Source organism: Prenolepis imparis, unplaced genomic scaffold, assembly GCF_030444845.1.
Source record: "Prenolepis imparis isolate NDT839.2.m4 unplaced genomic scaffold, iyPreImpa1.0 SCAF_2, whole genome shotgun sequence".
NCBI classification, from domain to species: Eukaryota; Metazoa; Arthropoda; class Insecta; order Hymenoptera; family Formicidae; genus Prenolepis; species Prenolepis imparis.
The window spans coordinates 17,996,616-18,140,794 of NW_028141160.1; the positions used below are offsets into that span (position 1 = coordinate 17,996,616).

The 144,179-nt window shown below is 34.4% G+C and overlaps 5 protein-coding genes and 1 non-coding gene across 12 annotated transcripts in view; 4 read left to right on the forward strand and 2 right to left on the reverse strand.

Moving 5' to 3' along the window:
* Gw (trinucleotide repeat containing adaptor protein gawky) overlaps nt 1-25,719 on the forward strand; it is a 49,659-nt gene extending 23,940 nt beyond the window's left edge. For 4 of the 6 annotated variants that reach the window (XM_083031422.1, XM_083031421.1, XM_083031424.1 and 1 more), the window contains 8 exons: nt 1-289; nt 583-780; nt 1,503-1,661; nt 2,528-2,974; nt 3,069-3,389; nt 3,568-3,794; nt 3,876-4,257; nt 4,401-25,719. The exon at nt 1-289 is cut by the window's left edge and continues 88 nt beyond it. In XM_083031422.1, the coding sequence (XP_082887548.1) occupies nt 1-289; nt 583-780; nt 1,503-1,661; nt 2,528-2,974; nt 3,069-3,389; nt 3,568-3,794; nt 3,876-4,257; nt 4,401-4,742 (2,365 nt within the window). In that variant the 3' untranslated portion in view covers nt 4,743-25,719. The remainder of the gene's footprint in view (nt 290-582; nt 781-1,502; nt 1,662-2,527; nt 2,975-3,068; nt 3,390-3,567; nt 3,795-3,875; nt 4,258-4,400) is intronic. The other 2 variants (XM_083031425.1, XM_083031426.1) reach the window with 2 other exon arrangements.
* Nucleotides 25,720-40,405: 14,686 nt separating this feature from the next.
* On the forward strand, nt 40,406-47,066 carry LOC145932461 (uncharacterized). The gene is made up of 4 exons (XM_083031427.1): nt 40,406-40,682; nt 43,762-43,920; nt 44,464-44,717; nt 45,727-47,066. The coding sequence occupies exons 1-4, from the start codon at nt 40,649-40,651 to the stop codon at nt 46,555-46,557; spliced, it is 1,278 nt and encodes a 425-aa protein (XP_082887553.1). The 5' UTR covers nt 40,406-40,648; the 3' UTR covers nt 46,558-47,066.
* An 11,941-nt stretch (nt 47,067-59,007) lies between these two features.
* On the forward strand, nt 59,008-104,574 carry Thw (chitin-binding domain protein thawb). Of its 2 annotated transcripts, XM_083031428.1 has the most exons (8): nt 59,008-59,333; nt 86,524-86,579; nt 90,684-90,724; nt 93,222-93,375; nt 93,474-93,521; nt 94,786-94,901; nt 95,211-99,561; nt 102,267-104,574. In XM_083031428.1, the coding sequence occupies exons 2-8, from the start codon at nt 86,549-86,551 to the stop codon at nt 102,560-102,562; spliced, it is 5,037 nt and encodes a 1,678-aa protein (XP_082887554.1). In that variant the 5' UTR covers nt 59,008-59,333; nt 86,524-86,548; the 3' UTR covers nt 102,563-104,574. The 2 variants fall into 2 exon arrangements, with proteins under 2 accessions (XP_082887554.1, XP_082887555.1); XM_083031429.1 differs by lacking the exon at nt 93,474-93,521 and having other exon boundaries at nt 93,222-93,354.
* On the forward strand, nt 84,728-84,800 carry Trnaf-gaa (transfer RNA phenylalanine (anticodon GAA)). Its single transcript has one exon. It is a non-coding gene; the product is annotated as a tRNA-Phe (tRNA).
* A 22,551-nt stretch (nt 104,575-127,125) lies between the features above and the next one.
* LOC145932464 (uncharacterized) lies at nt 127,126-136,786 on the reverse strand. Its single transcript, XM_083031430.1, has 4 exons — nt 136,747-136,786; nt 135,598-135,656; nt 132,172-132,200; nt 127,126-131,245 (listed from the first exon to the last, which is right to left on the reverse strand). The coding sequence occupies exons 2-4, from the start codon at nt 135,620-135,622 to the stop codon at nt 128,921-128,923; spliced, it is 2,379 nt and encodes a 792-aa protein (XP_082887556.1). The 5' UTR covers nt 135,623-135,656; nt 136,747-136,786; the 3' UTR covers nt 127,126-128,920.
* Nucleotides 136,787-143,510: 6,724 nt separating this feature from the next.
* LOC145932979 (uncharacterized) overlaps nt 143,511-144,179 on the reverse strand; it is a 1,787-nt gene continuing 1,118 nt past the window's right edge. Inside the window, exon 3 of the mRNA XM_083032217.1 lies at nt 143,511-143,915. Within this exon, the coding sequence (XP_082888343.1) occupies nt 143,537-143,915 (379 nt within the window). The 3' untranslated portion in view covers nt 143,511-143,536. The remainder of the gene's footprint in view (nt 143,916-144,179) is intronic.

Consider the following 144,179-nt stretch of genomic DNA (forward strand, 5'->3'; position numbering starts at 1 on the left):
CCCCGGCGCTCCGAGCGGACGCAATGGAACTTGGACAGACGGGCCACATGACACTGCATCCTGGGATGATCCTAAGACACCCGCTACATGGAATGAACCTCAGCTGAATCCAGCTTGGGCTGGTCCAACTGCGCACAAACCAAAGCCTATGGGGGGACCTGCTGGTAGTTGGGCCGACTCTGATATGGATCCGACTCCTAGCTGGGCGCATCCTACAAAGCCCACTTTAACAAAGGAAGTTATTTGGAATAGTCGCGAATTCCGATATCTTTGCGAATTAGGCTTTAAGGTATGAAATCTTTAATTTCCACCTATTTTTTTTTATCTATTTAATCTCAATTTCTTTGTCGTTTATTTTTGATTAAATTGTTAAAATAATAGTAAGCATTAAACTTCGAGATTTCTAGTTTTTCACTGCAGCTGTAACGAATTATGACATCAAAAGTAATGTCAACTTTTTTCTTATATTATGTGTCGAAATAAATTAGTTGTTTTATATGTCATTTATTGCAAGAATAATGAAATTATTATTGAATACTATAAGAAAATGTAATACATGAATATTTTATTGTTTTTTTTTAGAAAGAAGATGTTGAAGTGGCATTAAGAAATCGAGAAATGAATCGAGATGAGGCATTGGAACTTCTCAATCAATTACGTCCTGTTGATCAGTGGAGACGCCACGACACGCACTCGGGTTACGATCCGGCGCATCAAGCGACCACCGCGCCTGCATATCCCCGATTCAATCATGTAGGACAGCAGATGTCATTTCCTCCAGTAAGTTTAAGCTTAATAAGCTTAACTACACAATATGCATAATACGCACAATACGCACAAACACATACTTTTATTTTGTGAGAAAATGACAAGTTTTTGCTATCTTGAGCAATATTCTAAGGAGTATATAGAATTGTCGAATAATATGTTTTTAAATCTTTATTAACAATATTGATTTTGAAAGTGTGACAAAGTGAAGATATTTGATAGCAACACAAATACATACTACAGTTTTTAGTGAAATTTGATTAACAAGTGATGAGATTGAGTGAGTGTACACTGATAGTGTTTTATTATAAATTAACAATGTCTAATAACTGAACACTGAAAATGATGAAATAAAGAATAGAAATCGCTATACAATACTGATGCGGTATGAATAGTTACTAACTGTAACTTTTGTATGTATAGCAGATGTTTTTTTACATCGTTAAAAATATAAAATCTATACATATATATATATATATAATTTACATAAATAAAAAGAATTCAAATATTATAGAAATAAACTAATTAAATATGAAAGTTTTGTAAAGAGATAAAAATTCTTTATGATTGATGTTTAGGGAAGAGAGTTTCAACAGTTTATAGCAGAAATATTGTAGCTGTTAAATAAGTGCCCATAGTAAAAATGTACTTACGCAATTAATATAATATATTAATTGTGCACGAGAGGAGGAAGAAAGAAGGTAGGCATAGGGTACAATTTCTATTTAACACAGGGCGGAGGAGTGCCCAGTGGGGCAACCAGTGGGGGCGTAGGTGGCTCTGTCACCAGTGCTAGTCTTCTAAAACTTCAACAACAACAACAGCAGCAAACAGCTGTTCCGCTACAGCAACAGCAGCCAAGTACCAATGCGCCACAACCCCCTTTCAATCAGGTGAACAAATTCACTCTTGAAAACGTTAAACTTTTTCATCAAATCGTATTTAGATTTATTTATTTATTTTTACTTATTTATTTATTTATTTTTTTTTTTTTTTAAGAAATGGTACATACTAATGTCGATTTTGTGTCTACGCGCACTAGTGACAGTGCAATCACAAGGGTTATATGTTTTAACAAATTCGTAGTAATGGCTTAGAAGATTGGATAAGTCCATTTCTCAAGAAAGTGGATTAAATTATTTATTTTTTTACACACACATACAAAAGAATTTTATTATATAGTAAATATATACTTATTAACATTTATATATAATTCAGATTCAGAATTCTGATTTTAAATGCATGAATTTGCATTTGTATAATATTAGCTTTGTGCATGTTGATCGCTACTTATTATTAACGATGTATTACTAACTTGGCAATTAAAAAATTATTGTTTTCAATTAAACACTAAATTTACATTGATACTTTGATTATATATAAACTATTTATTTTGTTTTAATATTATATAATTAAAAAGTAACGACAACATATACATTATTTATTTATTATAAAATATTACATATTAATAAATTACACAGATACACACATTAATGTATAAATATATTTGTAATATTAATAAAATATATAAACCAGCTTACAGCTCTACAATTAAGTTACTTTTAATTTTTTTAAACACAGAAGAATCACATTTACACATGTTAATATTTTATTAAAAAAATATATAATATATTTTTAAAATACAAAAATCATGCAATATAAGTACATATATGTATTTTGTTTATATAATTTAAATCGAATTGCCTTCAATTTGCTTAATACATACAATTTATATAATTTATGTAATATTAATTTCCAGGCATCTCGCACAACGCAGAATCAGCCAAGTACACAACAATTACGTATGCTCGTGCAACAAATTCAGTTAGCTGTCCATGAAGGATATCTGAATCACCAGATTTTAAATCAACCACTGGCGCCTCAAACTCTGATGTTACTAAATCAGCTACTGCAACAAATCAAGGTCTTGCAGCAATTGCACCAACAGCACGCTGTCCAGAATACAATGAAAGGAAACAATCAGTCTGCTCTGCAGATTAGTGTTCAAATTACAAAAACCAAGCAGCAAATCACGAATTTGCAGAATCAAATCGCGGTACAGCAAGCGACGTACATGAAACAACAACAGCAACATCCAGCTCCTCCGTCACAAGCGTCAGAGTACTACAAATCCTCTGTGCATGATCCTATATCAGCTCTGCAGAACAGTTTTAGCGATTTAACGATGAACAAAGAACCTCCAGTGGTACGTGTTTGTTTGATTTATATAAATATGTGAAATTTTGACATGTACAACTGTAATCTACATTAGTTTTTTTTTTATTTTTTTTTTTCGATAGAGTCAGCAACAGTCTAGATTAAATCAGTGGAAGCTGCCATCACTGGACAAGGACGGCGATTTGGTGTCAAACGAATTCTCCCGTGCTCCCGGAACTACCAGTAAACCGCCCACAACACCTGGTGCTTTGACTCAATCGCATAGCAGTCCGAACATGAATCCATTGTTGGGTCAAAGTGACGGCACGTGGTCTTCTCGGCTCGGCGACAGCGGCTGGCCTGATCCAGGTAACAGCGATTCGACCGATGGAAAGGACTGGCAACCAGGTGGTGCTGCATATACAGACCTCGTACCGGAATTCGAACCAGGGAAGCCATGGAAGGTAATCCATTTCCAATACCGTCAATCGTTATTTGTTTTTTATACGTCATTAAATGTTTTCGGAATATTATTCGTGATAAAATTATACTTAGAGAACGCGCATAGACATTGAAGCGTAAAAAATAGCGTGTTAGTACTTAAAGCTTATTCGGGTCCACCTATATTTCATTTCATTTTAGGGTACCCAGATAAAAAGCATCGAGGATGATCCAAGCATCACTCCCGGCTCTGTCGTGCGCTCTCCGTTATCTCTGGCCACTATCAAGGAACCCGATACGATATTTTCGTCGAGCAGCAAGACATCACCGCCACCGCAAACTGCTAATCCTGATACATCGATCCCGAGTCTAAGTAATTCTACGTGGACATTTAATCCACCAGCTACCACACCTAGTGCATTTACTAGGTAATTGCTCTATCTAAATATATGATATATTGCTCTTTTTTTCATGTGTATGTATAGGCTTAAGAATTCAACTTGTTACAGCACTTCTAAGAATACATGGGGAGAGTCTGCTCCTCCGCCAACTGCCGTTACTTCGGAACTTTGGGGTGCACCAATGAGTAAAGCACGCGGTCCACCTCCCGGTTTGAGTAGTAAAGGCGCTACGAACGCGAGTAATGGTTGGGGGGCCGGCTTAGGAAGTGTCAGTAGATCGTCTAGTTCGTGGGGCCTTCAATCATCGTCGGCGGTTAGTAATTCAGGTTGGATGTCAACTTGGCTTCTACTGAAGAATCTTACTCCACAAATCGATGGTTCCACTTTGAAAACTTTGTGTATGCAACATGGACCGGTTCAAGATTTCCGTCTCTATCAGAATCATGGAATTGCTCTGACGAAATATTCTTCTCGCGACGAGGCAATCAAGGTGAGTACTCAAAAAATTCGGAATTGTATTGAAACTTTTTTTTCTTTTTTAAATTTTTGCGACATAGTATTTGCGCTAATAAATTTTGTTTTGTTTTAATGGCTGAAATATAAATTACAGAACGGTCGATTTTCTTTTTTCAGGCACAAGGAGCCCTAAACAATTGCGTCCTGGGTAACACAACGATATTTGCCGAGTCGCCCGCAGAAAGCGAGGTGCACACGATTCTGCAGCAACTCAGCCACGGTGGACAGCAGCAGGCCGGTGGTTCCGGCGGGGCCGGTTGGGGCCTTAGACCAACTAACAAAGCTGGCCCGCCGCCCGACACATGGGGAGGCAGCTCTAGTCAACTCTGGGGCGCCCCGCCCACCAGCAATTCCCTGTGGAGCAACGCCGGGATAGACAACAGTGACCAGCAACGAGCAACTCCCAGTTCTCTCAACTCGTACTTACCCGGAGATCTTCTGGGAGGTGAGTCGATGTAGAGAACGAGAGGCTATCCGCCCGATATTTTGTCAAATAAGTGAACAAATCCACTTGCTTATAACGCAAGTCCAAAGATGCAGCTCGGCTGACGCAAATTTCGTGATTTCGAATGCGTATTACTTCCCCTTCCGATCCCCTGCCTCTTATTCCTCTTAGATCACATTTTGTATATCCAAGTATTATCATATTATCGATTGATGTTTTTGGTTAGAGCCGATACAAAATGTATCTACTTAAATATACTCTGTCGATGATAAGAAAGGGCGAATGTATGAGAGGAAGAGGGAAAGGAAGGGAGAGTTGAGAGAGTGATAGATAGAAAGAAAGAAAGAGAAAAAGAGAGAGAGGAAGGGAGAGAGTGCATGTGTGCGTGTTTGTGCGAAAGAGAGCGAAAGAAAATGAGATGGACGAGGTCTTCACGAAATGTCAATTATATTGCTAGGAAATGCAATTACTATAACGAGTTACTTAACAAAGAAATTACTACCCTCGTATCCGCCTTGAGTAGAGAACACGCGTAAGCGAAATAATCGCAGTGGTATTATAACCAAATTGTGCGATAGATATCTAATTTTACATGACAAATCACACTCACACATATACACATATACATTCATAAGAACACTAACGAAAGGTACTTGCAAAAGTACGAATGCGGTCGCGTTATTACTCCAAGGAGGTATAAATATCTCCAAAAGATTTACGGATTATGGAAGATCAAGTTATACCAATCGCAACGGTCTCTTCATCAACCTCTTGGTGTACCATGTGCGATCTGCCACGATATGTGAACGACGAAATGGCGTTCTCGTCGTTCTAAGCCAATCTAGTAAGCATGTATTTCTATCTGAAGAAAACGTAGACAAGAGAAGAGAGAGAGAGAAAGAAAAAAAAAAAACTATCCGCGCTCTTTGTGCTGTTTTACTGGGAAGGAAGAGCGCTTTTCTCAATGAAGATTTATCGTCGAGGGTCTCTGATCAGGTCAAAGAGTGTTCCATTTTTTGCTGGACAGTTCCGAAGACTGCAGCGAGTATCAAATGTAGACTGTATCAATCTAATCAAAAGAAAAGAAAAACCTTAAAAAACAAGCATTGACGTCGCTGCCTGGTGTTCTGCCCCAACTTCCAATCCTCACCGCGCTCCGGACCCTCCACGAATGTGGAAGAAACGAGAGGAATGCAGGGATATCGGATCAACTGGGCAACGACGCAACGATACCAAATGTTATCGCAATAACGTAAATTTTATTCTATATTAAATCTAGATGCCACCTGTCGTGCCAATGTCCAGTGTGTCTCTTTACCATTTATTAACGTAGAGTTTAAATGAAAAAAAAAAGAAAAAAAAAAGAAGACAAGGAGAAATGAAAAAAGAAAACGAGATGAAGCGATTAGAGCACGAAGCGTTGAGAAAGATCGAGGAAAGCTGATAATATATGAAAAATAAACATGAAGACGAGTAATGAACGCTACATACCGATTATCGCGTATGTAGTTATATTACGCTTCTCTTGTTAGTGATGATTCTTCGAACTCATAGTAAATCACAATGGTCCGCGTAAGATCGCAATGTGAGTAAATGGCGATGTTACGAATGGATGGCATTTATTACGGGCGCATATACTGCCGAGCGGAGCTCGCAGTCTAGGATGAATTTAAATTAGTTTTTCTCTTCAACGTCAAAGGTACCTGAATGGACTGATAACCAAACGACGAACAAGCGAACAAGCGAATCGTTATTTACTCATGCACAACAGTTTCTTTCTTTTTTTTTCTTTTTTTTTTTCCTTTCCGTTTCTCCGCGTGTCGGCGGAGCATTTTGGAAAACGTTTCACGATCAATCACTGGGCGTAACCGCGAAAGATGTGACAAAGACGGCTTTTTTTCCTTCGTCAATCGAGACAAAAGTAAAGTAAACTATATATATATATATATATATATATATATATATATATGTTATATATATATATATATACACATATATGAATATATGTATAACATATTTATATATAAATAGAAGGAAGAAAAGAAACAGAATCACAAGACGCGAGCCGCGCGCGATAAAAGTGTGAACAACTACATATACACACATGCTGATTACACACGTTTGCCATGCATGACTGAACCTGCATGCTTGCAAATGCAACACGCTAAGCTAAGGAAACGTACACAGTAGCATTGGTCGACAATGACAATTCTCGCCGCTTCCATGCGATCGATCGATCCTCGCGGATACCGGACCGTTATACTTTGGCATATAATAAATCAAAAACAACATTGGAAATTTTTATATCTGTTGCCTTCCAAAAAAGAGAGAGAAAGGGAGAGAGAGAAAGATTGCGAGAGAGTATGAGAATGAGAGAGAGGGAGAGATTGCTTTGTAGGAGACATCATCAAAAAGAGCCACGTTTCTCACGTGCTATATGACGAAAATACCGGTGCATCGGTTCGCAAATGTGTCCGCGATGTGAATCCGCGCGGTTTCGCCGGTCACGTCGCCTCGACTCTGTCGGCCAGTGTTGTTACGTAATGCTTAATTTTAATATTTTCGTAAGAAATGCATAATTTAAGGAGTATTCATAATTACTGTCTAACGTAGATAGATTTCAAGAGGAAGCGGAAAAGAACACGACGGTACGATTATGACGACTATATGAGCTCCTCAGTTGCAAAGCGAAAGAAAAAAAGAAAAAAAAAAGAAAAAAAAAGATGAAGTAGTGAAAGTGCTGATTTATGAGAATTGTTCTGTACATAATTGTATCGTACTCCTAAAGAAAAGACCGCCGCGCAAATCGAGGAAATAAATTTCTAAACGATTCGATAAAATGACAAGATAAACGCGGAAAAAAATAAATAAGCGATAATATTTAAGATGATAGCATTTAAGAATGTGTGATGAAAGTAATGTGTATATAATGTGATTGTTTAAATTGATCGATTAAATGCAAATGTTTATTATATCTATCTATCGACTATATCTATATAACGATATAAAACAGATTTTATTTATTATATATTTCTTCTTAGTTAACGTATTTAAGTTATAAACTTTTAATTAAGGTGACGTATTTTTAATTGAAAATAAAATTCTTACTGACTTTAAGATCAGAATTACGATAAATTTCTAGACGAAAGAGAATTTATATAAACGGAATTTTAAAAAAATACACTCGAACTGTGAGTTGCATTTCTTGAGTTGCGCGACAATCTGTTTCCAGGAGTACGATATACATATATGCATAAATATATCTCATACATTATTATAATGTACACATACACAGACAGCATACCTGTACATACATATATGTATGTAATATGTATATGTATGGTATCCTGACATTTTACTTAACAAAGTGTTGCAAAGTGTAAAAGAGAGAGTGAGAGAGTACGACAAAGAACTGTGCTAAGATATAAGGACAATTATAAACTTATATATATATATATATATATATATATATGATGCACTTATATATGATAATGACTATGAACTATGAATTTATATATACATATATATATGTGAATGTGAATTATCATACTAATAACGACACAACAATATAATAATTTGTCGGTGGTAACCTCTGACGAAATTTGCTAAATAATATGCTAGAACTAAATTTGATTAATAATTACTTTAAAAGATAGGTTAAAGAATAAGCTATTTAAAAGGGTTGACAAAACTACAATGGCGTTCTAAGGTTTCTGAAAATATAGATCTTAAGATAGAATTTAAGTGTCTGAAGACTTAAATGTATTCATGAGCGTGTTAAGGCAGAGAGAGACTGTGAGAGAGAAAGGCAGAAATAGGGAAGGATGAGAGGAGAATAAATGAGGCAGAATGCATGTGTGAGAGATAATATCAATGAGGAGGAGAGAAAGGAGGACAAAATAGGAGAAAACAGGGAGCGAACGAATATATTATGAATGCGACAGAGTATAATTGCTCGCTTTCGCAAAATGGAGCGAGGTGTGAAAGTGGAATCCGCGAAGATATTCGCGTTTGCATTTCTCAGCACGGTCCATGTAGGCATGTCTGTTGATTACGACGGTTTACTTGTTTGCCTCGGCTTTAAGTGCAAGATAGATTGATGCAGCGCTAAATTAGCAGCGGAGAACGGTGAGAAAAAAAATACTGATATCGAATAATATTTACCGTACGAAGATCGTTGCTTTCGAGAATCAAAGGGGAACTTTTCTCCGCGTTAGCCAAGATAAGATCATAAAAAAAAAAAAAACATTTAGAATTCGTTGTGATAACAGTGATCGATATATATATATATAGGTAGTTTTAGAGCTATTTAGGGTCTTTAGGTTATTATACATACACATACATAACACACACATACACACACCATATGGTGTGAATAATCCAGTAATCCAATGCATATAATACATTTGATTTTAATATTAATATATATACCATTGCTTAATGAATAAATTTTAATTACGCATATATAATAATAGGTATTAGATAAATAATAATAATAATAAAATAATAATAATAATATAATAAAATAATAATAATAATAACTATAATAATGGTTAGTAAAGATCAGCAGATGGATGATAGCTGATTAAGAATCAATGGTGGAATTTAAATGAAATATACTATCGACTTTTATATATGTAGAAATATATAAAAGCTCTGGAAAAAGGCTTAAAAAATGCGTATTTGTAAATGTGCGTATGCAAAACTTGTGCGTATATATGCGGCATATAGGTACAGGTAATTAAAATATGATTAATCGATCATTGCGATAGTCGTAAAACGAAGCATGCATACAATAATTACCCATTGCGTGCGGAGAGTAATGCACATTTTATTACACACTCATATTATTACTTATGTACATGCATATACATAAAGTTCGCGCGTACACTTTTATGCGGTAATAAGATAATAAGGGAATAATATGTGGGAGGGAGCTTTAAAATTTTTAAACGATAACACTTTGACAACCGACGTGCAGCCTATCGCTTAAATGTAATCTAGTGCAAGTTAACTTTAGTCCTTCCGACTCGTTGCCTTTCATTATTCGATACATTTCACACGATAACTATATACATACACACATGTGCACAGCCATATGTACACATAACACAATCGCGAGATGATAAATAAATAAATTCGATGAAAATGGACTGATTAGCGGATGTAAGATAATAACTAAATGCATTGACACATACACACATACATACACATCTTATATATACGTTTGATACAAAATGATTGTTTTACCGGCAATTAACAGTAGTTAAAAAAAAAAAAAAAAAAAAAAAAAATAGAAAAGTGCTGAAATACAAAAAATGCAGAAAAAGAAAAACAGGTGGACGGAGACGGAGGAAAAAGCGCTCTTAAATTATTTTGACTTTCATAGAGTGAGACTCGCACACATCCAATTTTTATTTTTATAATCTGCCCTTTAATTTGTACATATACAGAAAAAAAATGGTGTGTTTGTGTGTGTAGAAAAATTTTGAAGATCCCTAAATATTTCAAACAGTAAGCATAACCAAATGTAATTTTGACATATAAGCGTTTAAGGTGTATATCCGTTTTTTCGAGAACCTTTCAAAATCTGCTAGAAGAAAAACAAAGGTTTTCATTTTAAAAATTCAACCTTTATATGTGATTTTTACATAATATTATCTAAAGTTACTACTAACTTACGTTAGTCTTTGATAGGTTTAAAACTAAATTTTTTAATAATATAGGTACTTAATATTTTTTTCGAAAATGCTTATTTTTCGAGATATTTAGAGATTCCAGGATTTTTTTACACTACAGTGCACACATGGAACTACTTTTTTAAATAATATTGATTATTAAATTATGATTAGCAATATTAATAATGATACTAATTATCATTATTTTATTGATAATATTATATCGATTATTAATGATATAATCAATTTATAATTTATCAATATATTAATTACTATAATATTAATGGAATTAATAAAATTAATAGAATTAATTAATTGATTGTATTATAACATTGATTAATATTGATAAACTTTGCCCAAGTTAAAAAATCAAATGGAAAAATTGACTCCAAAATCAATTTTTATAAATATGTTATACTGATTTTATACAGTTTTACGCAATTATTTTATTTCATTGATATTATATAAAACAAAACATTTATACCGTCAATATTTAGGCTAAGTTTCAAGTTTTGAATAAATATTTCATATATAGAGATGCTTAAAGAAAGGAGGCTTATCTTTGGACAGAATCACACGTTTATGATAATACATAGGATGGTGTCTCTGTACCTGCCAAATATGTTCTAGAAAATTAAAACGCTTAAATCACGACAGTACTAATTACGAAAGTCTTCAACACGTTATAAATTAAATTGTACTTTGTTTTCATGAATAAGAAACTAAATAATATATAAGTGTTATAATAATTTTTAGATTTTTCTTTTGTAACGTAGAGAAAAAAGATAAAGTAAATAATAAGTAAGTATAGAATAGTTCGTATATGTAGAATGTTTAATTTTGGCCGGAGACACTTCACTATAATATAGCGTATAATGATGGTGAAAGGGTAGTGCTTTTTAATTAATATATTGCTCACTGCATTAACATTTCTATCGATATAAAATGATGAAAGGTAAATATGTTATAAAAACTAAAACACCATTATTCGATGTGTATCGTACAGATATATCCTTAACGAAAGCAAAAACTAACACTTTTCGAAAATCGCACCATTTCGAGAGAAAAAAGTCAAAAGTTTATCCTCTTAATAAACTTTTATCCCATAATAATTTTAATCGTTTCGAACATAAAACAAAAAAAAGTTCATACTTATGTGAGCTAACACTTATGCCATATCAATTCACGACACAATAGTACAAATAATATCTTACACGACAGTATTTTACTCTCTCATTACACATCACACGCCAATGTGTGTATGTATGTGTGTGTATGTGTGTGTCTGTATTTGGTATGTATGCACATGTGCAATAATTTGTCAAGATGCTTATGTAAAACACTGCAAACGAATAGCACTGCCGTTACACCGTCATTGCGTCTCATTGACATAAGTATACGCTTTTACGCGATGAACGATATTTCTGATTTGTGTGTGCCTTCTTTTTTCGAGCGTTATGTAAGATTGATCATTGTGTGTGTTCCTGTTTGACTTTTTTCTTTTTTTTGTTTCTTTTCTTTTTTTTAAATAGAATTTGACGCTCAGTGAACGTTGTCGTTCTATCTCGTGTGATTTTTTTAAGTGGACCGCTGCGCTGCGAGGGACCGCAATATCGTAACGAAATCGCTTTATATTAGACGAATCAGTATTTCTTTCCGTGACGGCAATCTTGTTATTAGGACGATTCGCCTATTTTCGATAGAGTCGCGTCCGACCGTCGCGATTCTCTACAAAACCGTGATTCTGAGGTACTGCATAGAGAGAGAAAAGAAAATCTATTTACAATCTCACATTCTATAAAGCCGGTATATCATCCGTATTATACCACTTAGCGTATGTAGTATTATAGCGCAATAGGAACCTTAGCTGTCGTACACAATATTAGTCATCGTACGATAGTACTGGAATATCGTTAACTTACGTAAGGCATAGAGATCTATATATCATCTTCTCGTGGGCCATAATTGCGAATCAGGCCGATGATAGTCTTATAGTCGATCGCGACCGTCTTCTATGTGCGTGGACAAATTACGTTGACATTTCTTACACGGCAGGTAGCTTGAAATTGCAATCCTTGAAGCGCATTTAAAAAAATAAAATTACTCAATTAGACCGCGTTTATCGAAAATAAACTGCGTCAAATCTTTCTCTCTCCTTTCTTTTTCTTTTGCTTGATCTTAGTCGGATCTTTAAACGAGCAGTCAAACTGGAATTTCGTTCAGAAATATGCTTTGCAATCATTGTGATGAAAAAACAAGTCGATTCATTTTTTTTTTTTCCCCGAGAATATCAAGAGATAGTACGAGGAGGATGAGGGAGAAATCCGATAATAGAGATCCACTCGCGCTCGATGATATCGATAATCATGCGCCGCTTAGGAAAGCACCATCGTGCTTGCAATTAGTCGCGAAGCTCGATTCCGGGTCGCAGGAAATTATCCTCCTAGAGCTTACCCACTAATTATACGTGCCGACTCGTGCTTCTAGATAATTGCGTACGTTGTCGCGTAAGCGTAATTTACACGAGGACTATATCGGTTGTTACTTTAGCCAGCTTGTCGAATAAATTGAATATAATGTTATTGCGTCGCATTGTCGCGCATTTTCTATAGTAATCGAATCATTAATATACATACACATACACACATATATATATAGCTATAGGTATATGTATGTATGTATGTATGTATATGTGTGCAATCGGTACAGTTGATGCATTTCTCTACTTGTACATCAGAATCCGTCTTATCATCGAGGATGAAAAGTAATCTTACGAAAAAGAGATATCGAAAGATTGTATTCTGAAGAGAAAATATCAAACGATTTCGCGTTATGTTGAAATGTATCCATAGTTAACTAATTAATTGGCTAGTTAAGTCCGCGTTAATGAGATCGCTATTCTCTTGTTACTATCTATTTAACATAATTCATAATAGGAAAAAGCAAACTTAATTAACCAGAGAAAATTCAACGTTACCAGTAAAATGGTTTGACACAGAACAATTAAATTAAAAGGTGAACGAATCGATACCTCGTGCGTGTGAAAGTCTTATCAATCATATCATTGTGAAAAATAATTAATGTTTTTAAGCAGTGTTTTTTTTTGTTAGTCATATTTATTTTTAATCGGGATAATCAGGTTCTTGTTTTGCGAATCGCTTCGATTATTGGGCAACAGTATTATGGGATATACACGCACACAAATAAACACGATTCACGCATGATATTAATCTCGTATCGATGATCAAGCTCTAACAATAAGAGTTACTCGGAATATTAGATTTTCAAATTTACGTATTATATATAATTGTATTGATACATGTAAAAAATAACTCGGAGTCTTAACAAATCTAGTCTCACTCTGCGTTTTATACTATTTCTGATTAAAACAGAATTCTTTTCTCTCGCTTATTGTTAAGTATTATATTGTCAATTATATCAATTCCTATATATGTGTGACTCGATACGTGATGTTATAAGTTTCGCGATGTTATTTTCTGTTGCGAATAAACGACATGTGGTGCTGATTAGCGGAAAAAGAAAAACTATTCGAAAAATGTATTCGAAAAAAAAAGAAACTAAGATAGGATGTACGGACGTTTTGTGCGAAGAAAAAAAAGTTGCTTCAATGAATCGACTCTTTTAAATTCCATTTTATCAAGATAAATTGTAAATCTGTATATATATTTTACATGCGAATAACTGTGAATAATATTTGAGAAAGCATTCGAGATCGGGATTGCATTATTCATTCAAAGAATTTATTCCAAGGATGTGTTTGTGTAATTTGAGATTTGTTCATTAAACAATTATTTTTAAAAATGTATATGGAAATTTATACGAATCGCATATAAATATTAATACTGATTTCAAATTGCGAGTTTGTAAGTATCATATACTTATATTCTTAATAATTGTACATGCCAATTTTAATATATATACAATCAATTTTTTCTATTCCGAACTCGTCGGCGCTGTTTATTTCCTCTATTTAAAAACTTTTTTTCTTTAATTTAGCGCATTTTTGTTCCTTGCTTACTAATAACATGGTCATGTGATTGTAGTGGCAAACAAACATAGGAAGAGACTTTTATTTTAGAGAAAAACAGGTTGATTTGAAACAGAGGAAAATTTTGAATAGTTTGGAAAGGAAAAATTGGCTGTATTTATGGGGCCACATAGAATGATTGTATTAAAAATCGGATAAAGCGTTATATCACCGCTGCAAAGACTTTATTAAGCATTTTAGAACAATGGACTTTAATTAATAGTCATATAAAGAAAGAAATTAATCTACTCTCGTCCAGAATATGTTTTTTATATAGTTACTTTAAAAACGCTCATTATAAGTTTTATCCTATATTGTATTCTATTTTGCAAATAATTATATATTTATCGGCTTTTATGTTTTTTATATTAAAAATGAGATCGAAATAATCTTTAATGACATATTATTAGGAGTAGTTCTTATTGACCCCCCTCAAAGATTAACGATAGCTAATTAATTTGCGGTTAGTTTATTGAAACGATTCAATCATGCGTAATGCGATATTTAACCACACACACACATTTACTCGCGCACGCAAAAAAAAAAAAAATAAACCGTAAGAATCAATTCTCGCACAAAACAACTTATTGCGAAACGTGCATGCCATTATTGTAATTAAAGTTGATCCTTATAGACTGAATATCCTATGGATGTATGATCGACATTACAAGTCGTTCGAAAATTGTTCTACATATCTCTGGTCTATAAAAGAAAATAAACGCTTTAGACTAAGTCATTGTTTTTTTTTAATTTTATTTTATCTTCTCATGTGTATGCAAAACGAGCGTAATTTGACTTGCAATTTTCATGTTTAACGAAGGATATTAAGAGAGAGACTGCATTCCCTCGGCGCAAATATTATGAGTCTATCGCTCAGATGTATCTATCATAAATCTGTCACGAGGAAAGTCGCATCCGTTCTACAGAAATTTACAGAATTACTTATAGATCTCGCAGTTAATCGGTCGATCGATTTTTTCCACTTTCTTTGATGTATTATTTAGGGAATGAAATAGAAAAGCAGAGAGAGAAAGAAAGAGAGATAGAGAGAGAATTATCTCACACATTTTCGCAAAAAAAAAAAAAAAAAAAAAACGCGTAAAATATTCGGAGTATGTGTTCTAACAAAATGCTAGAAAGTAAAATGGCAATAAAGGATGAAATTCAAAGATTTAAATTCGTCGTAAATATAAATATAATTTAATCGCTTTTATGATCGATGACTATTCCGAGTTCTCGTCTTTCTGTGTCGAGAGACGAACGCTTAGAGTGCCTCGCATGCGATCAAGGTCCACGACGTAGCTCCACGGTTTTATAGTTTTACTTATTTTTCTTTCGGTAGGTATAGTAACTATATAACATAATATCGTTAAAGCGCGAGATATATGTATACGCGGATTGTCAAATTGAAAAATCCGGCGCTGCATTCCTCGTCTTCGTACACCTCGTCGACTTTTAAATAATCTCCGCTGCGTTTTTACTCTCGTTGCGATCATCGAGATGAATATATCAAAATCCGAAGGGATCGATCTTGGTGGAAAAAAATTGAAGAGAAAGAAAAAGATCGATACTTCATATATATATGCACGTATATACGCGCACATATGCATACGCAGCCCTATCGTCGTCGTAATAAAGTGTAAAACTCGATATAAGGAACTCCTTAGCTCTTAAGCCACGAAGTTATTAAGGTAAAAAAAGAAGGGAAGAATTAACATATATATATAATATGACCCACACACATACACATACATATACATCTGCAATGTGATATTCTCGTGTCTTGTCCGATAAGACAGACGTTCATTCTAACGAGTATAGTTGGCGTTTGTCCTTTTTTTTCGCGTAGCTCTTAAGGTATCTTATAATATAGAGATTTAAGGAGAAAAAATTCTACATACGTAAGGGATAATTCGGAAATGTGTACGTGTTTTGGAGGTCTTGCGGATAAATCAACAAAAGAGAAAAATGCAAAAGAAAAAAAAAATAATAAGCGAATTATAGGGAAAAACGACCAAAAATTTGCGAAATCGAAGATGCGCGTACAATAAGATTTCGCGTTTTTAGAGTAGACTCCTCTCTTCGGGGAAACTATTGTCGTGAAATGCAAAGGGATGCGTCTTCTATAGACTCTATCTCTGTTCGTTCTTCCCCTTGCCCCCCCTCTCCTTCCTCATTCTTCTTTTCATTCAGTCGGGCAAAAGTACTACGCTCTCGTGGAAGGTTGTAAAGAGAGAGCTCTCGCGCGCGCGAGCTTCTATTCCACTCAATCTCAAATCTATAAGGATGTAAGTTTAATATCGTAACGCACTTTAGTTATACAAATCTTATTCTAGTTATACATATCCGTGATTCGTAAGTTTCACGCTCTTCGTCTGTGTATGCTATATAGTGTTCATATTTAATATCGCTGAATGTCAAGTACTATATTTCTCTCTCTCGATATCTTGAGATATCTATGATCGTGGATGTTATCGATTTGCAATGCGATCGTCAAGATCGGAAGATAAAGTACGATTTATTGCGACACTCATATAAGACCGCAAGTCAGGATTACTTGCAATTTTTCATTTATCTTCTATTCTTGAGAGACTTCATTTCATACTCTTTGCGAAAAAAAAAAAAAAAAAAAAAATGAAATGAGTCATTCCGCTATGTATTTCTGTATTAATCCTGGATTCTTGCGCGTTTTTGTGAAATAGTACTATTTTATTCATGCACTTCCCCCTGTTTCCCTCGCGAAATAAGTATGTTAATTTTAGATTTTAACTCTTAATTGCAGCAGCGCGCTTTTACGAATGTGTGGCGCTGCTTATTTCATTTTTTTTTACGCACTATGCTATCCAATTTTTATTACGTCGTTTTTTTTTTCTACTAGAGTTAGCTGCATTCTGCTGTGTTTCGATGTACCTGAAACCGGTGGTAAGGGTTTTATAAAGTAATTTTTGCGTACAACACACAAACGTATATATTTCCAGCAATCTATGTAATATCCAGCATCCATTTAGTTAACGGGGATATTTCACGCGCTCCATTCGAGGGTTTCGTGCGTGAATTTCAACGCGAAATTTCTCATACCTTTTGAAACGTTATCGCGCCAATGAAACATGTCATTTAGTCATCGACCATCGGGAACGATTTTTCCGTAGATGTGAGTACAGTACTCTTTGCCCGCGTCTCCCTTTTTTACTCTCCTGTCTTTACCTCGTTTCGTATTAACCGGGGGTGATGTCTTCAGCCTAATTCTCCTCTCCTGAAAAAAAGAGAAAAAGGAAAAAAAAAACTTAAAAAAAGAAACTGGCTGTCGCTCCCGGAAACGAGAATAGTCTGCAAAATTACAAGTGTATCACATGCCATCTTAGTCCGTAAGCGTTCATACTTATTTTTCTACTGTGTGTAATCGTATGATATCGCTCTATCGTAGTTCGTAATGCTTTGTTAGTCGTCATAGTTTTTCGCCATCGCGCGTCTGCCGAGTCTGCCTTGATTATTGATAATTCTCTCCGTTTTCTCTCCGCATTTTAATCCTCGTTGATGCAGGCGACCTAGATCGCTGCTGGCATTTCCTCTCGCAGATTCTTCGGACCGAGAACACGCCGTGTCGGTGTGTCTTCTTGGAACGAGAGGAGTGATATTTCTTGCGTGCTAGTTAATCTCTCGCTCCTGTTCCTTAAAAAAAAAAAAAAAGAAAAAGTCGAAATTAGAACGCGTCGACAGGATGCGCAGAGCGTGGCTCCGATTGATCTTTCTTTTTCAATTGACGTTTCGCGCTTTATCGAAGGACTTATATCGAACGATATTCGTTTCGAATGAAATATAGGACCGAAACAATGAAACCAAAATTCAAGCGATACGTATTAAAGTATGACGTGATATTAAATTAAAATTATCAACTGAAGATATAATTAAGATCGTGGTAGGGTTTTAGCGATTATACATATAATTATAAAATTTTAACGATAATAATAATCGAAAAATATTTATGTATCATATTTATTTGAGGGCATCTTTATTTTTTGTATAAGAATACTCTTTTTAACAAAATGTTACTTTTTACCTCGCAATTTTCAATTATTTTTAAGATCTCTTCTTGAAAATGCGAGTAACCTTCCTCGGCTGAGAGAGACTTGTTTCGATATTAAGATATAAGAAAAGACAAAATTTTATTTTTGACGATTCTCGACGTTTTTAAATTATTTTTAAGACTTCCGTTCGGAGATGCGAACTCTTCGAGTGAATTGATTGAAATTATGATAAAAAGATACCTGTTTCTCGATATTAAGCTGTAAATTCATATGTGATCTTATTCTGGGTTTTTATTAACGATTTGCGCTCAAATTTATTTTTATAAATGACTTAGAAAATATCTGATATCTTGTTTTTACAAATTATGTAAGGAAATTGTACATTTTTTAATAATCGTACGATAAAAAAAAAACATTCATATCTCTATCGACCTAAGAAACAACATCTACCTAAAAATAACGCGTTTAAAGATTCTCATAATTATTATCTTCATTTATTAATATTATCTTTTTAAAATTACGTTTCGTGTGTCATAATCCTGATAACTTTCATATCTTAATTGAACATTCTCGAGATATTGCCGATATAAATATGAATAAATTCTAATTTATTTTTATTTCAAGCTCAGTATGTAAGCGAGGCTTTACCTTCTATAATGCAATAAGATGATAGTGGAACGATTCAGTGTATTATCATTCTACCGTTACCGCGCACCTTCAACATACTTCACATTATTATTGATTTCTTTGTTTGTTTTTTTTTTTTTTTTTTTCCGATAAGATGTTTAAGTTCATAGTTTCGCGCGGAGGGAAAATCGATAATTCGTTCTAACGTGACGTTGGATAAAATGTGAAACGATAAGATTGAACGCTTATGTAAAAGCGACAACACGCTTCGTATTAAAAAAAAAAAAAAACGAGAATTTCCTGTGCATACTGAAAAATACACACAAACATTGATATACATATATATAATATATATTTCTGCTATTTACTTATTTATTCGATTACATCATAGATGATGAGATCGACGAATATATACGCGCGACTCTATATTTTATGATATATCAATAACAATACTAATCGCATCAATTCTAGTTAGTTTATCGCTTAGTAGTATAATGATTTACTATCATCGATAATTATATACTTTGTGTTCCGTAATAACAATCTCGATGCAATCTATAAGTGCCCGTAAAACGTTATCAAGGCGGTCTCGTTGTGTATCTATTAAAATCTTATTGAATCGATAAGAGATAATCTCGGGAGCTCGTCGATCGAAAACGTCTATTGATCCTCAGTAATAAATATAATATAATAACATTAATACTAATAATAATTATTATTATAGAGTAATAATAATAATAATATTAGCAATAATGGCTGTCTAATTTAGCACTTTATGTATAATCTAATGGCTGTCTATATGTAATTAAACGTAAACCTCTAAACGGTGATTACTTTCCGAAAATTGACACAATCCGCTTCGGAGGCAATATCGCGCGCGACTGATCGAATTTATTAAACCCGCGAAACACGCCGATCGACGCCAATTAATTAAACCGAAGTCTTGCCAATTTGCGCGTCCTGGATCTCGAGAAAAGAGAAGGGTGAATCGATCTAATACCGACAATAATGGTCCGGAAGTGACGTCTGCGCGCGCGCACAATTTACATCTCACGAGAGATACATCATGTCTCTTGGATGAAGAAATAACTCTCATACATATACGATGGTCCGTAATATCGCGCAATAATTTTGTCTGCCCGTAATCGATATACGCGCTTACGATCGTTGTCGACTTACCAATTGATCGAAGTCAACACCATTTTATAATAGTGCTTTTATGCAATTCAGTGGTTTAACTCGGTATTCACGATTTTACTTATTTCTTTTTGTGTTTCTTTTATGTACTGCTTTGACAAAAATTTTTTTTTTCGAGTTATATAAATGATACTTTTTACATGAATAGGTAACGTTTTAATCGTATATCGGGATTATTTTGAGTTTAATTCTCTTTTCAAATAGTTTATAAAATATAACATATGCACTCCGATATTATATTTTTTAATATAACATATTCTGATGTTTAACTCTAAATATTTATTTTAAAAAATTGTGCCACTGTGCGCGAAACAACGCATTTTCAAAACATGAAAGTCAGAAAAAAATAACGCGCGGAAATATATATTTTGCACATGTAGGAGAGATTTTTGTGAAATAATTTCGAGCACAACATATATCGGAAATGAAATATCGGAATATATTTACTTTTATTTATCTCCGTAAATTTCTGTTTTCGTATATCCCGTAATTGCAAAATCTATCGTTAAAAACATTCATTTCGCGGAATCGAAACGTTGCTATTATGGTCATTATACCTATATCGTTAACACGCGACGCGCTATGCTATTACTACTGTTGCTAATACTACTATATCGGTATTACGCTGTATCATCATTACTATTTATTATTTGTACTATTACTATTGCTACTGTTACTACTGTCATTATTACTATTACGGCTACTATTACTAAAAATAATCTGCTGCTCTCCTATGCCATTTCATTACTGTTGTTATATTAATTGTATTGCCGCTATACTACTTACGTCGCCGTGATGACTCGCGCGCGTTTCCGGTATATGTGCAAGCACTATTCTCACTTTGCTATTGTATACTCGAAATGGCGCTATTTAAGCTCTCGTAATCGTTAAGTACAAAACAACCAGCTCTAGTTTAGGGTAAATTATAGATTATAGCGAGAGAGTCTCTTCATTAAACCTCATACGAGTCGGAACAACGCTTTGCCTACCTCCGAAGCGCTGTATAAAAAAGCCACAACTTTGCTTATTTTCTTACGAAACACGGGATCAGCCTCTTTAAAAGTACGCGTTGCGTGCGAGATGCGCTCGACGGTTACTCTACATCCTTATTTTGTCGACGTATTCAATTTTGTATTCGATTCAAAAGAGAGAGTGAGAGAGAGAGAGCGATCTTGAGTTCATCAATAGAGCACAAATCGCGTACGACGTCGTAATACTTTTCTAGAAAATAAGCAGACTATTTTTTAGGGTAATGCAATCGCCAGGGTTCAGCAGGCACGCTCAACGATTAACCTTCTATAACCCTAACATCAGTGTAATGTAAACAGTACTTGTGTGACGGAAAGATTAGTGATATACGATAGTGTATTGCTGTAATTGAACTAGAAAAAAAGAACGTAATGAAACTTAATAATATTTACAAACTTACGATGTATGTAAAATTTTCCATAGAATATGAGAAAATATAGGAGGAGTTTATCTTTTCTAGAAGTCGCCCGGGTTATAGACGGTTAATTTTTCGGTTACGCAGTCGAGAATCTCTCGAGAAGGCAAACATCCGCAGCGAAGTGTATACTATGTATTATCGCGAAAGTGACTATATCTTGAAGGGGCTTTGCTTGATTTCGCTCGCGCTCTTCTGGATCACTCCGTCTCGACCTTCCTCTCCTCGTGCGTTAGCTCTGCTTACCTTAAAAAAGTCGTAGATTGTCTCTATTAAGTGCCACACAACCTGTCTAAGGGGCATCGCGTTTTCCCAGGTTAGTGAACTAACTAGCAAGACTGAAGGGGGAAGGGGGGGGGGGGGGAAGATCACGAAGGTACGGAAAAGGAAGAGGATTCGTGAACGTGTCTCCGAAATATCGAGACTGACCACGTGTTGATGACATAACGCGATCGCGAACAAAGTCGCGCCTAGTCATCGATTTTCGCGAGCACCGTTCGCAAACTTTTTCGCAGGGCTTTCATCTAATAATAGCCACTCTCTCGTCGCTGATCTGTACAAATTTCGCTCGGCGATTCTCTCTGTGTTCTTGTGATCTCGAGACGAAGGTCTCGAGAGGGATATCGAGTTCGAGTCTCTATGCGCGTTCGATCGCGCAAAGGAGTCGCATCGATATCACCCCGATATTGTCGCCTTTACGTAGAGAGAGGGACAGGAGTCTCTTGTTTCCGGTCGTCTCTTCTCTCTTGTCTGTTCCTCGCTGTTAATTAACCTTTAACTGATGCTGCGCAAAGGCAACCGTTCTCCAGTATGCTGATAACGTAAAGAGTATTGGACATTGAAATTTCAAAGATCTCACGAAGGAAAATAGTCGAAGAATGCATTTTCCCCTCCCACACGCCAACAGCGTGATGAGTTTTTCTTTCTTCAATTAATCGCGCTAAGTAAGTGGAATCTTATATAAGTTCATGCCTGATTAAGCATTAATTGAGCGTGACGATAAGTTGAATCCGTGACAGTCTTGATTTCTAGTGATTACACGAAACTATTTTAGGCCTTTAGTCCTCATTTCCTTGTGATTCGTACGAATAATGTAACGGAACCGGATTATAAGCAGAATTTATCTGTAACGACATATAACGACGATAAATGTGCAATATATACATGTGACATAAGCATGGATTTATAGCGGTGTATTTCTGTATTTCTGTACTCTCTTAGGGTTTATCTGTGATTAGATTTAAGCTTTGCTAACAATTAATTCGCGCAGTATATAGAAACTGAATTTGACAGAGATTGAATGTGAAAGGATCTAATTGTCGAATGGATGGGAAATACCTGATTGAATTTTTGTATCTCATATTAAAGTATTATCTTGGCGGAGGTATGGACATACCACTGTGTATTTATCACGCATACGCGATATATATATTATATATACTGTCCAATACCACAATCGATATAGCCACGGGACTGTAAATCGTATCGCGTTCTTTTCGCCTGTGACCTGAAAGAGTTTGTCGGCTCTCCCCTAAATTCGCTCGATATATTTAATCGTTTCTCCTCGAAGGATTAAATCGAGCGTTCTTTTTTCATGATGTAGAAAAAAAATGGCGACGACCGAATTATGAATGGCCGGCGACTTCGTAAGATCGATCGCGAGCGCACTTACGAGGGATCAATAATAAGTAAAAAAAAAATCTCGATATCAATTCGCACATATTTTTCGATCGTATTCTCTAATCTCTAGACGGTGAAGTTTGTGAGAACGTAATATCGCTCTACCTAGTCGGTGCTTCTTCTTAAGGAAAATAAAACAGAAAAAGAGAAAAAAACATTCTTCTAAAAAAAAAGAAGAAAAGGGACGCGAATAATGTGTTCGGCGTACCTTTTGAATAACATCGCGAAAAGCGTTGAGAAAACTGGAAAGTGCTTTGTGATAAAACGTATATACAGTCGATCTTGACTTTACTTACCGATTAAGTTTCCGTGTAATAATCTCATTCGTTCTTTTTTTTTTCATATAAAATTATCGACGCGATTGACTTAATCTCGATTCATTAAATATATAAGGATTATCGTGAATTTCAAATGTTCTCTCGTTGTGATTCGGAGCGAGATCGACGAATTTTAGAATGCGAATAACCGCGAATTATCGAAGTTACAACTTAAAAGACATTACACGCCCGATATCGATGATCCATTCCCCGAATTCTGGAGAACTGGATCGCCATGAAAATTTTTCTCGTGTGCGAAATTGACACCTCAACGGGCGAAAATCGTATTTGACATGGTTATTATAACGGTATTATAATGGTATTATATATATATAACAAAAAATGGTATAACAATGGTATTTGATGTAAAATATCAGATCTCACGGATCTTTCTTCTCCAGACTTTGCTCTTCTTTTGGTAATCGTATGTACTTAGGTCGTCGATTATCGATAGAATGATTTGATTAAAAGCTTAAAAACTGGGATATTTTTTAAAAACCGTTTTATATACTAGTCAGTTTTTTTAAATCATATAGAACCCAAATAGAAAAATGATCAATAATTGTATGTTTTTTTAATTTTATATATGCAAAAAAAGTTTTTTAGCTATCTCTATATTAATAAAATATTACTCGAATATAAAGCGTACGAGGTAAAGTTGTAAATTTATAAAAATCGTAAATAATATAAATCTGTAACAAGAAAAAAAAAACCGGGCAGATTATACAGATTCGAAAATAGCGGTTACAATTAACAAATATTTTTTCGGGATAAAACATGACATATTGAAAGCAAAGAAAATACGACACACATCTCACTTTCCGAAATGTAGTGCGGCGCGTTTGCATATCGCGCAACATTTTTGCATCAGTATGTACAAATTATATTGCTAAAGATGTTCTTTCGAAAATGTTATTTACCGACCTGAATTTGCACGGGTCCTTCGCATTACACACACACGTAAACACACAAAATAGGATATACCGATACTCGCGTAGATTCCGTGGGTCTGTACGTGACACCGTGAACGGAAGGGTTATTACGGCGAAAAATTAGTTCTCTCGCTCGAAGGAATTTCGAGCTGCTTTTGACTCGAATCCACGAGCTGCGTGCTTCGCGTGGATGACGGTGAAAGCTCTCTCGCTCTCGACGAACACGTCGCCCTGAATTTCCCCGGTCGACTGAGCCACCTCGAGTGTACAGGGTCAACAAAGGTTAACCGTAGAACAGTCGCGGAAAATAACGCGACGCAGTCAAACGAGCCGCAAAAGCAGCGCGATCAAACAGAGCTGCGATTTTGCAATTTTCGCGGAGAGATAAAAGTCAAATTTAGCTCGGGACATAAATTGAGATGAGACTCGCATTTCTTCTTTTTTCCTTTTTTTTTTTCACTTTACGCTAATTACGAAATACCAGGTGCGTACGGTGCAGAACTGAGTATCGATTGAATAACGCGGCTTAATTTAATCCGAATTTTAATTTAATCCCGTTAATCGCGTCGCGCGAGAGGGGCTTTACGGTATTCGCGGTGAACGATGATGAGACGGAGAGCACGAGGGCACGTAGTACGTAGAAAGGTGCAAAGTAAGAGGAAAAAAAGAAAAAGAAATAAACAAAAAGAAATCTGCGAAGCTTGAGGACTGACAAGCTAATCGCATCCAATCCAATGACTTTTTTAAGGCGTAAACGTTATTTAAGTAACGATAAGGCTAACACTTAGGCGCTAAGTTACTAATCTCATAATAGTGAACTAAAGTGGCGAGTATTTTTAATAACAACTGTAACTCTTAAACGAGAGAAACATCTAACGAACATAATCAAACGTCCTTTATGTGTAAGTTATGAATATTTTGCCTTAATATTTTTATCCGTATGAAAAGAATACAGAGAGAATGAGTGAGAGAGAACGAAAGAGAAGGAGAGAGAGAAAGAAGTCGAAATGTTATGAAAAAAAAAAAAAAAAAAAAAAAAGAAAGTCCACACATTTGCATTTGCTGACCACGTGATTGCGCATTCACAGAAACAAATTCCTAGGAGATAGTAGAGATTAATTGTACCTCTTTTCCAAGTTTTTCGTTTCGTATACTTTTTCCCCGTTTCCAATCGGAAGAGATATAAACGTTATACACACACACATACACTATACATATATAATGCAATTGTGAGATTTCGCGCGGCAAACTCGTCCCTCACGCGATCTTTCAAATAGGATATTAGATCGACGAAGTGGCCTTAAGACCCCGAACATGCCCCGAAACGTGCGATTCTTCTTCTTCAAGAATGAAACAAATTCCGTTTAGTGTTCTCCATCGTCGAGCGTATCGTAAAGTATCTCAAAAGATGCCGATCTTCTCTGTCGTTTTCTAGAAGTAACGTGTGCCTCCTGTTTTTTTTAATTATTATTATACATACTTTGCCCGAAAAAAGTGCAATGTGCTGTGCATCGTCGTCGAGTTTTCCCACTCGTTTACGTACTTTACGCGAATGCTTTTCGTGAAATAATTCTCGCATAAATTAAAAATATATAACTTATTAGTTTTTTTAGATGTAGAATATATACGTTGACACACAATCGATGTCGTGTTTTACGAATAAGTATTATTTGTCAACCCTTTGCACTCGAGAAACGTCAGTCGGACGTTGAGACTCCTTATATATGGCTTATGCAACAATCGTGAAGATTATATAATGTGATCGGAGCGCTTTTCCGCCAAGACGTGAATAATACAAAATGCGGACAAAGATTATCAATGCTCAAGAGATATACGCTTTTTTTGACTAATTCCGACACTCTCTATATAAACGAATATTCTCTCGTCGCACACAAACACAAAGTGTGATTGACGGAATGATGATAATGATTACTAGCCGCGCTACGGGAAGTAACGAATCGAATTGACGAGTGAACTCTCGGATACTAGCTCGGCTATATATATCAATCTTCTCTCTCTTATGACTGAAATTTTACTTTTCCAAGTAAAAAACCGTATAGTTCGCGCAAATAGGCTCGTAAATAACTGCGAAACGACAGTAAGTTTGAGAGGTGTATAACGCCACGTATACATATGCGTTGACGACTAGCTTTCTTATTTAGAGACTTGGGGGTAGGGGATTAAGTACATAGGAGGACAGGTTTTGTTTTTTGCATTACGTTTCTCGCTGTCATATAATCGATATAGGGTATAAAATGATCAACGTTAATCGCATGCGGATACGCGGCGGTGAATATTAAAACAAAAAAAGTCTCTATATCCAGGTTGAAAAAAAAAAAAAAAAAAAACAAAAGGGGAAAAAGAAAGGAAGTCTCTATGAAAGGAGCGTCGGCGTTTATGGACGAACTGAGTCAGTAGGAAGTGACGTAGGCGCACTAGTGTTCTTTCCGCTCTGAAACGAATCTGTGAAACGCCAACATCCCTATGCTCTAGACAAGTACTTTTCAAATGTGACAATGTAACCGTATGATAAATATATATATAGTTTTATTAGATGTAAGTAAATGAATTTAAACAAAAAGTTTATATATTATATATATCTATATATATATACATATTATATATACACGCAGATATATCAATAATATAAAAGTATATTTAATCGGCGATATACTATATGATATATAAATATATATATATACACATTAATAAAAGATATGAATATATAGATATATATTATCATTGTCGTCATTATCGTCGTCGTCGTTACCGTCGTCGTCGTTGTCGTCGTCATTATTATGGGTGTCATTAGCATCTTTTTCTTTAAATCTTATCGTTATTATTATTATTATTATTATCATCATCATCATTATTATTATTATTATCATTATTATCATCATCATCCATCATTACTATTATTATTACTCTTAAGGAACATTATTGTGAGTATATTATGCCAATTATATGAACGCGAGTATTAAGTAAAGCTAGTAAGAAAGCACTCTAAGACATAACACACGCATTAATGATGGTCTATACATACAAATAACGAAACATACACATGGACACACGCATATGTAATACTGTGTTGTGAGCATTAGATTGCTTCTCCGTTTTGTAGTTAATTAGATTTTTAAGTTTTGTATGGTTTTTAAATTAAGTTCGATGCAGGTACTCGTGCAGAAAAAAAAACAGACGAGAAAACAGCAGAGAAAAAAATATTCTGTAACGTGTTTTTGTGTCGTTCTATACGTGTGAGAAGGAAAGCAAGACAGAAAAAAAAGAGAGAGAAAGAGAGAGGGAGAGAATGAGAACGAAATAGAGAGACAGAGTTGATAAGTCATAAACATATGTAAGATAATTGATTGAAAACGGAAAAGGAAAACAAAATACTTCGAAAGAACGGATGCGATCATATCGTCATTTTTTTTTTAAATTTAGAGAGGCTTGATTTTGTTTTATATTCAGTTGCGCCAAAAAGCTTTCACATTAATAGACTGAGCAATCATTGAATTAATCAAAATAATCATATATTGATTGCCATTTAATTAATGATTCACAAATTAATAATTCGTATAGCGAGAGATTATGGGAAAATGATTGATGATTCACATGTAACATTTGACAAAAGGTCTCGATATTAGTCATTATCGGCAGGTAAATGTATTATTGTCTCTTCGGTATCATAATTTATATAAATTTCTTTTAATATATATTTTATTATATATTATATATACATATATATATATAAATTATATTATTAGTCGATATATATGTATCGACTCTAAACTCTTTATATAACTTATGTTTAATCTAATATGTTTTTAATCAAGTTTTTTTTTTTATGTATATGATCAATATAAGTTTTCTTTTTCTTATATTATATATATATAGGCTGTAGACATTTGAGAGATTTTGTGGTTTGTAATAATTTATATGTGGCGTGTTATATTAGACTTTTTATTTATGACAAATTAATTTAAATTATTTTATTTGTATATATAGGGGCATTCTTCGGCATTTTTTCGCTGTTAATTATATTATTCCGTTTCGTCCTTCTCGATTGCCATAGAAGCACATTAATGTGCAGCGGTTAAAATGGACAGTGTGCCAATATATGTACGCGACGTTAAAATGATAACGTCGATCAACATAATCGGCGAGTGATTTACGGGAAAGATCAAGGACGGAATTTTTGACTAAACGATCGGCATCGGGACGATCAATCGATCCGTTCAATTTCGTAAAATGCCTTCGCTGTAACCGCCTATATTCCACGTTTATCCTTTTCTGTTTCTCTTTCTTTGTTCGTCTGAGAGAAAAAGGGCACGAAGCCTCTGTACCTAAGTATAATTAGCGTACCTAGCGTAACGTATACTAATATATAATAATGGCTATCCATACTTTTATCCATACGGCTATTCATCGGCACCATTATCATTGCTCTTATTATTATTATTATTATTAATTATTTTATTGTTATTATTGCTATTATTATTATTATTATTATTATTATTATATTGCAAATAAAAAAAACGATTACAACAAGGAAAAAAATATATAGTAAATATTTAATCTTCCTTGACCAATCGAATAAATTATGCGTCAACGGCGATAAAATGAATTATCTTTCGCGACGCTTCACAAATAAATATGATAGATTTATCTATATACAAAAACATAGATAATACTGTTAAACATTTTACAAGATTTGGACAATATATTTGGAATATATAACTCTGAATTAAAAGAAAAAAATGGAATATTTATTTTGTCTTGCATTTTTTAATTTTATATTTGCATTTTATATTTATTTATTTAAAAAAAAGGTGTATTGTTTTGAGAGGTTTGATAAACTTTTGATTAACGATGAGACAACGATTGTAAGATCTTGTATTTTTTGATCATGTGAAAATTGAACGTTTTCAAAATAGGATTTAAATAAGAAAAACATTTTCTCAGACGTCCTTTCATGTTAGAAATACAGAATAAACACATCAGATAAGAGTATATATAATACTGTAAATATTATTCTTTCTTAAAATAACGATTAATTCTATGTTTAATTAACTTTCGATATTTAGATCACGCGATTCAATATCTTCCATCAAAAAAATATACAAAATTATATATAAGAGATTTACATATTAAATTATTGAAGGCGTTACTTTTTTTAGAGTAATTTACTATTTAAGATAGAGTGTGATTGTTACGGACTAAATAAAGAAATAAATTCGAATTTCAGATTACAAAAATTCATTAAATAAATATTGTTTATAAGCATTTTGTGTTAAAATTTTTTTTTTTTTTTTATAGAGATCTAAAAAAATAATTTTTTAAATATTTTCATAGCTTATTGTTTCGTGTGCACATATACATATTATGTTACCAAACGTTACATTATTGTAAAGTTTATCGTATATTGTGTTAAATTATGTTAAATTATTTAATGAATTTATTCGTTCTGAATATATTATCCGTTCTGAATATATAGAGAAAAATAAATATTTCTTTGGTGAACATTCCACACACACACAAACAACACATTGGTCAGTGATTTAAAGACACCACTCGAAAAATCTGCTTAAAACGTTTCGCACATGTGAAGGGAAATAACTCAGAAAAAAATGAGCCTACTATGAGATCAAAGGTAAAACGACATGTACATCCGAATAAATTGTGACTTCGACGATACGGATTTCTTGGTCCAAAATAAGTGCAATAAATTTTATTTAAGAATAGTATATAATAAAAATCTGATTCGATTTTCGTTGGATTGGAGAACAAAGTTTCTTGAAGTATTTATTACTTATTTTCGGCCAAAGAATCAGAAAAAAGTCTATACGCGATTGTTGTCAAGTTTATATCCCCAAATACATATGGATATTAGATAAGGTAAAGTTAGGGACAATTAAGATAAGAATAAAATAAGATAACTTAGGAACATTTTTATATGTAGGTGGGAACACATACATCTGCGCGCGATATAAGTGATATATCCGAATTTTTGCGAATCTTTATATAGGACGTATCATCAGGTTTCCATATTTTCTTAATGAAATACAGTTTATAGCATTTAATTTTATTTTTTTCAAATAGTTCGGCAATTTATCCTTCTAATTTGAGTTTTCATTAAAATCTCTGTTGTTTGGAAACAATTTTACAAAGCTCTTACCCGATCTCTCTTGAAGCTTAATTCGACAAACTCGATTGTCAATGCCAGGCAACGTCTTATCTAGTAATGCGTCACCAAAGAAAGGCATTAAATCTAGCTTTTTAATATCTATAATTAGAGAGAGAGGAGATTCAGGTTTTTTTTTCTCTCCGCGGCACTCTATATTGCTCCATCTTTGACTTGCACGGATACTGAGATTCGCGTCACACGATCCGGAACCGATTACGCGGCTTTACGATGGCGAAACGGATCCCTCTCTCGCCTCTCCCTCCCCCTTCCCCGATCTGTGACTCTTTGATATGCATTACATAGGTATGGTCAATGAATGGCCAATGCACACGCAGCACATCGCGTGCTGACGCGCTGTCACGGTATCCTCCCGATAAAACGGAGCTACAAAAAAATGAAAATATGAAAGTGCAACGTACGTAGCGAAATTCCAAAGCGGGATAAGAACGGTATGCGAATGCGAGACTTATCTAATAAGTGCATATATATATATATATAAAATATATATATATATGTATATCGTACGCACACATATACCGACACATGTACAAATGTACGCATTGCATGGTCTCTTAAGTGTCTCTATATTAAATGTCTTCGCTGTGTAATCTTTAGGACGTTAAGAGTAATCGATAAAATTAAGCAGCAGTAATCTCCTACCTCGTATAACGTATTGAGAGATGGTACGAGATGCTGAAAGGGCGTTGCATGCGAGACAATACGTTTATCTCGCGCCCAAAATGCGCCATAACGATAAAAAAAGGGGCTAATCGAGGCCGTCGTTAAACGGGACAATACAACGATTCTCCGATGATAAAACTGATGTTATTATAAAGTTAGCACTAGAAATAATAATTAGATAATTACTGGACAAACTGAGTGTGTCAGATTGGCAGGAATAAACAACTGACGATTCTATCACTGAGAGAAATCGTTGCATCGTCCCTTTTACCCTTAGTAAAGAGTACAGCCTTTTGGTAAAGCAAATCGAGAGGAAAGGGTGAAAGCGTATGGGGATGAATCGTGTTCTTCGTAGCATGTATGTGATTAACTTGTGCCACTCGTATCGTAAAGGAAGACCTTTATCGAGATACCGATGTCGCAATGACGTGAAAATTCCAAAATTAGATTAGAAACGCCGAAGGAGCGGAATTAAAAAGAAAAGAGAAACGATATGAGGCTAATTAGTCAGGGTGCGAAAGAAACTCCGAGAAAAAAAAAGTCGAGTGTCTTTTGAATTAAAGAGATTACTTTTTAAAGTGTTCCGACACACACACTAATTAATAAGTTATTGGCAGCCTTTGTGCATTGACATAATTCTCACTTATAAATTATCGTATATAAGGAAGGGAGAATTATATATTAATTATTTATCGCTCGATAATACTGAATATTATTTCTTAATACTTTTTATTTTCGCGTGTAATATCGTAATCGTGCTTGGTGAATTTAATTTAATTAAGATTTGGATAAGTCTCTTCTCTCACAGCCTTGTACCTTTAACAGTCTCGGAAAGTTCATCGACTCAATAAGCGTCAAATCAATCCAATTGTTATCTCAGTGTGAAGATTTTATCGTCCGAAAATTTATCACAGTCGATGAAATTGAAATGAGAAATTGTAATGAGAAATTTTAAATAGCCTTAAAATATTAAATATAAGATTGGATAACTAATTCTTCTCCGTCGTAGAGATACTAAAAGAAAAAAAAAAAACAATTTTAAAAAATAATTTTAAGTTTTAAATAAAAAAGAGAAAAATCAGCATATGTGAAACAAATAATCCGTCGAGTTGTCAGGAACGAATGAAAGACGAGAGCTGTTACGAGCAGTCTCGAGTGTGAAGAGTCTCCGATTTTCTAAAACGACAATATCTATAATCAATAAATGCCAGCTGTCATCGTAGCGAAGCAAAAAAAAAAAAAGAAGGGTCGGTGCAAAATTTTTGCAAGATAATGTAACGTAATGAGGCAACGACGTTGCGCAACGAGCGTTGGCCGTTTATCTTCCTCTGGAATCGAAAGTAGCGAAAGTGATGTTGCAAGAAACAAGAGTGTCGGATGCTGCACACGATCTTTTCGCCTAAACGGCGATAGCGTCACTATTCGCCGTTCGCTATTCGCTACTCGCACTTGGGTCGAAATCATCGAAAGGGGACGTATATGCGAAATTGAATTTCACTTCGTTTACCTTACGATCGAATTTGCTTGGAAATTGCACAATAGTAGAACCAGAGGAAGCTGCGTGATTTTTTCTTTATTATTTTTTTTTAAATTTTTTTATTTGCAACAACGTGATATTAAGATAAGCATCATCGAGTTGCCAATTGAACTTAGTTGAAAGATAGAACAACATCGATTTTGTCTAGTTAATATATTTAATCTTTAGCTACATATATTATATACGAATCAAATTTATATTATAGTAAGGAAGATGAAACTTTTCGCCAATTTATGTTCGAGGCGCGCCAATTTACGTACAAATCGATGAGAGTCGGTGATTCATAATGTTCACGGGACGAATGTGAAAATTTGTTGCTCGACGGATGATAATAAGCGACGCATATTGATAAAAATAAAATCGTCGTTTTAAATTTAATCTGGCCATGTGTGATGAACCGATTCGCGCGTACCGCGCGAAACACTTTTGCGTTTTCGAGAGACTATGTATATCTCCATTAGACATTTTGTCGGACACTTGGGGAGATTATTCGTATTAGGGAACAATTTTTGAAGAAAAGGGGCGTCGGATCGTTTTCTCAACGATTTGTGATCAATCATTATCATGCAGCAATTATGAAACATGCATTTCGCAAAGAAACAATGATGTTCTCGCGTGAGCTTATTACGCGCATAAGGGAGGATTCGGACGTAATATAATATCTAATTTTAAGTGTATGCTCTCGCGCGCGCTATAGAATAAAGCTAGTGAAACTTGAGGATTTAACCTTTGACTGGTATAGCGAAAAAAAAAAAAAAAAAAAAGACGTACGTGTGGATTCGATATGGTGCGTCGCCGCCGTACTTAGAAAAAAAAAAAACGAAGAAAATACTAGATGTGTATTTTTTAAAGATCTCTGTGCTTTATCCACGGAAACGATAAAAAGATGTGAAAGCGTTTCCGTTATCGATGGCACGGTAAATTTTGTAATCAAAAATTACAGACTGCGACATACTAATTTGGTTGCTCTATAGAAAAACACATTAACTTCATATTTTTAGTATACATATATATAAATACTTGAGATCTATTTAGTCTCCTTTTTCGATATAAAATGCGTCGTAATTTTATATTTCTTCAAAATATTCCTTCCTCATCTTCTTTGCTTGTATTTCTCCGATGCCCGCTGTAATTATATAGGGGACTATTATGTATTGGTTTAAAATGTACACTTCTAAAAGTACTTTTTCAATGGCCGATGTGACGTAAAAAAAATTAAAGACTTACAAAATAATTTCGTAAAAAATACACGCAAGTATAAATATAAATATAAGTATATATTATACGCATATATATATCTTTCTTAACGTTCGGAGATGATTTGCTGATATGAAAGAATGTACGTACTAAATTAAAATGGTGATGGAGAATATATTTCACGACCCTATTTTCGGTGCGATACCACAAACACGGTGGCACAGCACACATTTGAAGATACGTCGAGAAATAAATGAGAGCTTTCAGAAGATGAAGCGCCGCGAGAGATGCGGCGCGATGAAAGTGGCTCGCACGAAAAACTGGCACAGATATCCAGGCAATCCATTATCTTACTTGAAGATAAATAAAGGTCGATTTTTACAAAGATATCGGTCACTGTGTTTTTCGGTGGAGCGGCCATGGATTAAGGGTTAAAGGGAAAAAAAGAAAAAGAAATGGAAGGAAAGATGTGCGCGGCACGTGCCAATAATAAGAAATGACACAAAGAAAAAATATACGCATACGTGAGAATCTTAGGGTATATGTATATATAAACATACATATATATATACAAATAAGTGTTCCTTCGACTCAGCGTGTCCAATGTGGAAAACAAAGAAGAAGAAGAATTAAAGTATCGTCGCGAGAGGGACGAAGTAATTAATTAAGGATCAATCGTTCGCGACGCGTTTTCACGTACGTGAAATCGTTACGGTGAAAAAAAGTTCGGTGATAGTCATGTGCTTACCGTATTAACCGATCGGTATTTAAAATCCGTTAATATGCGCGAACACTATTAAATCGTTAAGCGGCTACCCTATTGGATAACATGTTAAACGTAAGTAGATTTATAATGGTATTCTAAATAAGCGATTATAAAATTCGTGTGTCGGGACGGATGACGACTTGTGCGGGGAGAGAAGACGCCCATCTTCTTTTAAAAAATAAAAAAAAATAAAAAAAAAAAGAAGGAAAATTATTAATTAGCAGGACGAAAGTGAGAAAAAAAAGATTGAACGGGTCGATCATTTTTTCGGGTGAACCTCCCCGTGATTAAATTCGATGCGTACAGGTCGGACCGATATAAATCGATACAGGCTGTTCTGGAATTCGCCGTTCAGGATCGAGAGGAAGATGCGATTTCTCGCGAGATAATCATAATTCTCGATGCGTTTGCAGGGGCAGCTTCGAATTTTTTAATTATAATGAATCAGAGTTTGAGTTTCAGGCTCGCGACCGTGTAAAATGATTTAATATCTATTAAAGTTTATAATAGAAATATCTTATTATAAAGAAGGGAAATATTATTAAAGTCTATAATAATTTTTTATAAGGTCAGATATATATATTTAAAACATATTTTCTTTATCTTTTCTCTCTTGAAAGTTTTTACTCCATGAACCCCGAAAGGTCTCCTCGTACATCCTTGCGCATTCACTGTGATTATTCATCGAATATAGTATTGCGAAAAATCGGAACAAAGTTATTTCTCTCGTCTGATATTACTTCGAATATATATACATATATGTATATATTATTAGCACATATCGAATAAACCGCGTACTTTGTTCTCTACGAGATTAATTTTGTTATATATCGATTTCTCTCTCCTGATAATTCATAAACGGACATTGAAATAATTCTGCCAATTGTTTGTTCAATTGAATGACAAAGCAAAAAACGCTGTCACGTCAGCATGATTCTTCAGAAATGATTAGTTTAAGAGATAATAATTTTACACGAAGATGTCGCGGTTTTTTTAGCTGGAGAGATCGATCTGTTCATAATTAACGTTATCTCGTTTAATAATTAAGAAAGTAAGTACCTGTAAGAAGTAAGAAGTAAAATCAATTGTAGTTCACATTTCATTATACGTATATATATTATATATATCATATATCAATTATAATGAATCATATAAATCGATATTAAACGAATATTTAAATTAAAGTAGGAAGTAATCAACGTTAAAGATATCTCTATGTAAAAGCGCAAACATATATATTATCGCACAGATAAAAGGGAGATTATGAGCAGATCGAGAGAAATTTTTATTTTTTTTATTTTTATTTTTATTTTATTTTTATTTTATTTTAATTTTGATTTTATTTTTTTCCGTGATTATAATCAAGCTTCTTGTTTACATGGAGTCGATTACAAAGCGCAATTATCACCTTGATGCATCGATCTCGAGGAAACAATTGATAATTCCGTGCAATCATCTTATTTATCAAAAAAAGAATTGATTATATAGATTAGAAACTGTTATCAGTCACCGACCGTCGCTCGATTGACCTCGATTTAAATCGGCTATAATATCGATCCATAGCGATTCCCAATTGTATACAGGGTGTTCAAAAATTCCAAGTTCGATCGGCGGATAAGAGAGGATAAATTTGTCGCGCGATAAGGCGAGATTCTGACTTCGGGACGAGAAAGCTCGCGTGACAAACATTATTTTCCACTTTTCGATCTGTTTCGCGAGGAGAAGCGCATCTTGGTGCATCCACTCGGGGCGCATTATACGGAAGCGTTATTTCTCTCAAAGTGGCGCAATTTCCTTCGCTACGAACGAGGAAACCCCTGAGTCGAGGGAGCGATTCGAAAGCTTTCGCGGGTGGGAGGGACTTAAAAAAAAGTGAAGCGCTTATTAAAGAGGCCTATTAAAACGAATGTACTTTCTTCCGAAGAGAGACTTGCGTTCTTCCTCGGCTTCTTCGAGGTTTTAACTTCTTCATGTTCCATGAAGAACGCGAAATGATTGCGCGCTGCTAGCGAAATAACGCTTTCACGTAGGAAAGATACTTTATATCTCGTTACCAGTCCTTAACAATACGATTTAATCATTACGTTTATTTCGCGGACATTTGTTAGGTGATTGATTTAATTTTTTTTTTCGCACGTTTCAATCACATCTTTCAGCCGTACGTCTTATATCCGCCGAGTTTTCCCCACGACATATCAATGGAAATGACTCCGGTCGACGATTATGGCTATAACGTGCAAGCGGCGGTCGTGTGAGTCTTATGTATGAGAAACGAAAGCGATCGCGAGTCGGATAAAAATACAGAGATGGAGAGATGGGAATGATCGAGGTTCGATTCTCTACTTCGTATGTACTCGTTTCTTTTAACGTCGAGGATCGAGAGAAGAGAACGCCTACTCTCCTACTATTTCTTCGGATGCAGCAAGCCGGAACTTGCGACGAAAGTTACATTTTCGTCTTCTTGAAAGTTTCATAGCCCGCGATTCTTCTTTCGTTTTTTATAACATTTTTTTCCTCTTCTTTCTCTTGATATCTCGCCCACACATTTCTCGAACGATGAAACTAATATGTATATGTCCGCGTAAAGTCCTCCGTGCGCATCGTAACAGTTAGAAGGATAGACTTAATCCTTTGCACTTTGGACATCGGTATTAGGCGAATAATATTTTGTATTGTTGTAATCTAGTTACTACATCCGAAAAAAAACACACTTAACGAGGTAATACATATAGATACGTACTGACGTATGCAAAGTCGGCGAGTGCTCTCGTGTGAAAATTCATTTTTTTTAGAATGTTATCGATACCAAAGGGATTACAATGTCGATCTGCCGGATTCCAGAACTGAGCAAATACATATTTCAACTGTACGTGTGATTCTTGTCACAAATATATATTTTAAGTAAAACAGATTATTTTTTTAATTTTATATTCTTTTAATAAAACAGTTTTGTAAAAGTATATGACTTTTATGTCTTGAAAAACATATTTCCGATAAACCGCGTATCTTGGTATTGAAAATATACTTTTCGAAAAATTTTCTAACAATATTTTTTTATATATATTTCATATCTGAAATAATATTTTTATAATATTTTTCCCAGCTCTGGATTCGAGAACGACAAAGAATTCTCGCACCTTTTCGATCCTTTGCTCGTGCGTGCCTCTTCTCCAAATTGTTTTGAAGTGGCGGAAAAGCGCGGAAAAAAAAGAAAAAAATATCTCTTCGCGAAAAAAGGGTGTGTATGAGAGAGAAAGAGAGAGAGAAAGGAAGAGAGAGCACTCGAAGGATTTAGAATATCCGTTCTTAAATAGTACATTCTCGAGTATAGTTAATAAAACGTCGGGGCGAAGAGTATTTTTTCTAGGAATGTTAGTGGACCAGGCAGCAGGAACATTAATATCGTAAAACCGCGGCGAATTTCATAATTTATAAATTGCAAGAAAACAAAAAACAAAAAAAAAAGAAAATGCAAAACCGAAACTAAGAAACTAAGAAATAGAGGAAAATTAAGTGTACGGAAATAAAGAAACGTTGGCCATCGGTTAAGTACAGTGGGACTTGTAATGTTCTCAAATAATACCCGAATGATAGTATAAGTGCAGAGTTCATAGGGAGTAAAAACTTTTTTTAGACGTCCTGGAGAGGAAGAGCGAGTGGGTGAAAACGAGAAAAAGAATGAAAGAGAAAAATAAAAGAGAGAGAAAAAGAGGAGTGAGAATGTGATGTGCATGACAGCTAGAGGCTAACAATAAGTAAGAAAATGAAAGAGAGAAAGTATGAGTGGGAGAGAAATAAAGGGAGCGAAATGGCTTGAGAAAGAGTGGCATTAACAGAGGTAGAGAAACAATATAAAAACGATAATATTATAAGCAACAAGAAGTGCTTTTATGAAATACAATATTATTTATACCATCCTGATGACATATATATGTATACATATATATATGTGTGTGTATATATATATGTATATATACATATATATAAATATCTATATCTATATACATTATATCTATATATGCTAAGTGACAAGGTAAAAGAGAGGAATCATGTATTATGTAACAACACAAGGTATAGATAAGTATATTAATATATTACACAAATACACATAAAAATATACATATAAAAATATATACATATATATTAAAAATTATGACCTATTATGATTATGATAATATTATTAATATTGTAATAATTTGTAGTATTATATTGTGACTATAGTACAGCATTAAGATAATAAAGGTTGTCCTGTATGTGAACACATGGGTATTAAAAATGTCGTCTTAGAAAAATCAGTAATCTCTCATGCAATTTTTTTCATAATATTAACTCTTTATTATTATTATTATTACATTTCTTTGCTTTCAAATTTGTTTCATATACATTATATATTTTCTTTACCCCTCATAAACAATGAATTATCTATACGAAGGCAAACATAAAGTTATAAAGGTAAGTGTAGAATTGATATTAATATAATTAATAATTTATATTAAGAATTAATTTTATCAGCAATTAAACAATAATAGCTAAATTAATAGAGTGTTAGTATGTAATATGCTATTAATAATTAAAAAATGTGCATTTTACATATTACACGATATTACACTATATTATACCATATTACTTTCTTCTTGATTACTTTAGAATTACAAAGAGATTAGAAATACAAAGAGTATTTATGAATCGTTGACACATTAATGTTTATCGATTATAGGTACAGACTATTTGAAAGATTAGATCTAATCTTTCAAATAAATTACAATAAAACACTGTTAATATGAATAAACGGGAAGTGTGTAAGACATTTATATACAATTCCTATCTACATATACAAAACTTTCAATTCAAAAAGAAATATAAAGTATATTACACAACATAAACAATATATGTAAATATAATATACATAATATAATATTATTTTAAAATATATTAAAAGAGTATGCATTTGTTTTATATGTACGACTATTGATCACAGGAGAATTTTCAATTAAGGATAATTGGTATTTAGTTTAATTGGCATTCTGTTGTATATCAGTACATACATATTTATTTATGTTATACATACATATTTTTCTCAATTTTGATTTGATTAAATTATTAATTTTTGAAGTGCGTTGTTGATAAGATAAAATTACATTATACGGTCTCAAGATACCGCGAATACGATCTCGAATCATCTTCTAAACTTACTTCAGTACAAAAAAAATGACATATTTTTCTCCTTGCAAATTTTTTGCTTCGCTGTATCTTACTTTGTCAATTAATCTCAAAGATAAGTCGTTTACAACGAGAGATAGAGAGGAAGAGAGAGGGGAAACTACATAGAAAGAAACATTTTATCGCGAGCGCCAATGTCGCCATTTCCTGTAAAGGATGAACCGAGTTCGTATTTGATTGGTTGCATAATCATGTGTAACCAACGTATGCAATATTACGTCACTTTCTCACGTTCGGAGTAAAACGACACGTGCAGAGGGGCGTCTCGCACTACGCGACGATTCGCTCTTCTGTAATGAACGTATGTCGTGCAAGCGCGCGCGTTCACGAGTCGTACAAATAACGAAGACATCTAAACGATTGTGATCAGTGAAGTGATACACAACGATGGAGAACACATCGGTTAGCCGTTCTGCCGAAGGTATGTAAAATCTTCGATTAAGATTTCTGTCGTGTTAAATAAACTTTAGTAGAGAGGTTTCATTATTGAGAGAGATAATAAAAATTATTTTTTAAATTATTGCTATATATATTTTTTTTTTCTTCCGTCGTTTTAATGTCATATAAATAATTTCCATTGCTTTTATTTATGTTGCGTATTATTTCCTTTTTGACGTTTATTTAATTCTGAAATAAAATGAAAACGAAAGAAAAGTGTATTTACTTAGGGATCACATTTTTTATCTCATAATATAATATAATTATATATTATAATATAATGTTATATATATATTATTTAATAATATAATATAATATTATCAATTTATCTTTATTTATTATCTTTATTTATTTATTTGATAGCTTTCAAAAGAGCGTATAGTTCGCAGCCTTTCTAATCGAATTTAATAATTGTGCGACAACTAAAAATTTTAAACTTGTTAAAAATGTTTAACTTTTAAATTAAATTTTAAATTAATTTTTAAATAAAAAATCGTGATTATTATAATAACTAATTATAATTCTGTAATAATTGATTACGAATTATTATTATTATCCAAGTATTGCTGTGTCACTTTGTTATCATAATCTTTTTTCATATAAGTTGATAGTTTTTATATTTATATTTTTTATCATATCTCTATCTATAGTGTGGCTATTATTTTACCTTTCAATGAAGATTCGAGCAAAAGAAAATTCTTTCAAATTCTTTTTGTTTAATTCGAGCATAATGTATATAAAAACTAAGAAAATGCTATAGTTTTTGTATTTATTATTTCTGACAATTTAAAATAATGAGTCTTAATTGCGGCGATTAGATGGTAGACATTAAGTGTTTTAAAAGTCTTAACAATAAGTATATTTCGTGCATTCACATAAGCATCGATTTATATATTGTTGAATAAATCATATAATTCTACTATTTCTACGATTTGCAGATTGGCAGGTTCTTGCGATTTTTGCAGATTTGCAGATAAAGTAATATAGTATAGATTCGTATTGTACCGCAAACGTGATTTTTTGTTACGTAATATCTTTCATAGTATCGTAAAACAGTCATTTATAATCTTTGTATCAGACAAATAAAATTTGATTTTTTTTTACTACAGTGTTCGCATAACTAAAAAGCGTTCACGACAGGTAAAAGTTTGTCCAAGTGAAAACGTTTGCAGAAATTTTTTTAAGTCAGCGATATTCGAATATATCAGGCAATGTTACTACGCTACGTTAGGAGCATTTTTTATCGACTAAACGAAAAAAATTAAGGTACATTAAATTGCATGTATGTAAGGATCTGAAAAAATTTCGAAGGATTCAGAAAATTCGTTGTGCAGTTCTTCATCTCTGACATGCTATCTTCAAGATCATATCTTTTGCGCGAAATCGAAATTGATATATCTATAACAGATATTCATTTCTTTCCGCGCTGTGATAGAAATTAGTGTTATTATTATATAAAGAATATTAGAGACTGTTAAAGAGAGAATAGAAAATTTTTTATAAGATGTCATACAATTTTTTGGCCGAGTTATGCCAGTATGTTCTATACGAGTAAAACTAAAAACAATATTATATAAATATTATAAGTTTTATAAATGCTTTATTAAACAGTTATTATGACAAAAGTATTAAGCGTAGTGGAAATAATATTTATTTTTATATTGTTAATACGATACAGCATAAGAGAAGGTCAACAATGTTTATTTAATATGTTTGTGCGAATTATTTATTTGAAATCGCTGAAAGTGACATGAAATTCGTTAGATTTATATTGATAAGAACAAGAAGCAATAGTCAACAATTATTGCCAATTAAACATTCATCATTTTCAGCAATTTCAAATATTAGGCACAACTGCAGATAGATTGATGATAAATACCGTTTATTTATTCTTATGTTGTATCATATAAATTGTCGAATAAATCTGTGTATGTTGTAAAATTATCTTTACATTTTATATTTTAGTTATAATTTTTTAATTAAGCATTTATGGTTTACATTTTTTCATATCTTTATTCAGAATATACTGTCGCAATTTCCCGGATCATTCTATATGGAACATCCTACATACGCCTTTTTCTCGCAGCGAAATAAAGGCTAAAATAACGCAATATTAATTTAATACCGCGAAGATGTAGTAAGATGCGAATGTGGCTTTAACAACGTTTTTTAATAGATTAATCTTAACATGCGCATTAGCTGATAGTTTCTTGCATGTTTGTTTACGATTTATAATTTGGTATAATAAACTAGCAAGTTACGTTAGTATCAATATTGTTCACATGCGCGTGGTACGAATAATTTATACCTTGATTTGCGATCTTTAGAATCTGGTAATTATCAGGCATAGAATTGTTCACATCCGTAGCGAGAGTAAATTTGCACCTGTCTTTCGCAAACAGTTGCACAGAACATCCTTGAGTCAAGGACGCTTCCCGTCAAGCAACTTTTGATGAATTCATAGTTCACATTTTCATAGAATTAATTTTGCGATGTTATAAAAAATTTATTTTAAAGTTTTCAATATTAAATATTGTTATAATTAAATCGCTAATCAAATTGAAGTAAATATTATTTTAAAATTTAATTATTATTTAATTATTATTTTATTATTTTGTTTAAAAATTAATTAAAAATTATTAATTAGTACAATATTGAAAATTAATACAATATTGAAATAATATGAAATGATAATAATGAAATATATAATAATAATAAAATGACAAGTTAAATGACAAAGTATGCCAGAATTGCATCTTTTTCTTGTTTATCAATAATTTATTTCATTACATGTATGACAGTTATCAATTTTGTCGTCCACTCATACTTAATAAAGATGTTAACGCTTACACGCACGGTTATAGTTTATTTCGTCTACTTTGTATATGCACATGTCACAGATAGGGTCAAGTCAATTTATCTATCGCGGTCGCGACCATGAAATAATAATGTCAGTGAGATAGATCGCGACGAAACTATCTATATATGTGCCGTATATTCATTTTAACACATACACTCGTTCTTGTCATATTTCGCAACCATTTGACATGCTTAATTTTCAGACAAGGTAAAGCAATTCCAAGCTTATCTGAGAAAGTACGAGAACGATGACAAATTGGTAATCCTGGAAGCAATGGACAAGCCGGGGTCGAAACCCGGCGACAATTATACGTCAGTGCTAATCAAAACGAAACTCATTGGTACACGTGGGGACGGAAGTCGTTAGTATATCGTTATTATTATGCTTTAATATTAAATACGAAGGACAAGTGATAATTGTTGATAAAACCGACGGTGATATTTGGTTCACCGAAACGGAATAATTGTCAGTTACATAACTTCGCAATCATATAGGTGTCCCGATGAAAGGTTATCTATTATCTTACTATTACAGCATCATTGATTCAAGATACGCGTTGAAATATAGTCATCGTGTGTATAATAATAGTAGAATCTTTATATGCTTCTATTTTAAATAATATTTAAAAGTTTTTTAGTGATTCACCTTGTGTATATATGATTGCAACTACAAATATTATATTAAAAGTGTATTTAGTTGTTCTTTTTTTTTTATAGAAAATTTCTCTCTCTTTATCGCGATAACGTTGTAAATTCTTATATTAATTCTTGACACATTGTTTCGATTAAAATGACATATCGCTCTATTATATTCGTGTGAAAAATAACTACGCATAAATGCGATATACATAAATGCATATCCTGTAGATACGTTTTCTTGAATCCTTTTTTGCATTCGTGCACAGCGTATACCAAGAATATTATAACGAAAAGTATCGTCCGAGGACGCGCAATCTCTGGATTAGTGGACCTCTACGCTCTATTCCGTATGGAGTCACACCTTTACCGAAAAATATTGCCAGTCCTTGGGCGTTTTGGTCCTCAATGTATATATACCGACAAAGAGAATATAATAATGGAAGATTTAGCTGAGAAAGGATACGTCAATTGTGAGAGGCGCGACTTTCTGGACTTGGATCACACAGTCTTCGCTTTAAAGGTATGCGTTTTCTATTAATAATTCAGTAATAAATGTTTATCTTATGTCGCGATTCGTCACACCGGAGATAAAAGGTAATAAGAAGATTAGATCGAATTATTGTTCTCTATGCGTTGTTAGCAGATTCACAAATCATTTTGTGTGCAACGTTTATAAATTGAAGGATTACTTTACTAAATATTGTTAAAATATAAAATAAGTAAGAACTCTATTTAAGAAATGAGATAATAGTAATATGTATATAATATGTGAGAATCTCGGAGAGATCCACACCTTTCTTAATTATATCGACACAATCGTCTGACAATCAAACAATAATTATCGATTAATACTGTCTGGAGATCCGGCCAATAAAATGATTTTTAAAGATTGTCTAGTATCGCAGGTTAAGATGATTAATGATATGCAGTTGTCAGGCTCTTGTATATTGAAAATGATCGTAAATTGGATATCGAGATAAGGGCTGTCAATGCTAACCTTGCTCTTTATATTCTTACGAATAATCACGTTCCAATAATATTGATAAATTTATTCTTTAATTAATATAAAATTTACAAATTTATTTATAAGATTAAACATTTTTTTTTCCATACATTTTAAGTCTTGAAAATTAAGTTTCAAATTAAAATTTTGATTATAATTTTAGCTTGAGAATTAATTAAAAAATACTTTATTATTATTATTATTATACACACACTATATCATTATATACAACACATATACTAAACATTACTATTACTACTACATAGTTATATCTTTATTATTTATAACTGTAAATTATTTTATTTAATTGTAATTATTATTTATAATTGTATATTTATAACTGTAAAAATGTTTAATGTTTAATTTTTAATTTGTCAAAGTTAATCAGTAAAGAATGGATTTTATTTCTCAAAAAATCTATCAATAATACGGTAATTGTAGAGAGAGATTCACGCGTCTTACGAACAAAATAACTGATATTTAAAGATATATATGCGTATATATATTTTTTTTATTTTCTCTCCAGAAACTTGCCAAATTACACGCATCGGCTTTAGCGGCGAAGATCGATAATCCGCGGCTGTTCGATGAATTAAGCGAGTCTGTGGAAGAGGTGATTTATGTTGATCTTTCCGAGACGTCGTCAATGAGAATATGTACCGAGATGTGTATAAAGTCGACGGTGAAAACTTTAGAAATAATAGAACCACGAACTCAAGAGCTACAGGCTGTCATAGATCACATTTCCGGTTACATCCACAAAGCTTACGACACACTGTACCGTATGTTTAACGCGCCGAAGCAGAAATATCACACAATTTGCCACGGCGATCCGTGGACCAATAATCTATTGTTTTTGCACGACGACAACGCCAAGATAATCGATTTGAAAATGGTGGATTACCAGATATCTAGACACACATCAGTGTCCACCGATATCCATTACTTGATATACACCAGCGCACAGTCATCATTGATCGAGAATAGCTACGAGAGTCTCATTAAGATCTATCACACCGAATTTCTCAGAGAGCTTCGTCGATTGCACGTGGACGAGAAGATTTTGGCGAGTCTCGGCACGGAATGGCTGGAGTCGGAGTTGCGAACTTACGCGTTTTACGGAGGCCTCGTCGGTTGCTTCCTGGTGAACCCGATATTGGCGGAAGCGGAGGACGTGTTGCAATATGAATCGATCGAATTCGGCCCAGATAATCCACTGTACAGTTCCGACATAAGTGTAATAAACGTGAGTCAGAAGAAACTCGATCGGGTGAAATGCGTCGCGTCCCACTATTACAGAAGATATAGCTTGGGTGTTATTAACGACGACCTCGAACCGATTCCTATTATGTCATAGTAGATACGTTAAAAGTAGATATGAAATAGTAAGGATGTTATAATGAACAAGCGTAAACGCTTTATGTATATACATACATTGTACAACGCGAAAGAAAAAAAAGAGAATAATTATATAGCTTGATCTCCTTTCTCGTGTTAGAAGATTGTATATTGTAACACGAGAAGGATTCGAGTTACATGCACCTGTATAGTGACACCCGAATGTATCTATTTTTATAATGTCCTTCAACGCGAAATATCTTCTTGGCTATAGATCGTGCAATATAGATTGAAAGGTATATTTGATTTTATCTTGATTAATATAAATATTGATATATTATTGTTCAAGAAATATTCTTTTTTTAAATTTAAACCATTCTATATCAAACGATTCCAAGCAAATATACTTTCAACATTAAATAATTTTTATAACTTATTTTATTGAACAAAGATATCTTAAAAATTTATTGTAATTAAATACCTATGTATTATCTATACAAATATATATATATATTTTTTTGCATTGGATAGTTTGTAATAGTATATTTTATGTAAATAGAGATTATATTTTTTATTAGGAAATTTTTTTTTAATGCGAAAGCATACAGAACATGAAGAGGTATAATTTACATTGATTCCACGTTGCTTAAAACTATTTCTTAAGGATGTTCCGTAACGATGATTGAGTAACGATGTTCCATAAACGGTGATTTGTGCAAACGGCATCTTTCTCACAACAACACAATTCACAATTTTGCCGCTGAATGTACCGAAATTTATTCGCAATGCCCATCTATTTCACATCGCTGCGGCATTATTTCATTATTTCAAAGCGCATATCGTCCTATAATTATTGTTGTCGACTAGACCGCATTACGGACATCTTGGAATGAAGTAACTTTTAGATGCTTATTAGTCGCATCATTTTATTATACATTGCGCGAACAAAGCTTTAATTAATAGCAATCTGCTCAAAAAATTGTAAAAATATATCATGATCAGGCCATGTCATTTTTATCGGGATCATTTATTCAGAAATGCGTACTAGTATCAATATATATATGTTAATCGCGCGCGATAATGCTTCAGTTTTTGTTTTAGTCACATCAATATGCATCCATAATGCACGGTTAATATATGTATGTCATCCGTGCTATATGCAATTTAATTGTTATTTTTCTCACGTTTGAAATACATAAGTACACACATACACGAGAAAAAAATGAAATATTTAAGATACGATACATTATTTATCAGTTTTACTTTATCAATAACTGACGTAGGTTTGTTACATAGTATAACAAATGACAATCAATAGTGAATAGATAATTCTGTTGAATATGATATCGTTCGCAAACAGTATCGTTACAGGTACATATGTAGATTTTTGAGAACAATCGCAAACAATAATCAACATCGCAAACAATATCCTGATAGAATGACTGTTATAAGAGATAGGCGTAAATCATTGGCACAAAATATTTTACGATTTAATTACGAGAACCTTAATAAAATAATTTTGAATATAAAATAATTTTTTTATATTATCCAAAAGATTCAAAAAATTTGGACAAACCATATTTAAAGAAAAAAAAAAGAAAAAAAAGATCCAGAACATCAAAATATATCTAATCGGATTTCGTATCTGTGTTACGGAAAGGTAAGAAATCTCAATGGAAACTTTAACTTCATTTTAGTTACTTCATTTTTAACGATGAAGTAAAGTAGAAATTCTATTAATCGGAAAACAGAATGCGGATAATTGTATAATTTAATCAAATGTCTTAAAATATATAAAAAGAAAAAGTGTATTTATATTACGTAATATATGCTATAAAAATTATTCTATAACAAAACAAAAATTATAACAATAATTTAACAGTATTATTTATTGCCTATTATATTTTTGATTAATTTTATTTTTTATTCTATCTTCGATCTTTTTAAACTGCTATTTCATATATTTTTTTTAACATAGCTATTTTAATGGTGTTACTTTCTTTCTATGGTTTATATCATCTGAAACTTACCTTAGACAATTTACCTATATTTCGTTATCAAATTCAATTTATAATAAAAATGTTTTAAGAATATACATAATCTTTAGGATATCTTTAGGATATATCTTTAGGATACACACATAATACATACTTATATGTATATCATCGTAATACATAGTATATAAAATGATAAATACAATTGTATTCCCAATTCTGTCGCGAATTTCAGATTATTTAAGTTAACTTAAAATTTTTTAAATATTGTTAATACAATAAACGCTTAAATATATATATTACCACCCAAACTGACGTATTTTCTTCACACTATATGGATAATCGAATGTTCGATTAAGCGATGTTCGAGTAATAGAAATTATTTTGCGGTGCAAAACGTGCAAAAAAAAATAGAGCAGCGATAAGGGTGGATGAGCGCGTGATAAGTTAAGATATCAGTTTCGCCTCGTGTGCACGGGCCAATGTCCCGGGGGCGTGGGAACGCATGTCGCTTAATTGCCACACTCTTTTCTTCTCGTCCCACTATTGTATCTCTCAGCGAGAGAGGTGTTGCATTGTCCCGCGCATAGGCACGCGGAAACACGCGTGTAACACACCGAAAGGAATATTAAAATGCCGGAAGGACGCGTTCTCTCGCGCCTCAACGTTACGTGGCCCTCTTGTCTTTCTATTGTTCGACATCGCCGACAGTGTCCTATGGTAGAGAAGCTTGGAAAGACATCGATAAGGATCCACGATCTCGCGGCAGGATTGAGGCTCTGACGACGTAATGTTTCGTTGTCCCACACGCAGAGAAATAGAAACATTTTTAGAAAGTACGAACATCGACATGTTGAGCGACGTGTATTGCCTTCGTTTTTCAATCCTCGCTTGGTCGGTGGTTTAATTTTTTATTCATTATTTTTATCGGCATATTTATTATATTATTTATATATAATAAAATAGATAAATTATATGTATATATATTTCTAATTTCGTTTAATCTAACCGAATATAATTACGCACGCGAAGCAAAGTTATATTATTCTTTGATAATAAAATCTTAAAAATTGCAATGCATGCATAAAAATTATTATTGCAATCAATGCATAAAAAAATATATCACTTAATTATGCAATGTATAAAAATTTAATATTTAAATCTTTAACAGAAAATGCAAACAAAAAAATAGAATTTTTTACAAGAATCTTCTGTGATCAAAATATCTATACTTTCATTATACTCACGCGTCTCCGCATACATCCGCCACACTGCACGGCTCGCGCGAGACTGATCATCAATATCGTAATCGCCATATCTCGCACTAGAATACTAGAATCAGTCTCGCGCGAGACGCGCAGCGTGACGGATGTATGGGATGCGCTCGTCTAATGGAAAGAGATAGAAATAAAAAGAATAAAGAACAGTATAATGAAAGAAATAATAAAATTTGTTTATTAACAAAGAATATGTTTTATTCATTACAGAAAAAAATACGATATGTAAAAAAAGCGCAACATAATTATGCGAGATTCATATAATATAAGAAATAGAAGACAATGTTTGAAATTGATCTATAATTATCATCTAGTTCTTCAATAGGTAACAAAATAGGAAAAACTTTCTCTGTAGTCAATAATATATGTACAGAAATATGTGTTTACGGCTAAATAATAATAGAAAAGAAAAAGAAAAAGAAAAAGAGAGAGAGAGAGAGAGAGAGAGACATTTTTCATCGTTAAGTAATTTTTATAATTATATAAAAAATAATTTAGTATAATTATATATAATGTATGTTTATTAATCTTTTGAAATATTTACAACTATTATAAATATTTAAAATATTTATAAGTAAAATATATGGTTGCGATTTTGTATATTTATTGTGTACTATTGTATTTGTGTATATATTTTTATACATCTATATGATACATAAATTCTGTCTTTTTAAAATATATATATCGGTTTTCATTTAATAAAAATAAATATATTAGCATATTTATATCATGTTTAATAACAAAGAGATACATATATATTTAAATTTCTCTATCAAAAAAATTGCAAATATTCATATACCAGAATCGCGCTGTATAAATATAACTCTATTTAGAATCCCGGTAAATCTGTTTTAAAAAAAGCAATCACATTTCGCTGGAATATAATAAAAGTAATACTTTTGCGTGTTTAAAAAAAATGAAATATATAAGTGTAATGAGAAAGAGAGAGAAAGAAGAGAGATTCCCAAGTTCGTAATTTCCTTTATTTTGAAACCAAACATTGCTGAACTAATTCACATTCGTAGATTATTCGAAAAAACGGACAAAAAGATTGCAACAGTTTTTTTTATTTTTATGAATGAGTTGGAGAACGTGCGCAAAAATGGCGAAGGCGATCTCACGAGTTTCGAGGAAACGTTTCAAGAAACTCATTGAAAGGAAAAAGGTGCCGCAACTTTTTCGTTCACAACACAGCGACAGTTTGTATCGGTTTGTTAACACAACTATATAGTACAGCGAAGTTCGAGAGAAGATTAAAAGCCTGCCTCGATTTTTAAAGCCGGAGATCACCGTATTGCATCGACATGCATCTTGCAGCGTCTGTTGTTTCCGTCTCCCCTTTGGCCGATCAAGATCCTCAGTTTCCCCTTCGAGTTGGGACGGATCGACGGTAAGATCGATGTGACGGTGATGAACTTTCGTTGGCGATCGGTCGCACCGGCTCTTGTCGGTGTAATATCACGAAAGGGCGTCCTCTTTTCCGTGACTCAAGGAACACTGGTAGGTATAATACGCTCCTTTTTTTCTCCTCTTTCAACGATGTTATCCAATTCCGTGCTGTCCTCCGAGAATCCTCTCAGACATAATAGATGTCCTTCCATCTATCGGTGACATTTTGCCTTCGAGGATTTAAGATTGGCTAACAAGTCGTAATAAGTTTCGCACGGAGATCATTATTCTCTTATTAAACCCCGTCTGTGATTGTTACCTGCATCGGCAAAGCGAACGCTTCGACGCAGCAAACGTATATAATAATAATAATAATCGTCTTCTGCCATTAACATCTTAACTCTTACCGCGAGATTGTCGGAGAAAATCAATTTATTTTTACGTCAAACATTGTTTGAATCGTAATGCAAATAATTCTCGAGTTTATTCTATGGGAACGTCGATTCTAATATGTCATGAGAGTTCAATGTGTAAACTGTTGTCATTTATTGCTTCTAAATATGATAAAATAATCTGCAAATTTCTCTCTTTAATTTTCATATCTCTTAATATACTAGACTCACACAAATGTATATACAATAGACTTCCGTATTACGCGGCAGATACATTATATTCATACATAGATTCCGTATTATATGATACTCGAGCGTTATATAAAATTCGGAAATATGTTACTTATAAAGGAAACAGAAAAATTATGGACAAAGTTTCAAATTTATCGTCTTGTATATAAGAGTGATTTTATCGCGAAAAGATGCAAAAAGATTATCGCTATTTTTTAAATATGATTATCTAAATCTGCGTTATAGAAGTACTATATGGATGTTTATTGTGTGTATGTAAAAAAAGTAAAATATTTTAATATAGAAAGCTTTAAACTATTTTATTCCTTAAAAGATTTTTAGGTTGATACAGAATTGTCCACATTAATAGCACACAAACTTATACTTAAAAAATAGATGCATTTAAATATTAGAAATAATTGATTAGAAGCATAATTATAGTCTTAAAAAATATTAAAAGAGATGTATATCAAAATTGCGCTAAAAGCTTATCTATGTAGCAATTGTTAATTATTATATTTTCCTTTCATCGTTTATTATTAAACGTTTCACTTTTGTGCTAAAAGTATTTTTTTCATTTGAAAGAATTTTATTCCGTTAATTTTAATTTTTTTTTTTTTTAAAGAGAAAAAGCTTAAGCTTTTTGAAATATGTGCGGACGAAATGTACAATCCCGGTTGACGGTGTAACGGTGTACTGTAAATGAAAAAAGATCGAATATTCCGTAACCATTTTATCGATATGCCGTCAAAGTGTTTACGACGATAGGTTTTCCGTGTATTTTCCGGAACTGCTTCTCACATCGATGAAAATATTTAAAAGCCTTTTAAAGCTACCAATCCGAGCGTTCCCCGGTGGCTGTTTTGTCGAGATTTGTACCATGTTCGATAAAACACGTTTTGACGCACACAAGTCAAGATATTATGAGATGCTTAATCTCTCCTTGAGGCTGCGGATCGGTTGCTGTATATCTGTCGGATTTTATAAGATCGCAAATGAGAAATCGTAAGGTGATTTTAGTTTGCGCGGTGCGAAATAAATGAGTTTTTTTTCGCATACCACACACATATCTCTTATTCGCTTTCTATAGATTAAACTTATAAAACGCGTAGCAAATTCTCTTTTCATCTCTCACGTTAACAGTTAATAATTGACCGTATAATTTATTTCGAATATGCCTTATACGACTGAATTCGCCGAAAACTGATTTAATTTTTCAGCTATTTATCCGCAGCGATGTAAAATAAAAGATTATCAAACAATGTTTTATAAGAATTTATATTTCATTACGAGAAAAAAATTACATGTGATTTCTCGCTATTGACATTATAGATTCAATATAATTGGTGCGGAGCCCTTTAACTCCCGAGCGGGAATAATGGAATAATTTAAGTCGTGATGCTAATTCTATGTTTCGCTATAGTATGTTATTGGATCTGGCGAAATTACGGTCTGTTGATTCGTTTCTCACTTCTGACATCGTTACGAAGTATTATAAATTCCTATATACAAACGTGAACATACTTTGTAAAGTGGAATGAGATATCGCGGCTGTGCAGTGTTTAAGAAAGTAATCAACAAGTTTCAATCACTTAATGACAGCGAGAAGCGCGTTGCACGTTGATTACTTTCTAAGACACTGAGATGCTCCTTTTTACGAGTTAACTCTACCGAACTTCGTTCTTATAATCTTTTTATAAATAAATTGTGTGGCACTCTATGAGTGCTTCGATATATATATGTACGTATATATGTATGTGTAATAACTCAAAATTTCAGAGTATCTTTTTATGACAAAACAGGTTCAAAGTATTTGAAAAGGTTTTAGCTTTATGTATTGTATATATATTATATATAAATTATATCAACATTGTTGTTAAATTTCTCTCAGATTTTTTCTTCAAGAAATTTACATAGCTTACTTTTCTATTTCATATAGTTGATCTGATAATTGAATAAAGATAAGACACATTACATTTTAATATTTTTTATCTTTATAATATTAAATATCAATTTTGAATTTCTTTAGACATCTCATAACTCTTTACTTCAGTTATTATTTCGCTGAATAGGTGTGAAAGAGAAATTTATTTAAATATAGGTTTTGTCATTAATATAACACTCTTGATCGTATGAGATTAGTGTTAATTCATTCTCATCCTATATTAATTAAACGAATTAGCAGCCTTCGACTGCCAAGTGGCGAGATACATGAAAACGCGAAGAAGCAGGAGGACAACGACCGAACAATTAGTTTTCATCATGATAGGGAGGAAAGTAAGTCCTCAGGCTGGCTGACACGACATCAGCAAGCTGTCGGCTGTAATTTATAGCGCTTGATGAATAATTCGCGATTCTACAATCGCGAAATTGAGATACGCCGCCAGCTTTCCAAAATAGAATCGAATGTTCAGGTAGGTTGATAGAACGCAACGCGCGCAGAATTTGTCGCCAATAAAATCAAGCGACGGAGTGAAATGAGGGATGGGGGAGCGTGATAATAATTCGAATAATGCGTATTAAACGCAGCTAAATAATACGTGATGTTTGATTCGCGATAATTAACACAATATTGAAAAAAAAAGAATTTCTCACACGTCTTATATTCCATGAACAAATAATATCTTAATCAACATATATTTAATTATCTTTATACGAATATCAGTAAGATATGTAGTAATTACATTTGTAAATGATATCAAAAAAAGTAAACATGATACACATTGACTTCATATGTCTATCGAATTTTCAAATTAATATAATTTTGATAATATATTTTTCATATTATATGGGGAATTTTATTTTAAATACAAATTGACTGCATCTCTTTAATAATGTCCAAAGCAATACTTGATAATTACATGTTTTTAATTATGTATAGAAATACGTAATAATCACCAATTTTTAAAAATATTGAATTAAAACGTAGCACGTGTGAGATTTGTTATCGGTACATCATTATCGAATTCTGTACCGCGCGAGTTTTATAACAATTAGTAGAAATTGAAACTGAAAGAAATTTTAATTTAATCGAAAAGTGTTTATTGATTTAGTTATTAAATATCAGTTACGTGTCTCTCGAATTTACGTGACTCGTTTATCTGTCGATTCGCTTCGTTTCGAGACGAGATCAATAAAATGTCGATTTTGCGAAAAAAAAATAATAAAAAAAATAATAAAAATAAATTATCTACAATTTGATTTCTAAATTTTCACAGTTTCATAGTTTCTTCTTGTTTTGTTCGGTGTGCACACGAGAAGATGTATGTTTAAAAATATCCTTTCTCGTACTTCAACGTCTCTAAAGTATCCAGCTTCGTCGTTACGTCGCGGTAACCACGTTCGCATACGTTATTCAAGAAAAGTGCTCGCCGCGAGCAGGCACCTCTGTAATTGGACTTTTTCAAACGGGGTATATTTTCCCCTTTCTTTTTCCCCAACACGTGCTGCTGTTATTACCGGCACGAAGAGGTGAATCGGGAGACAATGGCAGCCTCGTTTTCGTTTGCATGTATTACAAGGAGAAGAGGAGTGTGTAACATAGGAATTAAAGCGAATATGTATTGGTGTCACAGCGTTGCTGCTCACGGATCGTAATCGCGATAGCTCGATTGTTAAAATGCGAAAAAAGCGTGTCTTTAATATCGTTGAGCGCGGAATCAAATCGTGTATTATGCAAATCAGTATTAACCCGATCGAGTGTAAAGCGGTTTCGAATATAGATTAAATTCACGGAACTGAGTTTCCCATTTTGTCCAATCGGTTACACTTTTGCGTAACGTCGATCCGAATTAGATCGAAACACATCGGCAAATACGTGCGACCTAAAAAAGAAAAAGGAAATTTGTTTTCTCGAATAAAAGCAATTATTTATCATCAAATGTATCTCTCGCTTCGCGAAGAAAATGTGTTGGAATGACGCGCGTCATTTCGGATTCAGAGACGGAGAATCTCCGTTGGATCTTAGATCTTATAATCATTACGGCAACATATTGCGGAGAGGAGGTCTCAATAACATTTCGAGAGCCGAGAGCTTGGAAAAGTCCATTTCTTTGCTGCCGGTGTCAAACGCCCTCGGGTTAATCGTCCGAGGACGTTTATCCGAGGACTCGCTCCAATCGCGCGAATCGAAAGGCGAATCGCGCCGGCCGAGTCGCCTTGGCTCGGCTAATATCACAGATGAAAGTGAGTTTATACTGCCGGTGCGTCCGCATCGGTAAAAGGATGCGCCCGCAGATTGCCTCTCTCCTCTTGCGAGAGAGGAGAGCAGCGAACTTCCTCTCCGCAGCCTCTCTCGGCTGATGCTGGCAAGACGAATGGAGGAGAGAGGCGTGGGAGACCCCGTGTCTCATTCACCAGGTAGTGCTTACTACGGTGTGCCATTGGTGTACGTCGCATCACGAGAAACGATCGAGAGCTCCATGCCGGGACCACGATTACTTTTACGATTCCTCGACAGCTCTGCTCGGTACCGATGCTCACGATGCGACGCGACGTGATCCTCGCGGCGATTCGTAAAACGTTCCGGAGTATCTCTGGTATGATAGATACGTAGTCGCATCGCCTCGAGGCCCTTCGAATCGCGCTTCCGCTATGATTCTTCTGTATCTAAAGACCGAACGGCTCTTGCCAACGAGGAGACTTGATTTACCATCTTCTCTATCTCTAGGATTCTTTTACAATTCCGCGGGAAATTTTCAATATTTAATCTCGGAAATTTTAAAGCGAGCAAAGCGAGATTCATTTTGTCGCAGCGAAATGTAGGAAGTAGATCGGAGAGGAAAATCAGATGTACGCGGTTTTATATCAACTTTTGTTTTATTGCTTGCGACTATCGATATTCCTACGTTGGTTGAGACTGTTCTATGCCTTGACATTGAAACGAATACACGGGCCTTTTCATATTGGCCTCCGTTAGCCTCGCCGAGAGCCGCCGAGAGAAAGTGCGCGTTGCCCCGAGACAGTAAACTGTTTCGTAAGATTTGCATCAATCTTTAGGGACGTCATATCCGAATCGAATTTCGAAGCGATGAAACTCTTTATGACTTCTTCATATTGAGATGAAGGTTTTACTTCACTCATTTCGCTCTATTACGATTGTATAAGACAAAGCCTCTATAGCGTTTGAAGTTAATCTATATTACTATAACAATAAGAAGAGGAGAAAGCAGTAAAGACTAGATTGAAAAGATTAGTGCTTCAATCACGAGAAGAATGATGACGATTGAAAAGAATATGATTTCTTTCCATTTCCTCCTTCCGCCTCTGGTATTTTCTCTCTTTCTTAGATTGTTTGATATTACAAATTAATCTATAAAATTTAATATATTATTATTTTATTGTTATTTGCATATTTAAAAAATTTTATATTTAAATTTACATTTGTCAATCTAATCTTTTTAACTTCGAGCGGTCATTTTTTTACTGCAGACAGTGACATGATTAAAAACTAAATTTGAATCAACTTGTATATACGATGTATACGTATAATAATGACGATACGTAATAAACGGCAAAATCCTGGAGGAGAATTGTAGATAAGAATCAGAGAGTCGTGACACCGAAAGTTCATAGCGATGGAACGTACGTCCTGAATGGAGCATCACGGCTAGATGTAGTCGATGAAGCATACATAAATTGCTGCGGCACAAATATACGCTACGAACAAGTATTACGCCACGGTGCTTAATCAACAAATAAATATTTATCTCGCGTTTAAATATTTGGTGTTATCTTCATCGCACACTAAATTTGCGGAAGCAAGACTTATAATAGCCGGAGGGCAGTCTTAGAAACTCGAGATGAATACGAATGCGAACATATTCAAAGATAGAATTCCGTTCATGCAATACGCGTATAAGATTATATGGATTTAGTTAATTTTTGCTCCGGTAGTTTAATATTTATTGACAATAAGGAAATGTCTTTTGATAATTGGTTCAATTTCAGATATCATGACATCGTGAGAGAATATGACAATTAATTTAATTATATATAGAATATGTCAATAATATTCGAAAAATTCGAGATATCAAACACGTAATAAAATATTATTTTAATTTCGTTCTTATATAGAATTGTTGGACGGTATTATAAATAAAATAAAATATGCTCAAAGTATTACGTGTATATACACATAATTAATCGCACCGATATTCTAAGAGTTGCTTTTTTTTTTTTTTTTTTAAATTGATCACTTGAGACAAAGTGGAATTGATCTGACGTTAATTACGCTTGCGAATTCCCTTAATTATATGTATTTCATAATTCGCTGCGTTCTTTTTAACGTTATATTTATTTAATTATATAATACTTTTGCTATTACTGGTACATCTTGTACACTTGGTATGATTGAAGTGATTAATTCGATTTGCACATTAATGTTTAAATCGGTTATTCCACCTTAATGATTACTTGAAGATGGTTTAAGTAATTCCAAATAATATGCCTCTGTATTTTTTTATGGCCGACCACACAGCTTTCTCTACTACCTTCCTACTCTAATCCCAAAAGATTGCCTAGTTTTTTCGTCACGATCGCGCAATCTTCGCTTCTAATTCTCCCGATCTTAGCTCATCCATTTCGGCTTGCTGTATTCGTGTTTATTCATACCGCCCATCTAATCAGTCGGACGAAAAATCCGACAATAGAAAAAATCAGATATAATAATGAGAATATTTCGCAAAAACATATCGAAATCACGCTTTCATAAGAGAATCCGACCATTTTATATTATATTTATATAATTATCGGATACTCTCTTAGACAACAATCAAATCAAATGTTAGCAGATATACATTTAATCATCTTTTAAAGAATGAATTATCTTATATAATTAATATAAAATTAATTATCTCATATACATATAAAAGAGACGATTATGTTCCGTAGGAGCGTTCTGTGATAAGCCGGAATCTGCGAAATGCGACAGTTACGCGATTAACCCGCGTATGTAGCGTGTTGCATGTCAGATGCAGGGTGTTGCGGGCTGATTGATAATCAACCCCTAGACGCGTCCGTCCGTCGTTTCGGGATCGTGACGACGAATCCCGCCTCCTCCGTTGATCAACCGGCCCTGAATGTCGGGCGCCGCTTTGCTCTGCGCCGCGCCGAGAAGAGGGTAGGGATGGAGATCCTGGCGGCATGAGATCCGTGCGCCCCACAGACGACTCGTCAGTATCGTGCCGCGACTCCCTCGCGACGAGAGAGCGCCCGCTTCAAGTTCCTCGGCTCTTCTCGCTGTTAACGCTCTCTTCTCTTCTCTCTTTCTCTCCTCTTCCCTTTTCTTCTCTCCCTTTCCCTTTTTTTCCCTTTTCCCTCGCTCGCGAAACCGGCGCGAACGAGACCGCGCGTGTGCGACAACGTGCGTTTCCCCTTCGTTTCCCCGGTATCGGAGCCGGTCGCGTGTGTGCTATAATTTTTGGAGATTTAGGGGTTCCCCAGGATCCAGTGATAGTGTTGTCACCATCGGCGAACGTTCCACCGGACGCTCGCGGGACTTAACATTAACAGGTACGAGATCGTCGTATAAGCTTTGTTTTACGCATAAAAATTATATCCCTCTGGATATACGCGTCCCATTGAGAACATGCCGATGTCATTGATAGTACGGTGTCGTTCTTCTATTTAAAAAGCTTCAATAGCGTATATTTATATATGTACGTACATATATTTTTATCGCACATTTATTCTCCCACGCATTTTTAAATGCCGGAGACATTCCCTTTCGAAATACAGAAGTAATTGAAATAAATAGAAACTAAATATAGAACTATTAATTTAACTATTTAACTATTACAATATTTATATATGTTGCGCAGACTTTTTAAAATCAGTCTCTTTTCGCAAAAAGTTTTAATTTTTTTTCTTGTAAAGCACCGAATCATTGTAGACCAGCGTTTTAGAGAAACTCCAGTTTTTTTTGTAATAAGCTCGAATTTACAAATAGCTTGCAATATATATATACATAAATGTGCATGTGTGTGTATGAATTTTAATTTTTGGACTATGTGATTTTAATAACAAATTAGAATATAAATTTATAAATGCTACATACATATGCAGAGCAAAAGAACAGGATTTTAAAAATAAAATTAAAATATTTAAACGATTATAATAAAATTTAGTTTTGTGTCATAAATTACAAATGCAGAGCAATTTTACATTCTAATAAAATTAAAGTTTGACAGTTGAAATACATGATAATACTATCCAGAACATCTGACAATTCTCTGCTTAAAAGTCTAAGATTATCCTTACACTGTTCCACTTATGTATCTCGAATAATGAAGTCATTATCACATTATATATTCGACATTGTGCGGAAATTTGAATATTGATGAAAGTACGATTTTTCATCTGAATCGAACACTTTGCCGGTTCGTTCGCTATCATTATTTATCTTAAAAAGCGATCAAAAAAGCGGTCCTGTCTTTAAAGTAGCACATCATTTATATAGAGCAGTAGGCTCCGCAGCAGCTGATTATGAAACTTGTAAATATTCGTCTGCAAAAACGTGGCAAGAAATTTAACCAAAATTTTTAATGGTGCATTTGACACGAGAATTTTCTGGCATGTTTAACTGAAGGGTCATCGTCAAGGCAGAGTATTTCCATAATCGGAGATGTAACGCGAACTGTCGCGGATCGATGGAGCATTAGTTTACAAGAACGAGATATTTAACGAGAATAAAATCCTCTTAAATTCTTTCGAGCAAATCTCATTTTTGGCAATTTCCGTATTTTCGCCGTCAAATTTTTTTCACCGGAATCTGCAAGAAGTATATCTCTCTCCGTACTGCTTATTTTATTATTTATTAAATGCAACGAGGCGAACATTTGATATCGCGCTGTTTTTATAAAATAAAAGTAGTCTCGACTATATTTTTTAAATATTTTTTTTTGTAAGTAAAATGATAGCTTTTGTACTAAATCGCGAATGTGAGCAGAAAAATATGTAAATGAAATTTTAATGCAAAACTTTTTCCATGCAAAGCTACGGGGGGATTCTGGTAATTAACTTATACATCATATGAAACAGATTTTAATTGGGAATTATGTTGTATGCAAACAATTGTTGGATAATTTCATCGAGTGCACTCCAACATTTTACCGCTTAATTAGATTTTACTCCAACTTTTCCCGTTGCCGAGCCTTATAAACGCATGAGGAGGCATTCCCGTTGAATCGAACAAACTTTGGCGCGTTTCCACGCGTCTCTCTGCACACAAGCAAAGCCCCTTTTATTATTCTCGTCGACATCAGGAAAGGCGCAGTTTTTCAAACGCGCATTTAAATAGCGACCAACCCTGCGGTCAGGAAGAACATTTGTCATTTAACTTTTTATTTATCTCCCTCGGATTATTTCCAGTCGTTAATCTTTGCAATATTGTTAAGCATAATAAAAATATAGATGATGCATTATTCACATTTTGCATTTTACCGCAATCTCTACTCTTGACGTTTTTGCAATTTGATATACACAGAGTTGGAAAATTTAAGCGAGTCAATATATTTCGAAAGTCACATGTGCGGCATTATTAAAAAAATAATGCTCAAGAATGTTAAACTGCAAAGTGTATTAAAAAATTAATCAGTTTAGAAAGAATGAGACAATGTGATACAGATTGTAATATTCGATATCCAACATTTTTGTACAATATATGAGAGAAAATATCAGAAACAACTCTTTCTTCTCTCCCATTTATTATGTAAATCTCGATGTCGGATATCGCGGTGTATCGCAATCTAAGATTAAAGATACGCAACGTAAAGTATAATGTATAATATCACGTCAGCGATATACATGGTACCCAGAATATCATTACCCGTTTGGCATCTGTCGTCAGCTCGATGAAAGATTATTTACTGTAAGGGTAGTTCTGCGCGATACGAAGGAAATTTCGCTGCTCCATTATCGCACGAACAACCTGACAGATCCTTCTGAAAGCCCTTAGCATTTGCTCCGCCACCGAACTTCGTGCTTAAATTGGATACAATGTTCAATTTCCTATAATGCAATCCTCATGCTTTTCGCCGATTCTCGTGCGAAACCGATATTAATTTAATTTACATTAGAATCCGAGAATTTATTTTCAATTTTGAAATAAATTGTTTTAATTATTTTATTAATTATTGGTGCGCGTTTATATATAATTGACAGATTAAGACCTCTATTATTCGACAGACAGAAATAATGTGCGAATGCACAATAACTTAAAAGATGGTTGCGCGATGTTAGAAATTTCACTCCCTTGTTATCCAGGCTCTTACATACGTACGAAGCAGACCCAATTTGTGCGCGCGATCATGCCGACAGGTTCTCCTCCGATAGCTCTTAACTTTATCATCTACGTTCGCTAAGGGAGAAGGAATTCTGTATTCTGTTGTTGACATTCAAAAATATTCTTATACATTGATCCATACATTTTTACGACATTATATCATTTATCACAAAGTGTCCAAATTTTGATATCTTTTATTAAAAAGAACTATTTTATTTAAAAAGAAAAAACTGTTAGAGAATTGTTTCACAAATGAATTGTGAGACGATTAATGAACAGTATTATTGTTGTACGAACTTTGTGTAAGATTTATAAAACAAATATGATAATGAACTGTTTATTATTTACATTGCAATATATAAATAAGTCTAATTAAAGCCCCGAGGCTTTGAAAATAAACTTCCCTTGCTCAATTCGATGTCGGGCACAACGATATTAAACCGGGACGCCTAGGTCGAACCCGTCGAGGTCGCCGTAATTAATTAATCTTGTCTGGCTAATTAATTCGCGGCTCGCCGACCAGGTGAATAAGGCGCGCACAATGCGATGTCAAACAAAGTGGCAGATTGTTAAGCAATGCGTCATAACGAAATATGTGTGTATGACCCATTTTTGCACGCGAACTTCCAGGCACGCGAAGCGCGAGATCTGTGGAAATCTCGCCCGCTCCGCGATCTCCATCCCCCTTCGCGTCTTGGACCGACCGACAAAAACATGGCGCAAAAGAGTCTCTCACGCTGTGTGGCCAACATCAAGTGTAATTATTATACGCGGATGTAATCGCACGTCTCCGGCACGCTCGAATACGCGAGCTTCTCTCGCGAGTACGAGAGAGAGAGACGAGATATTTCTTCTCTGTGTGTATTAATAAAGCAATCAAATTTCTTCGTCTCGTTAATTCCCGCTTGCGGCGAATTCAAACGCGTTTCTATCTCTGCGCGAGAGCAAAAGAGCTCTATATTGGATTTATCTCACTCGTATGATTCGTTTCGAATCCTCCGCGTACAACGTTAAATTATTTTTAACTTATTAAATTACGTTCGAAAGCGAGAGGTTTTTCGTAAAAATTGCAAACTACCGGTATCCGTGAAACGTAAAGTGAAATTCGTTCTATTATTTTCATTTAATTATTTCGCTTTAGATTTTTTGTCAGCCTCCCCCCGATCATAGCTTTCCTCTTTCCTTTTACTAAAAGATCAACACCAAACTAACATATAGAATGGATACGCGGGTTCTGATTTTTTTTAAATACTCTATTTTCTTGGATAAATGTACAAAATGTTTTTTAATAATTACATTTTATTAATTATTATTACTCTCTGCCAGATCTCACATCTTGTTATCCGAGAAACTTGTTATTCATAAAGAGTTATAAAATTACAGAGATGAAGAGCAAGAGTATTATTATTCTGAGTAGAAATTTATATTTCGTATTAAATTAAAATTATATTATTGTTTAATAGTGAGGGGGAGAGGAAGAGAGAGAGAGAGAGAGAGAGAGAGAAAGAGGGGAGAAAGAAAGAGATAGAGGGAGAGAAAATGCAAATGAATGTCAGTATACTAAATATCGTGTGTACGATTGTTTCCCCCTATTCGTCTTTATAACTGTCATTTGTACGTAAGTAGTTCCTAATTATTATCTCTGATTGATCCTGGCAGTATCGATTCACTTGTCAGAAGGGCACGACTCCAGATTAGATCCGGATTACAGTGATTAGTCCCGGATTCGATTGTAACCTAGTTTCAAAGTATGTGACATCTACAAAAACTATAAATCTTGAAAGGGAGTTATAAAATAATACGATTAAATCGGCCGTTTAATCAGAAACAGCGAGAAATCGATTGCGCAGAACTACGATTAATGCGATCAACGAGTGAAAATAAATCTGTTCGGATATTCGTAACATCGGTGATAAATCCGTGCGTTTCTATATCGAAAGTAAATGATTCACGATATATATATATGTATATATATTATACATATACACACGATGAATTGCTAATACGTCAATTTATTGAATTTTGTTTTAACGCAAAATTGCGCTGCGATTGGAAATCACAAAAATTTTTAAAGTGATAAATATGACAAATATGCTAAACACATACAGTCTGCATATCATGAAAGATTTTTTAATTATGGGAAAAAAGCGAATATACGACGAAACAGGAGAATTAATTTCGCGATTTAATACTTTCTGTCTGTATAGGTACAGATTTTTAGCCGCGAACCTCTTTTGCAATTTTAAGGATAACGAACGCTCAATATACGTTTCTACTACTGGCATTACGACCGCATTATGAATGATCAGAATGATAATCAGGGAAACGCGGGTTTGATATAATTTAATATATGTATAATAGGATACTAATTTGGGCCACGGCGTAATGACGAGCGCTGCATCGTTACATCGAGATTCGATGCATTTCGGAGAGTATGGTTTTGTGCAACGCGCATAATTTGCCTCGGCAAGTGACATTAATCGTGCACAATGTAAATGCCCTTGTTGAGCATTACGCGTTAAGCAAGGTTTGTGACAGATTGTAACGGGGTATTTGTATACAGAGAGATTTATTTAATATAGCCTTGTGCGTTATACGAGCTTTTTCCTTTAGACTGATAATTATGGCATTTGAAAGAGAAAAAAGAGAATGTTATAATCAACGTGAACACAAAGTAAAGAGAATATTATATTATAACTTTCTTTTGTCTGCTTCAAACCTTGCAGCTCTATCCTGTCTTATCATTGCAATAAACAGAAAGATACATTCACATCTCCTAATCCTAACTCATCATGTCTATTAACATGAATATATTATAATTAACATTGATGTATATTATAATTTATAATATCGACACATTATAATACGAATATATTACAATTTGAAGTAAACGATTACTCGCGGATATAGAAATGTATATATACTGGCATATTGGCTGCTCGTCGCTCTTGCGGGAGTTTGCTTTACAGGATAATCGCGGTAGATGGACGTTATCTTGGCGATCGTATTCGTACTTAAATTGAACCGGGAAATGGCTCCGAGCCGGGACCGACCGGTGGAGTTACATCAAAGTTTCGATATAGCCGTAATTCCCAATTTGCCGAAGGTACCGCGTGGAAACGTGGACCGTCCGCTAATGCGATAAACGATCGTCGGTCGCCCGGTTTCTGGCTATACTACTAGCCTCGTCCGGCCAGTTTCCACATCAAAGTAGGATCTCCCCTACTACCACTTCGCCACGGACGCGAATCGCGCGAATCCTATTATCGATCAAATGTAATCGCTTTGACGTGGACGTCACTGGTATAATTCTTTTTTTCTATCCTTTATGACAATATCTCTCCTCTTGCTCCTCGAAACAATCGCGCGCGATTGATTAAAGATGCGATTGATTAAAAAAAAAAAAATAGTCAAACATGATTTATTATATGTTTGTAATAACGCAGTTGAATGGATTGTATTAAAGTAGATTTGGCAATAATTTTTTCTATCTTAAATTTTATATTTCCTTTCAAATCTAATTGTAAGCGCGGCAAACATCTCGGTGACGTAAAATGTTCAATTAAAATTCTGCAAAGTTTGCGCGATATTGAATTTAAAATCAAATTTCTTAGCTACACTTGCGACTCGAATGCTTGGGGAATTTTTTTAACTTTTAATCACTTACGGTTTTTTAATGTGATTTTTAATATTTACGGATTATTTATTAACAAGTCAAGTAATATAATAATTTAATAAGAAGGATAATTTCTATTATGATTTGAGCAAATGTCGATTACACATATGCAAGGTATGTGATGATTCATAAATCTGTCTCATACTATGCACGTCACTTTTCCGAAGCCCCGATTGTTGTTTTGAAAGACATTTCCTAAAATTAGAAAGAGATTAACGTTTACCTATTAGGCAGGACGTGAATGAACTGCGGCACTAAATTCATGCCAGTTGGTGCACTATAATGTATATCCTGCTCTAAAAGTTCATTTGCAGTTGTTACAGAAACAATGTGAGTATATAATTCTCAGAGTATGTAAAAAGTAACGCAAATTAATGATTAACAGTATTCATTTTTACTCTATAATTTTAAAATTAATATATAAATATAAATATCATATTAAAATTAATAGAAATATCATAATGTATTTATACGTGGATGTGTGTGTGATATTTTTGTATCTTATATTTTTAAAGCTTTATAAATATATATACTCAGATTTCCTGACATAAAACGTCCTTCGAGATAGCAATTAAAGAGGAAAAATGACGCCGCTATTGTAGTCGACTCTGATTTCAATTCAGATATTTGATATTTTGGGCAAGTATTTCAAAGGTTTCTGCATCCGTGAACTGCGTGTATTGTTGTAAATATGCGATGCAACAATCGAAAATAATTATACACTAATGATTTGATTTAATTACTGGATTTTCAAAGATTTTTTCACGTTGTTGTTTTGAATTATATATATTCAAAGTCAATAGTAATTGTAAACAAATATTTTATTTAAAATAATTTCTATATGCATTTAAATAAACAAAGATCAAAGGATTATTAACAAATTGAGTTCTATTAGGAATAATAAGCATCGGCAATATTTTTTTGCTAATTTTAAATTGACTTTAATGGGAATTCTGTTCAGAATTTAATTAGTCACAATATATGTATTTTATTTTAAATATTTAATATGAAATATTTTATTATAAAAATTAAAAGACTGCTACGTAGTATGTGCGCAATATTTAATTGAAAAAAGGTATCAAAGTTTTGGAATACTTTATATTTAATATTTTGTAAAACTTCATATCTCGTTGGACGAATATTTTTTGTTTATTAGGAAAATGCTGCGAAGCGAAAAGACATTGCTGCGGAACCGAAAACAAAAATCCGCCGTTATTACTTTTCCGCAGTCTTTGAATCTCGCGTATTTCGATGACGGTACGATGGTACGAAGTCGGAATCGATCGACAGCTGTGTGCCGATGAGGGTATTTGCCGGTGAATGTTCAAAGTTATTGATCTAATAGCAGCAGAGAGCGTGCTGTGGATTTCGTATATGCTCCGAATGTCGCGCTTGCGAGTTTTATGAATCGATATCGATACCGATATTATTCGCCGCATTTATACTGCACGGCACTTATTTTGTTGACAAGCAAACTTTATGTGCTATTTTTTTCAACTTTGAATTGGCAAAGTTCGACGATAAACGTCGTATTGCGAGAACGTATACGGCAATTCCAAGTAGCAGGAATTTCATGGGTCGCTGGACTATAAGCAAATAGAATGCATGCTCTATAGATCACAGAGAGATACAACGAGCAGGTATGTACATATATTTTAACTGCATAATTTATTTGTCACAAACTGGAGATTTGTGGTAGTGATTATAAATTTATTCAAAATTCGACGACTTTATAAGTTTTGTTAAAACTATTAAATCGATTGCATCGGCACACCGACATTTCCCTTTCATAAAACTCGTTAATTTAAAGTTTAACTTATTATCAATTACCAAAAACCATTTTTAATTAATTTCATTCGTAATGAGTAGCCTTTTAATTATTAGCTCGACAATTCGTAACAAAATTTTAATTGGAATTTAGAAACTTGTATTGAAATATTTTATGAGGGTTTAGCAGAGGAAAACTAATTGTATTATTAAAATGTGTATTATTAAAATATTGATATTATAACGACAAAATGGCGATAGCGCATTAATGTAGATTTATATGTATCGATTTGTAAAAAAAATAGTAATGACAAATTAGTCGACAGAATAACAGCAAATCTGGAGAGAAAAGTCATCTAGTTACTTTGAACGATTTTCGATACATATGTCTCTTTCCTCATACTTGCGCTCCACCCAACTACTTGCAGTTAATCCTACTGAAATAATTATCGAATTAGCATTACAAAGGAAAGAGGAGATACGTATATACACGTTCTAAGTTAAGATGCCTAGGTTTGCTTCGTTATCTGGCCGCCTTTGTTCCGACATCGGCCTTCCCTCCTCAACAACTATCAGAAACGTGAAACTCATTCTCGTTGTGCCCTAGAGAATTCTCCAGGCAACTGTCGCGTTAATTAAGTACATAGCATAGTGTGACTCGCTTAATACGTCATCACTCGATTTTCAAATTCTAAACTGCTTCGAAATGCAGAACACCAGAACGTCGGAAAACAAGTTTCATCAGATATTTACTTAGAAACTAATTAACCTGGGAATTTTCAGGATTTAATATATATATATAATTAGTTTGAAGATACTTGTTTATATATAAGAACCCGTTATTGTGTAAAGATTCAAATAACTGTCGAGAATCAGAGGATGAAATACTTGTCAAAGTTAAATTAAGTTACGAGAAAACAGTTAAGAGACAATTAATGGGACGAAAGTAAATTAAGGTTCGAGGATATTAGAATGCAAATTAGTTGCGGAATATTTTTTTTTCTTGTTACGGGACCTGCCAGATCCACTGGCGCGTTTCTTGTCATACACGCATCAGCATTTTAACAAATTCAGAATCAATTTTCAATGGAAGTACACTTATTTCTTTGCACATGATTTTTGTGAAGCATTAAATTACGAAGATGATGAAGAAATATGACGAGAGTAAAAGTTGGACGACAAGTGATACAATTGCTAGCACAAAAACGCCTATCGTGCATTTCAAAAAAGCTTCTTGGGAGAATTCTTCTCCGAGGAAAGATACTTTCTCTCTTTTTAGAATTTTATTTGCGCAGTTTGATGATGTTTAATTTATCATTAAACTTTAAAAGGGGTCTATAAAAAAGTTCCCTGGGGTTATACATTGTAAATAGCTGAGCGTGCTAAAAGGAAATCGTTGTTGATTCGATCTCGAGATTTCCCGGAGCTCTTCGTCGTGGCATTATTATGAGCTTTTGTATTTGAATAATGCGATGCAAAAGAATAATTCGATCTTTATTATAAAATCTGCGAATATTATTTCGAAAAAAATCTGTCACACTGACATGACAGCTCAACTTATTACGATAACTTTATTGTTAAGTAACAACTAATAGCAACTAATAGCAACTTTCTAATATATGTATATACATTATTTACTTGCTAAGTTATTTAACAGATTAGTTTGTATTCAAAATTTGATGCAAAGCATCCATATTTTTTAAATATTTATATACAAACATATTTCTCAAACGTTGGCAAAAACTATGTGTTTAATATAAAATATTACTTAACTAATAAATTGTGAAAGATTTATATTGTTACAAAAGGGAAAAAAAAGATAACTATGTAATGTTCACTTTGTTAGACTTACATTTAAAACACAGCCTCAAAAATACATATATACATAGACAATTGCATAGCTTTAGAAATTCCATAGCACTGGTGAAAACCACTATAATAGTCAACAAGTTTGAAGGCGGTTTCAGTTGCGAGTTACCGCGTCGAGATCAATAGGAGGCACGTCAAAAGTTAACACGGAGGGAATTATAGCCAGCGGGTCTGAAAGGGTTAAGCCTCCCTATTATGGGGGTACCACGTTATATACCATGATGTTACGTGCGTGCGAATGAAACGAAATTAGCCGGGTGACGCGCGTTGAAACTCGCGGCGGATGATTAGAGCGCGGCGGATTTTCGAGGTGCGAATAATGCGCGAGCGCGTGGGAAAGAAAGTCCTTTATTTCGCCGAGAAAGCGGGAAGGCCGTATCATTATACACGCGATTATGGCACGTTGTCTACCGCGCGTTGATATCCCGCATTACCGTTCCTCCTTGTTTCAGCTGGATCAGCGATGCACAAGGATGCATCGTCTCATCGCTACACGCACGAGAACGCATAGCGATATATCCAAGGAAATTATTACGCAATCGTGCCTTTTTTTCTCTCTCCGCGGATCAGATCAGGCATTAAAGCGACGCGATCTCAAATTCAATCTGATGGCGTCGCTTTGTTTCGATCATTTATCGGTATATCGGTAAATCGATATCGTTTCATCTAGAGTGTACAGCCGATTGACTAATTAATTATTAACTAGTTATTTCGTGGAAAGCGTGTGGAGACCGCGTTGCAAAATGTGCGGCTGCGGAAATTAGGTCGCAGGATTAAACTTTGGCCCTCGCGTCCGCGCCGCATGTTTGATTGTAGTCGTCTTCCATCTCGTGTTGCCATTAAACGTTGCCTCTCGTACCAGACAAATAACACTCGAAATCAGGAAGCCACATGAAGCGTTAAATGCAAGCGTAGATAGAGATGGGAATGCATAAATGTATTATGCACCGACAAATCTCCTCTCTCGCAACATTAACTTGAAAAATTTAGAATGTGACGATTTTATCCCCCGTTGTGACACATATAGAAATGAATTTTCATATACATACGTATAGATGACAAATATTCAGAATCGAATGATTGCATTTAGCGTTAAATGGAATGTGAATAAAGAGAAGAGGAACGAATGATCGCGTCTCATTTTTACTTGATTTTGCAATCTTTCATAAGAGATGCAGCATTTAACACGTTAACGAAAACGTAAGAAATACGTATCGTAAAGAAAAAACTGTTATTTTATAACTTTATAATTTTGTTTCTCAAGATGCTGGAATGCGGAAAAACATGTTGGAAAATAGGAACGAAATATTTTAGCGTAATTGCTATGACGCAAAAATATGTGACTGTCATGTCGTAAAATGAATTTCACTATGGTAATTATATCCACACACGTCTTACAATTAGTCCTTCAACATATTAACGTTATTACTGTATAATGTTATTACTTATTACTGTTCTATTTTTGTTGTTATATAATAAGTCATCTATGTCTAAAATATATTTATAAATATGTTGTAAATTTTTTTCACGATTTTTTAAAACTTTTTTTCTAATTGATTATTTAAATATATTTTATGAAATGCAGGAATATCCTTCACTTTTGATGAGAGAAGAAACATTCGGTACCACAATTGTAATTACAAAACTATCTAAAGTCTTATTATCGTCGCAGCGATCGCCTTTTATTGAGGAAGGAGAAAACGGAGATCTCACCCACCATCGAATAACATAATAACTTCAGACATTATATCTCCGCCTTTTTAATCCACCGATGCGAATTTTTCTCCGAAGGCGAAACTTTCATAATTTCTTTGTAAGACAGTATTTCGAAAAATTTTGTGGCGCGGCCTTCCACCTTCTTTTACCGCGATTGCGTCATTTCCCTTAATTCAAAACATGAGATTACACGAGTCCTCCGCAGCTTGCGACACGGTGACTCAATATGAGAAAATGTAATACCCTGAGAGCGAAAATTGGCAGTTCGAAAAACAACGATCTTAGACTCGCGTGAATGGTGTTCACATCAGAAACCTGAATGGCAACGTATACGTTTGAAAAATTTGCGACACATAAGACGCTCATATATTCCCCCTCAGTTTGAATCGAAGCTAATAATATTTTTCATGCGATGCGACTAATTAGAGATAATTCTCACATTGAGAAGCATATGAATTGATTTCGAAATTTGTCAAAAATTCGAAATGATGATAAATTTAAATAGCGATACAAAAGTCCAATATTCGACACATAAATGATACTCGCGAAATCGGATTTTGCAGTTGCTCTGAATATTTTATTTCTACATTTCCAGAGTTGGCAAAGTGACCCACAAAAAAAAACGACTGCAATGGGAGAGACGGAAAAAAACGAGAGATAAATTTTTTCATAATTATGACATTTTTTCATGCGAGAAAATTGCAGTTTGAAACTATCATGTTTCGCAATTTCGGACTTGAGAATGAATAACCCTTTGATTGAATTCGCGGTATCGAAATCTGTATTAAAAATGATGTATACCGCCAGATTTTTATCAAACGAATATAAAATCAACATATACAACCTATAATGTATTTGTATGTTATAATTTAATTTAATCTTTTTTCACACACAGCATTTATTTATTTATTTAATTTAAAATTTTTCCAAGAAATTGTGTGGAAAACAGAGGAGAGATTTTTCGAAATAATATATTCATCGTTCGTTTTTTTTTTTTTTTATAAGAGTTCAATATTTTGACACATTTGTAAAACCACAATTATTGTATTCGACGAGTTTGTGTTCCCTTCAAGATCAACATAACTCTATTCTATCCTATTGAGGAGAGCGTAAAGAGACGAGGTGGCGAGGCGAGGCGAGGCGAAACGTGCAGCGGGGAAGAGCGCTGGCATTTGCATAATATGGGAATCGCTCCTGAGGCCAAGCCATTGTTCCGAGCGTGTCTATGCGCGGTGGTGTAGTATGTGAGAAGATTCGACGAGCGGAAGAACATCCGAATACGTAACCCGGCGATAATAATTACGTTCCTGTTCCACGTAGCAGTGTTGCTGCTTGGGCAACGCTCTCTTCCTTTCTCCCACACCGAATTGGTGGCTGCTTCGGGGGAGAAGAGGTGGGGGAGGGATTCGCCCGGTACTCTACTTGTTTGAAGACCTCGTTTCGCCACCGATTGATCCGGCGATCTGAGAAAGAGAGCCGCGGAAAAAGAACGAGCAGGAAGGGGGAGAGAGGGAGATCTAGAAGGATCTCTCCTCTCGGTGGCAAAGAACGGGAAAGCGGTTCGTTTTGACAAGGATCCCAGCCAACCGGAGACAAACACTCCGGTTTCATTAAATCTTGGACGATCATTCATGAACATCGACTAGAACTTATATGTGATTCAATGTGAAATCTATGATACTTTGATTGAATATCTTACACAGAACACGTTTTAACAAAAACTTTTTTTGATTCATTCTTTTGCGGAGTCGATATTTTCTCAATCAAAGCGAAAACTATTAGTTCTCTGTTGCAACTTTGCGATCTTTGATTCAATTATCCTTATGTGAGTAATCGGGCTCTGACTCAATAAATTTATTATTTCTATTTTTTAATTTTAGATACTTAGAATATCATTAGTCATACGTGATTAATATCGCAGATATTTAAATAATGTGACTGTTCATGCATGCAGACAGCTTTCAATTGCATTTGATGCAAATGTTAGATACAGATGTCTTTGATAGCAATCTGTATATGTATATGCATGCCTAGCCGCAAGTGTTTAGATATGCGAATCAAGATACATCATGACCTCTATCAAATCTAACAAGCTGATTGACGTCGACTACATCGGTATTATTTCAATGTTCTATGTTCTGCTGATTGTTACTAATCGCAACTGATCATCTTGCGTTGTCTATCTTGAGTTATTTAGCACTACATGAATTCTGCATAGTTCATATAGAATGGTGACAACGTGACTTCAACGAAAACTATACGATTGATTTACGAGAGACAAGTGATTTACGAACTATTTCTATAGATTATTTAAAATGTCGTTAAATTTTGTCATAATATTTAAGAGGAAAATATAGTCTAAGAGTTCTTTTCAATATTTTGTTGTTAAAACAAACAAGATGTATTATAATAATCGATGATATAAAAGGCAAATAAGCTAATGAATTTTTAACTCTTTTAGAGTATTTAATTATTTAATTTTAAATAATATGACAACGCGCATATTATTTAAACTTTTTATACGACAAAAAATTCGTAATTAGTACTTGAGAACGTTGCGAGGATAAATGGCAATCTATGACTATTTAACACAATATAACTAGAAATATTAAACAAAAATTTTCATATTTTTATAATCCTTTTCTAAAAAAGATATGTAAGTCGATACTCGCATATATCGAAGTTTATTATTGTCGCTTTTCTGCGATGCGCTCATTGACTGTCAAGATTCGTGTTGTGCATTATATTCGTAGTATCGAGAGGCTGTCATCGCGAGGATTAGCAGTTTGACAGTTTGTTCAAAATAAAATTAAATAAATGCTACGAATATAACGTACAATGCGAATCGAAACAGTCAATCAGCATCGCGGAAAAGATGCAACAATACTTGCAAGAATCGACTTAACATATTTTTTTTGGAAAGGATGTTATAATATTTTAAATTCGATTAATATTTTTGACAATTACCAGCTGATTTTTGTCAAAAAATATTAATCGCAAATAAGATATTATATAACATATTATTTAAAATGTTACTATGTTAATATTTTCACATATTATATACACCTCAATATTACCGCTATAGAAATGTTATAAAATAAATAAACAATTTCACTCACCGATACGTATAATAACGGAGTTGTAGTACACGGCACATATTGATCTGAAAACAAAATATTCAAATTATGTATATACATATGTGTGTGTCGAATATCCATGCAGTCTCCTGCATGTCTCATAAACAATGCAGTTTAGAAAAAAAGTTTTCATATTGCATACCTCACAGTTGCCCCGCTGTCGCCCGATGCCTTCCTGGGCCTCCTCCTCCTCTCTTGGTCGATCGTCATTGCTCCTTCGTAGCACTCACGGCACTCGCGAAAACATGAACAATTACGATTGTCCGACACCTTACACGGCACTCCCGACATACAAATCTTTACACGGCACTCCCGACGCGCGACACTTTACACGGCACTCCCAATACGACGCGTGAATCGCACTTTGTATCGCAATGCTACCTGTAACAAATAAAATACATACATATATTAGAATAATCTTATTATTTCGCATTATAACATACACAATATAAATATAAATATGTAAGCTAGAATATAATTAATTTGCTAATTAATTTTTAAAATAATAATATGTTTTAAATAATATGTTATAATACTTTTAAACTCGATTAATATTTTTGACAGTTATCAGCTGATTTCTGTCAAAAAATATTAATCGAGGATAAGGTATTATAAATTATAACATATTATTTACAACATATTACTATTTTAATTTTTATAATACATGTGTATTATTATTTTAAAATTTAATTAGCAAATTTTCGCTTTATTAATATTTTTTGACAGAAATCAGCTGATTAAAGCGTTAATTTGCTAATTAATTTTTAAAATAATAATATGTTATAAAAATTAAAATAATATAATATGTTTTAAATAATATGTCATAATATACTTTTAAAATCGATTAATATTTTTGACAGTTATCAGCTGATTTCTGTCAAAAAATATTAATCGAAAATAAGGCATTATAACATATTATTTACAAAACATATTACTATTTTAATTTTTATAACATATATTTATTTTAAAATTTAATTAGTAAATTAACGCTTTAATCAACTGATTTCTGTAAAAAAATATGAATCGAGTTTAAATAAACTTTATATTATTTTTTTTTTTAATATCATTTTTTTAATACAAAACCGAAGAATAGCGCGCGAATAGCGCGCGCTTGGATTATTCTAGTTTTAAAAAAATAAAAATGTAACAAGAATTTTGCTCTCTGCGCGATCTCATTTAACCATTGAATTAGCGTTAAGTAATATTAGCCCAGTTGGTCTCTTAGGACATTTTAGATTCTAGTCACGTGCATCGTACACACAGATGCATCGCGGTCCGCGACATTTGCATGGGTTAATAACGTAAGGTAACGTATAACACATGACACGTCTCCATTAGTATGATGGTGGCTACCGGTTGCGTTGGACCATTAGCGAAACGGCGTCGAGAGCTTGGTCGAGTATAGCTATCTATGTATGAAGGAAATTAAAATACTGTTACGATTATACGAGCTTTAGAGGCGAGTCACAGAAGCGGTGGCAGAAGGACTCTAATTACCGGTGACCGGTAGCGCGGTAACATAACGGATCGTTACGAAAGCGCGCCGATGATTACGGAATAGGCCCGGGCCCGCAGGGGGAGATGCAAAGGACCCCATCGTGACCCACTCGTTGCCCTCGTTCTGTTGGCTGAGTTGGCTCAGGTGATTTAGGCTCGCTGACCTTTTGCCGTATCATAATCGCGCGCGCGCAAGTCGCGGACTTTTTATGCTAATCGCGGCTCGCGACGCGAAGCGATCTCGTAACGAAGAGAACACGGCTTTAGCAGGGTATATATCGGTCCCGTAAGATCGCGGCGTCCTCCCAACGTCCGCGACGTCAGGAGGATGAATTAAGTACACGGTTTCGCTTTCGTAAAATTCGGCGCGATGGTGCCTTATTGCCTTGAAACGAGGAGGCATCACTTAAGGCCGGAGAGCGCGCGCCGATTATCTTCTTTCTTCTCGAACCAACCGACCAACGACGAAATGCCATGGCGATCCCAGTAAAGAAAATGCGGCAGTGCGACTTCTTCTTCGGTCCCTTTCGTGCCTATATCGTGAGGAAGTAATCACTCGCGCTGATTGCGAAAAACCGCCGACCGACGCCAGCCTCGTCCTTTTCACGGTTGCTTGCACGCCGCACTATGCTAGTCTCGTCTCTCTGGTTGCATCGTTTTTCGTTGTGCATCATGTAGGACGGTAATCGATCATTTACATTGTATCGATTAATTCTCTGTGGGATCGCGAGCTCCAAGTGAATTTCTCTCTAATAAGAAAATGCTAGTTTTATCCGGTATTTATCGAAAATAGAGCCTAATACATCTTTGTCTTATTTTTCTTTCAGATTTTTAACTTTTTATAAATAGAATTCACAGAGTTATTTATAGCACAATTTTTGAAAAATTTTTTAATATCAGGAATAATATATTTTAAAATTATTTAGAATTTTAATACAAGTTTCTCTAAAAGATATGAAAAATTGTGCTGAAAAAGTAAATAAATAAACATATATAAAAAAAATCTCTCATGAAAAAAATTATTTTTCATATTTTCTATAATTTTCCAAATATAATAAAATGAGATTTTTAGTTATTAGAATAAACATGAATAAATTACATTATTTTTGCGGGACCTGTTATTTACTTTTGTTTATATATTTATTTTGTGATATTTATAATATTCCCACATAGTCACAACGAAAGCAGGTTTACGAGGGATCATACATCAAGTCTAAACTTTACTACGGTAATCGCAAGCAAGTAGACCTCTGCTATTAGTTCTAATAATGGAGCAATTACCGTTCTTTGCTTTAATTAAATTATGAATTCGATGGCTGTAGCTGCATCATTAGCATTGTTAACCGATGTTACCAACATGCAATCAAATCCTCATTACGTTCTCTTCTTGCTTTAAGTTTGCTTTCTTTTTCCTCTATGCATATAAGTATCAGGTCCCGCAAAAAAGAAAAAAAAACAAACATAAAAATATGCATCGCAATTTATCCAGCACAGTTATTTATAATTATTATAATTTTATCTCTCTGTTTTGCGCGTCTCGTATCTTTTAATTAACCCTTTTTCGTTTTTGCTGCAAGGAAGATAACGCGAGAAACTCGCCGGGTATAAAAATAAAAGTGCGGGAGGCTGACCTACCCGGTATTCTTTCCCAATCGCTATTCAGCGCGGAAGACCAGATGAGGGAGAGGATAAGCTGAGCGAGTGCATTGCGTCGGAGAAACGCATGGATGAACTCAAGTGTAACCTCGTAAACACACGAGAGAAATGTGCCGCGACAAAGAAAGGGAAGAGATGCTTGAAAGTAACGCCACGCGGAAACGCCGGCGATGTAACAATTATCTCATCCGCGTCATTACTTTCTAAGTTTCTAATTAACAGAGCGGCGGCTCTCCGGAGAGTATCACTTATTAGAGAGAGGTGTTAAGTGCAGGAACGGCCGTCACTTCTGGAAATCGCGCACCGCGATTGCTCTTTGCTCGAGAAAAAATAATCGTCTTACAAGAATTTAAATTCGTCCGCATATTTCTTTCCGTACACCGCAACATCGACAATTTTTCATTTCGTTTTTTAGCCGATTTTCGCGGTGATTGCACGAAGCGTTTCCTATGCTAGCGAATTTTGATGTTTACATTGGATATGTATACACAACGCGGAGATTATTTCCAACAGGTTGTATATTCGCAGGAAATAATTTCTCGTCGAAAGCCAGAAACATATCGTCATAGCGTATAACATTTTTTTTTTTCATGTATTGATGCTTTGTACAATTTAGAACTGGGCGAAACAATATTTGATTCCGAAATCGTTGCGTGAAATCGGTTCAAGTTAATCCGAGACAATTGATTTCGAAATCGATGGCGTCACTCGATTTGCGATACACCGATAAAATCAATATACCGAAGTCAGTGCTTACAATCGGTTTTGTTTTGGTATTAGTTTAGTTGCAACGGAACAATTAATTCCGAAATAAAAGACTTGCTCCATTTGTTCTCCATTATAAACTTTACTTAATAAAACAATTTAAAGTAATTTAAGTTACTGCTGAAGTTATGTATATATAAAATATCAAGATTACTCTATTTCTTGATGAACTGAGGGAAAATATAATATCGGAAATTATCTCTACGTTTTCATAAATTAAAAATTGTTTTGAAAGTTTTACATTTTTTTCGAATTTTTTGATTTGTCGTACGTATTTTCTGTTCCAAAGTGGCGTTATTAAAAAATAAAATTTGATATATAAATTATTACAAGCTTTTATAATTTTTAACTATTTAAATTTTGAATTACATAAAATTCTGTTAACTCGAAATTATCCAAAGAATAAGAAGAAAGAATAGAATTTGGAGGAGAGGCCTTTTGATTAATAAATTTTTTAATCTTCCATCAAAAATTAATTCCAAGAATTCACGTTTCGATATTAAAGCTTTGGATGTGTGTTGTAAGATTTCAGTTCAATTTTCTTTATTTCCAAGAGATTTCCCGGAGAAAGTGTATGACTTCTGAGACATTTTGCATTCACATGCAACAACATCCGTGCGTTGTGCGCGCAACATTAAGCGCTTCATTAATGAGTAACGAAGTGCGACGCAGCGAAGCTGCAGCTCGTAAATCGAGAAGGAGAGAAGCAAACGTCGCACTTTCTCGCCCGTTCGCGTAGATGTTTCTCGTCTCAAATGTTCCCCGATAACCGGAGATCGAATCGTTCGTCAAAGTTTACGAGTCTTTCCTCCTCTTTTCTTCTCTCATCTTTAAATGGCACTCGCAATCTCCCCGGCTTCAAAACTGATATAATTATCAGACATGCTGAATTTTCGATGTCGCGGAAAATGTGCGCTTTTACACTTAATCGCGTGACATTTCCATTGCCAGGATTAAACGTGACAGGTGTTTGCAGTCTGAATTGATACAGACATTATGCCGGACTTTCAAACCGCCGACAATGAGACAACGCAATTAGAATGCCTATATACGTGAGCTCCTCTGAAAGCCGATTCGCTATATAAGAGCGATTGCGAGTCGCGGACGAATTAAAATAATAATCGGCCGTCGAGAATTCGAAATTCCAGACCGTCCCTAATGACGGCCCGGTCGTTCATAGTCGTGACTGCGACAAATGGATTCCCCGGTTCTTGGCGAGAATCCTGGCCGTCATCACCCCCGTTAATCGAGACATCACAACGTGAGATTACGCGAGATTACGATGCGGCTGTCGATAGTCTTTAATATTTCGAATTAAGTGGTTGCTCAACGTGAGCTTAGAGTGTCCCACAGATTTCACTCTGCCTGTAGACTGCTGTTAGATGATTTTGCATGCCTCGCGATGAATACGATTACGAATAGTGCACATATATGTATAGAATATGTGTATAGTAATATGCTATACAAATATAAAATAAGTATTTAAAAATACTGATAATTTAGTATTATCGATTACAAAAGAAATAATACATCATCATATGTATATATATCTAATTAAAATCGTTTAAAAATGTTTGTGCAGTTTAAATTAAAAAATATTATTCCGCACGCGATAGATATGATAAAAATTATAGCAGTATGTGTTCTTAAAAGCGGTAAAAAAATAGAATACGTAACGAATTAATGTTTAAACAAAGAATTGTTATTTTAAGTAACTCTGCGTGTAATTTCACATTTTGAGTCGCGCAAAAAGAAGATGATCTTCTTTATAATGTATATTTTACATCCGGACACAATATAAAAGCTTTGTGCAAAAAAATGACATTAAATCCACGCACCAGCGTGAGTAAAATACGTTAGTTTGTATTTCATATATAAAGCGTATTTGATAATGCGACTTAAACGCAAAATGTTCATGCATCACATAGAATGAGAGAATCAGAGATATATTATTCTCCTCTCACGTATATATGTATATATGTATATCGTGTAACGAGAGTAATTTTGTCTCTCGTCTGTGTCTATATCCGCGGATAATCAAAAGCATGAAACACATAATGTTACGCATATATTCTCGGGATAATTTAACATGTATAATAATACCTCAATTTTAAGTTTTTCAATTTTATTAATTTTTCATTAATAATCAATTAATTAATTCTCATTAATGGTTTGATTGTCGAAATTGTGATCGTTGCGCACAATCACATGATTTCATTATTATCTCTTTCCATTATTGCATATATTATTATTTAATTATTATAGAAATATTTTATTAATCTAATACATGGTAGTTTTTTTATAAAATATTCTTTTTCTCCATATCTTTCTGCGTATGTGTGAAGAGAGGAAAAGACATATTACTATCATAATTTATAATTTTTCATACCTTTTTACCGTACGATGTCGATGATTATTTTTGTCATTCCAAAACGAGACGATAATAATAATAATTTGACATACGTTAATCGGTTTTTTAGACAATCGCTACAAATGAACCCCAGTTTGTTTTCTACGAACGTTTTTTTGTGCCGTTGTATTTTATCGATTTATATAGGTGAATGAACGCACACGGATGTCAAACGTTTGCGTGACAAAAGCGGATGCAACGCCTCGCAATCTTGTAGAAAATGGCAATGATCTCGTGCTGATATTTCAGTTATTCGGCGAAGTATGACTGGACTGCGAGCGCGCACGAAGTTGCGCCGAAGAACGAACACGAAAGTGTTTTCGCTCACGGCAAGGATCGTTCTCAAGGATGATCCCGCGCTCCTCGCGCACGAGCTAGCTCATCTATGCGAAAAGGTGAAAGTTGAGCGAGGCACATCGTACCAGAGGGGTTTTTCATATTTAAAGGTCAACACTGATGGTCGACAATAACTGCGACTGTTTCTTCCGCTTACGTAGCAATTTTATGTCAATTTCTTCTATCGCTACGCGACGATATCGAGGGAAGAATATTTTGCAGGAACGTTGCAATTTTTTAATAAAAACTATGAAGAAAAATCAATATATCCGAGCGCGGTATATTGAACTATTGTAATATTTTGGAATGAAACAATAGCGTTGGAGAATACTCGACTTATTTTTAATCCGAGAGAAGCCGCAAGTTTGAAAAGTCTCGTTGTATCGTTAATTAAAAGATTACAGTCTTTTTTAAAAGTCGATACTTTGAAACTGTATTATTAATTACAACTTTATAAGAGTATTGATCTTATTATAATGGAAGAATGATTTCATTACGGATAAAAAGTTGATAGAGAGAGAGTCGTTTGCTATTTCAGTATATTACTCCTTGTTACAGCTTAATTTTCTTGAAATCTTAATAATTAATGTAAAACTCTTCATTCATAAAATAAAATTCTCAATTTGATCAATTAATCTTAACTCGAGATCTCTCGACCTAATCGTCACTCTATCATTATATTCGCAATTTTACACAGAATGTAAAAAATTAATTATTGATAAGTAAGAGGATATATACAGGGGAAAAATCTCGGAAAAATCATATGTGAAAGCGGCGCATTGAGTCGCTCGACGACTTTAGAGATGGTTTCAACGACTCTGTCGGCGATTGTGCATTTTTCACTTTCTTTCGTGCGAACGGGGTCCATTAATCGTCCGCCATATCTATTCGCTGAAAGGGGGAAGGCCGGTTTAAAAGAGCGCGCTTTTCCTCCTACATCTCGCGATGACTCCTCTCTCGCGGATTTTATAACGGCGCATCTCTCCCGCGTCCCACTATTTGACTCCGACTCCGCTCTCGCACGGGTGCTCTCTTGTTAATATCGTCGAACGAAAGTAAAAACTTTCGTTCGTCGTTGAATGGTGGTCTCGCGCGCGCTTCCTAGGAAGAAGATCCGCGTTAGTTACGTATTCGATCCCGTATAGCCTATGTACCCGAGTCAGGTCGCGACACTTTACTCGAGAGATACTTGTATAATGCTCAACTTACTTTCAATATGCTGCCAATATACTTACACAGCGTTATATCCGGTTATATCTCATATTATACGGATGCCATTTATCGTATTCTCAAATTACATTTGCGATAATTACGATGGTAAATTAATCCCGATTCTGGGATATTCATTGGCTCGCGAAATTAATCAAAATAAATTCGAAAAAAATTATTCACTAGAGATATATCATTTTAGAAATATGATATTTTTTTCTGATATAGAAATCTCTTTCTATGCGTTAGTTTTTTATCTCTTTCATTCTCCGTTATATTAAAAAACTTTTATGAAATTTTAAAAAATATTAGGTTAGTCTTGCAAATAACTGTATCTCGGATCATATAAAGTTGCAATAACTATTTCATTATTATCAACGTATATGGTTATAGTTATAATACAATGGTCTTTAATTAAATAACATTGAAAAATATTGTTAAGTGCGGAGCGCTTTCTATTTTATATACATTATAGTCATGCACGTGCGTTTATAAGCTTTCTATTATGCATTAGTTAGTTGCTAAGAGAAGCAGATGATGAAATTACATATGAACGTATTCATATCGTCATCATATTTAAATATGAACGTGAACTTTAAATACAAGTTGAGTAGACACATGTACCTATCTGTAAAATAAAAGTTATCATCTTTGAGAAAGAGATACTCTCGAAGAGTAATTAATTTTTCCATAAACGCCTTATGGCAATGACTTTTCTTAATAATCCCATAAGACTTTCATGGATAACAGGTTGGAGCTGATCAGTTGTTAGCCTACATCTTCAATTTCCTTTTGTTCCCTAATGTGCAGCTTCTCGAATCTCTCTCGAGATTTCCTACTCGAGGAATTTGATTGATTTGCTACGATTTCCGTGGAATTTCAACGGAGTTCGGTGATACCGCGACTAGAAGCTCCTCCCTACATAGAATAGATATAGATGTTTAAGGACTAAAAGAGAAGATTAGCTCTTGGTCTCGGTGAAAGTACGTCATTACGACGCTCGTCGTGATCACGTCATTGGACTTTGCTTAAATTGCATTGGAAATAAGACGCCCATCTGTCGATTTCCACTGTAATTACTGAGGTCTCATCGTGACGAAAACTGTAGGCGGCGAAATCGTGATTGTGGTGACAAAAAGAAAGGAAAATTATTGGATAATTTCACATCCTACAATCCAACGTTAATCGGAAATTATTTCTGACAAATTTAAACGTCACTAAATTATACATTGATTCTCCCATTCACTTTGAAACTAAATAAGATATCACGCTGTGAGATGCTTCATTCGTGTATCGAGATATATATTTTGTAATAGATATTTATTATAGGTATTACTTTTCCAAGATTATCATGTTTAACACAAATTATTAATATTATATTCGTTAATGAATATTTGATTTTTCATAAAGCTAAAGTTTATTAAATAAAATTTATTAAATTTAGATTACAAAAAAAACAAAAAATCTTTGATTTTGTTATTTTACAAATTAATTTTAATATGTACAAACATTGCTTATATTTTACACACATATACATAGGTACATATACAGGATGTTTCTTAAACATATGTCAAAAATTCAAGGGATGATTCCTGGGGCCATTTTATGAAAATTTATATCTCTGATGATTTTTCGGAAATTGTTTTGTTTCAAAGATACAGGGCGATAAGAATTTACAAGAAATACAATATTTTTATTATATTTTTATTTTTATTAATACAATATTTTTAATCTGGCATCACTGTGTATGGTAACAATAAAGAAGTTCTTTGAACATTACATTAATAACTTTTACAGGTATTATTTTCTTATAAATTTTTATCGCCCTGTATCTTCAAAACAAAGTAATTTTCAAAAAATCATCAAAAGGTATAAATTTTCATTAAATGACTCGAGGAATCATTCTTTGAATTTTTGACATATGTTTAAGAAACACCTTGTATATATGTATGTATGTATGTAAATAAATATATAATTTATTATAATTAATTTAATTTATTAATAAATTTTTTATTTAAAAACTTATTTAAAAGCGTATTATTTTCTAGCTTAACTATTACGATCAAATTTTTCTCTATATTTTTAATGTTTTAATTAATAAAGTTTATTCTCCATAATAATTAAATAATTTAATTTCTATTTCTCTTTGTAATCTTTTTCAGTTTAGTAAGTGGAGAAGAATTCTTGATTTTAAAGCTGAGAATATTAGCAATAGCATTTTTTAACAATTGTTCATTTTACCTCTCTTTATACAGTGCTGATAACGTAACATTAATAATTAAATTGCTAATTAAACATTGATAATTAAATGTGAATAATTAAACTGATAATTAAATATTTCCGATAATATAATCGCATATTAATATATTGCGAAATAGAACATAATTGCAAGTCGAAATAATTCAGTTAGCAGAACATTAGAGTAAAAAATTAAATATTCACTTAGTTCGATCCTTGGTAAATCATTTTTATTATTAAATATAATTCATATATATATATATATATATATATATATATATATATATAAAGAGAAAGTATAGAAAAAAGTCGCCTTATCATTGTTCTTCACGACCTAACTTATTAGAAGCCGAAATAGCTCAGTTGGGAGAGCGTTAGACTGAAGATCTAAATGTCCCTGGTTCGATCCCGGGTTTCGGCAAGTTAATTTTTGCTATTAGATATGATTCAGAGATAGAGATAGATTTTATTTTTGTTCAGCAAAAAAATTATCTTGGTTATTTTGTTTTTTTATTTTATTTTTTGTACATGTGTGTGTGCAAATCTCGTTTTTACACTGCACAAATTTTTTATCTTTCTATATGTTGTCATAGTCTCATTTCTTATTAATTAAAAAAATATTTAAATGTTTAATATATTAAATAATAATTTGATAAAATTAATATATTAAATAATAATTTGATAAAATTTACAATTCCGTACATAATTACCAGATACGGTGTACGTTGGAGTTTTGGCGAAAAACTATAAAATCACATCGAGAAATAAGTAATTATAGATTTTTTCCCCAATTCAATCAATTAATAATTTCCTTAACCTTTCAGTTAAATGTCTTTAAGATCACGTTTAAATAACGGCTATATTATTAAATTATTGCGTATACGAATAGAGATTTCTCTTTATGCTTGTATTCTCTTAATGCTTGTGTAAAGCCGTCGACCTAGCCCCAGGCTCCGATTGTATCATTCGCGTGAGCAAGGATGCGATTATATCGATAATAATGGTTCTCGATGCAGAAGTCAGCAACGCGTAATTCACGATTCAACGACCTGTTCATTGAGTCTAAATCGGTGAGCTGCGTATACGTTCGGCATAACTAAATTATACGCGCAGATTGCAATTATACACATTCATTGCGCGTTCACTGCTTGTTCACGATGAGGCAAGATATTTGACACGACTGACACATGTCGCAATCCATTGTATGTTGAAGTATTAACATTAAACTTCTCGCACATCTCTAATAGATTACACAGAGTGTGTTTCAAAATCGGTGTCGCTTCTTTCACGTCTTTCACGAATTCTTTGAGACGTTTCTTTTTCCTGTCAACAAGAATGTCACATACAAAAATATGTACAGACACCTTTTGAAGCAAATAAAAATAAAAATATTCTATATATATATATATATATATATATATTCTCGTTTTCTTTTAAAATATATCTCTCTTCGCAAGAGATCCTCTTTCTCTATTTCTAAAATAAATTACAGTTAATAAACACCGAATTCGTGTTCGAAACAATTTTCGAAATGGCCAAAGTAACTATTTGTTGCGAAATGTCGATAGGTGTGTCCATCAATCATTATCACGAACTAGAGCGACCGCTCCATATATTACTTAACGCTATTGCATATTTATCGTACATAATTATGCGCCCGTTCCAGATTCGAGCTCTTCGATCTGGACCCAGCTTCCTACGCGCACGCGTTTTCCTCCTGAAATTTCAACTGCCTTCTCTTATCTCTTTGCTTATTACCTCATCGACCGACATAGACCGATATTGCTCACGGTATTCTGAAACGCGCGCCGCTCTCCTGGAACAATTACCTTTTAATTAGATTTCTGTTTCGGAAACACAGAATATATTTCACAAAGCTGTTCTACACATCGATACACTATTTTAGTTTCCATTTTATCTGACATTTTGCTCGTTCCAAAAAAAGAGAAAGAGAGGGAGAGAAATACTGTATAATCGATTATTTCTATTAATATAATTTGATTATTTATAACAATGAGCGAGTTCTTCTCGTTTTATTCTGATTTAAGAAATTTTTATTTTAAATGTGTATATTATATCATTAATAAAATTACGATATTATTATTATACTTGTTCAATAAATTATATTCTAATGTTATTTGCAGAGTCGTGGCTGACGATCTACCAAACATGTTGCGCCTTGTGGTCCTTTTCTTTCTATGTAAGTATACTTTAAATTATTTTCCATTGTATGTTTTCTATGATATTGCACATACATTTTTGATAAGTCAATAATATCAAAGAAACTGTAGCAACAGTCATATTTGTTTCAACCGGATTATTTTTCCTGTAATAATGGGACAACAATAAAAATTCCTAATATATTGCTGTGTTATTTAGATTGTTTAAATTGAATAATCAGATTATTCAGGAATTTATATAGAAATCATATTTATATAGAAAATTATTATTTATCGATTACATATCTTTTTTTTATATTTGTGTTAAATGAATAATTTAGAGAAAGATACTTTCCTTCTCTCTGAAATTTTTGTTTGTAATATTTCTTTAAATTTAAATTCGCTACAATTAAATATATATGTGTAAAATAAGATTTTCAAGAAATAATTTCATTTTTTTTAGATAAAACAGATTTTTAGCAAATTACTATATTATTTTATATTACGTCGAATATTACGTATAAATTTTTATTTGCTTCGTTTCATCTATCGGTGGAAAAGCGAATGAATATTGGATATTAATTAAAGGAACGCCATCGGAGAAACAAATGTATGTTACACGACACACACTCGCACGATTCGTGAGCTTTATTCTTCAATGAATCAATTCATTCAACGACAAATAAATGAAAGAAAAATTTCCTCTTTCGTGCTTGTACGTATTGAGGTCGTTTTCTTTTTATCGTCCTTTATCTTCTTCACGGTTGTCTGGCATTTAAAGGATCGGCGCGAATACGGGGATACAATCGGCGAAATGGCATTTGCGCTCGCGCACCGTCGTGATGGTCATCGGCCATCAGTGGTGGACAAACGATTAATCTCACAATCAGTTGTGCTGCGCGGGGGTGTGTTTATATATAGATGTGTATGAAAGATTATCCGATATTTTTATTTATTATTTTTCTCCCTTATCGCCACCGCTTATCTATGCTTCGGTGGCCGATAATTATAGACCAATCGTGTAGCTATATCTCTGACAAGCGTGGGAGCGTCGTGGCATCCTGTCGCGCGTGGATAAAGTCAAGGATTTGCTTCCGCGGCGAAGGTGAATCCGACGGAGGGATCGCCCGGGATTTATGGCCGTTTATACTCGTCGCTTCTCTCTCTTCTGCGCGGAGGAGCATACAATCTGCGGTACAGGAAGATCGATGTTGTTGACTCACCGACCATTCACGCGGCATTTGTCACCCCGCTTGTCGTTGCCTCTATCGTAGAAATATGGAAATTTTATTTGCCTTCTCGGGGAATTTGCGTACAAAAGACTCTCGGGGAAATGGCATGCTTAAAAGCCATGTAAGAGAAAACCGTATGAGAGGCAATTAAGTTTTATTTATTTACAAACCTGATTGTGTTCTGTCGAATAAATATTCCTACAGCGCTCGTGAAAATTATATTGCAGTATAAATTAATTAAAATTAAAGTTTTATCTGTCATTAAATCTTTCGTTCATTCTTCGAAGATATTAATGTAATTTTAGCTTATGAGATGCTACCCAATAGTTCTCGAAATATGTTAATAAAATAAATTACACTTATCTTATTCACCACTGATATTTTTTCAAAGTCCTCTGGAAAACGTATATATCAATCCCAACATTTCTGTTATGATTTGAATGCGTCCTGAAAACTTTCTTCGTCAGAGTGTTCATCACTGTCCGCTATTTGGTTTGGATATCCCCTATACGCTGTCAAATCTTCGACCCTTCCATTTTGATTTTTATTTTTGAAAAGAGGAAAAAGCCGTCAGGAGGAATGTCCACAGAAATGGCGCACAAAGCATTGGATCCTTCATCACGACAACACACACGTCTCCTGCTAAAACACAGTTTTTGGCATCCAGCACAGTAACCATCTTTCTTTTATTCGTCAGATTTGACCCCTTGCGAATTCTTCGTAATAAAGACTCTGACGAAGAAAGATTTTCAGGACGCAAATCATGGCAGCATTAAGATCGATGTATACGCTGTCAGGGGATTACTTTGAAAGTGATGGTGAAATAACACAGGATACGTGTAATTTATTTTATATTAATTTATTAACATATTTTGAGAACTTTTGGGTGGTACTTTGTATTATTAATATTATTACATAGATAAAAATAATTTTTTCGAATAATGTAATTAATTACAAGTAAGCAAATTTAGCGTAAAAAAGATTTTAGTAATTGAGAAATCAGTTTAGGAACAATAATATTAATGCAGAAAAGAATATTCAATCTCATCAAGGATATTTGTCTCTGTACTTCCGATAAGATTTTTCCATAAAATTTCATGCGCCGCAACGTGTTACTGTCGCAATAACGAAATGGAGAAATATTGGATTAAGTGAAGGACCTACTGAATAACGTTTGAGAAACCTCTCGACACAGCGAAGTAGAAAAGTTCGCAAGACTACTTCGTTGGAAATGCGCGATTCGATATCCGGGACTTAGCGCAAGTATGCGCGGAAAATTTTTCATCGCCGTGAAAGTTCGTCGCTTACCTTACCCTGAAACTTTGCACGTTCTCCACGATCTCGTAGAAAATTTCGCGGAGCAAGTTACGACTTCGTCCTATCACTTTTTACCCATCTTTAGTACTCCGTCGCGTTCTAGCATTTTCCAATAACGTTCCGTAGGTATGACTTTATTTTCGATGTCGTTAAGTTTCTTTTTATCTTCTCGGAAGCTTTGGAGAAGTTTCAAGTGCTTGAATCATTGCCAGAATCGATAATGAGGCTTTCGAGAATCGAAAAAAATATGTTTTACAATTAAACAAAATATATAGATATAAATATGAGCCGCTTGAACAATTTGTTTTCAAACTGTATATGCATTGCGAAAAGCATTTTTATGAGAGCGGTGAAAATATTTGTATGCTTGGGATGACGAGGAGTATAGAGTATCGCCTGCTTTATTAAATACCACGCGAATTTCTAATACCGGCATGTCAAATGTGCGCAAAACAACAAAGTGGCGATGGCCCCTGAACTCCACCCGAGCTTTTACGTTCTGTTTATATAACGTGTCACGGCTATCACGCGCTTTCTCTCGATTACAAATCCTTTTACCACTTTTTTCATCTAATAGTGACAGTTTAATTGAATATCACAATATTTCCTCAATTTTCAACGGTCTATACCCTTATAACAATAACTCGCGATTTAAGAGATCTCGTCAAAGTAAAGTCAATTTAAAATCGATTGCTAAATGTTTGAAGAAATAAATATTATAATTATATATTACATTTATTCTTGAAACACTTTTTTTTAACTCTGTGTGTAACAAAGATGCTTTAGATAATCAAATATTTTTATATCTCAAGTCTGATCTAAAATTTAAAAATATTGAAGTACAAAAAAGAGAGAGCGAGCGTTTTTATAATAAACATTTCATGTTTTCTTCACTTTCTATAGTTATTTTTTCATTTTTTGGGTCTCCTATCGATATATATGTAGTAGTATCGATATTATGTGTATATGTGCATCTCTATACATATACCGTTATTTCCCGATACGCATATTCAAAATACTCTTGAAAAAAAAACCATTTCAGCAACCATTTTTTTGTTGAATATGTAAAAAGCGCTGGTTTCAGTCATAAAACAGAATTGTTCATGAACCGAAATAAATTTTGACAAGTTCGATATAATGTTTTCTTTCTCACCCTCACTATTTTTCTTTTTTTTTCTTTTTCAATATATATGCACACATATGCATCTATGATCTTGCTCTACGTATAGTTTATCTGTGTCGAATAAAGAAAGGAGAGGAAACGATATATATATGCAATCTCTATCATAATACCCGCGAGATTATACGGGCGTATCGATCGTATGCGATCCTGCTGGTATATGCTTTGTCGTTGATAAGCTTCTTTATTCAACGATGGGAACGGCCTGGACGTTACTGTCGTCCGCCATTTTCATAAGGTTGTAGTACGAATCTACGAATGCAACGGCTATACAAATATATGCTACGGTTTCTATAGAACAGCTTGTGTGTGGAACATTCGGATTATAGGCGACCGCGACTCGGTGACCTAATTTCGCACAGGGCGAAATACATGATTGTTTAATCCCGGCTCTAATTCTCGCTTCCGACTTTCAGGTATCGCTGCTAGTTACACACCTGGCCATTGTGAGGCAAGGGTAAGTGCATTTGTTTTTGTTTCTCAAATTTATTATAACGAGATGTTACGGAATAAAAACGGCAATATGCTTCTAATGTTTACTTTCGATTGTTTATATCTATTATATATCTGTCATTTATCGATGTGTAATTTAAAGTAGTAGGATATATCTCTCTTTCTTAAATAACAACTGCATTTGGTATAATTTTAATTGGTATAGTATTTATATCTTGATGTGAGAATATAAAAGATGTTAATCATCTTATATCAATTTTTATATTCAAATAGTCATGAATAAAGAGAGATATTTTCGTATATTTTTGTCACTGAAAGCTCAATTATTTATATATCAGAGATGAATTTATCTCATGAATACAAAAATCTTTTAATCTTATAAAAATAAACTACCTAGAGATTCCATTAGAAATATTACAATATTCTTACAGAATACTTTTAACTTTAAATTAGATTGGAGTATGTCATTCTTATTCAGAGAACGTCAAATATTCTGACGGGAAAAATAACCCTGGCTAAGGTGCTGTTTTTTGCTATTTTTCGCAACATCTCTTAGAATATAAAATTATTTTCGCGTGAGTAGTCTAGGCTTGAATTTGTCTATTAATCGATCCCTTTGATTACTTGTTTATATATATATATATATAATTATCTAATATATTATATTATATAATTTTTCTTTCTAGTTTATTTACGCGGTAAATTGTTCTTTTCCGTTGCAATTGAAACTTTATTGTTAGTTAAATCTGAGATTAATTTTATAATTAATCTCAATTTTACGCAACTTTCAATCTCTATTCTCAATTTCATGAAAATGTTGTTTAATTTGTTACACAGTGATAATTTCAGTACAATACACGATATTCCAAGTTTAATATTAAATTTCTGACTTTCGTACAACTCATAAAGTTGGCGCACAGACGATGAAGTCCTTATTCTATATTCACAAATTATCCTTCTCGCTATATATCGACTTTCGCGGATTCGCCGGACGCGCGAGAGAGGCAAAAGCTTTTAATCGATAGTTTAAAAACACCGGTCGGAATATTTATCGTGGATTTTCTCTTAATTTTACGTATAAAGAAGTAGTAGTAGTAAAATCGCGGCCGAACGCGATGTTCTCGTAAATATTCAAGCGGTGCTAATCTGAAGACCGAGCGGTTCCAATCAGGCGGTTCTTTGAACGCTTGGAGTTAATTAGGCGGCTAAGTAATTAAAGTCCCTGCGGCCCTTATTTCAAGTAATGCAATCTAACTTTCGTGGAATTCCGTACGGGAGGGGGTTGTTGTAACGCGACGCTTATTGCGACGATTTACGATTCGCGAGCGATCGATTCGGAAAGAGGGCGTAAAGCTTTGGTGAACGCGAACTTATGTTTCCCTTCGCTTCTTTACGGATGTGACGCGGATTTTAAATTACGCGGAAGAGTCTCGGATCTAATTACAGAGAGAGAGAGAGAATGACAATTCTCGCGAAAAATCGCTCTAGGATAGAATTGCGATGCTAAATTCCCCAAGTTCCTAGCTTTGAAGTCGCCGGTAATTGTCGCCTAATAAACGCGACAATGGTCAATACGCAACGAGATCGATACAACGAGCGCGTTCACCGATTAACCGTGATTTACACGAGGCATACGCGTAAGGGGGTAACAACGCGTATAGGGGTAACAGGGTGCTTCGGCCTGTGTGTAGCGAAATTTAATCAAACTTTCAGCATCCCTATGGGATATATACGAGTTGTGCAGTATCGAATTTCATCGCGTGCGTGCGGGATATATACCTCCGCGTTTCTCTCTCTTGTTTTCGCGTTTTCGTTCGCGTCTCGTATATGGTTTTCATTCCACGCACAAAATCGATAGCGCTTAACGCACAACTCGTTCGGGCGTGCAAGTGCATAAATTGATTTCTCTAATTATTAACACTTCTCGTAAATACGCCGCGATTCAAATATATATCCGTGTATATCCCCGAGTACTGCGAGGATTCAAGAGAGGAATTATTTTTTTTTATAGTGGGATATTTTTCTGGCACATTCTTTTCAATATAGATGATCTGGCAAACTAAATCCTGGCTTCATTTATTCATTTTTCGCGAATCGTGAATGGTTGCATTGGTCGAAAAAAATTGAGGCAAAACTGATATATTGACATTCTGATCGCGCTTGACTTTATAAGTTTCTGATCAAAGTAATTTTGATGGTTAAATATTTTAACTTTGATAAAAAATATTAAAATGATATAGAAGTTGACGGAGACATAATTTAACTAGAGAGACTAATGATGAGTTGAAGCAAAAAATGTCGTATTTTCTAAAAAGAAAAGACGCTTATGTTAATTTTAATAATAAAATATTATTAAAAGAATTGAAATAGAATAATATAAACAACCAAAGAGGTTTACAATTCGAATTGAAAGTAGCATACTTTTCGTGAAATTCACCGTATGAAATTCGAGTGCTTTTGTGGAAAGTAGTTTTACGTTCTAAGAATGTATTACGTTCCAGGCATCGCGAGATGTCGAGCATGCGAGACTGCCAGAGTTCCTCACGGAATTGGACCTGTCGAGTCTCGAGGCATCCGAGGAAGACGTCGAAGCGTTGAAGAAAATCGTGAAAAGGCTGGCGCCCGAGAAGAACGGCGAGTACCAAGTTTACCAAGGTTTTCTCAGAACTATCCTACTAACCTCGAGACTACATCGCTAATATTTTCTCTTTTACGACCTGACTAAAGCGACTCGTTTTTTCTCCCATTGCCAGTCTTCTTCGGTAACGAGGACCTTCTCAAGGAGTGGCTCAAAGGAGCGGGTATTATTATTTTGAGCGTTGGTGCTCCTTCCTTGCACGTTTCATCTTTTTGGCGTCTCTACGAAATTTCTCCCTTCTATCTCATCATTTGTTTAAAAAAATTGTTTGACTCTCAACGTTTAAACTCTCCTCTATAGAAATCGTTCAAATAATAAAATTACTCTCTGTGAAACAATTAAAAATTTTTTGAAAATACATGAGATGTGTGTAATATTGTGAATTTATCTACTTTATTTCCGCGCTTATTAATTGCTTACTAATTGTAAAGTTTGGATTAAAATTGTAGATGACCGTGAGCGTAAAGTATCATAAATATGGATAAAAAGTTATGAATATCTCCTTTGCTCATATCTTCTATCCGGGCATAAAATTAATATTTATTTATTCTATTTTTTTTCTGCGGCGTTTCGCAGTGTTATCTTTTCCCATGTATGCATTTGCATCATGCACGCTGTATTATTTGCTCTCTGCATGTAAACATAACGTCATGTACAGTCATGTAAATGCTTCTCGAGCGCTTCTACAAGATGCATGTATGTGTAAATATTTACCGTAAATTTATCGTAAAGCTTGTTCGGTGAATTTGAAGCATTCCGTATCACACGCGACACCGTTTCGATCGTCGCGGAAAAGGGAAACGAGAGCACATATCCTCCAAATCATCTCACCGAAGCGTCAGAAATTACGTAAGGGGTCCGTGTAAGAGCGAAAGTCATTGAATGCGTGCGAATATCTCGGGGCGATCGGACTGCGTTTCTGCTTTCCCACGAAGTGCAATTTTTCGTTTTACGAACGATTGTGCTTACGACGTGCTCTTCGTGACTTTCCGCTAAAGTGACAGACTTTCTACGGACAGACTTCGTGCCACGGCTATTCTAGTACGATCTGTTGTTTCTCCAAAACCGTGACGTAATTCGCGTCGCGTTATATACGTCCGTCAAATTAAATTTCCGAAATTTCCGCACGCGCTACGCGACAGGTAATCTATCGCTCATTTATCATCCCTTCCGCCCGTGAAGTGCCAGATTTTAAACTCCGATCTATATATATCTGGTTGGCTTCAAAGTCCTCGTTTCGCGGTGGAATTTTGCGGAAAAATCGATGACACGCGAGCTCGCACGACTCGTATAAAAGTTCGAGCGATTATATCGCAATATTCATACTTTAGAAGCATGTTCGCGAAAACATGCAGTGGAAAGACCGCGTGTACGTTGATATAACACTAAGCGCTATAAAATTTAATAACGCTCCACTTTGTACTCAGACGTGACAGGACAGCCCGGGGTGGATTATCCAGCTCTCACGTCGATTCCAGCCACTTCATTCAGCTGTCGCGGTTTAAGGGGCGGATATTACGCGGATTTAGAGACAAATTGCCAAGTAAGTGACATTGATAGTATAGTGTATATTAGTATTTCGCTCAGCTAAATGGTTCGATTAAAAGTCTCCTAGAGAGACTTGCGCTTAATCACAGAGAAAATTATTATAAATATTCATCAGAAAAATGATACAAGCGTCAAAGTAATATAAAATTTTTTAAATAAAGAATTTAAATTTTTTTTTGCTGCATTTTGAATTATTTTTATATTTATATAAAAAAATTGATCCAAGTTTAATAATAGTATTTATATATTTTTGTTTCTCTTATCCATGAAAGACGTGATATTGATGCTGAATATATAATTTCAGGTATTCCACATTTGCGACAATGGACGGAAGATCTCGTTCCTGTGTCCCAACGGTACCATCTTTCAACAGTCGCAGCTTATATGCGACTGGTGGTTCAAAGTGGACTGTAGCAAGTCTACGGAACTGTACGAACAGAGCGCCGAGCAGTTGGCCGAGGAGGAGAAGAAACGCGCGGATGCGAGGAAAATAAAGTCTGAGTATCATCGCGAACAGCAGGATAACGCGGATTACTACGAAAATACCCAGAATGTCGACTACGACGGCAGGCAAAACGGCAGGACAAATCCGTACAGTCAGTCCGCCGTCAATCAGAATCAAATTCCGGCGAAGCAGGAGGAATTAAAGTCCGCCCAGCACTTTAGATCGAACAGCAATCGAGATTCCGGTCGTTATTTCCAAGAGAACAGCGCGAACGCGTTGCGAACTAACGAGAAAACGAGTCAAACGTCCGAGAGCTTCAACCAGCAACCGAAGCAACGACAATATAACGACGGTGGCTCGAATTATCAGACGAACAGTAGACAGAGAAATCAGCTGGTGGACACGCAGGGGGGCGGTAAGTCCAACTACGAGCAGGGGAATAAGTTCCAGGACAGTCGGCAGAATTATCAGAGTAACTCGCAGGATTATCGGTCGGATCAGAATGCGCCACGTAACAACAACGAGAAGCCAGGATTCAGAGGTGGGAAGTTGCGACCCTCGACCAGAAACAATCTGTTCGGTTCCAGTCAATCGCAGAAGTCCACGCCGGTCTACATGGAGACGACGACCTTCCGGACGACGACCTCGGCGCCTCCGAAGGAATACCAGCAGTTCGCGGAAAGCGCCGCGTTCGTGTCGAATCGAGGAGGTCGCTTCAACTCGGCCAAATCTGAGAGCAATCGGCAGTTCTATTATCATTCGTACGATTATCACGATCATTCCACTACCGTCGATTATCGCGATCACGAGACAACCACCTTGAGAAATCAGGAGACCGAGACAGTGTCCTTCACGCCGAAAACGAACGCTCCCGCATTCCCGGGGCCTACGTTCGCTCCTATTTATAAACCCAAGACGACGACGTTGCCGCCTTACGAAACGACGTTGCAATACACGCCGACCACCGAGACGTCCTTCTACAGTACTTCCTATTACGGACAAGACGATACTCCGGAAACCACCGTTTACGGCAACATCGTGACCGTCACGTCGTCCTCCGCAGACGAATATACATCTGCGGAGTCCTATGATACACATAGCGATTTGCAGACGCCTCCCGCGATAGGAAGGGTGCCGCCGCTCACCGGAAATTATCAAAATCAGCAATATAAAGTGACCAATCAGAGGGACACCGAACGCGACACAGCCTCTTTCGGGACGACGCGTCCGTACGTAAATACAGAGAGCTATCGGCAAAATGCACCGACTAATGTCACATCGGCAAATTATCAAAATGCGAATAATATAGCGGATATTGAAACGAAAGGTACAACGAGGGATCCCTGGCGCGCGTCCTCGCAGAACTTCCGGCAAAATTCTATCAGCTCGACCGAGAAGCCATGGAAGAGCACGAACGCTTATCAGCCGAACGGATCCACCAGCAAGACCTTAAGCCCTTATGACACGAGTTTCACTTACAAGCAAGGAAAAGTCCTGTCTACTTTAGGTCCTTATATACCGTTTACCAAGAATTATGTTTACTCGACGATGACCACGACTCCGACACCGAAACCGTCGGCTACCGCACCGACTTACAGCTCCACCTTAACCAATTATCGGATAACGGCGAGCAGTCTTTTGCCCAAGATGAAATCTTCACCTTCGACGAGTAAGCCTAAAGACAGAGCGACTTACCTGCCCGAGGTGAGCAGCAAACGACCAACGACCTTCGAAGATAGGCCGTACGCCGAACGGGAACACGCGCTTAGCATGTTGCACTCTCTTCAGGGTCTGGAGAACAACGCGAACGGTCTCAGCGAGCTCGAGAAGAAGAGTGGATCCGATCGAAACTTGGCACCCGGCCCGTCTACCTTGCACTCGTTAGCCCTGTACTTCGCCACAGCTGGTGACAATCTCGACTTGAACGAGACTTCCGAGTCCACCGCGAGCGTCGAGAATCGGGAGGTTGAGGAAACAGGAGACGACCATAACGTGTCCATCGAATTACCGATCAACATCCTCACGCAACACACAATCGCGTCATACGCCGAGCTGTTCAATCTGAACAACGCGCTCGAGGGAAACGCCACGATAGCCGAATTCGTGGCGGAGGTCGACAACGTCGCCAGCGAGATCGAGGACGACGACGACAACGACGACGACGACGATCTTGAAATCGAGCAGAGCGAAGGTCCAGTGAACGGCGCGAAGAGATCGAATAATACTAAATTGCGCGAGCTGGCCCAGGTCTTCACTCACGCTCTATCGGCATACTTGCAGAACCCGGACACCTTCAAGAAGGTCCTCACGGAGATTAGACCTACTCAACCTCCAGTGACGACGACTGATGACGGTCAATACGAGACGACGACGTTGTATCCGACCACGGCGGAGGAGTACTCGTCGGTGACCAAGGAGAAGGATGAAGTCCTGGACTTCTCGGATGACACGGACGCGTCCAGAAGACGCAAGCCGTCTACCGTATTTTCTACCACTTTACAACCGCCTACGACCACCGATAGATCGTACTTGTCTTACTACACGACGCCGTACGACGATTCAACGAGTGAGACCCGCAGACCGATTTACTATCCGAGTACGACGCTGTTACCTCCCGGTTCGACTTCATCGTACGAATCGGAAGATTACGTCGAATCGTCGACGCAGAGTGGCAACACGTTCGCCTTCGAAGTAAATCGCGCTTTCACCACCACTATAGATAACATTCACAATTATGACAGCGACACGAGAGACTCGACTGATCTGTCACCGGTGTACGATAATTATTTCCCGTTGGATGAAGACGAAAATCGAGATAAGATCTCTCGCAATAAAACAGCGAAAACCTTCCAACCGTATGGCAAGAACGTTAAGCCGAAGGACGCTACGCCTATAACCAATTACGTGGCGTCGTCGACGCTGGCATCTTTCCAGCAACCCGTAGGAACGACCTCGTCCAGCTGGGGCAAAGGTTCCGCTGGAGCTAAACCTGTGCAAGATCTGACGCCGCCTCATTATCAGCGCTTTGGTAACGTGAAGAGTTTCGAGATATCGAATAGCATCGTGCCGAATCAAATACGCTCGACGACACCTCTGCCGAAGAGCAAGCCTTCCTACGATACAGCCAGCACTACCGGTCAGCCTTTCAGGATACGTTATTACGATTCGACAACGAAGGCGCCCGAGGATCGGAAGACCAGCCCCGAGTCTCTCGTCACGGCTCGCAGCTCGTATGTGAAGTACAGGAACAGCTACAATCGTATAGAGAACAATCGCGCGGAAGGTACTCGTAAGCCTGCGGCAAACCTGGCGACAACTGCAGCAACGATGATTCGAAACAACGTCGGGACCTTGGATCCGATCACCGCGACCGTCAGTGACGTCACTCCGTATACCTCTACCGTTGTTCGCGCTACTTCCGGCAAACCAACCGGCACATCGTCCACCAGACATCCCAGTTCGCTGAACAACGATCACTGGACCTCCTCGCCCATGGTCACTCAGCTGTGGGAGACGACGGTATTCGTGGATCCCCGGCACATCAATCATGGTCTTCAGTCTAGCATGGACATCGCGAGATCGCCCACCACCGACAACAGCATCGGCGAAGAAACGGAACGCACAGTGACTACCACGAGATCGCCGATATTGTTCACCGAGGTAGATATCGACGGAACTACAGAAGCACGGACTACTAGTACGCCGAGTCCCTGGCAATGGGCGACGAACGGCAACGATTCACCGGTGACGTTCACTCTGTTACCGACGACCTTCGCTGCGGAGAACACGGCGACGCCGACGCCGATTATCACGACCCACGCATCCAGCATCACGACCACGATAACGTCCTCGGTGACGTCGACCAGTTCCGTCCCTCGAGACAACCTAACGTCCACTTTGCTACCTTTTTCGGCGAACGTGTTGAATACCACCGAGAACGAGGTAATCAAGGCGCAGGAGATGTTTGGCAAGCTGAACGAGACGAGTTCCAACATGCTAATGCGAGTGATGAAGCAGGCCGACAGTAACGAGACAGTGAGACAGCTAGTGCTGTTGCTGATAAGTCACTGCAACGCACCTAAAGACAAGACGACGGAACAGGAGAAGGAACAGCTGCTGGACGCTCTTCTAAGATTGCCCGTTAACGAGTTCAGTTCCGAAGAATCGCGAGAGATCGTCGCCGGTATCACCAGACTTAATCTTCCTAGTGGTACGTTATGTTAATGATAATTTAGAATATATAATAAATTTATATATAATTAATTTTAATTAGAATATATATTTATAATTTATTAAAATATTAATTTTTTAATTCTCGGCATTTCAACACTTTTTATTAAGCGACGATAATGTATATTATACATATATAAGTATCAAATATTAAGAATATAACAGATACATATTTATTGCTACTGACGACTCATTTTATATGAAACTTCTATAATATTATAACACACACACTGAAATAGAATAAATCATACAACCTTTACTATTATCTTATCGATGAATAAGAGTTCTCGGCATAATAAATATGTCTTTTGTTAACTTCAATACGAGATAATAATTTCTGTAAGAATTGTAAGAATATAATAGAGTAGGTATGCTTCTCTTGAAGATGAAAATCAATATTAGAGTATCAAGAATTCATTGCTTTTTTTCTTTCTCCATGATTTATATAATTTTTTTGTTAATCGAGATAATCGAGACTAATTACGATTTTATTGACGAAAAGATTTATTAATATTTTTTGATAGAAATTAGCTACTTTAAACTCGGTTAATATTTTTGACAGTTATCGGTTGATTTCTGCCAAAAAAATATTAATCGAGGATAAAGTATTATGACATATTATTTACAATATATATTACTATTTTAATTTTTATAACATATTATTACTTTGAAATTTAATTAGCAAATTAAGGTTTTAGTAATATTTTTTGACAAAAATCAGCATATATATATATATATAATATACAATATATATATATTGTATATTATATGTAAATACACTATAACAATATATATGTATATAAGATGTTCGATAATAATCGCTTCACTCATTGTATGCAAGTAAAGCGGATTGAACCGAGTAGAAAAGTCCTTTTTATATTTTATGCGATCTTCGTAAACTTTGCAATAAATAATGAAAAATTAATTAAAATCATCAGCGGATTAATATTAATATACATCACCTATAACGTTATTTTATTGTTGAGAATTTAGAAAAAGACAAATGATATATACACATTTATTTCCTACATTCATACTTGTAGAAAATGCTCAAAATTACACTAACGATATGTTGGTGCGTCGCGTGCGTGAATAACCAACAATAAAACGAATAAAATAAATGTGTGTGTGTATGTAAAGCCGAACGATGCTTATTCGTGCCTTTAAAAAAAAAATACCAATAAAGTGAGGAGGGTGCAAAAAAAATTAAAATAGAAATACGAGAAGAAAGGTCAATGCTCGAAACTACACGATATAATCGCGTGTCATCATGTGAGTAAAATTGAATGAAATACATTTGTGTGAGTAAAAAAATAGAGTCTTAAATCGCGATAAGAAATATATAGAAAAGGCTTTCTTCTCATCTTTTTCTTATTCTCTTCGCGTCCTTCTCACTTTATCTCTATTGTTTTTTAAAAGGCACGCTCGTTCGACTTTACATTTACTACACACACATTTATTTCATTCATTTAGTTACGCACGCGATTAAAATGTCATATGTAATTTCGAACATTTTCTACGAGTGTGTGTGAATTTAGGAAATAAATGTGTATTCATCATTTATGTCCTTTTTGAATTTTCGACAATAAAATAGCGTTCTAATTGACATATACTAATATTAATCCGCGCGCTGATAATTAATTTTTCATTATTTATTGTGAAGATCGCAAAACAATAGAGGGAACTTTCCTACTCGATTTAATTCATTCTTCCTGTACGATGGGTGAGTGATTATTACCGGATATTCTGTATATATACAATTTCTATATAAATTATTTATTTTTATTATAAGTATACTAAAACAACACAAGCGCGTTCTACACGCGCGCGTGCCATTCCTCGATTTTATATAAAAAAGAATATTTTTATATAAAGTTTGTTTAAACTTAATTACATTTTTTGACATAAATATTAATAAAGCGTTAATTTGTTAATTAAATTTTAAAATAATAATAGGTTATAAAAATTAAAGTAGCAATATATTGTAAATAATATGCCTTATCTGCGATTAATATTTTTTGACAGAAATCAACTGATAATTGTCAAAAATATATGTATATGTCGAGTTTAAGAAATTATAACATATTTTATTTAAAACATATTATTATTTTAATTTTTATAAAATATTTCACAACATAATTTTATAGCATATTTAACAGTTAATTTCTGTCTAAAAATATTATTCAAGTTTAAAGTATTATAATACAGACGCGCGAATGTAAAGGAAGCGCAGATATTTTGATCGAAAGATTGTTGTAGAAAATTCTATTTTTTTGTTCTCTTTTAAAGATTTAAATAATGAATTTTTATGCATTGCATAATTAATTCACATATATTTATGCATGCATTGCAATCAACGCATAAAAAAATATATATTAATTTATTGTGCAATGCATAAAAATTTAGTATTTAAATCTAAAACAGAAAGTGCGAACAAAAAAAATAGAATTTTCTACAAGAATCTTTTGATAATCGAGATAATCACATTATTATTTTTTGAAATTAGCTACTTTTTAAACTCGGTTAATATTTTTGACAGTTATCAGCTGATTTCTATCAAAAAATATAACCATGGGGATGTAATGTTGTTCATATTTGTGCAATACTGTTTATTTTATCAGTTTATCTTTTTGCTTATCAGGCGTAACAATATTTTCACATAGATAATATTTTTATTGTTTATAGGAAAGACACGAGCGATCATTATATCGAATTCTACGGCGGCGACGACGAGAGCTCCGCGAACGTCCGCGAGACCCACGTCGTCCACACCATCCATCACCACGTTCCGCAGTAAGACTGGACGGAAGTTCCGGACGACGAAGACGACAGAGAGCGCCCACAATTTCGCCAGGAGATCGGACGATGCTGTTCAGACGGACACAAACAACTCCTTAGCGGAGGACGAGACCATCGCGTCCGACAACCGAGCTCTCGAGCTCCTCAGGTCGCTGTACACGATAGCTGCCAAGTGGGGCTGAGGACCCGCAGAATCGACGACCGATCGGAACTACGCGCGTGTCGGAAGACTCGCGAGATGAAGATCTCGCGGAAGTATTAGAAGACGATCCATCTCTGTCGATACGTTTCTCGAAGTAGATCGTTGCTGTCACCTCGTCATTTCGTCTAGCCTAAATTCGAAGAGGGTTCGTAGAGTGCGAACCCGGTGAATCGGTTTTGATCTCGGCCCGTAAATCGACGTGATAAATCTGATCTACGAATGTTTTCTCGAAAGGTACGAAAGATATCGCTATTTATTGAATACCGTTCAAAAATCCACAATGTGATTATCATTGACTTTTATTGTTCAAAAATCCGCAATGTGATTATCATTGACTTTTATTGTTATTTTTTGAGAAGAGAAATTCTTGTTTTATTACAAATGTTTGAATTTATTTTACATTTGACATGTGGAAATTGGAAAATTAGATTCGAGCTAAAGATTTGGTCTTATCTTTGATCTTGGATCAATAATATGTCGTTACGACAGCGAAGTTCGATTTAATTTAGGGCTGAGATTGACACCCGCGCTCGCGGATATTAAGTAGATCGTTGTAACGATTTATCAATTTTTCTCAAAATACAATCTGTGACGGCTGCTTGGTACCCGCGATCGAGCGTAACTCGTGTCGGTTAATATGCGGAGTCCCGATCGATCATCGATCGATGAAAATCGCGGTATAATAATAATTAACCGGCTGTAGTCCGACAAGTTAAGATTATGTATTTGCTCTCGCCGTCCTTTTTTATTAAGAATAAAACATCGATCGCCTCGAAACATCGCCAACTGTTACTTGCAAAAAAAATGCCTGCCATACTCTTCATCCTTTCTATTCAACGACTTTTGCGTGAATGCTACTACCGTGTATGAATATCCAATTTAACTCTCTCGTTATCGAATAATTTTAATTGCTTAGCAAAGTATTTTAATACGTTTTACTTATTTTTAGCATGTAATGATGCAATAACAAGGAATTCTTGAATTTTTTCCTTTATAATAATTTTACAAGCTTGCATAGTTGTCAAAGAATCATTTGTCAATAATTATTTGTTAAAAAGTATTATTCATATGTTGAAAAAAATTGATTTTATTTCATCGGTAAACAATTCGATGAAAGTGTAATCCTTTCATTTAAATCTGTTCCATATGTCATTGGAATAAATAGTTGATAGAATTTTATTGCTGATATAAGAACACACGAGAGAAACACACAAACAGTGGTTATTATATTCGAAAGGCGATTATACGTGTAAAACAGTGAATGTGCATACCAGCATAAAAGGATTTTTATGATTCATCCGCTCCGCTCTTCTCACAATATTGCCAAGTACATTCATCAAATTGCTACTCGTCTTTGTTGAATAACATGCGAAATTGGCGGAATGTGTGATGGCACGTGGTGAATTGCACCGTACGCTTATGGTTATTCGTACCGGTTGGACTTTATATAGGTATACGTGACACAATTTCGCCCTCTTCCCGCGTATCTTTCCAATTCCAGGTCACTTTCCAGGTCCTCTTTCGAAATCCGCGCTAATTCACAGACAGCGAATTAATTCCCACCAGCGGGATTAAATTGATATTCGCGGGTTGCGTCGTACGAACCCTCATCATCATCCCAAACAAAACTGCCGTCGAACTGTTGTTACGTTCAGTATTACGAAAAAGACTCTCCCCGAAGAGGATCCGCCCAACATCTCCATCGGCGGATTCGCGAAATTATTTATTCAATCATATATCTTCGCGTTATCGCGATTCCTACGTCCCGGCTAACAGTAAGCTACATTGTATCTTTCTTGAAATTACGGTGTTGGTAACGTTCTCTTTCGTTTGGGTATTTCGAGATCGGCTTCTTCATTCGATCCCGAAATGTCCAAACGAGGTTTCTAGGTTATTATTTAAGTACCGCGACTCTTAGCGACTTGTAGCTGTATCGACTTTATGTAATATACCTTTGTACAGTATGTGAATAAATATACAGGGTTTTGTTTACCCATGTTTTACCTGTCAAATGTTCCTTATAGTATTTTTATTGATTATATATTTTATATATATATTTCTTTTTTATACTCTTTATTCTAGGATGAAACCGCGTCATAGTTCATTACCAACATCGTTCTTAAAAGAATAAACATGTGACATTTATTGCATTTTTTAATCTACTAAATAATTAATATATTAAATAATATATGTCATTGATTTTAATTATCTATTAAATATTAAATTTATTTCTGATATTTATGGTACTTTGAACATGTAAACTTTAATAGACTTTTAAGGTGACTTTTTTTGAAATAAACTTTTAATTGAGATTTAATTTACAAAAATGTAACTGAATATTTTAATATATATTTTAGAAATTTTTTTTACAATACCTTTTATTACGTCAAAAATAGTGATACTTGATATTTTTGATGAAAGGCATGTGCCATAAATTAAAGCTCGCTATTTGTGGTAAGGAAAACATCATTAATAATGATAAAATATTGATCTAAAAGTCTGAATTAAATACGGAAATATTTCAACCTTTTAGGAAATTATTTGCGCTCTAAATATAGACCGCTGCAGAGATACCAGCACGGCAATGTGTTAATAATTCAAGCAGACTAATGAGCGCCATTAATGTTTTGCGGGAGGATCCTCGGAAACGACCACACAGTCGACGACGATTACACAAACATCGAAAAAATAGGAGGAATCTTCCTCTTTGTCTTCCTTGTTATACATACACTCTTATATCCGGTGATTTGTATACATATACACGCATTTATTTTCAGAAGTTTCGCAATTTTGCGAGTTCTAATAGATAATGAGAGATATTTGTAATCGATGTAGGTAATAGAAGATCCTTCGAGACTGAATTTAAAAATAATTTAATGTATATATTCCGCAATTGATAGGCATCTAATGACATCGTAAAAGCGTCGCGAAGAGATTTCCGTAACGCATCATAAAACGCCTGAGAGAGTCCGTATCATTTCAATCTAACGATCTAACGAAGAGATGAGAGGAGTGTAATATCGCGCGGAATCGCACCGGGGGTCGGAGGCCATTGAAAATGTCTGATTAATATTTCTAAAGATGTACGTTTACCGTAGTCAGATCATCGCAAGGATGTGCTTTTTTTTCTGTGCAATGTTACAAAACTATCCTACAAAGACAGATACTTTTTCGCGTTATTTTCCCAGTCATTCGCCCCAGTGACCCGTTGCTAGAAACGACAAGTCGCGAAGATTCTAGGAATGAATGGTGAAGATCAAGATAACTAAAAAGAAGGAATAGTTATTTGTATTATATTTTTACGATGAGTTATCTCACATGACTTTTTTTATTTAAAGTCATAAATAATAATAGATATATATGTATAATTATAGTTTAATAAATTCCTCTTTAAATATCTTAAAAATAAGATAATATATTAATGTCAAGCTATTGTTTTGAATATTTTCAAAAATATTACAGATTCCCAGATTTTCTATCATAAAAATAATTATTCGTAAATTTCAGGTATTTTTTAATAAAGAGTAATTTAAAAAAATGGTTAAAATAGAACGTGAAGAGATATGCGAAATCATCTTCATAAACGATATGAGAAAAACGAATCTAAGTTGGCCAACTTTTTAGGCATGGAATCTTTTGAATTCAGGTATATATCCTGTGGCGCAACTTTTGCCCTCGCTGCAATGCAAAAGGACATCCGCCTTCAGCAAGACCGAGACCGATTCGCCGCCTCAACGCAACATATTCCAATTAATGTCCGGAGATCGGTATCCGAATGAAGAATTACAAGAGGCAGGAAGAAGATTCTAGCTTCTCCCTTTAAACATTTTTTTTCCGCAAACGCAAACAAAACTATCTGGTAAACGTATTTATGTTTGAGTGACCAACGTATTTATATACTTATAAGAATATAATATTTATGATATAATATTTAAAATATCTAAAAAATCTTAACCACTTTTTAGTGCGACTTCCTATATGTAAATATATCTTTTCTCTTTTAGCTTTTATATAAAAATCTATCTATTAGATTTGAGACGAAAACGTTCTCGTATTAACGAGAGACTTATTTACGTAATCATAAGCTGTCAAAATTATCGTTAAAAATCTGTCAAGAATAGAGAAGTATTATTCGCCAATAGCCACAAATTTTCTTAAAATAACGCTTTAGGATGACGAGCACATTCAAATGCTATGTAATATTCAAATATAAAGTAATGATAGTCACTATTGGAATAGCAATTTTGCGTAATGGACCGTGTGAACATCCGCGAATGTTAGTGGCGGCGAATCACAAACACATCACAGATTCTCTGCGACGTATGAAAAAAGAACTCCGTATAAAAAAGGAGCAAAAGTAGATCGATATATAATCTGAATCTGTCGCGAGAGAGCGACCGATTTGGAAAATCACTTGCTGGATAAAGAAGGTCAGAATTATTTATTTGTTTCGGAACGACATTAATTTTCTCGCGCGTCTAACATTATACACTGACCTAGTCCTTTTCTGGACAAGCTAAAAATTGCGTAAGGATTCGATTGTGCAATAGTAATAAATATGCATGCTTTAGTAATAGTTAACCATTCCTAATACGAGTTCTTTCTTTAACGATAATTGTTTCAATTGTAAATACAAATTTTTTTTCATTGTTATTTTTTGAAAATTTTTTTTACTTTTATATTTTTTACAAATGGAAAATATCTTCTCTCAAAAGATTTTTATTTTTATTCAATATAATTGCGCGATTTTCAGATACTAGTACAATAACCAGGAAGCTATTACAATAGATACACGTTAAAATTTTCCTACGTTATTTTTATAGAGGAAGGAATGAACAGTCAAATATTGCTGTTTTAAACGTCAAAAAAAATTTAAATAAATCTTGGCAGATTTTTCCAATATTCGAACGACTCGGACAGTTTTCATAGCCCATACGGGACATCTGGGATCGAGGCCGGTCCGATTCCAAACGTGGATCTCCCGTCTGTACAATTATCTTCGCGCTCTACTGGTGAGGCGGTAAAAGGTCGTTGTTGATGCAATCGACCACGATATACCCTGCAGAATACGCGGTTAGATTACGGTGTATTGGCCAATTGCCAGAGCTCAATTAAAGCTTTTTAGTTTTACGAGTATTTATCGGCCGCTCGTAATATTAAGTGACGTGTGGATTATTGTTTAAATATGAATCGTTGATTCTGCATCTCACGCGGAAGATTGACACTATAAGCGTATGCTCATCGATATACTTATATAAACGCACATATTTATATGATAACCGTGCGAGGAGCAGTGACAGTTATAACGTTGTTTATACGCTTTTCATATATAAGTGCAGAGAGATCGCGGTGTTAAAGATGTTAAATAATTCTTCTACAAAAAAAAAAGGAAAGAGGAAGCATAAAAGAGAAAGTAATTTATATAAAGATTTTTTTGAATTCAATCTTTATATATAATAGACACAGTACGTGTACATACATGTATCGTTTCTTAAAATAAAGCTCGAAAAATTTTTCACTTAACGTTCTCGTATTTTTCGCACGCGTCGCGTGTTAAAGAGACTAAAAGGTTAAAACTACTAACCAGTTATTATAGTCAAAGGTACAACGATTTTTAGAACCAAGGATTATGATTTACATTCCTGTTGATTATAGAGGTATTACTAAGCTTTAACTAGAGTTTCATTAGCGAGATGTATATCTACCATTAAATTTGTCAAAACATTATTAGCAAATTGCGTTAATTATTTTCTCTATATACAAAATCGTAATTAAAATTCGAGATATTAATTTTCCTTTTGAAAAATATGCAATTATTACAAATTCACGCATACACATATCTCACTTCGTACTTTATTATAAATTATTATTACGACATTTGAAATTAATTGTATCAATTGAAATTAATTGCATTTATATATATGACGGAGTTGTACCAATTGAAATAAACTTTCCACGTGCAATTTACATAACCGGGGCAAACGTATATCTAAACGTTAATGACGATAGTATGAAAGTTCAATTATTGGCCCAAAAGGTATATTTTGCGATGGATCGTATACCATTTCTCCGACTAGTATACCAGTTACCGAACGCTTTCACCGATTGCATACCGATTCGGATCGCTGCTCCTTTTTAGCACTGATGACAGTGTATCTCCGAATCTCGAGCGATTCTGAGAGGCAGAGAGAAAAAAAAGAAATAATAGCAGAGGTCACGCGCGCGGATGAAGTAACAAGCAATTAACTCGTATAATCCTAGAATCTCGCTCTTTCTCGATCACTTTCGTCGAATGCAAATGCCAAATGATTCTTCTCTACTTTGCGTATCGAGAGGTAAAATGAATCTATTTCGTGTGTTTCTCGGAGCTTCTTGATTATATCTCGCGAAATATTTCTCATATAAAGGTATATACGCCATCGTATTTAGCGCTTAATACGTGTGTATCATTCTTGGCTTAAAATCATCAGGGCTGGGTATTCACGTCTTTTAATATACATGGGAAACAATCCGAATGCTCGGTTTTGCTCAATACAAATGAACGGAGGATATTATTATAATAATAAACTTATTATTATTATATAATAGCATTATAATAATGAGCAAAGAGAATTTTATGTATAATAAATGTGTAATATATACATATACATATATGTATACAGAAATAATCAGAATGCATCTCTCTGAGATCTCTGAGATTTTTCTAGGTAAGATCTTTTATTCTTAAAAATGTATAATATTAAAATAGTTTTATTAATTAATTTGTAATTTCTATCCTTTTCTAAAAAAGGTATGTAAAGTCGATACTCGTAACTCGTATATATCAAAGTTTATTGTTGTCGCTTTTCCGCGACTCATTGGCTATCAAGATTCGCGTTGTGTATTATATTTTTCGTAGCATAGAAATGACATCGCGAGGGTTAACAATTTGACAGTTTGTCCAAAATAAAATTAAATAAAATAATATTATGTTTTAAATAATATTTTATAATACTTTAAACTCGATTAAGATATTTGACAGTTATCAGCCGATTTCTGTCAAAAAATATTAATCGTGAATAAAGTATATTATAACATATTATATTACTTATACAAAATATTATTATTTTAATTATAATAATATGTTGTAAATAATATAATATGTTATAATAAATACTTTGTCCGCGATTAATATTTTTTGACAGAAATCTGTCAAAAATATTAATCAAATTTAAAGTATTAAAATATATTATTTAAAACATATATTATTTTATTTTGGATAAACTGTCAAACTGTTAACCCTCGCGACAGTCTCTCGATGCTATACATATAACGCACAACGCAAATCGAGGCAGCTAATCAACATTGCGAAAAAGAGGCAATAATACTTGAGAATCAACTTAATATGTCTTTTTTAAAAAGGGACTAGAACAAAACAAGCACGCGCCATTCTTCGATTCTATGTTAAAAAGAATAATACAGAAATCAGCTGATAACTGTCAAAACATATTAATCGAGTTTAAAGTACCATAAAATATTATATTTAAAACATATTATTATTTTAATTTTTATCACATAATATTATTTTAAAATTTAATTAGCAAATTAACGCTTCAATCAGCTGATGTATGTAAAAAAATATTAATAAAGCGTTAATTTGCTAATTAAAATAATACTTAAAAATATTAAAATAGTAATATGTTGTAAATAATATGTTATAATTTATAATCGCCTCTGCGATTAATATTTTTTGACAGAAATCAGCTGATAACTGTCAAAAATTTTAATCGAGTTTAAAGAATTATAACATTATTTAAAACATATTATTATTTTAATGTTTATAACATAACATTTAAAATACTGTAACATTTTATTTAAAACATTATTTTATAATTATTATTACATACTATTATTTTAAAATTTAATTAACAAATTAATGTTTTAATCAGCTGATTTCTGCCAAAAAATATTAATCAAGTTTAAACAAACTTTATATAAAAATTCTTTTTTATATAAAATCGAGGAATGGCGCGCGCTGTTGTTCTAGTATATAAAAAAATAGATAGATATATCAAAAAATTACAATCACGGATTTATTTCGTAGAAAAATTATCGCAAATGTTCCAAATTATCACGAACTAGAACATTTGACGATTTCGTCTTTTTCGGTAAATAAAATGTGGATCTTTCGATAACTATAATAACTATAAGATAAATATTTTCAAGATAACTAATAAATTCTAAAATTATATAAAAACTTCATATTTAGTTCAAGCAGACTTCGATTTCAATAAATTATGTTATAAAAATATCGAAGAAATATTACACGCACTTTTGAGCGGAAAGAAATAGAAATCAAATTTGACTGTAAAATGCTTCATTAAAAAAAGTTCAAAAAACAAATTTATTTTTAATTAATTATTAATTATCTAAAAATTACTTTAAAAAATTAATTATTAAATAAAAATATTGCTCTCTCAAATTTGATTGAGGTTTGAAACTTTCTTACAGAGCATTCTTGAAGATTTGATCTTGTACATCAACAACTCTTTTATACGAAACATGTTTTATTTTTAAATTTTCAGTGTATATTTAAATATTATATTATGTTTTTGCGAATTTTTCGGGGCCAAACAGAAATTATTTTGTTTCTAGAGTGAGCCATTTCATAATAGCACAATATTTGTATATTTTAATATACATATAACACAGAAATAATCGCCAGAAAGTTTTAATCGTGTTCATGAATATGTAAATGTACATGAACAAAAAAAACTAAAATATTTAACACTTTTATTTGTTTGTCATATATTTTTTAGTGTTTTTTTTTTTAAAGAAAATTATGTATTTCATTGTTTTAATGAAAACGTTAACATATATTTTCTTAAATCTTTTTTTATATAAAGTTAATATATAATTTCTTAATTCCTTTGTCGGAATTGCGCTTTAATTAATTTCTGGCGATTAATCTACATATACAGATAATGTTATACATATATGTATGCATGCAATACACTCACCGATACGGTGCAGAGCTCTATAGTACAAAGCGTTGATCTATAACATATAACAAACACAAATTATATTTATATACAAAATAAAAATTTAAACAATAAATTTATATAAATTATATATATGTATATAATTATATAAATTATGTATTTATTTATATATTTATATAATATTATATAAATTTCTTTTAATTATAATCTGCTTACCGCATGGTTGCTTCGCCGTTGCCCGATGCCACCCCGGACCTCCTCCTCGTAGAAGAAGCTTCGAAACACTTGCACTCGCGTTACTTTTTTTCGTTCGCGTCGCGGCGACGCCCGGATTTTAGATATCACATTTTCGACGCGTTTTAAAATGCGAGAATCGCTAGAGCTTATTCGCGCGCGAATAGAACCGATGCTCTGTTTTCGCGTCGTCGCTTTTCTCGAGGCCCACTTATCGGAGGTGGACCTAACCTCATCAAACGACGATGATGCGGCGACTCCCCCGCGACGCACTCAGGTTAGATCAGGAGTCGCCGATCACTATGTTTTATATGTCACAATTCAACGACGTAGAAATCGCGGATCGACAACGCCGAAAAACTCCGGAAATTCGCGTCGAAAGCGGTAATTCGATCCGACCGGTAGACTCGCCTGTGTAATGAAGTCGCCTGCGTATGGACTCGCTCGTGCGATCGCGATCACGATGTCCGTATACACGATTTCGAGACACGATCGGATTTATACGATAATTAAGCACGTAAAAAACTCATGCTCGTATGTCGCGGACCGGCAATGAGCACACAAACGTCGATCGCGAACAACGAAATGCACCTAACAACAGCTGTACAGGTGACGGACGCGGGACTGGCACTGCCAGTTACCAGACGCGCAACACGTCACACGTTGCGTCAAGATGGCCGAGTCCCAAGTCGTAGTGGTGGGGATCGCAACCATGGAGCTCGCACGCCATACATAGACGCGCCACACGTCACACGTTGCGACAAGATGGCCGAGTCCCAAGTCGTAGTGGTGGGGGTCGTAGCCATGAGATGGAGCTCGCACGCCATACATACACTGCCAGTTACGAGACGCGCAACACGTGACACGTTGCTGCAAGATGGCCGAGTCCCAAGGCGTAGTGGTGGGAGTCGCAGCGTATGTATGGCGTGCAACACGTCACACGTTCCGACAAGATGGCCTATGGCCAAGACGTAGTGGTGGGGATCGCAGCGTATGTATGGCGTGCGAGCTCGGAGCGCAATACGCCAAGGTCGGATTGCCCGGACCGCCCAGCCGACCCCACCACTACGTCTTGGCCATAGGCCATCTTGTCGCAACGTGTGACGTGTTGCGCGTCTCAGAACTGGCAGTATCAGTCCGGCGTCCGTCACCTGTACAGCTGTTGTCAGGTGCATTTTCATTGTTCGCGATCGACGTTTGCGCGCTCATCGTCGGCCCGCGATAGTACGAGTGTGAGATTAGTGTTTTAACGTGCTTAATTATCGTATAAATCTGATCGCGTCGCGAAATCGTGTATACCGACACCGTGATCGCGATCGCACGAGTGAGTCCATACGCAGGCGACTTCATTACACAGGCGAGTCTACCGATCAGATCGCTTTCGACGCGAGTTTCCGGAGTTTTTCGACGTTATTGATCCGCGATTTCTACATCGTTGAATTGTGACATATAAAACATAGTGAAATGTAGTGCCCATTTCTTGGAATATCGGCGACTCCTGACCTAACCTGAGTGCGTCGCGGGGGAGTCGCCGCATCATCGTCGTTCGATGAGGTCAGGCCCTCCGATAAGTGGGCCTCGAAAAAAGCGGCGACGCGAAAACAGAGCATCGGTTCTATTCGCGCGCGAATAAGCTCTCGCGATTCTCGTATTTTAAAACACGTCGAAAATGTGATATCTAAAATCCGGGCGTCGCCGCGACGCGAACGAAAAAAAGTAACGCGAGTGCAAGTGTTTCGAAGCTTCTACGAGGAGGAGGCCCGGGGTGGCATCGGGCAACGGCGAAGCAACCATGTGGTAAGCAGATTGTAATTGAAAGAAATTTATATAATATTATATAAATATATAAATAAATATATAATTTATATAATTATATATATACATATAGGTATATAATTTATATAAATTTATTGTTTAAATTTTTATTTTGTATATAAATATAATTTGTGTTTTTTATATGTTATAGATCAAGAAACTCTTTGCACTATAAAGCTCCGCACCGTATCGGTGAGTGTATTGCATGTATATATTATACACATATGTATAACATTACCTGTATATGTAGATTAATCGCTAGAAATTAATTAGAGCGCAATTCCGACAAAGAAATTAAGAAATTATATGTTAACTTTATATAAAAAAAGATTTAAGAAAGATTTAAGAAAGAAAAATATATGTTAACTCTTTTTCGTTAAAACAATATAATACATAATTTTCTTTAAAAAAAAAACTAAAAAATATATGACAAGCAAATAAAAGTATTAAATATTTTCGTTTTTTTGTTCATGTACATTTACATATTCATGAACACGATTAAAACTTTCTGGCAATTATTTCTGTTATATATTAAAATATACAAATATTGTGCTATTATGAAATGGTTCACTCTAGAAACAAAATAATTTCTGTTTGGCCCGAAAAATTCGCAAAAACATAATACAATATTTAAAGATATACTAAAAATTTAATAATAAAACAAAATGTTTTCATATAAAAGAGTTGTTGATGTACAAGATCTCAAATCTCCCCAAGAATGCTCTCTAAGAAAGTTTCAAACTTTAATCAAATTTGAGACCAAATTTTTTATTTAATAAGTCGAGTTTAAAAAATTATAATATATTATTGAAACATTATTATTTTAATTTTTATACCATATTATTATTTTAAAAATTAATTAGCAAAATGATGTTTTAGTCAGCTGATATCTGTCAAAAAATATTAATCGCAGATAAAGTATTATAATATATTATTTATAACATGCATGTTATTTTTTTTAAATCATATTATTAATTTAAAATTTAATTAGCAAATTTCGCTTTATTAATATTATTTGACAGAATTCAGTTGAATAAAGCGTTAATTTGCTAATTAAATTTTAAAATAAAAATATGTTATAAGAATTAAAATAATAATGTTATAAAATTATAAATAATAGATTATAATACTTTAAACCTGATTAATATTTTTGACAGTTATCAGCTGATTTCTGTCAAAAAGTATTAATCGCAGATAAGGTATTATAACATATATAATTTACAACATATTACTATTTTATTTTTTACAACATATTATTTCAAAATTTAATTATCAAATTTTGATTTTATTAATATTTTTTTGACAGAAATCAGTTTTATTATTTTATTTTTTACAACATATTATTATTTTAAAATTTAATTATCAAATGTTGCTAATTAAATTTTATCAATATTTTTTGACAGAAATCAGCTGTCAAAAATATTAATTGAGTTTGGAGTATTATAACATATTATTTGAACATATTATTATTTAAAACATATTACTATTTTAATATTTTTAAAATATTATTTTAGAATTTAATTATCAAATAAACGCTTTATTAATAATTTTTGCCAGATATCAGCTGATTAAAAAAGCGTTAATTTGCTAATTAAATTTAAAAATAATAAGATGTTATAAAAATTAAAATAGTAATATGTTTTAAATAATATGTTATAGTTCTTTCAACTCGATTAATATTTTTGACAGTTATCAGCTGATTTCTGTTAAAAAATATTAAACGTAGATAAAGCATTATAACATATTATTTACAACATATTACTATTTTATATTTTATAACATATTATTATTACAAAATTTAATTAGCAAATTAACGCTTTATTAATATTTTTTAACAGAAATCAGTTGATTAAAACGTTAATTTGTTAATTAAATTTTAAAATAATAGTATGTAATAAAAATTATAAAATAATAATGTTTTAAATAAAATGTTATAATACTTTTAATTCGATTAATATTTTTTTACAGTTATCAGCTGATTTCTGTCAAAAAATATTATTCGACTTTAAAGTATTATAACATATTATTTATAACATTATTATTTTAACTTTTATAATATATTTTTATTTTAAAAATTTAATTAGCTAATTAACGCTTTAATCAGCATATTTCTGTCAAAAAATTTTAATCAACTTTAAACAAAATATAAAAACATCATTTTTTTAATAGAAAATCGAAGAATGGCGCGCGCATAGCGCGCGTTTGTGTTCTAATAACGATAAAATACATATGTATATGTGCGCATAATTAAATTTTTAAATTATTGTTAAGCCTCGAAGATCTTATTTCAGTTTTAATTCTTGATTTACAATCGATGATCGGTTTTTCATCTCGATCAACAATGTTTCCAATTTAAATTCAGAAAAGTATATTGCGTAATTTCAATCATTTCCCGCAATTAAACATTTTTCTCATTATAATAAATCAAATAAAAAGTCTCGCTACGCTCATCGAGAAATACATAAATCAAGACCGGTTTTCTTTCAATAATGAAATTAAGAGGTCGCCGATTTATATACGCGCGGAAGAGCAAACATCCATTCCTTTCTCCTCGGAATGATTAAGAAGAAGAAAAATTCTTCCGTGCACATCCTGTGGCATTATCCTCCGGCCGCGTCATAATTTATGCGAACAACAACGACGCGCGGCGATCTCGGCGTTATCCCCATCGATCATCCCGGTGTCTGCTGAAGACGTCAGTGGAAGAGGAGGTTGCATCTCTCGCGAAGGCTGCAGCCGAGGTTGCATCCGCCGTCGACGAGAGTCGCGGTGCATCTCGTCTCGCGCGCATCTCTAAAATAGAGGCCTATTACGGTCGCGCTCGCGCGAGACTTTCTCCCCCAATTCCTCTGCATTCCGTCGTGGATCGCGCTCGTTAGCTTTACGATCCCGTCTCCGCGGATTCGCGTCGACCTCCGAATCCTCCTCCCCCTCTCCGGATTTATCTCCGAGAGGCAGAGAAGCCCCGGCTATATCCGCGACCGCACCGCTTTAATGGAAAGTATGTCAACCGTTCGCGCGCGCTCGCAGAAGAGAAGAGGATGAGTCGCGCGCGCGATCAGATTATCCGATAATAATATCGGTGAGAGTCTTTGTTGTGGCGATAGAGAGCAGTCATGCGTGTCCTGTCTAGGCGCGAGCCTAGTCATCGGGGTGTCGGAGGATGACGGCGACGGTCCCTGGAAGATCTCTCGATCAACCTGCAATTATTTATCTTAGATTTTCGCGATAGCTTCAAGAAATAAATATCAGTTTCGTCATGCATAACACGTGCTCCAGTCATGAGATAGCGTTTTATTTTAATGAAAATAGGTCAATTAACTTGCAGATTAATTAAAATACATATATATTTATTTTAAAAACTATGTAAGAATTTTTATTTTTATTTTTAAAATATGAATATCTTTTCTTCTCAAGAATATGCAGAGTGTCCGGTAATAATTGCAAAAATGCAGACGAGAAGACAGTTTAATATTATCGGTTACTATATAGATGTGCGACGAAGCATTGGGATTAATAATCAAGTTTAATTATGTATGTATTGAACCTAGCAATCGTGTCTCTTAGGATGTCTCTTCTCACCCCACGTTTACATTCGCGCGAATTGGATCTTTTTTAATTAATTTCTTCTTAATTATTGCTAAGATCATAAAATAAACTTTTGCACTTGATTTAATTTGCTCTACATATCTGAAGATATATAGGGCAAATTAAATCAAGTGCGAAACTTATATACTTATTTATATTCTACAGCCTTGTTGTCATTTGCACAGTGACTATAAGGACCCCATATATCATTCTGTATAATTATTATAATTAGCAATTATTTTAAAATATGCTTATACAATTTTTATATAAAACTGCATAACAGAAATTTATATTTTTATCTGTGTTTTGGAAAATCAAACTTCTCTAAAAAAAATACATTTTGCTTTTTCTCAATCGATTTTAGACTCTAATAAAGGTTCGACTTGGATTCGATTCAATTTGAATTGGCCAAGAAAGCATCTAAAAATTGACAACTCGTATGCGAATGCGATATAAGCATTGTATTTAATTTTTACAATAAGCATACAGAATTGCAAATATTCATTAAGGAGTCTAGTTGAGAAACAATGCGAACTTTCTAGTTCACTATCTAGTAGAGTAAGTTTGAAGGAATTAGATATATATGAAAGATAAGTATAATACTATATTCAACAGACCCGCACGAAACGCACACGCAATCACAATGATTTAAGATCCTCGGTTAATCTTATGGTGACGTTGTACACGACGTTCATGCAATTTACGCCGCTACCGTATCATTTGTTACCGGATACATTCCTCAGTATAGCTCGTGTCTATTCATCAAGTTTATTAGCGATTATTCGCCGCGCAGCTACTGCGACTTCGCGTCTCCCTGTGGAAGCCGAAAAAAAGCTTCGCGAACTTTTACTCTCATACTCTCGTGAAATAATCCTGGCAAATTATTTCGCGATATACTTGGACGACAAGAAGTCGCGCGAGATGATCACGCGAGATGATCGACTATAGCTCTGAGATGACGAATTATTATATTACTTGTATCATCGCTGGTGTGCAATCTCGCGCACAGTTTGGAATCTCCCTCATTAAGATTTCTATATTATGGAATTTGAACGTCATAACACGCTGATACATTCGCAACGCGCGCGCCACAATAATCGATAATTCTCGTTGTCGTAACCCCTCGCGGGAAAAGTGAAATCATATGTTTGCTCTCTGTATACGCGGAGGAGCGCAGCGTTATTACAGCATCCGAGAACGTGCCGTTATGATGCCGATTGATCGCTGTCGGGCGTTCGTTCGTTGCCGTGCATCTCTCGCTTCTCGTAAGACAAGTTTGCCATTAAGAACGATACATACGGGAATTTATTTTATGCGCCTCGGGTATCAGAATCTCTCGCGGTCTTTTACGAGCGCCTTTTGTTCCTTAATGACGATCGGCGGCAATATGACGCGAGGTTACACAATCTCGCGATGTACGCAATACAATGTCTGTCGAACAAAAAAAATTTTTTTTAGTTTCTGTAGTTTTTTCGAAAAAATCAATCGAGATTGCAAATTCCTTCTGTCTTTCCATCTTCGTTCCACAGATTTTGTAAAGTACGTGGCATACGTGTAATAATCGACATCCAATCATCCGTGAAAATAATAGAGTTTATGATTGAGGAAATTTGTACAAGAGAGATAAATATATATATACGTAAGAGAGTTATCGGATTTTCTTCATATTCCTCATTAGCTTGAGTAAAGTCTTCATTTAAGATTTTTCTTGTTGAATCAACTTGTAGTTCTCATAGAAGGTACAAGATAGAATTTATAAACATAATCAGACTATGAACTATATATAAATCAAGATTGATTTTTTAAAAAAATATTTGTTTTTTTAAAGTTTCTTTATATATTTTGTATTTCTTAGAGGCAAGATAAAAATTCAATATTTTTAGTTAAAATCATTCACCCTATTCTATTTATCATGTTCATTTTTTCATCGACAGCTCTTTTTTTTAAGTTTTTAAATTATAACACAAATATATTCAAGGATTAATTATGAAGATTTTTTGTCTTCGTCGCAATGAAAATTCCGCAAGAATAATCGATACAAACGCTGCCTTTTACTCTTAATAATAAATGATTTATTGTACACGCCATGTATGTACGTGCGTGTAGACACTCATAATGAGTTCGTGATCTTTATAATATCCAGATGATGCTGCGGCGATCATCGTCTTCGATTAATATTCGCAGAATCTTGCATTTCATTGGCCATAATTACATCGTTTGTAAATAGGATGCGTTACGCGTGCGGAAATAAATAAACGTGCAAAATAGATCTCAATGCAAAGATCTTATTTAGATCTGCGTGCTCGTTAATAAGTTGCACAGAGGGTATTCAATTTATTTGCACATTATACGAATGGTTCTTCGAAACGCTATAATTTCCGCAATTAAATTTATCACTGCGTTCTATAAATCGAGACTCAATTTGAAACGTTATTTCATTGCAATCATCGCGCTTCATCGCGGGGACATATTGTAAACTTTTATTCGAAACGCATATATGATTTTGATTGCGCCGATAAATCGGGCCACCGTCGAACGTTCGCCCCGATTTGTACATTTCTCAGAGTAATTTGACGGTAATCGTCGGACTGATTCGTGATTCTGATGATTCTACCGAAAGTTCATTACGCGATATGACGCAATCCGTTCATTTGTGATTCCTCTCGTAATCGGCCCGGGCACTGATGAACGCAAATCCGATGAAAATGAACTTACGGATCGGCGATCGCGCGCGAATCGCTTAACTACCAGCGTAACGATTTGTTCGCGCACCGTTGCATTTTTCACGTTTGATCGCGAATGAATGGTCCATGTAACAGATCAGATAATAAGCAATTGAGCAAACCGCGGCATGATAGTCATTAAAAGACCATTAGTCGGAGCACTCCGCATAACTGCCGATGAGATATTTTCCTCATTTGAGTATCATCGCTGATTGATGTCGCCAGCAGTTATATACGTACATATATAGGGCTCTCTTTCTTTCTCTCTTTTCAAGCGTTAAAAAGGTTTTCAAACACTCTTTTGTATAGCTTTCGTCACGCATCATAATTTCTTTGTAATCGTCTTTAATCGAAGTTAATCCGTGACTATCGAAGAGCTTGTATAAAAAAAATAATTATTTAAATTGTGTAATATTTATTCTAAACACGTGAAAATTCCAAATAAAATCTTTTTCTCTCTTTATTACATTCTATAAGATTTTTTATTTTAAAACAAATCAGCTTTTTTAAAAAAATTATTGTTTGCAAATGATGAAAAAAAATTTACATTTCTTGCATTATAAATACCTTTATTATAGTTTAGCGATTTTGTTAATATATTTTTAGATAAAACATAAAAATTGGATTACACTAATGACGATGTCTAATGGGAAAATCTGATTAAATCAATACATATCGCAATATGAGAAAAGCGGAGAATGAAATAGGATGAAATCTAATTGTAAGATTAAATTTTTGTTAGACTTAATTCCGCAAAATCCGCGAAGTGTCATTAATAAATGTAAGAAAGAAATTTTGCCAGAAGGCAATTTTTAATTTCAATGTTATCCAACTCTGTAATTAAACATTCTATCAAGCACCTGCTAAGGAAAAATCGTGTCTGCATTCATCGACGTATGTAGTAAATGACTATTATTAAGAGTAAGAGCGCGAGCGTTTGCATCGATTAGTCTTGCGCGTTTCATCACAACTGAGGAAGCACCCCTCATTAACCTTTGAATATCCGTCTTATTGCGGGCTTTGATGAAATATAATAATAATTTGAATGCGAATGGTCATTGTAATAAAAAAGAATCTATGGATGGACAAGAGTACGGTTTTATGAGAGTATTAAGAACCATGATGATGGAGCTCTTGTATAATTACATTCGCTACTTGAAGTATGTAAAGACCGCACACACTTTTGAAATCGCTGGATCTGATTTGAGTCTACGTTAAAATGTGACATCTTCTGAACTGAGGATAGAACCAGGATCAATAATGAGCTTGTCTTGATAAGAAAGGATTGCGAGACGTTCTACAAAAGAGGGAGCCGAAAAACGAGCTGCACAAGCGTGTTTTCGTCCCTCCTTTGTTAAGTTCCGAGTTACGCGAGTTCCGTTTGCCGCCATCGTTTTGCGCCAACCGGTATCGATTCTTACCACATATTCTCGTCATGTGCACACAATCCCACGTGAGCCGTTTAACAGAGGCGAGCACATGCGAGTATATCCTTTCAGATTCTCGGCCATCTCGCGCGGAGTCATCGACTTCTGCAAATTTCCTCGGTATCCGTATGCTAAGTGCCTGTCGCGATGGCTTTTTTCCTCTCGCGCCGCCGGCTTGAACGATGATTTCTGCGGCTCGAAGAGTCTCTCACGTAAGACACATTAGTCACGCTCGCAAGGCTGATACATCGATCGAACCTTTTGTCCTAGTTTCGCAAAGATCGAATCATGCGATCGTCTCTATATGCATCTGCTGATTGTGAGATGCATAGAGAATTCTCGCGCTTTCTTCTGTCATCGGCTCCCGTCTAATGTAACGGAGAAAGCGCTCTGTCGTAATATCAGCATCGAATCGTATGGATCGCCTCCTTTTAGGTTCCTGCTATAGTTGGATATAGAGGCGCCGGGATGACGGGCGCATTTATTATGAGCGTTTACCGGGGGAAAGATTACGCCGTCGGTTTAATCGGGATAGCCACGCGATTATATAGCGTGGATTAACAGCACAATGTTACGGTCTAGGAAGAGATTCGCAGTCGGATGATATACAGGGTCACAGTTCGATCACGGCAATAAGTAATTTACATGAGCAAACAAGGCTCGGGTCGAACTTCTGTCAGATTCATCGCAAAATCCATTGCGGTTCAAGTTGGGTCATTATGATGGAACGATCTTTCGGAAGATGCGAGAGCAATCTTATCGAAATCTTTAATTATTTTAACGATACATATTGGAATTAAAATTTTATTATAACGGATATATTATAATATCCGTACTAATAATAATCATTAGTTTTATTTAACAAATAATCTAAATTTTTTATTAATTAAATATATACTCATCATTCGTATATAATCAAAATTCGTATAATTTCATGTGCTTATGTAATATTAAATTATTATTTAATCATATATTAAAGCGCGCTTGTAAATGCTACACTTTTCATACTTCTATATCAAGCTTCTCATTCTCAGATCACGACCCGCGTTATTAGGAAACACGATTAAAGTGTGAATCAAATCACCGGCCGATTTGGGCCGCACGGCTGACCGACGCCGAAAGGTATAAGTAACATTTTGCTCGCAATCTCCATTATATTATTCAACCAATGAACATCATCAGAAGTCAACTTCTTCCCGGCCAATCTTCATTACTTGACCGTTCTTCACGCGGATCAAATCCACCGGCCTATTTGCAATAAGCTCTGTAATAAGTGCCGGCCTCGATGTTGCGATATATGTATGACAATGTGTCGCATTGTTCGCAAGTCAAATTACAGGTTTCGACAATGTGTCTAGTTAGATTGCGTACCAGTATGTCGCAATCGACCCTGACAATGACGATTGTTGACCCCGCGAACCGGTTGCGCGACGTTTGACGTTGCACGCATTGATTGAAGTCCGTTTGACCTTTTATTCCCGATTGTGATTTCAACATAATTACCACCCACCGTCGTAAAAATTTGATTAGAATACAATACCACAATTGTTCCACATTAAAATAGCAATATGTTGTAAATAATATGTTATAATACCTTATTCTTGATTAATATTTTTTGACAGAAATCAGCTGATAATTGTCAAAAATATTATAACATTATTTAAAATGTATTATTATTTTAATCTTCATAACATATTATTTTTAAAATTAATTAACAAATTAACGCTTTAATCAGCTGATTTCTGTCAAAAATATTAATAAAGTGAAAATTTGCTAATTAAATATTCTAGCTTACATATTTATATTTATATTGTGTATGTTATATTATAATGCGAAATAATAAAATTTTTCTAATATATGTATGTATTTTATTTGTTACAGGTAGCATTGCGATACACAGTACGATTCACGCGTCGTGTCGGGAGTGCCGTGTAAAGTGTCGCGCGTCGAGAGTGCCGTGTAAAGTTTCGCGTGTCGGAAGTGCCGTGTAAAGTAACGAACAATCGTAATTATTTGTATTTACGCGAGTGTCGTGAGTGCTACGAAGGACCAAGAGAGGAGGAGGAGGCCCGGGGAGGCATCGGGCGACAGCGGGGCAACTGTAAGGTATGCAAAATAAAAATATTTTTTCTAAACTGCATTGTTTATGAGATATTCGACACACACGTGTATATATACATAATTTGAATATTTTGTTTTCAGATCAATGTGCTGTGTACTACAACTCTGCTATTGTACGTATCGGTGAGTGAGAAATTGTTTATTTTATATTATTTTATAACATTTCTATATAGCGGTAATATAATATGTTGAAAATATTAAAATTGTAATATCTTTTAAATAATATGTTATAATATGTTATCCGCGATTATCCGTGAAAATCAGCTGATAATTGTCAAAAATATTAATTGAGATTAAAATATTATAACATCTTTTTCTAAAAAAGGCATGTTAAGTCGATTCTCGCAAGTATTGTCTATATCTTTTCCGCGATGCTGATTGACTGCGTTTCGATTCGCATTGTGCGTTATATTCGTAACATCGAGAGGCTGTTATCGCGAGGGTTAGTAGTTTAACAGTTTGTTCATCAAAATAAACTTAAATAAAATAATAATATGTTTTAAATAATATGTTGTAGATAATATGTTATAATACTTTAAATTCGATTAATATTTTTTGACAGAAATCAACTGATAACTGTCAAAAATATTAATCGAGTTTAAAGTATTATAACATATTATTTAAAACATATTATTATTTTATTTTATTTTATTTTGTTCAAACTGTCAAACTGTTAACCCTCGCGATGACAGTCTCTCGATGCTACATAACGCACAACATGAATCGAGACAGCCAATCAGCATCGCGGAAAAGAAGCAATAATACTTATGAGAATCGACTTAACATGTCTTTTTTTAGAAAGGGATAAAAAACGTTTTTTTTTTAATAAAAATGTAAAAAAAACTTTTTAATATAATAAAAAGGTACTATATTTTTTAAAGAAACAGTAGCTTTCCAAGTTTGTTAAAGAATTTATATTGAAGAGATGCGAATATCATTATGTGAAATCATCGGACAGTTTATAGAAAGACGAAAGGTATTTTGCATCGCGCAATTTTGTTTATCTTGTATGTAAATTCGAAAACTCAAAAGAGCATTGATCCTGTAGCGACGCCATAAGGCAAATGTTTAGTCTGTGATTTGAAAAATTTACAAATGCAAAATACATTGCCTTAATCGAACACCCCGTAATGCATGATTATTTGTGCAATTTACAATCTACAGAAATTACATAAATCGCCTTGCGATATTGGCCGCGTCATCTGCTGCCGTTTTTCGTCCTATTTCTCGTGACAGCGAGTTTCATCGTCCGTATCGTATCACGGAGATGCAATAATGCATCTCGGTAGTTGAAGAGCTGACAAATTTCGTCATCGCTGCATCGCCGCGTGCTCCATCGAGCGATACCCTGTATAAGGTATACGCATCTCGAGGCGGCAGGCAAATTACAAAAAGATTACATTTTGAGTATGTACGCGGTTATTATGCAACAGGAGAATATTAATTCTTAAAATTACAATTTACCATTAACGTGCGTTGCACTGCAAAATTACACGCTAATATTTTTCATTTTAAGCTCGTAAATCACTCGCGCGCAATGATATCCTCTCTTAAATTCTCTTCTCGACAAAACTGAAAGGAACATTTATTTTTTTCTTATTTTATAATTTTTATACGTGTTTATCTCACTGTAAAGATAAAAGTGAGATTTCTGTTTAAATTATTCTATAGTTTGCGAAACTCTACTTCCACAATATATATATATATTTCGTTTATTTTTATGTAATTAATTTTATATGAATATGCTAAAGAATATTTTGTACAGAATAACAAATCGTGTTATTTGTAAAAGTATCTTTATTCTTCTGATATAATCATCTTTGAATAGAACTTGCTTGACTGATTCGTTAATTATTCGCATTATGCATAAGTGAGCTCAATTACGTATGCCAATTAAGTACACATACGGTAATGATGATCTTAAGAGAGAAATACGAACGATAATAGAGGCAGCATATATCTATGTATCTATCGTGCAACGAAAATAGTCAACGTTACGTGCCTGTAGCGAAATTGGTACCAGCTGAAAAAGGTCGTAAGTCAGATGTGTTAACAGGTGATCCGTCACTGCGGTCGTTCTGAATGCTCCACTTTTGCGAGCCAGGATGGTTCGCATGCCATCCAAGGTTGCCTTGCGTCATGGACTGGTAATTTCCAGGCAGAGTTTTGCGCGCGCGCGGCGCCTTCTCATTAATTTCCACATTTTTCACACGACCGTCCGCCTTGCGGTTTGCACCAAATAAGAGCGAGACCGTTTGCGGATACGATATATCCGGCGGGACCTTCGTCGTAGCACGTTGACGAAACAAAATCCACATTTCGCACTGGATTCATTCATTATGTATTCATGCAAAGTGATTCATAATGTATTAAGTATACGTTATACATTTTTAATCCGCTTTTATCTTGTAATATTTTGATTAGTTCTTAATGTGTAACAGGAAGAAGATTTACTTGGCACACACATTACCAGGAAATATGTTGATGATAGATTTCCTAATAAATTTTAATTTTGTCTAGAAAATATATTTGACGAGAAAGAATATATATTTAATTTAATTTTAATTATGTAACATTACATTTGTAATATTAATAGTTGCCGTGAAAAAACGCTTCTTAATATTACAAGTGAATTTGATTGTCTTTTATCTCTGAAACTATAAAATGAGTTTATAGCAGTATTTATAACAATAAAGCAACTTGTGTAATGTGCATCATTTAATTAATGTTAAATTGATCGTTTAATGTTAAAATCTGCGGCTTACATTTCGCAGTTACGATTCGAGATTTTATCGTTTCTAGTTATCGTTATCAAATCATTTATAACGTAAATTTGCCGCAATATGCAATACGTTTGCGATGCAGCAATGCACACAAATTACGTTTCTAATTTGCGCATCTTGTTAATTAGCCATTGACCTTTGTTATCTTGCTCGAAGGCACGTTTTCCAGACCAAAGTTTAATTGGTCCTGCGTATAACTCCTTTCATTACAAACTACAACAGCGGACGCCCGATTATTCGTGCGATAACACCAGTAGAATCACTGTGCTATTTCGAAGATGTACCGATTACATACGACTCGCAATACGCTTTACGCGAATATCTATTATTTTCATCCTGACACCCCTCGCGCGATGATTAAGTGTCATTTTTCCCTCTCTCGACGCTGTCACGTAGCGCTTGAAACAATCCGACAAGAGCGATGTGAATAGCAGGATGAGATATTTCTTATGACCCAGTTACCTATGTCAGACAATTTAAGACGCGTGAACGAACCGCAGAATATACGTTCTCGCAACGTTTATCTAATGTAACGTCACTGCCATGGGAATCCGCAAAATCATTTGCTCGTCGAATGACTTAGGCCTCATCCCATCCCCGTCAAGAAGAGAAGAGCCTCGCTCGCGTTGCGAAATACACGCAACTATAAATCGCGAAACGATGATCGCACGTAGGCCGCGTATACGAATTTATGTAACCTCCCCCGACGCGCGAACAATTTGAGATGACTAATTATAGTAATGAGGGGAAAGGGAAAGGCAATATGTAGTAACGCGTGTGTAGTTACTCGTCTTGTGCGGGTTTCAGTAACCCGCGCGGGACCTAATACTGAATAGAGACAACATAATTCTTGCAAAGGTGTTTCCTTTATTTCGCGCATTAAATATACATAATGGCATCCCACGTAGGAGTCTCAAACCATTGTTATAAAAATATAGATATATGTATATATATATAATATATAATTATGTCATGCAATGCTTAATTATATATGATAATGATGTTTTTTTTTCTTTTTTTTTTTCCCAAAAGGAATCGGACTCTCGCCGCTTCGTTAGAGTGATTAATTAATAACGCATAGTTTTAATACGCACTATTTTATCAGACAGTTGTTGAAAAATAATTATGGCGCTTTTTCTTACAATTAATAAAAATTAAAAAGATAAAGAGCTATCAAATTTTTGCCATAATTTACTTATAATATTGTAAAACGCTTCTGCTTTAAAATTTTATTCTTGAAATTTCTTATATGACATTCTTATAAAAAATACACATTTGTATTTAAATATATTATAAGTCTTATAAATTATTCACTAAGATATGTCTGTGTGTGCTGCTTATAATCCTACAAATATAATCTATTGCAGCTCAAATTATATTAACAGAATAAATCATTATAAATGTAATTTATACGTTTTATGATCAACAATTTTGTGTTTTGCAGAAATGTTGTGTTATGTATAAATATATTTATAACTCTGTTAAAATTGTATTATTATGACACTTCGCGTAAGGCATAATTGCCTTAAAGTATGAAACTATAAATTTGATTTCACGTGTTTGATTACATTTAATAAATTCTTATTTTTCGAACCGTAACAAAAATATCGATATCCGCATGACGCCCGATTCAGTTCTTTTGATCGTAATATTCATATTTGTATTAAAGCTGAATAAATAAATATGTCGCGTTTTATAATACTTACAATAAAGCTGCATGTATTCAACGTTAATGTTTTTTTTAAATTCTGATACATATTGATCGATAAAATTACAGTAATATAATAATGATAATATTAATATAATAATTACATTGGTAACTAATAATATTAATATTACTATTAATAATAGTGTAAATTAATAATAATGTTTTTACTTTCATATGAGAATATAAAATTCCATGTAAGAATATAAAATTCGATAGCTCATTAATGTTTACTTTATAATATAGTTGTAGAAAGATTTACATAACAATAAATCGAAAAGAATCAAAATGTTTAATACTTCTAGTCACGGTTAATAAGATTTGATTGGACAACGACGAATACATTCAGCGTAATATCTTAATATTATTCATAATTTCATCATAAGGTTTCCATTAAGTACTTCTCTTTAATGTAATGTGATATTCAAAATTCAGACCATTTTCGCATGAATCGTGATACATTGTTGTTTATTTTTAATAAAAGATAAATAAATTTCTGTAGATAATATATTAGGAAGATATTATAGTTATAAATATTTCAAAATATTATGAAGATTATATTATAAAGATACGATTTTATAAGCTTCTTTATAAAGTTTTCTGCATATTCTGTTAATAACTATGTAAATAAACTAAAAATTTGTGATTATTAGTAAAATATAAAAAATATATGATATAATATATATTACACATACATATATATATATTTTTTAATAAATATATTTTACTAATAAAAAAAATTAATTGGGACAATAGCAACAATGTAAATTTTTAATTTTTAATTGAGTATGTGGAAACCTTAGGATAAGTAAACGCGTATGCAAAATTTCTTTATATGTTAAAGTGAATGCAATACGAATAATCGATACCTAAAACTGTACGCTCGTATTTACACATTTCATCCAACATTAACAACGATGAGAATCGTCGTTAGATATTGGCTGGAAGTTTAGCTTCACAATTATCCAATCCGCGGTGGCAAGTACTCACGATCCGGCTTCGGAGGGAATGGTGAACTCGTCCCGATGCCTGGTTCTGTAGGTCCGCCTGGTCCACTTGGGAATGACGGACCGCTTGGTCTACCACTGGGATATCCGCCTGGTCCACTAGGTCCTTGTGGACGACCACTCGGTGTACCTGGACCTGGGTAGCCTTGCGGTCCATTAGGTCCTTGAGGCTGGCCACTGGGATATCCTGGAGATGGTCCGCCTGGATAACCGCCGGGACGGCTAGGTTCTTGCGGTCTCGTCGAGGGTCCAGAAGGACCAGAAGGTCCCTGTAATCTTCTGGGATAGCTTGGCTCGCCTGGTCCTTGAGGTCCTTGAGGTCCTTGAGGTCCTTGAGGCCCTTGAGGTCCTTGAGGTCCTGATGGTCCTTGAGGTCCTGATGGTCCGGCAGGCGGACTTAAATACCCAGGTCCTGGTCGACCAGATGGACCTTGTGGTCCTGGACCTCCCGGTCGTCCCGGAAAACCGTTTGTTCCTGGACCCGTTGGTCCTTGAGGACCGCTTGGATAACCGCCTGGTCCAGTTGGTCCTGACGGACCTGAAGGACCTCCTGGATATCTACCTGGTCCCGACGGGCCTGAAGGCCCTCCTGGATATGTACTTGGTCCTGGTGGGCCTTGAGGTTCTCCTGGATATTCGTCTGCTCTCGATGGACCTTGAGGTTCTCCTGGATAACCTGGAGCACGTTGAGGGCCTCCTGGATAACCACCTGGCCCACTCGGACCAGGAGCACTTGGACCACCAGGGCCTCCCGGGTATGTAGTAAGTCCTGAAGGTCCTAAAGGTCTTTCAGTGCCGGGTCTTTGAGCAGGTGCTCCCATAATAGTATAGTCATAAAGGTTTTCATTCAAATAGTAAAGACTTGATGCGGAGTTGCAGTCAAATTGATTCCACCATACACAGACGAAGAATTGCTGATGGAAAATAGTTCCATTCGGACAAAGAAAATCGAAGGTTCTATTATTGGCACATATATGAAAAACTTGGCACTGGGCTTCCACGTCAGCATAATAACCAGGAAATTGTTGCGCATCGCAACGAAAACCGGTCTCCGGAATTTCACTGTATATAGGATAATCGCGACCAGGCTCGCCGGGAATAGCCGAGTAATCACCTTCATCGTACGTTCCCTCATCACCATGAGTATATTCCCCAGGTCCTCTGTGTTCTCCAGGTCCTCCTACTGGAGGGCCAGCACTTGGTCCACCCGGAAATCCTTCTGGCCCTTGCGGACTTGGTCTACCTGGAAAACCTTCTGGTCCTTGCGGACCTGGTCCACCTTGAAATCTTCTTGGTTCTTGTGTACTTGGTCCACCAGGAAATTCTCCTGGTCTTTGCGCACTTGGTCGACCTGGAAATCCTCCTGGTCCTTGCGACCCTGGGCCTCTTGGATACCCTTCTGATTCTTGTGGGCCTGGGGCACCAGGATAGCCGCCCGGGCCTTGCGGACTTGGCCCACTTGGGTAGCTTTCCGGTCTTTGCGAGCTTGGTCCACTTGGATAGCCTCCTGGTCTCGGTCCTTCTGGTCTACCACTAGGATAACCTCTGGTAGATGTTTCACCGGGACCTTGCTGACCTCTAGGTCCTTGAGGGCCACCCGGTCCTGGGTATCCACTTGGTCCCTGAGGACTTGGACCACCACCAGGTCTCTGAGCACCTCCTGGATAACCGGCGCTTGGTCCTCCACTAGGATATCCACTTCCCGGACCACTAGGCCTCTGTATTCCACCGGGATATCCTCCATTTGGTCCTTGTCCACTCGGTCGTGCACCAGGACTTTCTGCTTGTCCACTCGGATATCCGGAAGGTCTTTGTCCACCTGAAAAATCGCCTGGTGCTTGCCCATTAGGCCTGCCACCAGGATATCCAGTACTTGGCCCTGTTGGAAATCCTCCTGGTCGTGCACCCGGCCCGGTTGGTGCACCTGGCCCGCCAGATGGATACCCACCTGGACCTGTTCCAGGTCTGCCTTCACCGCTTGGAAATGAAATGGAAGGCCGTTCCCTAGGATATCCCGCGGAAGGCCCTTGGCCGGAAGGAAATCCAGGTTGTTGTCCAGCTGGTTGTGTACTGCTTGGACGGCCTCCTGGAAATCCTGACGGTCCTGATGGACCAGATGGATAACCATTCGGTCTTCCTGGTTCTCTGGGTCCGCCTGGACCAGATGGTCCACCGGATGTACTTGGAAATTCTCCTCCTGGTTTTGCGCCAGGACCTCCTCCTGGGCCACCTGGTATAAGCGGACTTGTTGGTCTGGGATAATTATATCCCTCGTCAGCCTATTATTAAACACATGTAAAAAATATATATTAAAATCAAAGCGAGAGAGGCAATAAAAAAAGCAAGAATACAATATTAAAGAAATTTATTATTAGTTGCGTACTTTAAAAAAAAATTATTATATAAAAAAAAATTATAAAATTTTATGTAAAAATTATAATATCTAATTAATCAATTCAATTAAAATCAGGCTTAAAAAGAACTATAAATGGAGAAGAGAATCACATCCTTTATATACATTTAAATGAATTTTATTTTAATAGAAAATTAATTGCATTGTTAAAAAAATTCATTAATTTAAAATTGTATGGCATAATTGCACATGTTAAAGTTAAATTGATATTTAACTTTAACAAATTGATATTTTAATTAAAATATAATTAATATTAATGATTTTATTAATTCAGTATATTGTTCTCCGTTTTGTACACATTATATTTTAATCAGGTAACGTTTTATCTATTGCTGGGATTACGATACCCTTGAATGATTAAGTATATCAGATTTATAAATTGTATATAAATGATATCATGCTAGAATCGTGCTCGGAAAAAAATATTCAAAGGAGCGTCTTCGTATTCTCGATTATTGTGATTGTTATGATGTTACAACAATACAGTCACGACCGATTAATATGAGAATACTTAAATTTGCGCAATCAAAAATGTTATTTCGCAACGTGGGAAAGAAGATATATATATATTGATCGAGAAAAATTAAATTAGCTCGTATATAATTTATATAATTTATATGGATTTTAATGCATCACACTTTTATAACAGCAATACAAGAATAGTTTGAACTCACACAGATTAAAAAATTAAATTAATCGCGAAAAATTATAAATTTTTTTTATCTAAAAAATGCTTTATTGTATAGGTTTTATTAATGACATAATATCTGTTTATGAGCGGAAGCAACTTACCAGAGCTGAACGAGCGACAGCCAGCAAGGCTGAAACAGATACAAACAAGACAGCATTATTTTCGGGCATGTACCTTGACGAATTGCATGTTCTCTATTTGGCACAGTTATATATTACGACAGCTCATTACAAATCCATCACGAGAAGAATTTTTATTATCACATCAATTATCTCAAGCGCTAAAGGCTTTTATGCTGTCGACGTTACCGCCAGTAATTCGTCGCAATGACGAGAGATTGCGTGCACAAGTCCCACAGAAGAGAAATGTGTCTTGAAAAATCTCTGACATAACTTCCCGTCTAATTAATTAAGAAGCATTGTCGAGCGCGCTTAGAGCGTAGGCGCAAAGAAGCTGAGTTCTTCGCACGCTTGGCGGTAAATCACATCAAAAAGCATAAATGAAGAGAGACAAGTGCGAAAAAAAAGAATCGCGCATATAAGAAAAAAACAGAAAAAAGAAAGATAAAGAAATAGAGAGAGAGAGAGAGAAAAATAAAGAGAGAAAGAAAGAGAAAGAGAAAGAGAGAAGCGAGCAGCACGAATAGAGGGGTTCAGAAATGCATGTGGTGTTCCACGAGAATTGTAGACTCTCGTTTTCGCAATGACACCGTCATGCTGGTCCGCGGATCACGCAAGCTACTTGTTAAGCAGATACAAAAATCTGGTTCTTAGGGGCATGCGAAGAGATCCAGATTACAATCTCGAGCTCTATGAAAGTTTAGAAGAATGATTCCTCGGATAAAAAAAATAATCAAGTCGATTATATTAAAATTATGATAAAAAAAAAGAGGTTTATTCTAACGTACAATTGGTCTTGGATACTTTTTGCTTTTCAAGTAAATCCTGATTATGAATTATAAAATAAGATACGCTATTAATATATATTCACCTAATCTCTTGCAACATGTAATAAGACCAAAAATATAATTATCGAAAATAACTGTAATGAATGGTGTAAAATATATAAAAAAAATAGCAAAGTGAATTATAAATATCTTGATTAATTTTCTTCCTGTTATTGCGATGAATATTGTTCATGATTAATAACTGTAATTATTAAACGATTCTGATACTTACTCCCGGAGCCGCACAACTTGACGTTGATAAATTAAGATTTAATGGTGACTTTACTTTGATGTAGACGTATGTAACTTAGTAAATACGATAGACATGACCTCTATGGCTCAAATAATATCACTGTCATAGAAGATCATGAGTAATTTAGAAAATTATTTCGTGTCGTGAGTTAAATGCTTTGCTTCCGCATTGAATAATCTATGAATTCAAATATATTGAACTGAATAGATTAGCTGTAAATTAATGAATTTATTTTTGATTAATTATTTGAATAACAAAGTATATAATGCGACAAAGTTATTGTAAAATAAATTACGTTTATGATGACAAAAGTAATTATATAGCAATAAAATATAATTTATGACTACATTTGTCATATTTAAAGACATACAAATTTCTTCATAATGTTTATCTCTACAAAATTATCAATAAAATTTTTTTCTAGACTCAATTATGTATGGAAGCATAAATTTTGCTTTGCAACAGTTCCTTTTCATTAATTTTTTTTTCAATTTTATTGGGTTATATAATTGCATCAAACACGATTAAAAACAGAAGAAATATTTTATAATCATATACGAATATATATATGTATATGAAAATCTTTTTTCATTTCTATATTTCTATATTTATAAATAATTTTATGGAGTTTCTCCTCTATCTTCATTAATTTTCATACTACGCATAATTTGAGCAAAAGACTATTTCAAGCAACAATATTGCCGTACCATTATTCGTACATCTTCCTGTTGCCGGTTGATAGCCTCGGTTTTGGTTACCTCGAAACAATGGGGCGGAGATCAAGATGCAGCCCGATCCTCGCGTGATCTAAGAAGATAATCCGAGCACGATACTCGATGCATCGTTCGAGAGGATCTTTGACCGTTACGTGGTTACACTAGCGTTGCACGATCGCGTCAGAATATTGACGTAACTTGCCCGAAGGGAGCTCTGCGGCGGAAATAGCTTAACCCTTCCTTGTCTATTTCTTCGCACCACGAATTTTTCATATTTAACATTTTCATAAAAGAAAAAAATATTACATTTGTTAGATACAGCAATGCACGTTAAAGTCTCTACTTTAATTATCTTCTGTTTCAGAAGATGTGCCAGAAGATGATTTTAGTACAGATTAATATGATTTTTCTATGAAACCGAAAATTTCTCGACTGCAATATTTATTATTTTATTTTAAAAAGTTAGAGAAGTTTGTCTTATAGTTGCAAATAAATTTGTCTTTTTTTTTTACTTTCCGAATATTTGCCTTCCTCATCCATCTTTAGATGGTGTCCATTTTTAAGATTCGTAAGAAAAGGGAAGGCGATAGCAATTGCGTTAACACGGTACGCTGCATACACTTGACCTTTATTTTAAGTAAGGATGATCGTAACCGTAAAGGGTGACCCCGTAATACGTAAAAGTGCGCTGGAACAATACCAGTCAGCGGCGCACTGGCTTATCTCTAATTCGTTTTAATTAGAGGATGTTACGAAAAAATGTTTTGTAGACCTTGCGCGAAGCTATCGAAATTTAAAATTCGTCTGGACCGTAACACCGTGATCAAAACCGAGACGTTGAAAGCGTTATGAATTATGAGAATCACGTTTCCATTCTAATAAATATTATTCAAAGTAATCCACAACGATTCAAAATCATGTAGGTATGCAAAATTTAATAACATCTTAATTTATACGAAATGAATATCTTTTTTATACAAGAAGAAGAATATATATAATCTCTGTTCTTCATTTACTAACAGAGTATATAAAATAACATGCATTTAGTTGAAAATGTTTTCATACTGACACGTTCACGACTACGTAATCGTTCATACATGCACATTTTTCCCTGCTTTTCTACATTTTTCTCTAATGATTCGCGCTACGCAGACAAGATACAAGCATTGTCAAAGAATACCATACGATTGCGTGACGAGTGATGGTGTATATGAGAGCTTATACGGCACGATAATTCGATGAACGGAAAGTAAAGTTAGTATAGGATTGCTTAACAATTGCTTGGAAACTTTTCATCTTCTTCGATTATCGAGACGAAGGTTATACTTGACGTTGGGACACGTCACAAATTGCGAACTTTCTTTTCTCTATTCTCGACACTGCAATCTTTGCTAATCTTTCTGTTTTCTCCAGAGAAAAACCGACGGATATTGCCGCGTGACTTCTTGCGTCGGTTTTTTGTTAGTTTTTCTCATGTGCTTATTCGGTCACATGTTAACGTAACAACTCGGTTATTGCATTAGATAATTATATGAAATGTAATTATATAGGATGCAGATGTGATGTGATTAAGTGAATTCAATATCCCCAATCAATATCAATTTGTTCTTACCGATCCAAAACAAGCGTAGCCGCATGTTTGCTGGCGCAAGCACCCTCAAATGGGTGAATCTGAAAAACAAATGCAATTATCGATTAATTTGTTCTATATCCAATATATACATAAATGTTAGGAAAAATAAACATATATTTAGACATTTGTAACAATTTATAAATTTTAAAATTTTATACATATGTATGCGTATGTGTCACAAATTTTATCTAAGAGATACATCTTGGTGTATTCATAAAAAAAATACAATTCATTTTATATACATATATATTTAATTTCTGTTAAAAATACTGTATCATTATAAAGTGTTTTTAAAAATTTTATTATATATAAATAATATAAAATAAGTATAATGAAAAATAATAAAATTAAATCTTTTGTATTATACTTATTAAGTTGCTCAATTTTTTATATAAAAATTAAACAAGAATCAAGAAAAAAAAGAGAAAAAATGTACAAAGAAAATTTATGAATGCACTTTTCTATACGCGTGGAATATGAAAATAATGTAGAAATAATGCATGCTTGTAGGGAGAGAGAGAAAGAAATTTTGAGTTCGACACACTTATGCAAATTTAATAACATAATATTATCACAACAGTGCTGAAGGCAAAAATCTTGATTATTCATGTTGTTCGTGTTGTGAATTTATATTTCGAATATCGATTTTCGGTTAAGTATTTACGTGTTCCGCTTCTATAACTCACGTCGCCTGTTTCTGTATTCTGTGTTCTGTGCTCCGTATATACGGTCTTCGGGGGTTGATGTATTAAATATGTTTGCTAGATAGAAAATACAGAGGATGGAACTTTAAAAGATACGCTCGAATGGAAATCACTGACCGTGTTACTTTAAACACATTGCGATCGTTCCTTGTTCGATTCCCCTCGTGCATTGCGCATGAAGGTTCGGAACCTTCGTCGGGTCATTCGTGCGTGTTATCGGTGCCACGTTGAGATACGCGCACAGGTGCATGAGATAGGAAAAATAGGTGATACCGAACTCAGTTTCTCGGGGCGAACACTTGGATCCGAAGAAGGATCCAATTTGTGCGACAGACGCGCAAGAACTCGCGGAATCGGGCCAGCAAACAAAAAGGCGATCGTCATGTCTTAGGGGGATGAAATGGTGTCGTGTGCAGAGACTCACCCAACCGATCCGTACGTGCAAAACACACCGCAGTGCTGAGGTAAGTCGAGACAGTGACTGATGGTGGAAGTTACTTCGTCGGCATATATATCCTTGGATAGCACCCCGAGTGCTGATACGCCCCCACCAGGGATGCTCCGGCGCTCATCTTTCGACCTCCTCCAGATCGAGCCCCCTTTTTTTCCTCTGTTCCTTGGGATGCGAGGTGGGGAATCGCGTGAAACCGCGAATAGCGATGGGATTGATCCTTTCGTTCTGGAAATCATAGGAGAGACGAGGATGCTGCCTTCGCACTCTTTGACCTTTCGCCTATCAAATTTTAGGAAAAGTGTATCATATAATTTCTCGTTACTATATTACAATGAAGGATTGCTCAATCACAGTTTATGTGCTAATAGAAAAGGTAATCTAAATCTAAGATGCAACATCTTTTTTATTTTTGAATGGATGCTTTAAAATTTCTATATACATAACATAATAACATCCTAGTAATAATTTACACGACACGTATACTATAAATATTTATTAAATATTTAATTATTTTATACATAATTATGTAAGAAATTTATAATAAAAAGTATATGAGCCATGCCTAAAGTAAGAATGCCGGATGTAATCTGGACCTCTTCGAATCTCTCCTCAGTGATTATCTAAAGTAAATATTGGCAGGTTAGATCCAAAATAGCGGGGATAGATCTAGCTCTCTCATCACTATCCATAAGCGGTACAGTATCCGTAAAACGACCTCACGACGCAAGTGACCTGCTGCGGGGCCGAAGGGGGCCTCCTCTAGAGGGGGGTTCTGAACGGGGAATCTCGCGAAGATGAGCAGCTCGTGGGAGGCCGGGGTTAGTGAAAGTGAAATACTGCAAGTAGAGTAACGTCTACTGAAGTGCCGTGTATTTCACGTTGCTCTAGCCCACGGTGAGGATCATCGTAGAAGAGGAAGATCGTGAAGATGTCTTTGCATCTTGATTCACTTGTTTACTTCGGTAAAAAAGAGATACACGTCACTATCGTGATTATCTTTTAATTGGAGCTCGAAATTTACATTTTGCCTCTCTTTTATTAATTGATAAATATAAGTAAATCAAATAAGGAGTAGAAAAAAAGAAAGAAATTATATTGTTAAACATATATTTTTCTCTTTCTCTTTTATTTTTTTAGGAATATTTCTATGCAAATTCATGATAGACTGTGAAAAACATATTATCAGTACAATATAGCGTAATCTTTGAAAACAGAATTAACATTGACAGCATTTTTCAACTGTGCTCATCAGTTTTATCTAGATTATATCTGGAATAAATTAAAATATAAAATACAATATTATATATTTTTAATGTTATATTAACTGTATAATCAATATTATATTAACATTTTTATTATGATATTTTTAATGTTATATTTAATATTTATTCTCCGAAATGAGATTATCATTAAATATAAAATAAGAAATCTGTAAAAAAGATTTTCACCCGATTTTATTAGCAAATAATGCTTATTAATAATCTTCTTTTATTATAGTATAAAATATAGTATAAATTACAATTATAACAATTATTTTTTTGTTTTTATAAAATTTAGAATAATATATATAATATATTAATAATTTTAATAAAAGCTCTATATAAAAAGAATTGTGTGTGTGTGTGTGTGCAAAATACAGTACCAAAGATTTTACAAAAAAGAAAGATTTTTACAAAATTTCTTCTTCATTTATTACTAACTTATATACAACAATGTTTTTAAAAATTTTATTGCATTCCATAATTTTATTCCATAAGTAATTGAAGTAATTGTATATGTAAAGCTGTGTACGATTGTTTCTACCTCTGAACTTTTGCCTCTGATCAAAGAGAGATGTGTTCCCTAATAAATAATACATGATATCGGAAAAACTGTAGAGAATAATACCCTTCGACATAGAAAAGATCATAGACGCTCCTGCAACGCAAATAATCTTTTGCTTTGTTTTACATACGAGATGTCGGGGCTATTCTCCAAGGAATCATTAGAAGGGCAGAGTAGAACAGACTAGTTTTTTTCAGACTTTGTAATAGAAAAATAAAAGAGCAAGTTAAATTTAATGATAAATTTAGATTACTCTGCGCAAAATGCGCCAAGGATTTCTATTACGTAATTGTGAAAATTAATTAAAACATTAAACAATAAACTTAAATTAACACACAAAATCTCTTAAACAGAAATTAATTAAGGAAAGATTTATGCTATTTATTAAAAATATATAAAATAATTTAAAGCAATTACTTTGTGTTATATGCATGTATCTTGAAAAAAAATCGATCGGTTCAATTTATTATTATCTTTTCGACGAATTTTTAGAAGACCTACTTTCGTTCGGCTAATCTCTCATATGGCCTCCCCGCAGGATGACGCAGCGCGCTCCTCGTCAAAGGACGGGCGCTTCGTTTCAGATTCATAATCGGCCTGCATCATCGCGTAATCATCATCGGACGTTCATAGTGACAAGACGTGTCTTCGCATGTCTTCCTCTTCGGGGCTTTCACCGCAGAGTGCGAGTTACTGCATCGCGCGTGGGCGGCATAATAAAGATTGTCGGCGCGTATCTCACACATCTGTGAGACAAAACCGGGCATCAATATCGATAGCGCTTCTCGCGCGCGATTCTACGTAATCCCCCGCATACGAGCTGATTTATTCTTAATCCTCTCGTATAATGTCATTCACATACGTGTTGACATCAAGTTAGCAGCGATCAGAATCGACGAGTCCTGGAACGATGGCATCTCGATATACAGCTATTTGCTAACTTACCTATTATTATGCGGATGGGGATAGGATTTCAGTTTATAAAACCTCGAGGATTCTCGATACGAGCCCCTAAGGCGAATACCCCTGATGGCCCCTTCTATTACTTCGATTCCTTGCCTGTACTATAAAAACCAGTTTAGATGCATTGAATGTTACACCATCATCAAATGCTTGTAACTGCGTGGAAATCAATTGCTTGTAATAGGTCGTAAATTTAGAAATTAGTTTATACAATTATCTGTTTAGTAATAATCCTGTTTTTTTAAAAGCATTTCACTATCACACATAATGGAAAACTGTTAAACAAAAACTGCTATTCTGTCTAAACTTTAGAATTAGAATTTCAAAATTATTTATATATATGTGTAATTATTATACATATATGTGATTTCTAACTCATATTGAAATAAATCTTAAAATTCGCGAATATGTTAGAAGTATTATTTTTATTTTTATCAAACAATATCGATAAAGCTTGCGATATTTATAAATGATCCAAGCGTCTAGTGTAGAAAGGCTCCAATCGTATTAGCTAGCTCGTCTTTTCTAAGATCCATCTGCGATTTAATACGATTGCGATAATCACTTACGCATTGCAAAATCCATCCATTCCTCTAGAACTAATCGTTAATGAAGTTTGCGATTGGATGTATCAGAACTCATCTATTTTATGAATATTTTAAGAATTCTTTAACATTTGTGATATATAATTATAATAAACACTTTTAATATCATAAAACAAAAAATTTATTATCATTATAATAATTTATTGCAATGGTGTCCAATGCATTCGTCACTCGCCGCTATGACGAATATGATCTTATTGTAGCGAATGTATGAATATATATATATATATATATATATATATATATATATACACATATATATGAATTAATTATAATTTTTAAATTATATTTACACACATACATACAAATAAAACATATATAATAATATGTTCACAGCAGAAAGAAATTGAATTTCAGGACTAAAAAGAAAAAACCTTTCAAAATATTACATTAAAAAAAGATTCTTTGTTTGTGACATTATTTCTATTAATATTCATATCTTTTTGATAAAAGTTTTATATTTTTTTCTTTAATATTTGTCTCGTGATAATATGAAAAATACGGAACAAGAAAATCTGTAAATATAATTAGGATGGAATTTCTATATAACACTTCTCCGGAGACGCGGGATATATAATGCTCATCCGTGATAATTACATCAAATTTGTTCTCACGCGCGCGAAACTTCAATCGTACTTTCCACGCTGCACTTGGTTCCCTCGCAAAACATGCTCGGAATGTGTGCGCTCTTATTGTATTATGTATATGTATAACATAGAGACAACTGTCTCACGATTTGCAGTTGAAGCTCTCCCAAGTGAGAAGAAACGGTTAAGTCATTTTGTACCATCGATAAATAATTTCCGCTAGTAAAAAAAGGAGGGGTAATGATCTCCGGCAGACGTTACAAAATCATCAAAGCGATTTATTGCAACAAATCAATCACATTAATCCTTGAAAGAATTACAATTACGACATAATCGTGAGAAAATCTGGAATAAACTTATTATATTATATTCGAATGTCCGCGTTGCCATTAAATTTTATCAAAATTAGGGCAAGTAAAGCAGAAAGGTCTGAATTATATCAACAATCGTCTCTTTCTCTTAACAATTGCGTCACATCGGTGACGGATCGTTTGGAATGAAAGACAAGTCGTCCTTGTCATCTTGTATTCTCCTATTCTTTATAATTACTTTATACTGTACCGATCATGCACACACACACACACACACATATCGTGATAATACATATTTTTTGTCGGATTATTATTATCTGAAGTAATTAGGTGTTGATTCAACATTGTAATAATCAAGGAAGAGTGTTGATAATTGAAGTATGTAATAATTGGTGAATTTATACTCAGGAATTCTGTCATATACGTAAGGTAAATACTTAAGAAAAATGTAAAAAATAGAAATAACACCTTTCTCTAATAATATCTTTTTTTATTATATTTTTCTATAAATAACATTCGAATCATTAAAATCGTAAAGGTTGTTGTAGCACGTTAGTATCGACGTTATTTTATTTGCATGAATAAAGCTTTCAATAAAAGAGATCAACAAAAACTAATCTTCGCGCTTTAGCAAAATGTATATTCTGTCATGTTGATCGATTAGATTATTGTAACAAGCATCAAGACAAAATTTCTATAATAGCAATCAAGAATATCTTGATAAAGTCCCTTTACTTGTTAGCTTGTTTTGCATTTCATAACTTTAGAAGCTGATGTTGCTTCACTGTTTGCGCAAATTGTAGTTAACAACTGTCTTTAGCAGCTGTACGTTAAGTTAACTGCCTTTATAAGTTCTATTATACGCGTAGTGTAAAAGATCCTTTGCATATTTCACTGTTCTCTAATGAGAGATTTTTCAAACTACTTTTCCGATCGCGCAGCAAGCATACTTAGTGCGCAATTTCCTGTAAGAACGAGATGTTTAATCAAGGCCATTCTGCTCCATCTTTTTGATTGATGTTATTCAGTATATGCATTTACGTATTTGCGAGAGAATCGTGAATACGTGAATATCACAGTACGGAGAATTCGTGCAACAGGCATATATATACATGTCATAATTGACACACGTCTGTTCCACGTCTACGTTATGTCTGTTCGAAATCTATGAATAGGAGCATTCAAGTTGGGATCCGTGAGAATATAAGACTAAAGGGGATGCGCCTACATCCGTGAATCACGATCGACCTTCGCGCGAACGATCATAAAGGCGCTTTAATCTTGGCTCTCAAGCTCAAGAGATGCAGTGGACAGATATATATTTTAGAAGATCGCGTACCCTCTTGTATCTCACCGAGATCGACACTCATCTGCGAAATCCTCGCTCGCCCCTTTTGCTTTCAGAAATCGGGAAATATCAAAGATGTAGAGAAACAAGAAACACTAAGCCATATCTGCGCTTGCGTCATCGCTTATTCATCGCACGTTTATCGATGATGGGAGAGCCCTTCCTTCGTTCATAAATCGTGATATTATAAGCCGATGTTGTCTTAAATGTAACTCGACTGCATCTATACACCCGCAAAAGTACATGAGAGGATTAAATAGATTGCTCGTGTTGGAGAAATCCGTTTAACGCCAAACAAGGAGAAATCCAAGACGAGAAGTCTATTAGGCATTCAATATTAATTCTCATAATTCGTTGAGTTTTGACGAAATATTAAAATTGCTTGCTATCACAAGCATATAAATTTTATTTATATTTTTTACTTGGTATTTGCGTACGCATGTAGGTATGTGATAATTAATAGCGTGACTAAAAGAATAACAATTTCTCTTATCAAAAATAAATCTGTTTCATAAAATACATCTACATTTTAGATGATTTATAATTAAATTTTAATTCCACACACTAATCAGTTGCAGTTACTTTTAAACATTATCTCGTTTTATATATATATGACTGATTATTTAAAACGATGAAGAGCGAGCTGAAGAGCACGACTCTAGCAAAGCACGATTCTATGTCTGTTAACTGGGGCAAAATTCTAAGGAAAGCAGAATCTTCAAACAGAATTTTGCAAACAGAAGTTTTGTAGTTGTGCAATTACTTAGATTGCTACTCTCTTCCTCTTTCTCTCTCTCTCACACACTTTCTGTTTCCTTATACATCTTATAATTATTTTTCTTAAGAAAAATTATATTAATTTCTAAAGTAGTTTAGAACTACTTTAGTTGTTTTACTATACTCCAAAAATTATAAATTGTTTTCTGAATAAAATATTTCGGTCAAACTGAATTATTTAATAATAACAAAGGAAAGCTTTCTCGAAAATAACGAAAAAATAAAGACAGATTTATAAATTGTACAATTTATCTTTAAAATTGTTTTTATTAATATAATGCTCGCATGTTTAAAATATATTAAATATATATGACATGATGAGCATTATTTATTACGGCATTTTATCTAGTAACGGGATGCAGGTAGGTAAGCGTTAATTGGTTTCGCAAAGTTGTTCCTCGTCGCTTGTTTGCCAAATTCAACACCGGCAGTCGCGGAACTCGGTGAATAGAAATTTCTGTAACGAGTGATCGTATTCGGCAAAGGTTTAGCGGAAAATTTGGATACGTCATGAAGAGGAACAACATAGGATCTCGCAGGTGCTTCATAAAAAAGCTTCTTAGTGAAATACGAATTTTGATCGTAACGAAGCGGAGTGCCGTCTTTGTTCCATCCTCGTTGTCCGCCTTGCCGATTGTATTTATTCCAAGGTCCAGTCTCAATGTTATAGTCACGCCGATAATAATCTCGGAAGAGCTTCTTTTCAGGAGCTACTTTGATGCGTCTTCATTGTGAAAGAGTAGAATAATGATTAACAGCATGTAATAAGTAACAAATAGTGTAAAGAAAGTGTGGGAAAGTAGATAAAATCCAAGTAAAAGGCATCTAAAACTTCTCAGTCGCGTGAGTATTTAAAGCAAGCTTTATGGCACGCGGAAGAAAAAAATTACTAATGTATTTTACATAAATTAAAATTAATAATGTGGTGTTTACATGTTTATGACCATTGGATCCTTTTAGATATCACCACTTAATCAACGGTGAAAAT

Coding starts and splice junctions, on each gene's coding strand:
- Thw (XM_083031428.1), top strand. CDS start 86,549: ATGTTGCGCCTTGTGGTCCTTTTCTTTCTAT. Junction 86,580..90,683: donor TGTGGTCCTTTTCTTTCTAT/GTAAGTATACTT, acceptor TCCGACTTTCAG/GTATCGCTGCTAGTTACACA. Junction 93,522..94,785: donor GGAGTGGCTCAAAGGAGCGG/GTATTATTATTT, acceptor CTTTGTACTCAG/ACGTGACAGGACAGCCCGGG.
- LOC145932464 (XM_083031430.1), bottom strand. CDS start 135,622: ATGCGGCTACGCTTGTTTTGGATCG. Junction 132,201..135,597: donor GCTACGCTTGTTTTGGATCG/GTAAGAACAAAT, acceptor TATCTGTTTCAG/CCTTGCTGGCTGTCGCTCGT. Junction 131,246..132,171: donor CTGTCGCTCGTTCAGCTCTG/GTAAGTTGCTTC, acceptor GTTTAATAATAG/GCTGACGAGGGATATAATTA.
- LOC145932461 (XM_083031427.1), top strand. CDS start 40,649: ATGGAGAACACATCGGTTAGCCGTTCTGCCGAAG. Junction 40,683..43,761: donor GGTTAGCCGTTCTGCCGAAG/GTATGTAAAATC, acceptor CTTAATTTTCAG/ACAAGGTAAAGCAATTCCAA. Junction 43,921..44,463: donor TACACGTGGGGACGGAAGTC/GTTAGTATATCG, acceptor ATTCGTGCACAG/CGTATACCAAGAATATTATA.